The sequence below is a fragment of the Coregonus lavaretus genome (genome assembly GCF_964263955.1).
Source record: "Coregonus lavaretus genome assembly, contig: HAP1_SCAFFOLD_1341, whole genome shotgun sequence".
Taxonomy (NCBI): Eukaryota; Metazoa; Chordata; class Actinopteri; order Salmoniformes; family Salmonidae; genus Coregonus; species Coregonus lavaretus.
In genome coordinates this window covers 17501-133566 of record NW_028156833.1, presented here as the reverse complement: position 1 = coordinate 133566, position 116066 = coordinate 17501, and the positions used below count along the sequence as shown (strand labels likewise).

The following is a 116066-nucleotide window of genomic DNA, read 5'->3' as shown; positions in this document are numbered from 1 at the left end:
TCTGTTTCAGTGTGTAACTCTCTCTCCCTGTCTGTTTCAGTGTGTAACTCTCTCTCCCTGTCTGTTTCAGTGTGTAACTCTCTCTCCCTGTCTGTTTCAGTATGTAACTCTCTCTCCCTGTCTGTTTCAGTGTGTAACTCTCTCTCCCTGTCTGTTTCAGTGTGTAACTCTCTCTCCCTGTCTGTTTCAGTATGTAACTCTCTCTCCCTGTCTGTTTCAGTGTGTAACTCTCTCTCCCTGTCTGTTTCAGTGTGTAACTCTCTCTCCCTGTCTGTTTCAGTGTGTAACTCTCTCTCCCTGTCTGTTTCAGTGTGTAACTCTCTCTCCCTGTCTGTTTCAGTGTGTAACTCTCTCTCCCTGTCTGTTTCAGTATGTAACTCTCTCTCCCTGTCTGTTTCAGTATGTAACTCTCTCTCCCTGTCTGTTTCAGTATGTAACTCTCTCTCCCTGTCTGTTTCAGTGTGTAACTCTCTCTCCCTGTCTGTTTCAGTGTGTAACTCTCTCTCCCTGTCTGTTTCAGTGTGTAACTCTCTCTCCCTGTCTGTTTCAGTGTGTAACTCTCTCTCCCTGTCTGTTTCAGTATGTAACTCTCTCTCCCTGTCTGTTTCAGTGTGTAACTCTCTCTCCCTGTCTGTTTCAGTATGTAACTCTCTCTCCCTGTCTGTTTCAGTGTGTAACTCTCTCTCCCTGTCTGTTTCAGTGTGTAACTCTCTCTCCCTGTCTGTTTCAGTGTGTAACTCTCTCTCCCTGTCTGTTTCAGTGTGTAACTCTCTCTCCCTGTCTGTTTCAGTGTGTAACTCTCTCTCCCTGTCTGTTTCAGTATGTAACTCTCTCTCCCTGTCTGTTTCAGTATGTAACTCTCTCTCCCTGTCTGTTTCAGTGTGTAACTCTCTCTCCCTGTCTGTTTCAGTATGTAACTCTCTCTCCCTGTCTGTTTCAGTGTGTAACTCTCTCTCCCTGTCTGTTTCAGTGTGTAACTCTCTCTCCCTGTCTGTTTCAGTATGTAACTCTCTCTCCCTGTCTGTTTCAGTATGTAACTCTCTCTCCCTGTCTGTTTCAGTATGTAACTCTCTCTCCCTGTCTGTTTCAGTATGTAACTCTCTCTCCCTGTCTGTTTCAGTATGTAACTCTCTCTCCCTGTCTGTTTCAGTATGTAACTCTCTCTCCCTGTCTGTTTCAGTGTGTAACTCTCTCTCCCTGTCTGTTTCAGTGTGTAACTCTCTCTCCCTGTCTGTTTCAGTATGTAACTCTCTCTCCCTGTCTGTTTCAGTGTGTAACTCTCTCTCCCTGTCTGTTTCAGTATGTAACTCTCTCTCCCCTGTCTGTTTCAGTGTGTAACTCTCTCTCCCTGTCTGTTTCAGTGTGTAACTCTCTCTCCCTGTCTGTTTCAGTGTGTAACTCTCTCTCCCTGTCTGTTTCAGTATGTAACTCTCTCTCCCTGTCTGTTTCAGTGTGTAACTCTCTCTCCCTGTCTGTTTCAGTGTGTAACTCTCTCTCCCTGTCTGTTTCAGTATGTAACTCTCTCTCCCTGTCTGTTTCAGTATGTAACTCTCTCTCCCTGTCTGTTTCAGTGTGTAACTCTCTCTCCCTGTCTGTTTCAGTATGTAACTCTCTCTCCCTGTCTGTTTCAGTGTGTAACACTCTCTCCCTGTCTGTTTCAGTGTGTAACACTCTCTCCCTGTCTGTTTCAGTATGTAACTCTCTCTCCCTGTCTGTTTCAGTATGTAACTCTCTCTCCCTGTCTGTTTCAGTGTGTAACTCTCTCTCCCTGTCTGTTTCAGTGTGTAACTCTCTCTCCCTGTCTGTTTCAGTGTGTAACTCTCTCTCCCTGTCTGTTTCAGTGTGTAACTCTCTCTCCCTGTCTGTTTCAGTGTGTAACTCTCTCTCCCTGTCTGTTTCAGTATGCAACTCTCTCTCCCTGTCTGTTTCAGTATGTAACTCTCTCTCCCTGTCTGTTTCAGTATGTAACTCTCTCTCCCTGTCTGTTTCAGTATGTAACTCTCTCTCCCTGTCTGTTTCAGTATGTAACTCTCTCTCCCTGTCTGTTTCAGTATCTAACACTCTCTCTCCCTGTCTGTTTCAGTGTGTAACTCTCTCTCCCTGTCTGTTTCAGTGTGTAACTCTCTCTCCCTGTCTGTTTCAGTATGTAACTCTCTCTCCCTGTCTGTTTCAGTGTGTAACTCTCTCTCCCTGTCTGTTTCAGTATGTAACTCTCTCTCCCTGTCTGTTTCAGTGTGTAACTCTCTCTCCCTGTCTGTTTCAGTGTGTAACTCTCTCTCCCTGTCTGTTTCAGTGTGTAACTCTCTCTCCCTGTCTGTTTCAGTATGTAACTCTCTCTCCCTGTCTGTTTCAGTGTGTAACTCTCTCTCCCTGTCTGTTTCAGTGTGTAACTCTCTCTCCCTGTCTGTTTCAGTATGTAACTCTCTCTCCCTGTCTGTTTCAGTATGTAACTCTCTCTCCCTGTCTGTTTCAGTGTGTAACTCTCTCTCCCTGTCTGTTTCAGTGTGTAACTCTCTCTCCCTGTCTGTTTCAGTGTGTAACTCTCTCTCCCTGTCTGTTTCAGTGTGTAACTCTCTCTCCCTGTCTGTTTCAGTATGTAACTCTCTCTCCCTGTCTGTTTCAGTATGTAACTCTCTCTCCCTGTCTGTTTCAGTATGTAACTCTCTCTCCCTGTCTGTTTCAGTATCTAACACTCTCTCTCCCTGTCTGTTTCAGTGTGTAACTCTCTCTCCCTGTCTGTTTCAGTGTGTAACTCTCTCTCCCTGTCTGTTTCAGTATGTAACTCTCTCTCCCTGTCTGTTTCAGTGTGTAACTCTCTCTCCCTGTCTGTTTCAGTGTGTAACTCTCTCTCCCTGTCTGTTTCAGTATGTAACTCTCTCTCCCTGTCTGTTTCAGTATGTAACTCTCTCTCCCTGTCTGTTTCAGTATCTAACACTCTCTCTCCCTGTCTGTTTCAGTATGTAACTCTCTCTCCCTGTCTGTTTCAGTGTGTAACTCTCTCTCCCTGTCTGTTTCAGTGTGTAACTCTCTCTCCCTGTCTGTTTCAGTGTGTAACTCTCTCTCCCTGTCTGTTTCAGTGTGTAACTCTCTCTCCCTGTCTGTTTCAGTGTGTAACTCTCTCTCCCTGTCTGTTTCAGTGTGTAACTCTCTCTCCCTGTCTGTTTCAGTGTGTAACTCTCTCCCTGTCTGTTTCAGTATGTAACTCTCTCTCCCTGTCTGTTTCAGTGTGTAACTCTCTCTCCCTGTCTGTTTCAGTGTGTAACTCTCTCTCCCTGTCTGTTTCAGTGTGTAACACTCTCTCCCTGTCTGTTTCAGTATGTAACTCTCTCTCCCTGTCTGTTTCAGTATGTAACTCTCTCTCCCTGTCTGTTTCAGTGTGTAACTCTCTCTCCCTGTCTGTTTCAGTGTGTAACTCTCTCTCCCTGTCTGTTTCAGTGTGTAACTCTCTCTCCCTGTCTGTTTCAGTATCTAACACTCTCTCTCCCTGTCTGTTTCAGTGTGTAACTCTCTCTCCCTGTCTGTTTCAGTATATAACTCTCTCTCCCTGTCTGTTTCAGTGTGTAACACTCTCTCCCTGTCTGTTTCAGTGTGTAACACTCTCTCCCTGTCTGTTTCAGTATGTAACTCTCTCTCCCTGTCTGTTTCAGTATGTAACTCTCTCTCCCTGTCTGTTTCAGTGTGTAACTCTCTCTCCCTGTCTGTTTCAGTGTGTAACTCTCTCTCCCTGTCTGTTTCAGTGTGTAACACTCTCTCCCTGTCTGTTTCAGTATGTAACTCTCTCTCCCTGTCTGTTGCAGTGTGTAACACTCTCTCCCTGTCTGTTTCAGTGTGTAACACTCTCTCCCTGTCTGTTTCAGTATGTAACTCTCTCTCCCTGTCTGTTTCAGTATGTAACTCTCTCTCCCTGTCTGTTTCAGTGTGTAACTCTCTCTCCCTGTCTGTTTCAGTGTGTAACTCTCTCTCCCTGTCTGTTTCAGTATGTAACTCTCTCTCCCTGTCTGTTTCAGTATCTAACACTCTCTCTCCCTGTCTGTTTCAGTATGTAACTCTCTCTCCCTGTCTGTTTCAGTGTGTAACTCTCTCTCCCTGTCTGTTTCAGTGTGTAACTCTCTCTCCCTGTCTGTTTCAGTGTGTAACTCTCTCTCCCTGTCTGTTTCAGTGTGTAACTCTCTCTCCCTGTCTGTTTCAGTATGTAACTCTCTCTCCCTGTCTGTTTCAGTGTGTAACTCTCTCTCCCTGTCTGTTTCAGTGTGTAACTCTCTCTCCCTGTCTGTTTCAGTATGCAACTCTCTCTCCCTGTCTGTTTCAGTGTGTAACTCTCTCTCCCTGTCTGTTTCAGTATGTAACTCTCTCTCCCTGTCTGTTTCAGTGTGTAACTCTCTCTCCCTGTCTGTTTCAGTGTGTAACTCTCTCTCCCTGTCTGTTTCAGTATGCAACTCTCTCTCCCTGTCTGTTTCAGTATGTAACTCTCTCTCCCTGTCTGTTTCAGTATGTAACTCTCTCTCCCTGTCTGTTTCAGTATGTAACTCTCTCTCCCTGTCTGTTTCAGTATGTAACTCTCTCTCCCTGTCTGTTTCAGTATCTAACACTCTCTCTCCCTGTCTGTTTCAGTGTGTAACTCTCTCTCCCTGTCTGTTTCAGTGTGTAACTCTCTCTCCCTGTCTGTTTCAGTGTGTAACTCTCTCTCCCTGTCTGTTTCAGTGTGTAACTCTCTCTCCCTGTCTGTTTCAGTGTGTAACTCTCTCTCCCTGTCTGTTTCAGTATGTAACTCTCTCTCCCTGTCTGTTTCAGTATGTAACTCTCTCTCCCTGTCTGTTTCAGTATGTAACTCTCTCTCCCTGTCTGTTTCAGTGTGTAACTCTCTCTCCCTGTCTGTTTCAGTGTGTAACTCTCTCTCCCTGTCTGTTTCAGTGTGTAACTCTCTCTCCCTGTCTGTTTCAGTGTGTAACTCTCTCTCCCTGTCTGTTTCAGTGTGTAATTCTCTCTCCCTGTCTGTTTCAGTGTGTAACTCTCTCTCCCTGTCTGTTTCAGTGTGTAACTCTCTCCCTGTCTGTTTCAGTATGTAACTCTCTCTCCCTGTCTGTTTCAGTGTGTAACTCTCTCTCCCTGTCTGTTTCAGTGTGTAACTCTCTCTCCCTGTCTGTTTCAGTGTGTAACACTCTCTCCCTGTCTGTTTCAGTATGTAACTCTCTCTCCCTGTCTGTTTCAGTATGTAACTCTCTCTCCCTGTCTGTTTCAGTGTGTAACTCTCTCTCCCTGTCTGTTTCAGTGTGTAACTCTCTCTCCCTGTCTGTTTCAGTGTGTAACTCTCTCTCCCTGTCTGTTTCAGTATCTAACACTCTCTCTCCCTGTCTGTTTCAGTGTGTAACTCTCTCTCCCTGTCTGTTTCAGTATATAACTCTCTCTCCCTGTCTGTTTCAGTGTGTAACACTCTCTCCCTGTCTGTTTCAGTGTGTAACACTCTCTCCCTGTCTGTTTCAGTATGTAACTCTCTCTCCCTGTCTGTTTCAGTATGTAACTCTCTCTCCCTGTCTGTTTCAGTGTGTAACTCTCTCTCCCTGTCTGTTTCAGTATGTAACTCTCTCTCCCTGTCTGTTTCAGTATGTAACTCTCTCTCCCTGTCTGTTTCAGTATGTAACTCTCTCTCCCTGTCTGTTTCAGTATGTAACTCTCTCTCCCTGTCTGTTTCAGTATCTAACACTCTCTCTCCCTGTCTGTTTCAGTGTGTAACTCTCTCTCCCTGTCTGTTTCAGTGTGTAACTCTCTCTCCCTGTCTGTTTCAGTATGTAACTCTCTCTCCCTGTCTGTTTCAGTGTGTAACTCTCTCTCCCTGTCTGTTTCAGTATGTAACTCTCTCTCCCCTGTCTGTTTCAGTGTGTAACTCTCTCTCCCTGTCTGTTTCAGTGTGTAACTCTCTCTCCCTGTCTGTTTCAGTGTGTAACTCTCTCTCCCTGTCTGTTTCAGTATGTAACTCTCTCTCCCTGTCTGTTTCAGTGTGTAACTCTCTCTCCCTGTCTGTTTCAGTGTGTAACTCTCTCTCCCTGTCTGTTTCAGTATGTAACTCTCTCTCCCTGTCTGTTTCAGTATATAACTCTCTCTCCCTGTCTGTTTCAGTGTGTAACACTCTCTCCCTGTCTGTTTCAGTGTGTAACACTCTCTCCCTGTCTGTTTCAGTATGTAACTCTCTCTCCCTGTCTGTTTCAGTATGTAACTCTCTCTCCCTGTCTGTTTCAGTGTGTAACTCTCTCTCCCTGTCTGTTTCAGTGTGTAACTCTCTCTCCCTGTCTGTTTCAGTGTGTAACACTCTCTCCCTGTCTGTTTCAGTATGTAACTCTCTCTCCCTGTCTGTTGCAGTGTGTAACACTCTCTCCCTGTCTGTTTCAGTGTGTAACACTCTCTCCCTGTCTGTTTCAGTATGTAACTCTCTCTCCCTGTCTGTTTCAGTATGTAACTCTCTCTCCCTGTCTGTTTCAGTGTGTAACTCTCTCTCCCTGTCTGTTTCAGTATGTAACTCTCTCTCCCTGTCTGTTTCAGTGTGTAACTCTCTCTCCCTGTCTGTTTCAGTGTGTAACTCTCTCTCCCTGTCTGTTTCAGTGTGTAACTCTCTCTCCCTGTCTGTTTCAGTGTGTAACTCTCTCTCCCTGTCTGTTTCAGTATGTAACTCTCTCTCCCTGTCTGTTTCAGTGTGTAACTCTCTCTCCCTGTCTGTTTCAGTGTGTAACTCTCTCTCCCTGTCTGTTTCAGTATGCAACTCTCTCTCCCTGTCTGTTTCAGTGTGTAACTCTCTCTCCCTGTCTGTTTCAGTATGTAACTCTCTCTCCCTGTCTGTTTCAGTGTGTAACTCTCTCTCCCTGTCTGTTTCAGTGTGTAACTCTCTCTCCCTGTCTGTTTCAGTATGCAACTCTCTCTCCCTGTCTGTTTCAGTATGTAACTCTCTCTCCCTGTCTGTTTCAGTATGTAACTCTCTCTCCCTGTCTGTTTCAGTATGTAACTCTCTCTCCCTGTCTGTTTCAGTATGTAACTCTCTCTCCCTGTCTGTTTCAGTATCTAACACTCTCTCTCCCTGTCTGTTTCAGTGTGTAACTCTCTCTCCCTGTCTGTTTCAGTGTGTAACTCTCTCTCCCTGTCTGTTTCAGTATGTAACTCTCTCTCCCTGTCTGTTTCAGTGTGTAACTCTCTCTCCCTGTCTGTTTCAGTATGTAACTCTCTCTCCCTGTCTGTTTCAGTGTGTAACTCTCTCTCCCTGTCTGTTTCAGTGTGTAACTCTCTCTCCCTGTCTGTTTCAGTGTGTAACTCTCTCTCCCTGTCTGTTTCAGTATGTAACTCTCTCTCCCTGTCTGTTTCAGTGTGTAACTCTCTCTCCCTGTCTGTTTCAGTGTGTAACTCTCTCTCCCTGTCTGTTTCAGTATGTAACTCTCTCTCCCTGTCTGTTTCAGTATGTAACTCTCTCTCCCTGTCTGTTTCAGTGTGTAACTCTCTCTCCCTGTCTGTTTCAGTGTGTAACTCTCTCTCCCTGTCTGTTTCAGTGTGTAACTCTCTCTCCCTGTCTGTTTCAGTGTGTAACTCTCTCTCCCTGTCTGTTTCAGTATGTAACTCTCTCTCCCTGTCTGTTTCAGTATGTAACTCTCTCTCCCTGTCTGTTTCAGTATGTAACTCTCTCTCCCTGTCTGTTTCAGTATCTAACACTCTCTCTCCCTGTCTGTTTCAGTGTGTAACTCTCTCTCCCTGTCTGTTTCAGTGTGTAACTCTCTCTCCCTGTCTGTTTCAGTGTGTAACTCTCTCTCCCTGTCTGTTTCAGTGTGTAACTCTCTCTCCCTGTCTGTTTCAGTGTGTAACTCTCTCTCCCTGTCTGTTTCAGTATGTAACTCTCTCTCCCTGTCTGTTTCAGTATGTAACTCTCTCTCCCTGTCTGTTTCAGTATCTAACACTCTCTCTCCCTGTCTGTTTCAGTATGTAACTCTCTCTCCCTGTCTGTTTCAGTGTGTAACTCTCTCTCCCTGTCTGTTTCAGTGTGTAACTCTCTCTCCCTGTCTGTTTCAGTGTGTAACTCTCTCTCCCTGTCTGTTTCAGTGTGTAACTCTCTCTCCCTGTCTGTTTCAGTGTGTAACTCTCTCTCCCTGTCTGTTTCAGTGTGTAACTCTCTCTCCCTGTCTGTTTCAGTGTGTAACTCTCTCTCCCTGTCTGTTTCAGTATGTAACTCTCTCTCCCTGTCTGTTTCAGTGTGTAACTCTCTCTCCCTGTCTGTTTCAGTGTGTAACTCTCTCTCCCTGTCTGTTTCAGTGTGTAACACTCTCTCCCTGTCTGTTTCAGTATGTAACTCTCTCTCCCTGTCTGTTTCAGTATGTAACTCTCTCTCCCTGTCTGTTTCAGTGTGTAACTCTCTCTCCCTGTCTGTTTCAGTGTGTAACTCTCTCTCCCTGTCTGTTTCAGTGTGTAACTCTCTCTCCCTGTCTGTTTCAGTATCTAACACTCTCTCTCCCTGTCTGTTTCAGTGTGTAACTCTCTCTCCCTGTCTGTTTCAGTATGTAACACTCTCTCCCTGTCTGTTTCAGTGTGTAACACTCTCTCCCTGTCTGTTTCAGTATGTAACTCTCTCTCCCTGTCTGTTTCAGTATGTAACTCTCTCTCCCTGTCTGTTTCAGTGTGTAACTCTCTCTCCCTGTCTGTTTCAGTGTGTAACTCTCTCTCCCTGTCTGTTTCAGTGTGTAACACTCTCTCCCTGTCTGTTTCAGTATGTAACTCTCTCTCCCTGTCTGTTGCAGTGTGTAACACTCTCTCCCTGTCTGTTTCAGTGTGTAACACTCTCTCCCTGTCTGTTTCAGTATGTAACTCTCTCTCCCTGTCTGTTTCAGTATGTAACTCTCTCTCCCTGTCTGTTTCAGTGTGTAACTCTCTCTCCCTGTCTGTTTCAGTGTGTAACTCTCTCTCCCTGTCTGTTTCAGTATGTAACTCTCTCTCCCTGTCTGTTTCAGTATGTAACTCTCTCTCCCTGTCTGTTTCAGTGTGTAACTCTCTCTCCCTGTCTGTTTCAGTGTGTAACTCTCTCTCCCTGTCTGTTTCAGTGTGTAACTCTCTCTCCCTGTCTGTTTCAGTGTGTAACTCTCTCTCCCTGTCTGTTTCAGTATGTAACTCTCTCTCCCTGTCTGTTTCAGTGTGTAACTCTCTCTCCCTGTCTGTTTCAGTGTGTAACTCTCTCTCCCTGTCTGTTTCAGTATGCAACTCTCTCTCCCTGTCTGTTTCAGTGTGTAACTCTCTCTCCCTGTCTGTTTCAGTATGTAACTCTCTCTCCCTGTCTGTTTCAGTGTGTAACTCTCTCTCCATGTCTGTTTCAGTGTGTAACTCTCTCTCCCTGTCTGTTTCAGTATGCAACTCTCTCTCCCTGTCTGTTTCAGTATGTAACTCTCTCTCCCTGTCTGTTTCAGTATGTAACTCTCTCTCCCTGTCTGTTTCAGTATGTAACTCTCTCTCCCTGTCTGTTTCAGTATGTAACTCTCTCTCCCTGTCTGTTTCAGTATCTAACACTCTCTCTCCCTGTCTGTTTCAGTGTGTAACTCTCTCTCCCTGTCTGTTTCAGTGTGTAACTCTCTCTCCCTGTCTGTTTCAGTATGTAACTCTCTCTCCCTGTCTGTTTCAGTGTGTAACTCTCTCTCCCTGTCTGTTTCAGTATGTAACTCTCTCTCCCCTGTCTGTTTCAGTGTGTAACTCTCTCTCCCTGTCTGTTTCAGTGTGTAACTCTCTCTCCCTGTCTGTTTCAGTGTGTAACTCTCTCTCCCTGTCTGTTTCAGTATGTAACTCTCTCTCCCTGTCTGTTTCAGTGTGTAACTCTCTCTCCCTGTCTGTTTCAGTGTGTAACTCTCTCTCCCTGTCTGTTTCAGTATGTAACTCTCTCTCCCTGTCTGTTTCAGTATATAACTCTCTCTCCCTGTCTGTTTCAGTGTGTAACACTCTCTCCCTGTCTGTTTCAGTGTGTAACACTCTCTCCCTGTCTGTTTCAGTATGTAACTCTCTCTCCCTGTCTGTTTCAGTATGTAACTCTCTCTCCCTGTCTGTTTCAGTGTGTAACTCTCTCTCCCTGTCTGTTTCAGTGTGTAACTCTCTCTCCCTGTCTGTTTCAGTGTGTAACACTCTCTCCCTGTCTGTTTCAGTATGTAACTCTCTCTCCCTGTCTGTTGCAGTGTGTAACACTCTCTCCCTGTCTGTTTCAGTGTGTAACACTCTCTCCCTGTCTGTTTCAGTATGTAACTCTCTCTCCCTGTCTGTTTCAGTATGTAACTCTCTCTCCCTGTCTGTTTCAGTGTGTAACTCTCTCTCCCTGTCTGTTTCAGTATGTAACTCTCTCTCCCTGTCTGTTTCAGTGTGTAACTCTCTCTCCCTGTCTGTTTCAGTGTGTAACTCTCTCTCCCTGTCTGTTTCAGTGTGTAACTCTCTCTCCCTGTCTGTTTCAGTGTGTAACTCTCTCTCCCTGTCTGTTTCAGTATGTAACTCTCTCTCCCTGTCTGTTTCAGTGTGTAACTCTCTCTCCCTGTCTGTTTCAGTGTGTAACTCTCTCTCCCTGTCTGTTTCAGTATGCAACTCTCTCTCCCTGTCTGTTTCAGTGTGTAACTCTCTCTCCCTGTCTGTTTCAGTATGTAACTCTCTCTCCCTGTCTGTTTCAGTGTGTAACTCTCTCTCCCTGTCTGTTTCAGTGTGTAACTCTCTCTCCCTGTCTGTTTCAGTATGCAACTCTCTCTCCCTGTCTGTTTCAGTATGTAACTCTCTCTCCCTGTCTGTTTCAGTATGTAACTCTCTCTCCCTGTCTGTTTCAGTATGTAACTCTCTCTCCCTGTCTGTTTCAGTATGTAACTCTCTCTCCCTGTCTGTTTCAGTATCTAACACTCTCTCTCCCTGTCTGTTTCAGTGTGTAACTCTCTCTCCCTGTCTGTTTCAGTGTGTAACTCTCTCTCCCTGTCTGTTTCAGTATGTAACTCTCTCTCCCTGTCTGTTTCAGTGTGTAACTCTCTCTCCCTGTCTGTTTCAGTATGTAACTCTCTCTCCCTGTCTGTTTCAGTGTGTAACTCTCTCTCCCTGTCTGTTTCAGTGTGTAACTCTCTCTCCCTGTCTGTTTCAGTGTGTAACTCTCTCTCCCTGTCTGTTTCAGTATGTAACTCTCTCTCCCTGTCTGTTTCAGTGTGTAACTCTCTCTCCCTGTCTGTTTCAGTGTGTAACTCTCTCTCCCTGTCTGTTTCAGTATGTAACTCTCTCTCCCTGTCTGTTTCAGTATGTAACTCTCTCTCCCTGTCTGTTTCAGTGTGTAACTCTCTCTCCCTGTCTGTTTCAGTGTGTAACTCTCTCTCCCTGTCTGTTTCAGTGTGTAACTCTCTCTCCCTGTCTGTTTCAGTGTGTAACTCTCTCTCCCTGTCTGTTTCAGTATGTAACTCTCTCTCCCTGTCTGTTTCAGTATGTAACTCTCTCTCCCTGTCTGTTTCAGTATGTAACTCTCTCTCCCTGTCTGTTTCAGTATCTAACACTCTCTCTCCCTGTCTGTTTCAGTGTGTAACTCTCTCTCCCTGTCTGTTTCAGTGTGTAACTCTCTCTCCCTGTCTGTTTCAGTGTGTAACTCTCTCTCCCTGTCTGTTTCAGTGTGTAACTCTCTCTCCCTGTCTGTTTCAGTGTGTAACTCTCTCTCCCTGTCTGTTTCAGTATGTAACTCTCTCTCCCTGTCTGTTTCAGTATGTAACTCTCTCTCCCTGTCTGTTTCAGTATCTAACACTCTCTCTCCCTGTCTGTTTCAGTATGTAACTCTCTCTCCCTGTCTGTTTCAGTGTGTAACTCTCTCTCCCTGTCTGTTTCAGTGTGTAACTCTCTCTCCCTGTCTGTTTCAGTGTGTAACTCTCTCTCCCTGTCTGTTTCAGTGTGTAACTCTCTCTCCCTGTCTGTTTCAGTGTGTAACTCTCTCTCCCTGTCTGTTTCAGTGTGTAACTCTCTCTCCCTGTCTGTTTCAGTGTGTAACTCTCTCTCCCTGTCTGTTTCAGTATGTAACTCTCTCTCCCTGTCTGTTTCAGTGTGTAACTCTCTCTCCCTGTCTGTTTCAGTGTGTAACTCTCTCTCCCTGTCTGTTTCAGTGTGTAACACTCTCTCCCTGTCTGTTTCAGTATGTAACTCTCTCTCCCTGTCTGTTTCAGTATGTAACTCTCTCTCCCTGTCTGTTTCAGTGTGTAACTCTCTCTCCCTGTCTGTTTCAGTGTGTAACTCTCTCTCCCTGTCTGTTTCAGTGTGTAACTCTCTCTCCCTGTCTGTTTCAGTATCTAACACTCTCTCTCCCTGTCTGTTTCAGTGTGTAACTCTCTCTCCCTGTCTGTTTCAGTATGTAACTCTCTCTCCCTGTCTGTTTCAGTGTGTAACACTCTCTCCCTGTCTGTTTCAGTGTGTAACACTCTCTCCCTGTCTGTTTCAGTATGTAACTCTCTCTCCCTGTCTGTTTCAGTATGTAACTCTCTCTCCCTGTCTGTTTCAGTGTGTAACTCTCTCTCCCTGTCTGTTTCAGTGTGTAACTCTCTCTCCCTGTCTGTTTCAGTGTGTAACTCTCTCTCCCTGTCTGTTTCAGTGTGTAACTCTCTCTCCCTGTCTGTTTCAGTGTGTAACTCTCTCTCCCTGTCTGTTTCAGTATGCAACTCTCTATCCCTGTCTGTTTCAGTATGTAACTCTCTCTCCCTGTCTGTTTCAGTATGTAACTCTCTCTCCCTGTCTGTTTCAGTATGTAACTCTCTCTCCCTGTCTGTTTCAGTATGTAACTCTCTCTCCCTGTCTGTTTCAGTATCTAACACTCTCTCTCCCTGTCTGTTTCAGTGTGTAACTCTCTCTCCCTGTCTGTTTCAGTGTGTAACTCTCTCTCCCTGTCTGTTTCAGTATGTAACTCTCTCTCCCTGTCTGTTTCAGTGTGTAACTCTCTCTCCCTGTCTGTTTCAGTATGTAACTCTCTCTCCCCTGTCTGTTTCAGTGTGTAACTCTCTCTCCCTGTCTGTTTCAGTGTGTAACTCTCTCTCCCTGTCTGTTTCAGTGTGTAACTCTCTCTCCCTGTCTGTTTCAGTATGTAACTCTCTCTCCCTGTCTGTTTCAGTGTGTAACTCTCTCTCCCTGTCTGTTTCAGTGTGTAACTCTCTCTCCCTGTCTGTTTCAGTATGTAACTCTCTCTCCCTGTCTGTTTCAGTATGTAACTCTCTCTCCCTGTCTGTTTCAGTGTGTAACTCTCTCTCCCTGTCTGTTTCAGTGTGTAACTCTCTCTCCCTGTCTGTTTCAGTGTGTAACTCTCTCTCCCTGTCTGTTTCAGTGTGTAACTCTCTCTCCCTGTCTGTTTCAGTATGTAACTCTCTCTCCCTGTCTGTTTCAGTGTGTAACTCTCTCTCCCTGTCTGTTTCAGTATGTAACTCTCTCTCCCTGTCTGTTTCAGTATGTAACTCTCTCTCCCTGTCTGTTTCAGTGTGTAACTCTCTCTCCCTGTCTGTTTCAGTGTGTAACTCTCTCTCCCTGTCTGTTTCAGTGTGTAACTCTCTCTCCCTGTCTGTTTCAGTGTGTAACTCTCTCTCCCTGTCTGTTTCAGTGTGTAACTCTCTCTCCCTGTCTGTTTCAGTGTGTAACTCTCTCTCCCTGTCTGTTTCAGTATGTAACTCTCTCTCCCTGTCTGTTTCAGTGTGTAACTCTCTCTCCCTGTCTGTTTCAGTGTGTAACTCTCTCTCCCTGTCTGTTTCAGTGTGTAACACTCTCTCCCTGTCTGTTTCAGTATGTAACTCTCTCTCCCTGTCTGTTTCAGTATGTAACTCTCTCTCCCTGTCTGTTTCAGTATGTAACTCTCTCTCCCTGTCTGTTTCAGTATGTAACTCTCTCTCCCTGTCTGTTTCAGTATGTAACTCTCTCTCCCTGTCTGTTTCAGTATCTAACACTCTCTCTCCCTGTCTGTTTCAGTGTGTAACTCTCTCTCCCTGTCTGTTTCAGTGTGTAACTCTCTCTCCCTGTCTGTTTCAGTGTGTAACTCTCTCTCCCTGTCTGTTTCAGTGTGTAACTCTCTCTCCCTGTCTGTTTCAGTGTGTAACTCTCTCTCCCTGTCTGTTTCAGTGTGTAACTCTCTCTCCCTGTCTGTTTCAGTATGTAACTCTCTCTCCCTGTCTGTTTCAGTATGTAACTCTCTCTCCCTGTCTGTTTCAGTGTGTAACTCTCTCTCCCTGTCTGTTTAAGTGTGTAACTCTCTCTCCCTGTCTGTTTCAGTGTGTAACTCTCTCTCCCTGTCTGTTTCAGTGTGTAACTCTCTCTCCCTGTCTGTTTCAGTGTGTAACTCTCTCTCCCTGTCTGTTTCAGTGTGTAACTCTCTCTCCCTGTCTGTTTCAGTGTGTAACTCTCTCCCTGTCTGTTTCAGTATGTAACTCTCTCTCCCTGTCTGTTTCAGTGTGTAACTCTCTCTCCCTGTCTGTTTCAGTGTGTAACTCTCTCTCCCTGTCTGTTTCAGTGTGTAACTCTCTCTCCCTGTCTGTTTCAGTATGTAACTCTCTCTCCCTGTCTGTTTCAGTATGTAACTCTCTCTCCCTGTCTGTTTCAGTGTGTAACTCTCTCTCCCTGTCTGTTTCAGTGTGTAACTCTCTCTCCCTGTCTGTTTCAGTGTGTAACTCTCTCTCCCTGTCTGTTTCAGTATCTAACACTCTCTCTCCCTGTCTGTTTCAGTGTGTAACTCTCTCTCCCTGTCTGTTTCAGTATATAACTCTCTCTCCCTGTCTGTTTCAGTGTGTAACACTCTCTCCCTGTCTGTTTCAGTGTGTAACACTCTCTCCCTGTCTGTTTCAGTATGTAACTCTCTCTCCCTGTCTGTTTCAGTATGTAACTCTCTCTCCCTGTCTGTTTCAGTGTGTAACTCTCTCTCCCTGTCTGTTTCAGTGTGTAACTCTCTCTCCCTGTCTGTTTCAGTGTGTAACACTCTCTCCCTGTCTGTTTCAGTATGTAACTCTCTCTCCCTGTCTGTTGCAGTGTGTAACACTCTCTCCCTGTCTGTTTCAGTGTGTAACACTCTCTCCCTGTCTGTTTCAGTATGTAACTCTCTCTCCCTGTCTGTTTCAGTATGTAACTCTCTCTCCCTGTCTGTTTCAGTGTGTAACTCTCTCTCCCTGTCTGTTTCAGTGTGTAACTCTCTCTCCCTGTCTGTTTCAGTATGTAACTCTCTCTCCCTGTCTGTTTCAGTATGTAACTCTCTCTCCCTGTCTGTTTCAGTGTGTAACTCTCTCTCCCTGTCTGTTTCAGTGTGTAACTCTCTCTCCCTGTCTGTTTCAGTGTGTAACTCTCTCTCCCTGTCTGTTTCAGTGTGTAACTCTCTCTCCCTGTCTGTTTCAGTATGTAACTCTCTCTCCCTGTCTGTTTCAGTGTGTAACTCTCTCTCCCTGTCTGTTTCAGTGTGTAACTCTCTCTCCCTGTCTGTTTCAGTATGCAACTCTCTCTCCCTGTCTGTTTCAGTGTGTAACTCTCTCTCCCTGTCTGTTTCAGTATGTAACTCTCTCTCCCTGTCTGTTTCAGTGTGTAACTCTCTCTCCATGTCTGTTTCAGTGTGTAACTCTCTCTCCCTGTCTGTTTCAGTATGCAACTCTCTCTCCCTGTCTGTTTCAGTATGTAACTCTCTCTCCCTGTCTGTTTCAGTATGTAACTCTCTCTCCCTGTCTGTTTCAGTATGTAACTCTCTCTCCCTGTCTGTTTCAGTATGTAACTCTCTCTCCCTGTCTGTTTCAGTATCTAACACTCTCTCTCCCTGTCTGTTTCAGTGTGTAACTCTCTCTCCCTGTCTGTTTCAGTGTGTAACTCTCTCTCCCTGTCTGTTTCAGTATGTAACTCTCTCTCCCTGTCTGTTTCAGTGTGTAACTCTCTCTCCCTGTCTGTTTCAGTATGTAACTCTCTCTCCCCTGTCTGTTTCAGTGTGTAACTCTCTCTCCCTGTCTGTTTCAGTGTGTAACTCTCTCTCCCTGTCTGTTTCAGTGTGTAACTCTCTCTCCCTGTCTGTTTCAGTATGTAACTCTCTCTCCCTGTCTGTTTCAGTGTGTAACTCTCTCTCCCTGTCTGTTTCAGTGTGTAACTCTCTCTCCCTGTCTGTTTCAGTATGTAACTCTCTCTCCCTGTCTGTTTCAGTATATAACTCTCTCTCCCTGTCTGTTTCAGTGTGTAACACTCTCTCCCTGTCTGTTTCAGTGTGTAACACTCTCTCCCTGTCTGTTTCAGTATGTAACTCTCTCTCCCTGTCTGTTTCAGTATGTAACTCTCTCTCCCTGTCTGTTTCAGTGTGTAACTCTCTCTCCCTGTCTGTTTCAGTGTGTAACTCTCTCTCCCTGTCTGTTTCAGTGTGTAACACTCTCTCCCTGTCTGTTTCAGTATGTAACTCTCTCTCCCTGTCTGTTGCAGTGTGTAACACTCTCTCCCTGTCTGTTTCAGTGTGTAACACTCTCTCCCTGTCTGTTTCAGTATGTAACTCTCTCTCCCTGTCTGTTTCAGTATGTAACTCTCTCTCCCTGTCTGTTTCAGTGTGTAACTCTCTCTCCCTGTCTGTTTCAGTGTGTAACTCTCTCTCCCTGTCTGTTTCAGTATGTAACTCTCTCTCCCTGTCTGTTTCAGTATGTAACTCTCTCTCCCTGTCTGTTTCAGTGTGTAACTCTCTCTCCCTGTCTGTTTCAGTGTGTAACTCTCTCTCCCTGTCTGTTTCAGTGTGTAACTCTCTCTCCCTGTCTGTTTCAGTGTGTAACTCTCTCTCCCTGTCTGTTTCAGTATGTAACTCTCTCTCCCTGTCTGTTTCAGTGTGTAACTCTCTCTCCCTGTCTGTTTCAGTGTGTAACTCTCTCTCCCTGTCTGTTTCAGTATGCAACTCTCTCTCCCTGTCTGTTTCAGTGTGTAACTCTCTCTCCCTGTCTGTTTCAGTATGTAACTCTCTCTCCCTGTCTGTTTCAGTGTGTAACTCTCTCTCCCTGTCTGTTTCAGTGTGTAACTCTCTCTCCCTGTCTGTTTCAGTATGCAACTCTCTCTCCCTGTCTGTTTCAGTATGTAACTCTCTCTCCCTGTCTGTTTCAGTATGTAACTCTCTCTCCCTGTCTGTTTCAGTATGTAACTCTCTCTCCCTGTCTGTTTCAGTATGTAACTCTCTCTCCCTGTCTGTTTCAGTATCTAACACTCTCTCTCCCTGTCTGTTTCAGTGTGTAACTCTCTCTCCCTGTCTGTTTCAGTGTGTAACTCTCTCTCCCTGTCTGTTTCAGTATGTAACTCTCTCTCCCTGTCTGTTTCAGTGTGTAACTCTCTCTCCCTGTCTGTTTCAGTATGTAACTCTCTCTCCCCTGTCTGTTTCAGTGTGTAACTCTCTCTCCCTGTCTGTTTCAGTGTGTAACTCTCTCTCCCTGTCTGTTTCAGTGTGTAACTCTCTCTCCCTGTCTGTTTCAGTATGTAACTCTCTCTCCCTGTCTGTTTCAGTGTGTAACTCTCTCTCCCTGTCTGTTTCAGTGTGTAACTCTCTCTCCCTGTCTGTTTCAGTATGTAACTCTCTCTCCCTGTCTGTTTCAGTATGTAACTCTCTCTCCCTGTCTGTTTCAGTGTGTAACTCTCTCTCCCTGTCTGTTTCAGTGTGTAACTCTCTCTCCCTGTCTGTTTCAGTGTGTAACTCTCTCTCCCTGTCTGTTTCAGTGTGTAACTCTCTCTCCCTGTCTGTTTCAGTATGTAACTCTCTCTCCCTGTCTGTTTCAGTATGTAACTCTCTCTCCCTGTCTGTTTCAGTATGTAACTCTCTCTCCCTGTCTGTTTCAGTATCTAACACTCTCTCTCCCTGTCTGTTTCAGTGTGTAACTCTCTCTCCCTGTCTGTTTCAGTGTGTAACTCTCTCTCCCTGTCTGTTTCAGTGTGTAACTCTCTCTCCCTGTCTGTTTCAGTGTGTAACTCTCTCTCCCTGTCTGTTTCAGTGTGTAACTCTCTCTCCCTGTCTGTTTCAGTATGTAACTCTCTCTCCCTGTCTGTTTCAGTATGTAACTCTCTCTCCCTGTCTGTTTCAGTATCTAACACTCTCTCTCCCTGTCTGTTTCAGTATGTAACTCTCTCTCCCTGTCTGTTTCAGTGTGTAACTCTCTCTCCCTGTCTGTTTCAGTGTGTAACTCTCTCTCCCTGTCTGTTTCAGTGTGTAACTCTCTCTCCCTGTCTGTTTCAGTGTGTAACTCTCTCTCCCTGTCTGTTTCAGTGTGTAACTCTCTCTCCCTGTCTGTTTCAGTGTGTAACTCTCTCTCCCTGTCTGTTTCAGTGTGTAACTCTCTCTCCCTGTCTGTTTCAGTATGTAACTCTCTCTCCCTGTCTGTTTCAGTGTGTAACTCTCTCTCCCTGTCTGTTTCAGTGTGTAACTCTCTCTCCCTGTCTGTTTCAGTGTGTAACACTCTCTCCCTGTCTGTTTCAGTATGTAACTCTCTCTCCCTGTCTGTTTCAGTATGTAACTCTCTCTCCCTGTCTGTTTCAGTGTGTAACTCTCTCTCCCTGTCTGTTTCAGTGTGTAACTCTCTCTCCCTGTCTGTTTCAGTGTGTAACTCTCTCTCCCTGTCTGTTTCAGTATCTAACACTCTCTCTCCCTGTCTGTTTCAGTGTGTAACTCTCTCTCCCTGTCTGTTTCAGTATGTAACTCTCTCTCCCTGTCTGTTTCAGTGTGTAACACTCTCTCCCTGTCTGTTTCAGTGTGTAACACTCTCTCCCTGTCTGTTTCAGTATGTAACTCTCTCTCCCTGTCTGTTTCAGTATGTAACTCTCTCTCCCTGTCTGTTTCAGTGTGTAACTCTCTCTCCCTGTCTGTTTCAGTGTGTAACTCTCTCTCCCTGTCTGTTTCAGTGTGTAACTCTCTCTCCCTGTCTGTTTCAGTGTGTAACTCTCTCTCCCTGTCTGTTTCAGTGTGTAACTCTCTCTCCCTGTCTGTTTCAGTATGCAACTCTCTCTCCCTGTCTGTTTCAGTATGTAACTCTCTCTCCCTGTCTGTTTCAGTATGTAACTCTCTCTCCCTGTCTGTTTCAGTATGTAACTCTCTCTCCCTGTCTGTTTCAGTATGTAACTCTCTCTCCCTTTCTGTTTCAGTATCTAACACTCTCTCTCCCTGTCTGTTTCAGTGTGTAACTCTCTCTCCCTGTCTGTTTCAGTGTGTAACTCTCTCTCCCTGTCTGTTTCAGTATGTAACTCTCTCTCCCTGTCTGTTTCAGTGTGTAACTCTCTCTCCCTGTCTGTTTCAGTATGTAACTCTCTCTCCCCTGTCTGTTTCAGTGTGTAACTCTCTCTCCCTGTCTGTTTCAGTGTGTAACTCTCTCTCCCTGTCTGTTTCAGTGTGTAACTCTCTCTCCCTGTCTGTTTCAGTATGTAACTCTCTCTCCCTGTCTGTTTCAGTGTGTAACTCTCTCTCCCTGTCTGTTTCAGTGTGTAACTCTCTCTCCCTGTCTGTTTCAGTATGTAACTCTCTCTCCCTGTCTGTTTCAGTATGTAACTCTCTCTCCCTGTCTGTTTCAGTGTGTAACTCTCTCTCCCTGTCTGTTTCAGTGTGTAACTCTCTCTCCCTGTCTGTTTCAGTGTGTAACTCTCTCTCCCTGTCTGTTTCAGTGTGTAACTCTCTCTCCCTGTCTGTTTCAGTATGTAACTCTCTCTCCCTGTCTGTTTCAGTATGTAACTCTCTCTCCCTGTCTGTTTCAGTATGTAACTCTCTCTCCCTGTCTGTTTCAGTATCTAACACTCTCTCTCCCTGTCTGTTTCAGTGTGTAACTCTCTCTCCCTGTCTGTTTCAGTGTGTAACTCTCTCTCCCTGTCTGTTTCAGTGTGTAACTCTCTCTCCCTGTCTGTTTCAGTGTGTAACTCTCTCTCCCTGTCTGTTTCAGTGTGTAACTCTCTCTCCCTGTCTGTTTCAGTATGTAACTCTCTCTCCCTGTCTGTTTCAGTATGTAACTCTCTCTCCCTGTCTGTTTCAGTATCTAACACTCTCTCTCCCTGTCTGTTTCAGTATGTAACTCTCTCTCCCTGTCTGTTTCAGTGTGTAACTCTCTCTCCCTGTCTGTTTCAGTGTGTAACTCTCTCTCCCTGTCTGTTTCAGTGTGTAACTCTCTCTCCCTGTCTGTTTCAGTGTGTAACTCTCTCTCCCTGTCTGTTTCAGTGTGTAACTCTCTCTCCCTGTCTGTTTCAGTGTGTAACTCTCTCTCCCTGTCTGTTTCAGTGTGTAACTCTCTCTCCCTGTCTGTTTCAGTATGTAACTCTCTCTCCCTGTCTGTTTCATTGTGTAACTCTCTCTCCCTGTCTGTTTCAGTGTGTAACTCTCTCTCCCTGTCTGTTTCAGTGTGTAACACTCTCTCCCTGTCTGTTTCAGTATGTAACTCTCTCTCCCTGTCTGTTTCAGTATGTAACTCTCTCTCCCTGTCTGTTTCAGTGTGTAACTCTCTCTCCCTGTCTGTTTCAGTGTGTAACTCTCTCTCCCTGTCTGTTTCAGTGTGTAACTCTCTCTCCCTGTCTGTTTCAGTATCTAACACTCTCTCTCCCTGTCTGTTTCAGTGTGTAACTCTCTCTCCCTGTCTGTTTCAGTATATAACTCTCTCTCCCTGTCTGTTTCAGTGTGTAACACTCTCTCCCTGTCTGTTTCAGTATGTAACTCTCTCTCCCCTGTCTGTTTCAGTGTGTAACTCTCTCTCCCTGTCTGTTTCAGTGTGTAACTCTCTCTCCCTGTCTGTTTCAGTGTGTAACTCTCTCTCCCTGTCTGTTTCAGTATGTAACTCTCTCTCCCTGTCTGTTTCAGTGTGTAACTCTCTCTCCCTGTCTGTTTCAGTGTGTAACTCTCTCTCCCTGTCTGTTTCAGTATGTAACTCTCTCTCCCTGTCTGTTTCAGTATGTAACTCTCTCTCCCTGTCTGTTTCAGTGTGTAACTCTCTCTCCCTGTCTGTTTCAGTGTGTAACTCTCTCTCCCTGTCTGTTTCAGTGTGTAACTCTCTCTCCCTGTCTGTTTCAGTGTGTAACTCTCTCTCCCTGTCTGTTTCAGTATGTAACTCTCTCTCCCTGTCTGTTTCAGTATGTAACTCTCTCTCCCTGTCTGTTTCAGTATGTAACTCTCTCTCCCTGTCTGTTTCAGTATCTAACACTCTCTCTCCCTGTCTGTTTCAGTGTGTAACTCTCTCTCCCTGTCTGTTTCAGTGTGTAACTCTCTCTCCCTGTCTGTTTCAGTGTGTAACTCTCTCTCCCTGTCTGTTTCAGTGTGTAACTCTCTCTCCCTGTCTGTTTCAGTGTGTAACTCTCTCTCCCTGTCTGTTTCAGTATGTAACTCTCTCTCCCTGTCTGTTTCAGTATGTAACTCTCTCTCCCTGTCTGTTTCAGTATCTAACACTCTCTCTCCCTGTCTGTTTCAGTATGTAACTCTCTCTCCCTGTCTGTTTCAGTGTGTAACTCTCTCTCCCTGTCTGTTTCAGTGTGTAACTCTCTCTCCCTGTCTGTTTCAGTGTGTAACTCTCTCTCCCTGTCTGTTTCAGTGTGTAACTCTCTCTCCCTGTCTGTTTCAGTGTGTAACTCTCTCTCCCTGTCTGTTTCAGTGTGTAACTCTCTCTCCCTGTCTGTTTCAGTGTGTAACTCTCTCTCCCTGTCTGTTTCAGTATGTAACTCTCTCTCCCTGTCTGTTTCATTGTGTAACTCTCTCTCCCTGTCTGTTTCAGTGTGTAACTCTCTCTCCCTGTCTGTTTCAGTGTGTAACACTCTCTCCCTGTCTGTTTCAGTATGTAACTCTCTCTCCCTGTCTGTTTCAGTATGTAACTCTCTCTCCCTGTCTGTTTCAGTGTGTAACTCTCTCTCCCTGTCTGTTTCAGTGTGTAACTCTCTCTCCCTGTCTGTTTCAGTGTGTAACTCTCTCTCCCTGTCTGTTTCAGTATCTAACACTCTCTCTCCCTGTCTGTTTCAGTGTGTAACTCTCTCTCCCTGTCTGTTTCAGTATATAACTCTCTCTCCCTGTCTGTTTCAGTGTGTAACACTCTCTCCCTGTCTGTTTCAGTGTGTAACACTCTCTCCCTGTCTGTTTCAGTATGTAACTCTCTCTCCCTGTCTGTTTCAGTATGTAACTCTCTCTCCCTGTCTGTTTCAGTGTGTAACTCTCTCTCCCTGTCTGTTTCAGTGTGTAACTCTCTCTCCCTGTCTGTTTCAGTGTGTAACACTCTCTCCCTGTCTGTTTCAGTATGTAACTCTCTCTCCCTGTCTGTTGCAGTGTGTAACACTCTCTCCCTGTCTGTTTCAGTGTGTAACACTCTCTCCCTGTCTGTTTCAGTATGTAACTCTCTCTCCCTGTCTGTTTCAGTATGTAACTCTCTCTCCCTGTCTGTTTCAGTGTGTAACTCTCTCTCCCTGTCTGTTTCAGTGTGTAACTCTCTCTCCCTGTCTGTTTCAGTATGTAACTCTCTCTCCCTGTCTGTTTCAGTGTGTAACTCTCTCTCCCTGTCTGTTTCAGTATGTAACTCTCTCTCCCCTGTCTGTTTCAGTGTGTAACTCTCTCTCCCTGTCTGTTTCAGTGTGTAACTCTCTCTCCCTGTCTGTTTCAGTGTGTAACTCTCTCTCCCTGTCTGTTTCAGTATGTAACTCTCTCTCCCTGTCTGTTTCAGTGTGTAACTCTCTCTCCCTGTCTGTTTCAGTGTGTAACTCTCTCTCCCTGTCTGTTTCAGTATGTAACTCTCTCTCCCTGTCTGTTTCAGTATGTAACTCTCTCTCCCTGTCTGTTTCAGTGTGTAACTCTCTCTCCCTGTCTGTTTCAGTGTGTAACTCTCTCTCCCTGTCTGTTTCAGTGTGTAACTCTCTCTCCCTGTCTGTTTCAGTGTGTAACTCTCTCTCCCTGTCTGTTTCAGTATGTAACTCTCTCTCCCTGTCTGTTTCAGTATGTAACTCTCTCTCCCTGTCTGTTTCAGTATGTAACTCTCTCTCCCTGTCTGTTTCAGTATCTAACACTCTCTCTCCCTGTCTGTTTCAGTGTGTAACTCTCTCTCCCTGTCTGTTTCAGTGTGTAACTCTCTCTCCCTGTCTGTTTCAGTGTGTAACTCTCTCTCCCTGTCTGTTTCAGTGTGTAACTCTCTCTCCCTGTCTGTTTCAGTGTGTAACTCTCTCTCCCTGTCTGTTTCAGTATGTAACTCTCTCTCCCTGTCTGTTTCAGTATGTAACTCTCTCTCCCTGTCTGTTTCAGTATCTAACACTCTCTCTCCCTGTCTGTTTCAGTATGTAACTCTCTCTCCCTGTCTGTTTCAGTGTGTAACTCTCTCTCCCTGTCTGTTTCAGTGTGTAACTCTCTCTCCCTGTCTGTTTCAGTGTGTAACTCTCTCTCCCTGTCTGTTTCAGTGTGTAACTCTCTCTCCCTGTCTGTTTCAGTGTGTAACTCTCTCTCCCTGTCTGTTTCAGTGTGTAACTCTCTCTCCCTGTCTGTTTCAGTGTGTAACTCTCTCTCCCTGTCTGTTTCAGTATGTAACTCTCTCTCCCTGTCTGTTTCAGTGTGTAACTCTCTCTCCCTGTCTGTTTCAGTGTGTAACTCTCTCTCCCTGTCTGTTTCAGTGTGTAACACTCTCTCCCTGTCTGTTTCAGTATGTAACTCTCTCTCCCTGTCTGTTTCAGTATGTAACTCTCTCTCCCTGTCTGTTTCAGTGTGTAACTCTCTCTCCCTGTCTGTTTCAGTGTGTAACTCTCTCTCCCTGTCTGTTTCAGTGTGTAACTCTCTCTCCCTGTCTGTTTCAGTATCTAACACTCTCTCTCCCTGTCTGTTTCAGTGTGTAACTCTCTCTCCCTGTCTGTTTCAGTATATAACTCTCTCTCCCTGTCTGTTTCAGTGTGTAACACTCTCTCCCTGTCTGTTTCAGTGTGTAACACTCTCTCCCTGTCTGTTTCAGTATGTAACTCTCTCTCCCTGTCTGTTTCAGTATGTAACTCTCTCTCCCTGTCTGTTTCAGTGTGTAACTCTCTCTCCCTGTCTGTTTCAGTGTGTAACTCTCTCTCCCTGTCTGTTTCAGTGTGTAACACTCTCTCCCTGTCTGTTTCAGTATGTAACTCTCTCTCCCTGTCTGTTGCAGTGTGTAACACTCTCTCCCTGTCTGTTTCAGTGTGTAACACTCTCTCCCTGTCTGTTTCAGTATGTAACTCTCTCTCCCTGTCTGTTTCAGTATGTAACTCTCTCTCCCTGTCTGTTTCAGTGTGTAACTCTCTCTCCCTGTCTGTTTCAGTGTGTAACTCTCTCTCCCTGTCTGTTTCAGTATGTAACTCTCTCTCCCTGTCTGTTTCAGTGTGTAACTCTCTCTCCCTGTCTGTTTCAGTGTGTAACTCTCTCTCCCTGTCTGTTTCAGTGTGTAACTCTCTCTCCCTGTCTGTTTCAGTATGTAACTCTCTCTCCCTGTCTGTTTCAGTATGTAACTCTCTCTCCCTGTCTTTTTCAGTGTGTAACTCTCTCTCCCTGTCTGTTTCAGTGTGTAACTCTCTCTCCCTGTCTGTTTCAGTGTGTAACTCTCTCTCCCTGTCTGTTTCAGTATCTAACACTCTCTCTCCCTGTCTGTTTCAGTGTGTAACTCTCTCTCCCTGTCTGTTTCAGTATGTAACTCTCTCTCCCTGTCTGTTTCAGTGTGTAACACTCTCTCCCTGTCTGTTTCAGTGTGTAACACTCTCTCCCTGTCTGTTTCAGTATGTAACTCTCTCTCCCTGTCTGTTTCAGTATGTAACTCTCTCTCCCTGTCTGTTTCAGTATGTAACTCTCTCTCCCTGTCTGTTTCAGTGTGTAACTCTCTCTCCCTGTCTGTTTCAGTGTGTAACTCTCTCTCCCTGTCTGTTTCAGTGTGTAACACTCTCTCCCTGTCTGTTTCAGTATGTAACTCTCTCTCCCTGTCTGTTGCAGTGTGTAACACTCTCTCCCTGTCTGTTTCAGTGTGTAACACTCTCTCCCTGTCTGTTTCAGTATGTAACTCTCTCTCCCTGTCTGTTTCAGTATGTAACTCTCTCTCCCTGTCTGTTTCAGTGTGTAACTCTCTCTCCCTGTCTGTTTCAGTGTGTAACTCTCTCTCCCTGTCTGTTTCAGTGTGTAACTCTCTCTCCCTGTCTGTTTCAGTGTGTAACTCTCTCTCCCTGTCTGTTTCAGTATGTAACTCTCTCTCCCTGTCTGTTTCAGTGTGTAACTCTCTCTCCCTGTCTGTTTCAGTGTGTAACTCTCTCTCCCTGTCTGTTTCAGTATGCAACACTCTCTCCCTGTCTGTTTCAGTGTGTAACTCTCTCTCCCTGTCTGTTTCAGTATGTAACTCTCTCTCCCTGTCTGTTTCAGTGTGTAACTCTCTCTCCCTGTCTGTTTCAGTGTGTAACTCTCTCTCCCTGTCTGTTTCAGTATGCAACTCTCTCTCCCTGTCTGTTTCAGTATGTAACTCTCTCTCCCTGTCTGTTTCAGTATGTAACTCTCTCTCCCTGTCTGTTTCAGTATGTAACTCTCTCTCCCTGTCTGTTTCAGTATCTAACACTCTCTCTCCCTGTCTGTTTCAGTGTGTAACTCTCTCTCCCTGTCTGTTTCAGTGTGTAACTCTCTCTCCCTGTCTGTTTCAGTATGTAACTCTCTCTCCCTGTCTGTTTCAGTGTGTAACTCTCTCTCCCTGTCTGTTTCAGTATGTAACTCTCTCTCCCTGTCTGTTTCAGTGTGTAACTCTCTCTCCCTGTCTGTTTCAGTGTGTAACTCTCTCTCCCTGTCTGTTTCAGTGTGTAACTCTCTCTCCCTGTCTGTTTCAGTGTGTAACTCTCTCTCCCTGTCTGTTTCAGTATGTAACTCTCTCTCCCTGTCTGTTTCAGTATGTAACTCTCTCTCCCTGTCTGTTTAAGTATCTAACACTCTCTCTCCCTGTCTGTTTCAGTATGTAACTCTCTCTCCCTGTCTGTTTCAGTGTGTAACTCTCTCTCCCTGTCTGTTTCAGTGTGTAACTCTCTCTCCCTGTCTGTTTCAGTGTGTAACTCTCTCTCCCTGTCTGTTTCAGTGTGCAACTCTCTCTCCCTGTCTGTTTCAGTGTGTAACTCTCTCTCCCTGTCTGTTTCAGTGTGTAACTCTCTCTCCCTGTCTGTTTCAGTGTGTAACTCTCTCTCCCTGTCTGTTTCAGTATGTAACTCTCTCTCCCTGTCTGTTTCAGTGTGTAACTCTCTCTCCCTGTCTGTTTCAGTGTGTAACTCTCTCTCCCTGTCTGTTTCAGTGTGTAACACTCTCTCCCTGTCTGTTTCAGTATGTAACTCTCTCTCCCTGTCTGTTTCAGTATGTAACTCTCTCTCCCTGTCTGTTTCAGTGTGTAACTCTCTCTCCCTGTCTGTTTCAGTGTGTAACTCTCTCTCCCTGTCTGTTTCAGTGTGTAACTCTCTCTCCCTGTCTGTTTCAGTATCTAACACTCTCTCTCCCTGTCTGTTTCAGTGTGTAACTCTCTCTCCCTGTCTGTTTCAGTATGTAACTCTCTCTCCCTGTCTGTTTCAGTGTGTAACACTCTCTCCCTGTCTGTTTCAGTGTGTAACACTCTCTCCCTGTCTGTTTCAGTATGTAACTCTCTCTCCCTGTCTGTTTCAGTATGTAACTCTCTCTCCCTGTCTGTTTCAGTGTGTAACTCTCTCTCCCTGTCTGTTTCAGTGTGTAACTCTCTCTCCCTGTCTGTTTCAGTGTGTAACTCTCTCTCCCTGTCTGTTTCAGTGTGTAACTCTCTCTCCCTGTCTGTTTCAGTATGTAACTCTCTCTCCCTGTCTGTTTCAGTGTGTAACTCTCTCTCCCTGTCTGTTTCAGTGTGTAACTCTCTCTCCCTGTCTGTTTCAGTATGCAACTCTCTCTCCCTGTCTGTTTCAGTGTGTAACTCTCTCTCCCTGTCTGTTTCAGTATGTAACTCTCTCTCCCTGTCTGTTTCAGTGTGTAACTCTCTCTCTCCCTGTCTGTTTCAGTGTGTAACTCTCTCTCCCTGTCTGTTTCAGTATGCAACTCTCTCTCCCTGTCTGTTTCAGTATGTAACTCTCTCTCCCTGTCTGTTTCAGTATGTAACTCTCTCTCCCTGTCTGTTTCAGTATGTAACTCTCTCTCCCTGTCTGTTTCAGTATCTTACACTCTCTCTCCCTGTCTGTTTCAGTGTGTAACTCTCTCTCCCTGTCTGTTTCAGTGTGTAACTCTCTCTCCCTGTCTGTTTCAGTATGTAACTCTCTCTCCCTGTCTGTTTCAGTGTGTAACTCTCTCTCCCTGTCTGTTTCAGTATGTAACTCTCTCTCCCTGTCTGTTTCAGTGTGTAACTCTCTCTCCCTGTCTGTTTCAGTGTGTAACTCTCTCTCCCTGTCTGTTTCAGTGTGTAACTCTCTCTCCCTGTCTGTTCAGTATGTAACTCTCTCTCCCTGTCTGTTTCAGTGTGTAACTCTCTCTCCCTGTCTGTTTCAGTGTGTAACTCTCTCTCCCTGTCTGTTTCAGTATGTAACTCTCTCTCCCTGTCTGTTTCAGTATGTAACTCTCTCTCCCTGTCTGTTTCAGTGTGTAACTCTCTCTCCCTGTCTGTTTCAGTGTGTAACTCTCTCTCCCTGTCTGTTTCAGTGTGTAACTCTCTCTCCCTGTCTGTTTCAGTGTGTAACTCTCTCTCCCTGTCTGTTTCAGTGTGTAACTCTCTCTCCCTGTCTGTTTCAGTGTGTAACTCTCTCTCCCTGTCTGTTTCAGTGTGTAACTCTCTCTCCCTGTCTGTTTCAGTGTGTAACTCTCTCTCCCTGTCTGTTTCAGTATGCAACTCTCTCTCCCTGTCTGTTTCAGTGTGTAACTCTCTCTCCCTGTCTGTTTCAGTATGTAACTCTCTCTCCCTGTCTGTTTCAGTATCTAACACTCTCTCTCCCTGTCTGTTTCAGTGTGTAACTCTCTCTCCCTGTCTGTTTCAGTATGCAACTCTCTCTCCCTGTCTGTTTCAGTGTGTAACTCTCTCTCCCTGTCTGTTTCAGTATGCAACTCTCTCTCCCTGTCTGTTTCAGTGTGTAACTCTCTCTCCCTGTCTGTTTCAGTATGTAACTCTCTCTCCCTGTCTGTTTCAGTATCTAACACTCTCTCTCCCTGTCTGTTTCAGTATCTAACACTCTCTCTCCCTGTCTGTTTCAGTGTGTAACTCTCTCTCCCTGTCTGTTTCAGTATGTAACTCTCTCTCCCTGTCTGTTTCAGTGTGTAACTCTCTCTCCCTATCTGTTTCAGTATGTAACTCTCTCTCCCTGTCTGTTTCAGTGTGTAACACTCTCTCCCTGTCTGTTTCAGTATGTAACTCTCTCTCCCTGTCTGTTTCAGTATGTAACTCTCTCTCCCTGTCTGTTTCAGTGTGTAACTCTCTCTCCCTGTCTGTTTCAGTATCTAACACAACAAGCTCTCACAGTCTCTCTGCAGAATTAGACGTTCTCCCTGTCCGTTCTCTAAACGTAGAATGTTTTTGTTGCTCTGTATCGTTCCATTTATCCAAACGTCACATTTAGAAGTTATGCGTTAAGTTTTGGCACTCATTCTGAATGGTTAAGGTAATGGTTAAGGTTTGGGATTGGGTTAAAACATTAAGTTTTGGTACTCATTCTGAATGGTTAAGGTAATGGTTAAGGTTTGGGATTGGGTTAAAACATTAAGTTTTGGTACTCATTCTGAATGGTTAAGGTAAGGGTTAAGGTTTGGGATTGGGTTAAAACATTACGTTTTGGTACTCATTCTGAATGGTTAAGGTAAGGGTTAAGGTTTGGGATTGGGTTAAAACATTACGTTTTGGCACTCATTCTGAATGGTTAAGGTAAGTGTTAAGGTCTGGGATAGGGTTAAAAACTAAAATATAAACCAGTGTCTACAACTGGGATGGAACACGCAGCCTTCTGAGCCAGAGTCAGGGGATAACGCCTATACACCACCCCCGTCCAGAACAGCAAAATCCAAGCCTACCTGATGGTAATACCGCTCACTGTTGCCCCTAGTGGCCGGTTTTGAAAGCAATTCCCGATGTGCTCAGGACATGGATAGACATCCAATTTCGATGTAAATGGAGCATGTGGGGACAGCAGACTGGGATAGGGAGAAATTGAATATGCCCGTAAACAAAACACACCAGCCAGCTGGTCTGCGCATGCTCTGAGGACGCGGCTAGGGACCGGCAGCCTTGCGAGGGTTAACACGTTTAAATGTTTTACTTACGTCGGCCACGGAGAAGGAGAGCCCACAGTCCTTGGTAGCGGGCCGCGTCAGTGGCACTGTGTTATCCGCAAAGTGGGTGAAAAAGGTGTTTAGCTTGTCTGGAAGCAAGATGCCGGTCACGGCGACGTGGCTGGTATTCCTTTTGTAGTCCGTGATTTTCTGTAGACCTTGCCACATACGTCTCGTGTCTGACCCATTGAATTGCGAATCCACTTTGTCTCTATACTGACGTTTTGCTTGTTTGATTGCCTTGCGGAGTGAATAACTACATTGTTTGTATTCAGCCATATTCCCAGTCAACTTGCCATGGTTAAATGCGGTTGTTCGTTCTTTCAGATTCGCGCGAACGCTGCCATCTATCCCTGGTTTCTGGTTAGGGTAGGTTTTAATAGTCACAGTGGGTACAACATCACCTATACACTTCCTGATAAACTCAGTTATCGTGTCAGTGTATTCGTCTAAATTATTATAGTCACTAGTTACAGTTTGAAGCTTTCTCTTGATTGGGCATCCTGATGAAAGCCAGTAAATGTATGCGTGTTAGAATCAGAAAGAAGGAGAATAATCATTATCGGCGCACGTGCCTTCTTCCTTTCTCACCCACTTTTCATGTGTCTCTCCTCAGGCCGGTGGTTCCTGGTCCTCTGGCTGATGCCGTCCCCCGGGGTACGCCTCCTCCGCTCCTGGACATTGACGGGAGTCCGACGTATGCGGTGAGGGACCTGCTGGACTGCAGGTTCCATGGGGGACGGCTCCATTACCTGGTGGACTGGGAGGGGTATGGTCCTGAGGAGAGGAGCTGGGTTCGGCTGGGGATGTTCTGGACCCCAACCTATTTCGGGACTTCCACCGTCGCCGCCCTGACCGGCCCGTTCCTCGTCCTCGGGGTTGTCCTCTTGGCCGGCGACGTCCAGCGGCTGGGGCCGTGCATCGGGGGGGGGGGGGGTACTGTCACATCTCCTCCTGTTGCTCCCTTCCGGCGCTCTAATTCGCCGGTCTACTGAGCCACCGGTCTGAGAGCAACACCCTTCTTCCCCCGCGTCCAGACTTTCAAATCGCTTTGAGCCTCTGTATCAGCTGTGTTCTGCCGGGGGCTTGGGTGTTCCATCCATGGCTGTGGATGCCCCTCCAGCTACCTCTCCATGTGATAGTCAATCAACTGCCTGGGCACAGCCTGGACCACCGTGGCTCCCCTCCGCTGGGCCGTGCTCTCTGGATCAGAGCTCTGTCCCTTTGGCTGTTGTGGCCTGCACGCAGCCGGCGTCTCAGCAGCCCTCTTCTCAGGTTAGTTCTGTGTCTCAATCTGCTTCGAGACATGGCAGAGGCCGGATCATTCCAGCGATTGTGATAAGGAGTTCGATGGTGAGGTATATATATGTACCTGGGGCAAAGACTTTGTGTTTTCCTGGAGCAAAAGTTCAGGATATAACCAGGTTGCTTCCCGAGGCTGTGAGTCCGTCACCGGGGGGTGATACTGTCATGGTTCATGTGGGGTCAAATGACATTATGAAGGGCAGCTCAGAACAGCTGAAGATGGATTTTAAAGAACTGATTTGGGCTCTACTTAACACCAACAAACGCCCCATAATATCTGGCCCTCTGCCCTCCCTAAATCGTGGCATTGAACGGTTCAGCAGACTTTTAGCCCTCCATAACTGGCTACGAGACTATTGCAGCTCTGTGGGTGTAACATTTATTGACAATTTTGATACCTTCTGGAAACAAAGCTTGGATTATAAGGAGGATGGGATCCACCCAAATAATTAGGGTTCCTGGATCCTTTCACAGCATGCGTTGAAACAATAACTTATCATTGACCCAAGTCCAGCTCTGTCACATCTCTTCCCGTTGCTCCCCTCCGGTGCTCTGATTCGCCGGTCTACTGAGCCACTGGTCCCACCACCATCAAGGGCCTACAGAGCTTCCTGGGCTTCGCTAATTTCTACAGGCGTTTCATCAGGTCCTTCAGCTCCATAGCCGCCCCGCTCACCTCTCTCCTTCAGGGTGGGCCTCCGAAGCTGGCCTGGAACCCTGAGGCTGACTCTGCCTTCAAGAGGCTGAAGGAGAGGTTCACCACAGCGCCCATCCTAAAACACCCAGATCCATATCGTCCTTTCATCCTGTAGGCGTGGGTGCGGTCCTCTCCAAGCGGCACGGTAAGCCAGAGAAAATGTATACCTGTGCCTTTTTCTCTAAAAAGCTTACCCCCGCAGAAAGGAACTATGGAGTTGGAGACAGGGAGCTGTTGGCGGTGGTCCTCGCTCTGGAGGAATGGAGACACTGGCTGGAAGGCGTAGTCCATCCATTCTGAATTCTTACTGACCACCGGAATTTGGAGCACATACGGGCAGTGAAATGCTAGGTGGGCCCAATTTCTCATTCGCTTCCAATTCATTCTGTCCTACCGCCCAGGATCCCAGAATATGAAAGCCGACGCACTCTCCAGGATGCACCATACCGGAGAAGGAAGGATCTGGGGGATCCTGCCCCCGTCTCTCATCGTGGCACCTGTCGTTTGGGATGTGGACGAAGACATCCGCCTGGCAGCTCAGGAGGACCCAGCGCCTGCCAATGCCCCTCCGGGGCGCGTGTATGTACCCACCAGTGTCCGTGACCTGGGCGCACACCACCCTTACGGCAGGGCACTCTGGTATTACGCGCACCCTGCATTCTCTAGCCCAAAAATACTGGTGGCCCACCTTGGCTTCTGATGTCTCCTGCTATATCAACTCCTGTTCCGTATGTGCCCAAACGAAGACACCTCGGAACACCCCGGCAGGCAAACTAGTTCCTCTCCCAGTGCTTCAGCGACCTTGGTCACACCTGTCACCGACCTCCCACGTTCTGACGGCTTCACCACAGTCATGGTGGTCATAGATCGGTTCTCCAAATCATGCAATTTGTTGCCACTAACTGGTCTTCCTTCTGCTCTCCAGGTCGCTGAGGTCCTGTTCCAACAGGTCTTCCGGCATTATGGACTTCAGGAGGACATTGTCTCGGACCGTGGCCCCAATTCACCTCCCGAGTGTGGAAGGCTTTCCTGGAGAAGATCGGGGCCATAGCCAGCCTCACTTCCGGGTATAGGCCTCAGTCGAATGGGCAGGTGGAGCACATGAACCAGGAGCTGGGGAGGTTTCTTCGTTGCCACTGTCAGGACCGGCAGGGTGAGTGGGCGAGGTTTCTTCCCTGGGCAGAATATGCCCAGAACTCCCTCGTTCACTCCTCCACAGGGCTCACTCCCTTCCAGTGCATCCTGGGGTACCAGCTGGCCCTGGCCCCTTGGACACCCAACCAGACCGATGCGCCTGCTTCCACAGGGCCGGACAGGTCTGGGACGCCGCCCATGTCCATCTCCAGAGGGCCATACGTTAGCAGAATGACCAAGCCGACCGCCACCGCAGTGAGGCCCCTGTATTCCAGCCTGGAGATCGTGTCTGTCTGTCCACAAAAAACCTCCCTCTCCGCCTACTCTGCAAGAAACTGAGCCCCCAGTTTGTGGGGCCGTTTAAGGTCCTTCGGCGGATAAATGAGGTATCATACCGGCTACTCCTTCCCCCTCACTACCGTGTCTCACCCACTTTTCATGTGTCTCTCCTCAGGCCGGTGGTTCCTTGTCCTCTGGCTGATGCCGTCCCCCGGGGTACGCCTCCTCCGCTCCTGGACGTATGCGGTGAGGGACCTGCTGGACTGCAGGTTCCATGGGGGACGGCTCCATTACCTGGTGGACTGGGAGGGGTCCTGAGGAGAGGAGCTCGGTTCGGCTGGGGATGTTCTGGACCCCAACCTATTGCGGCACCATGAAGACCAAGGAGCTCTCCAAACAGGTCAGGGCCAAAGTTGTGGAGAAATACAGATCAGGGTTGGGTTATAAAAAATATCCGAAACTTTGAACATCCCACGGAGCACCATTAAATCCATGATAAAAAAATGGAAAGAATATGGCACCACAACAAACCTGCCAAGAAAGGGCCGCCCACCAAAACTCACAGACCAGGCAAGGAGGGCATTAATCGGAGAGGCAACAAAGAGACCAAAGATAACCCTGAAGGAGCTGCAAAGCTCCACAGCAGAGATTGGAGTATCTGTCCATAGGACCACTTTAAACCGTATACTCCACAGAGCTGGGCTTTACGGAAGAGTGTCCAGAAAAAAGCAATTGCTTAAAGAAACGAATGAGCAAACACGTTTGGTGTTCGCCAAAAGGCATGTGGGAGACTCCCCAAACATATGGAAGAAGGTACTCTGGTCAGATGAGACTAAAATTGAGCTTTTTGGCCATCAAGGAAAACGCTATGTTTGGCACAAACCCAACACCTCTCATCACCCCGAGAACACCATCCCTACAGTGAAGCATGGTGGTGGCAGCATCATGCTGTGGGGATGTTTTTCATCGGCAGGTACTGGGAAACTGGTCAGAATTGAAGGAATGATGGATGGCACTAAATACAGGGAAATTCTTGAGGGAAACCTGTTTCAGTCTTCCAGAGATTTGAGACTGGGATGGAGGTTTACCTTCCAGCAGAACAATGACCCTAAGCATACTGCTAAAGCAACACTTGTGTGTTTAAGGGGAAACATTTAAATGTCTTGGAATGGCCTAGTCAAAGTCCAGACCTCAATCCAATTGAGAATCTGTGGTATGACTTAAAGATTGCTGTACACCAGCGGAACCCATCCAACTTGAAGGAGCTGGAGCAGTTTGCCTTGAAGAATGGGCAAAAATCCCAGTGGCTAGATGTGCCAAGCTTATAGAGACATACCCCAAGAGACTTGCAGCTGTAATTGCTGCAAAAGTTGGCTCTACAAAGTCTTGACTTTGGGGGGGTGAATAGTTATGCACGCTGAAGTTTTCTGTTTTTTTGTCTTATTTCTTGTTTGTTTCACAAGAAAAAATATTTTGCATCTTGAAAGTGGTAGGCATGTTGTGTAAATCAAATGATACAACCCCCCCCAAAATCCATATTAATTCCAGGTTGTAAGGCAACAAAATAAGAAATATGTCAAGGGGGGTTAATACTTTCACAAGCCACTGTATAGACTACACTGATGATTCTCTGTAGCGGATAGACCATATCAGGATAGACTATACTGGACAGCTGGGTGGAGATAGACCTCCTCCTGGTTCTGGACAGCTGGGTGGAGATATACCTCCTCCTGGATCTGGACAGCTGGGTGGAGATAGACCTCCTCCTGGTTCTGGACAGCTGGGTGGAGATAGACCTCCTCCTGGTTCTGGACAGCTGGGTGGAGATAGACCTCCTCCTGGTTCTGGACAGCTGGGTGGAGATAGACCTCCTCCTGGTTCTGGACAGCTGGGTGGAGTAGACCTCCTCCTGGTTCTGGACAGCTGGGTGGAGTAGACCTCCTCCTGGTTCTGGACAGCTGTAGATGGAGATAGACCTCCTCCTGGTTCTGGACAGCTGGGTGGAGATAGACCTCCTCCTGGTTCTGGACAGCTGGGTGGAGTAGACCTCCTCCTGGTTCTGGACAGCTGTAGATGGAGATAGACCTCCTCCTGGTTCTGGACAGCTGGGTGGAGATATACCTCCTCCTGGTTCTGGACAGCTGGGTGGATTAGACCTCCTCCTGGTTCTGGACAGCTGTAGATGGAGATAGACCTCCTCCTGGTTCTGGACAGCTGGGTGGAGATAGACCTCCTCCTGGTTCTGGACAGCTGGGTGGAGATAGACCTCCTCCTGGTTCTGGACAGCTGGGTGGAGATAGACCTCCTCCTGGTTCTGGACAGCTGTACATGGAGACAGACTTCCTCCTGGATCTTGACAGCTGAACATAGAGACAGACTTCCTCCTGGATCTTGACAGCTGTACATGGAGACAGACTTCCTCCTGGATCTTGACAGCTGTACATGGATACAGACTTCCTCCTGGACTGCAGCGCATGTTGCAGTGTAAAGACGAGTGGCACTGCGGAACACTCAGGGCTGATCTGACAGAGACCTTCATTAGCCTACATAGAATGACATACCTCTATGTTCTACTAGTCCAATTAGAGTTCTAGAATTCCATACTGTATATCACTATGTTCTACTAGTCCATTTAGAGTTCTAGAATTCCATACTGTATATCACTATGTTCTAATAGTCCATTTAGAGTTCTAGAATTCCATACTGTATATCACTATGTTCTACTAGTCCATTTAGAGTTCTAGAATTCCATACTGTATATCACTATGTTCTACTAGTCCATTTAGAGTTCTAGAATTCCATACTGTATATCACTATGTTCTACTAGTCCATTTAGAGTTCTAGAATTCCATACTGTATATCACTATGTTCTACTAGTCCATTTAGAGTTCTAGAATTCCATACTGTATATCACTATGTTCTACTAGTCCATTTAGAGTTCTAGAATTCCATACTGTATATCACTATGTTCTAATAGTCCATTTAGAGTTCTAGAATTCCATACTGTATATCACTATGTTCTACTAGTCCATTTAGAGTTCTAGAATTCCATACTGTATATCACTATGTTCTACTAGTCCATTTAGAGTTCTAGAATTCCATACTGTATATCACTATGTTCTACTAGTCCATTTAGAGTTCTAGAATTCCATACTGTATATCACTATGTTCTACTAGTCCATTTAGAGTTCTAGAATTCCATACTGTATATCACTATGTTCTACTAGTCCATTTAGAGTTCTAGAATTCCATACTGTATATCACTATGTTCTACTAGTCCATTTAGAGTTCTAGAATTCCATACTGTATATCACTATGTTCTACTAGTCCATTTAGAGTTCTAGAATTCCATACTGTATATCACTATGTTCTACTAGTCCATTTAGAGTTCTAGAATTCCATACTGTATATCACTATGTTCTACTAGTCCATTTAGAGTTCTAGAATTCCATACTGTATATCACTATGTTCTACTAGTCCATTTAGAGTTCTAGAATTCCATACTGTATATCACTATGTTCTACTAGTCCATTTAGAGTTCTAGAATTCCATACTGTATATCACTATGTTCTACTAGTCCATTTAGAGTTCTAGAATTCCATACTGTATATCACTATGTTCTACTAGTCCATTTAGAGTTCTAGAATTCCATACTGTATATCACTATGTTCTACTAGTCCATTTAGAGTTCTAGAATTCCATACTGTATATCACTATGTTCTACTAGTCCATTTAGAGTTCTAGAATTCCATACTGTATATCACTATGTTCTACTAGTCCATTTAGAGTTCTAGAATTCCATACTGTATATCACTATGTTCTACTAGTCCATTTAGAGTTCTAGAATTCCATACTGTATATCACTATGTTCTACTAGTCCATTTAGAGTTCTAGAATTCCATACTGTATATCACTATGTTCTACTAGTCCATTTAGAGTTCTAGAATTCCATACTGTATATCACTATGTTCTACTAGTCCATTTAGAGTTCTAGAATTCCATACTGTATATCACTATGTTCTACTAGTCCATTTAGAGTTCTAGAATTCCATACTGTATATCACTATGTTCTACTAGTCCATTTAGAGTTCTAGAATTCCATACTGTATATCACTATGTTCTACTAGTCCATTTAGAGTTCTAGAATTCCATACTGTATATCACTATGTTCTACTAGTCCATTTAGAGTTCTAGAATTCCATACTGTATATCACTATGTTCTACTAGTCCATTTAGAGTTCTAGAATTCCATACTGTATATCACTATGTTCTACTAGTCCATTTAGAGTTCTAGAATTCCATACTGTATATCACTATGTTCTACTAGTCCATTTAGAGTTCTAGAATTCCATACTGTATATCACTATGTTCTACTAGTCCATTTAGAGTTCTAGAATTCCATACTGTATATCACTATGTTCTACTAGTCCATTTAGAGTTCTAGAATTCCATACTGTATATCACTATGTTCTACTAGTCCATTTAGAGTTCTAGAATTCCATACTGTATATCACTATGTTCTACTAGTCCATTTAGAGTTCTAGAATTCCATACTGTATATCACTATGTTCTACTAGTCCATTTAGAGTTCTAGAATTCCATACTGTATATCACTATGTTCTACTAGTCCATTTAGAGTTCTAGAATTCCATACTGTATATCACTATGTTCTACTAGTCCATTTAGAGTTCTAGAATTCCATACTGTATATCACTATGTTCTACTAGTCCATTTAGAGTTCTAGAATTCCATACTGTATATCACTATGTTCTACTAGTCCATTTAGAGTTCTAGAATTCCATACTGTATATCACTATGTTCTACTAGTCCATTTAGAGTTCTAGAATTCCATACTGTATATCACTATGTTCTACTAGTCCATTTAGAGTTCTAGAATTCCATACTGTATATCACTATGTTCTACTAGTCCATTTAGAGTTCTAGAATTCCATACTGTATATCACTATGTTCTACTAGTCCATTTAGAGTTCTAGAATTCCATACTGTATATCACTATGTTCTACTAGTCCATTTAGAGTTCTAGAATTCCATACTGTATATCACTATGTTCTGCTAGTCCAATTAGAGTTCTAGAATTCCATACTGTATATCACTATGTTCTACTAGTCCATTTAGAGTTCTAGAATTCCATACTGTATATCACTATGTTCTACTAGTCCATTTAGAGTTCTAGAATTCCATACTGTATATCACTATGTTCTACTAGTCCATTTAGAGTTCTAGAATTCCATACTGTATATCACTATGTTCTACTAGTCCATTTAGAGTTCTAGAATTCCATACTGTATATCACTATGTTCTACTAGTCCATTTAGAGTTCTAGAATTCCATACTGTATATCACTATGTTCTCCCGAGTGGGGCAGTGGTCTAAGGCACTGCATCGCAGTGCTAGCTGTGCCACTAGAGATCCTGGTTCGAATCCAGGCTCTGTCGTAGCCGGCCGCGACCGGGAGACCCATGGGGTGGCGCATAATTGGCCCTGCGTCGTCCAGGGTAGGGGAGGGAATGGCCGGCAGGGATGTAGCTCAGTTGGTAGTTTGCCAGGGTTGTGGGTTCAATTCCCACGGGGGGCCAGTATGATTTTTTTTATTTTTTATAAAACATAATAATGTATGCACTCACTAACTGTAAGTCGCTCTGGATAAGAGCGTCTGCTAAATGACTAAAATGTAAATGTTCTACTAGTCCATTTAGAGTTCTAGAATTCCATACTGTATATCACTATGTTCTACTAGTCCATTTAGAGTTCTAGAATTCCATACTGTATATCACTATGTTCTACTAGTCCATTTAGAGTTCTAGAATTCCATACTGTATATCACTATGTTCTGCTAGTCCATTTAGAGTTCTAGAATTCCATACTGTATATCACTATGTTCTGCTAGTCCATTTAGAGTTCTAGAATTCCATACTGTATATCACTATGTTCTGCTAGTCCATTTAGAGTTCTAGAATTCCATACTGTATATCACTATGTTCTACTAGTCCATTTAGAGTTCTAGAATTCCATACTGTATATCACTATGTTCTACTAGTCCAATTAGAGTTCTAGAATTCCATACTGTATATCACTATGTTCTGCTAGTCCATTTAGAGTTCTAGAATTCCATACTGTATATCACTATGTTCTGCTAGTCCATTTAGAGTTCTAGAATTCCATACTGTATATCACTATGTTCTACTAGTCCATTTAGAGTTCTACAATTCCATACTGTATATCAATATGTTCTGCTAGTCCATTTAGAGTTCTAGAATTCCATACTGTATATCACTATGTTCTACTAGTCCATTTAGAGTTCTAGAATTCCATACTGTATATCACTATGTTCTACTAGTCCATTTAGAGTTCTAGAATTCCATACTGTATATCACTATGTTCTACTAGTCCATTTAGAGTTCTAGAATTCCATACTGTATATCACTATGTTCTACTAGTCCATTTAGAGTTCTAGAATTCCATACTGTATATCACTATGTTCTACTAGTCCATTTAGAGTTCTAGAATTCCATACTGTATATCACTATGTTCTGCTAGTCCAATTAGAGTTCTAGAATTCCATACTGTATATCACTATGTTCTACTAGTCCATTTAGAGTTCTAGAATTCCATACTGTATATCACTATGTTCTACTAGTCCATTTAGAGTTCTAGAATTCCATACTGTATATCACTATGTTCTACTAGTCCATTTAGAGTTCTAGAATTCCATACTGTATATCACTATGTTCTACTAGTCCATTTAGAGTTCTAGAATTCCATACTGTATATCACTATGTTCTACTAGTCCATTTAGAGTTCTAGAATTCCATACTGTATATCACTATGTTCTACTAGTCCATTTAGAGTTCTAGAATTCCATACTGTATATCACTATGTTCTCCCGAGTGGGGCAGTGGTCTAAGGCACTGCATCGCAGTGCTAGCTGTGCCACTAGAGATCCTGGTTCGAATCCAGGCTCTGTCGTAGCCGGCCGCGACCGGGAGACCCATGGGGTGGCGCATAATTGGCCCTGCGTCGTCCAGGGTAGGGGAGGGAATGGCCGGCAGGGATGTAGCTCAGTTGGTAGTTTGCCAGGGTTGTGGGTTCAATTCCCACGGGGGGCCAGTATGATTTTTTTTATTTTTTATAAAACATAATAATGTATGCACTCACTAACTGTAAGTCGCTCTGGATAAGAGCGTCTGCTAAATGACTAAAATGTAAATGTTCTACTAGTCCATTTAGAGTTCTAGAATTCCATACTGTATATCACTATGTTCTACTAGTCCATTTAGAGTTCTAGAATTCCATACTGTATATCACTATGTTCTACTAGTCCATTTAGAGTTCTAGAATTCCATACTGTATATCACTATGTTCTGCTAGTCCATTTAGAGTTCTAGAATTCCATACTGTATATCACTATGTTCTGCTAGTCCATTTAGAGTTCTAGAATTCCATACTGTATATCACTATGTTCTGCTAGTCAATTTAGAGTTCTAGAATTCCATACTGTATATCACTATGTTCTACTAGTCCATTTAGAGTTCTAGAATTCCATACTGTATATCACTATGTTCTACTAGTCCAATTAGAGTTCTAGAATTCCATACTGTATATCACTATGTTCTGCTAGTCCATTTAGAGTTCTAGAATTCCATACTGTATATCACTATGTTCTGCTAGTCCATTTAGAGTTCTAGAATTCCATACTGTATATCACTATGTTCTACTAGTCCATTTAGAGTTCTACAATTCCATACTGTATATCAATATGTTCTGCTAGTCCATTTAGAGTTCTAGAATTCCATACTGTATATCACTATGTTCTACTAGTCCATTTAGAGTTCTAGAATTCCATACTGTATATCACTATGTTCTACTAGTCCATTTAGAGTTCTAGAATTCCATACTGTATATCACTATGTTCTACTAGTCCATTTAGAGTTCTAGAATTCCATACTGTATATCACTATGTTCTAATAGTCCATTTAGAGTTCTAGAATTCCATACTGTATATCACTATGTTCTACTAGTCCATTTAGAGTTCTAGAATTCCATACTGTATATCACTATGTTCTACTAGTCCATTTAGAGTTCTAGAATTCCATACTGTATATCACTATGTTCTACTAGTCCATTTAGAGTTCTAGAATTCCATACTGTATATCACTATGTTCTAATAGTCCATTTAGAGTTCTAGAATTCCATACTGTATATCACTATGTTCTACTAGTCCATTTAGAGTTCTAGAATTCCATACTGTATATCACTATGTTCTACTAGTCCATTTAGAGTTCTAGAATTCCATACTGTATATCACTATGTTCTGCTAGTCCATTTAGAGTTCTAGAATTCCATACTGTATATCACTATGTTCTACTAGTCCATTTAGAGTTCTAGAATTCCATACTGTATATCACTATGTTCTGCTAGTCCATTTAGAGTTCTAGAATTCCATACTGTATATCACTATGTTCTACTAGTCCATTTAGAGTTCTAGAATTCCATACTGTATATCACTATGTTCTACTAGTCCATTTAGAGTTCTAGAATTCCATACTGTATATCACTATGTTCTACTAGTCCATTTAGAGTTCTAGAATTCCATACTGTATATCACTATGTTCTGCTAGTCCATTTAGAGTTCTAGAATTCCATACTGTATATCACTATGTTCTACTAGTCCATTTAGAGTTCTAGAATTCCATACTGTATATCACTATGTTCTACTAGTCCATTTAGAGTTCTAGAATTCCATACTGTATATCACTATGTTCTACTAGTCCATTTAGAGTTCTAGAATTCCATACTGTATATCACTATGTTCTGCTAGTCCATTTAGAGTTCTAGAATTCCATACTGTATATCACTATGTTCTACTAGTCCATTTAGAGTTCTAGAATTCCATACTGTATATCACTATGTTCTACTAGTCCATTTAGAGTTCTAGAATTCCATACTGTATATCACTATGTTCTACTAGTCCATTTAGAGTTCTAGAATTCCATATTGTATATCACTATGTTCTACTAGTCCATTTAGAGTTCTAGAATTCCATACTGTATATCACTATGTTCTACTAGTCCATTTAGAGTTCTAGAATTCCATACTGTATATCACTATGTTCTACTAGTCCATTTAGAGTTCTAGAATTCCATACTGTATATCACTATGTTCTGCTAGTCCATTTAGAGTTCTAGAATTCCATACTGTATATCACTATGTTCTACTAGTCCATTTAGAGTTCTAGAATTCCATACTGTATATCACTATGTTCTACTAGTCCATTTAGAGTTCTAGAATTCCATACTGTATATCACTATGTTCTACTAGTCCATTTAGAGTTCTAGAATTCCATACTGTATATCACTATGTTCTGCTAGTCCATTTAGAGTTCTAGAATTCCATACTGTATATCACTATGTTCTACTAGTCCATTTAGAGTTCTAGAATTCCATACTGTATATCACTATGTTCTACTAGTCCATTTAGAGTTCTAGAATTCCATACTGTATATCACTATGTTCTACTAGTCCATTTAGAGTTCTAGAATTCCATACTGTATATCACTATGTTCTGCTAGTCCATTTAGAGTTCTAGAATTCCATACTGTATATCACTATGTTCTACTAGTCCATTTAGAGTTCTAGAATTCCATACTGTATATCACTATGTTCTACTAGTCCATTTAGAGTTCTAGAATTCCATACTGTATATCACTATGTTCTACTAGTCCATTTAGAGTTCTAGAATTCCATATTGTATATCACTATGTTCTACTAGTCCATTTAGAGTTCTAGAATTCCATACTGTATATCACTATGTTCTACTAGTCCATTTAGAGTTCTAGAATTCCATACTGTATATCACTATGTTCTACTAGTCCATTTAGAGTTCTAGAATTCCATACTGTATATCACTATGTTCTACTAGTCCATTTAGAGTTCTAGAATTCCATACTGTATATCACTATGTTCTACTAGTCCATTTAGAGTTCTAGAATTCCATACTGTATATCACTATGTTCTACTAGTCCATTTAGAGTTCTAGAATTCCATACTGTATATCACTATGTTCTAATAGTCCATTTAGAGTTCTAGAATTCCATACTGTATATCACTATGTTCTACTAGTCCATTTAGAGTTCTAGAATTCCATACTGTATATCACTATGTTCTACTAGTCCATTTAGAGTTCTAGAATTCCATACTGTATATCACTATGTTCTGCTAGTCCATTTAGAGTTCTAGAATTCCATACTGTATATCACTATGTTCTACTAGTCCATTTAGAGTTCTAGAATTCCATACTGTATATCACTATGTTCTGCTAGTCCATTTAGAGTTCTAGAATTCCATACTGTATATCACTATGTTCTACTAGTCCATTTAGAGTTCTAGAATTCCATACTGTATATCACTATGTTCTACTAGTCCATTTAGAGTTCTAGAATTCCATACTGTATATCACTATGTTCTACTAGTCCATTTAGAGTTCTAGAATTCCATACTGTATATCACTATGTTCTGCTAGTCCATTTAGAGTTCTAGAATTCCATACTGTATATCACTATGTTCTACTAGTCCATTTAGAGTTCTAGAATTCCATACTGTATATCACTATGTTCTACTAGTCCATTTAGAGTTCTAGAATTCCATACTGTATATCACTATGTTCTACTAGTCCATTTAGAGTTCTAGAATTCCATACTGTATATCACTATGTTCTGCTAGTCCATTTAGAGTTCTAGAATTCCATACTGTATATCACTATGTTCTACTAGTCCATTTAGAGTTCTAGAATTCCATACTGTATATCACTATGTTCTACTAGTCCATTTAGAGTTCTAGAATTCCATACTGTATATCAAATCAAATCAAATCAAATTTTATTGGTCACATGCGCCGAATACAACAGGTGCAGACATTACAGTGAAATGCTTACTTACAGCCCTTAACCAACAGTGCATTTATTTTAAACAAAAAAAGTAAGAATAAAACAACAACAAAAAAAGTGTTGAGAAAAAAAGAGCAGAAGTAAAATAAAGTGACAGTAGGGAGGCTATATATACAGGGGGGGTACCGTTGCAGAGTCAATGTGCGGGGGCACCGGCTAGTTGAGGTAGTTGAGGTAATATGTACATGTGGGTAGAGTTAAAGTCACTATGTTCTACTAGTCCATTTAGAGTTCTAGAATTCCATACTGTATATCACTATGTTCTACTAGTCCATTTAGAGTTCTAGAATTCCATACTGTATATCACTATGTTCTACTAGTCCATTTAGAGTTCTAGAATTCCATACTGTATATCACTATGTTCTACTAGTCCATTTAGAGTTCTAGAATTCCATACTGTATATCACTATGTTCTACTAGTCCATTTAGAGTTCTAGAATTCCATACTGTATATCACTATGTTCTGCTAGTCCATTTAGAGTTCTAGAATTCCATACTGTATATCACTATGTTCTACTAGTCCATTTAGAGTTCTAGAATTCCATACTGTATATCACTATGTTCTAATAGTCCATTTAGAGTTCTAGAATTCCATACTGTATATCACTATGTTCTACTAGTCCATTTAGAGTTCTAGAATTCCATACTGTATATCACTATGTTCTACTAGTCCATTTAGAGTTCTAGAATTCCATACTGTATATCACTATGTTCTGCTAGTCCATTTAGAGTTCTAGAATTCCATACTGTATATCACTATGTTCTACTAGTCCATTTAGAGTTCTAGAATTCCATACTGTATATCACTATGTTCTACTAGTCCATTTAGAGTTCTAGAATTCCATACTGTATATCACTATGTTCTGCTAGTCCATTTAGAGTTCTAGAATTCCATACTGTATATCACTATGTTCTACTAGTCCATTTAGAGTTCTAGAATTCCATACTGTATATCACTATGTTCTACTAGTCCATTTAGAGTTCTAGAATTCCATACTGTATATCACTATGTTCTACTAGTCCATTTAGAGTTCTAGAATTCCATACTGTATATCACTATGTTCTGCTAGTCCATTTAGAGTTCTAGAATTCCATACTGTATATCACTATGTTCTACTAGTCCATTTAGAGTTCTAGAATTCCATACTGTATATCACTATGTTCTACTAGTCCATTTAGAGTTCTAGAATTCCATACTGTATATCAAATCAAATCAAATCAAATTTTATTGGTCACATGCGCCGAATACAACAGGTGCAGACATTACAGTGAAATGCTTACTTACAGCCCTTAACCAACAGTGCATTTATTTTAAACAAAAAAAGTAAGAATAAAACAACAACAAAAAAAGTGTTGAGAAAAAAAGAGCAGAAGTAAAATAAAGTGACAGTAGGGAGGCTATATATACAGGGGGGGTACCGTTGCAGAGTCAATGTGCGGGGGCACCGGCTAGTTGAGGTAGTTGAGGTAATATGTACATGTGGGTAGAGTTAAAGTCACTATGTTCTACTAGTCCATTTAGAGTTCTAGAATTCCATACTGTATATCACTATGTTCTACTAGTCCATTTAGAGTTCTAGAATTCCATACTGTATATCACTATGTTCTACTAGTCCATTTAGAGTTCTAGAATTCCATACTGTATATCACTATGTTCTACTAGTCCATTTAGAGTTCTAGAATTCCATACTGTATATCACTATGTTCTACTAGTCCATTTAGAGTTCTAGAATTCCATACTGTATATCACTATGTTCTACTAGTCCATTTAGAGTTCTAGAATTCCATACTGTATATCACTATGTTCTACTAGTCCATTTAGAGTTCTAGAATTCCATACTGTATATCACTATGTTCTGCTAGTCCATTTAGAGTTCTAGAATTCCATACTGTATATCACTATGTTCTGCTAGTCCATTTAGAGTTCTAGAATTCCATACTGTATATCACTATGTTCTACTAGTCCATTTAGAGTTCTAGAATTCCATACTGTATATCACTATGTTCTGCTAGTCCATTTAGAGTTCTAGAATTCCATACTGTATATCACTATGTTCTACTAGTCCATTTAGAGTTCTAGAATTCCATACTGTATATCACTATGTTCTACTAGTCCATTTAGAGTTCTAGAATTCCATACTGTATATCACTATGTTCTACTAGTCCATTTAGAGTTCTAGAATTCCATACTGTATATCACTATGTTCTACTAGTCCATTTAGAGTTCTAGAATTCCATACTGTATATCACTATGTTCTGCTAGTCTATTCAGATCTGTACAGAGCTGCTGCTGTGCTCCTTTTGAATAAGTATCTCTAGATCATTTAGTAAACTAAACTCCAGAGCCACATACCTGTACCCTTCCCTCCATTCCTCTCTCACTCCCCTCATCCTTCTGTTCCTTTATTCTTCTATTCACCTGCATTCTTCTCTGAATTTAACCAGCTGTCAAACATTATATTGTACATAATGCAAAATTATATTAAGTGATTTGTTATTGTAAAAAGCTTTACATTATGACAGAGTTTTCTATCATTAAAGTAACCTAGGCAACATTATGATAGGTGAGCATGTTAATATTGTTTTTGACAAGTTTGTATTGTTTCCAATGAATATTACCTTTTTAACTGCATGTTCTATACTCCCGAGTGGCGCAGTGCTCTAAGGCACTGCATCGTGGTGCTAGCTGTGCCACTAGAGATCCTGGTTCGAATCCAGGCTCTGTGGCACACAATTGGCCCAGGGTAAGGGAGGTAATGGCCAGCAGGGATGTAGCTCAGTTGGTAGAGCATGGCGTTTGCAACGCCAGGGTTGTGGGTTCGATTCCCACTGGGGGCTAGTATGATGAATGTATGTACTCCCTAACTGTAAGTCTGGATAAGAGCGTCTGCTAATTGACGGTGTGTCAGGAGTTATTTGAGATAGTTCGTTTTTTCTCCTGTCATATAAAAAAATATGGTATAAAGATAATTGCAAAAACGAGTAAGCGCAGCGTGACTTTCTGCACGTAGCCTTCAGAGAACTCTTGTGTCCCGCCTGGCCGTGTTCGTCTCCTAACCGCATCCAGGGCGATGCGCAGACACAACTTTCTTCATGGGACCTAAAGTTAGATTTTATATTAACCCTTTCTGTTCATTTCCACACCCTAGTCTAAAATCAACAGGTTCCATAACGTGGGGAGAATCTGTCACAAAGTAATGAATTAATTAATTTTAAAAAGAATGGAAAATGTAAGGAATATAATATTTGAATACACCATTAAGCCAAATAAAAACTGGATTAAAAAATATATATCCTAGTAGGCTACTGTATCATTGTGAATAGAATATGCATGGCGCACTTCAAACGTCCATCAATTGACTCACTCAACAAGTAGCGGATTCTGTCTGTCTGGCCAGAGAGGGACTCCAAGCAGGCGGGGTAAAAGTGCACACGTGGATTCTCGCTCAGTGCAGACTGACAAGGTGTTCAACCAATCAATGTCAGTAAGAGTGACGTAGTTTTACAATGCTCAGCCAATGGTATACAGTTGGGGATGTTTCCCAAAAAAGCAAAAAAATATTTTACGATCTGAAAAAGTGGTTGTGAAAGTACCCAGTTGGAAGATGGGACGGCTGGTATAATAATAACCTACCTACCTTTTTGGATGATACTGTATGTAGGATATTTTTCTTTTTGGAAGATGTTTAAACTGTATTCATTGGATTTGAATAAAATGTGAATGTTTCGACATACGGAACACTTAGGAACTTTGGCGCACGGATTTTTTTTGTGTGGAAACAATCTAACTACGGTAAGACAAGATCAGTGACGTCACTTTCTTAAATGACATTTCAGAAACAGATGTCTACAGGCTATATTATAGTAGTACATCGACAGTTATACTTTTAGTTTATTCTCAATACATCTTTGGTGTATACAATGATGTGCTAAACCACCATGTACCCTCTAGCAATGACCACGTTTACATGCGCACAGTATTCTGGATAGTAGCTCATATCCTGCTTAAGGTCTTATTCGGGATAAACTGTTTACATTGACCTTTGGTATCCTGCTCAAGAGTATCCCTGTAGCCATGAATAAACAGAATATTCCTAATTTAAGTTCACATCTGTTAAATGGAACAGTAACTTGAAATATGGACACTGACAGTAGGACTATAACCTCTCAAATGTAGCGTAATATAATATTAACTCCCTGCAGAATTCTGCATTTCTTGCAGTAAAATTATAGAACAAATGTTATTTTGTCTCGGGAACAGGAGTAGAGACATATTTAATTCTTTCAGCATCTCTTGAGAAAATGCGAATGAGCTGTAATGTGTTGTTTTTGACGCTGTTATGCAAGCCGACAGTATTTCAACCAAATCAAATATGCACCGAAGACCAACTGGCCTATCAGAAAGGTGTTTCATCGTTTTTTCAGCTTTTCAATTCCTTAAAACCAGTCAAACTGACATTTTGAACAGGACCTATCTTTCCACTGTTTTGGAGTTATTGCGTTTTCTACCGGGTCCCTAAACGAAACAGACAATTTTACCGGTCTTAACTAGATTACTGATGCATTAATTCTATCGATGTAAGACATTATTCTGGTGAGCACTATACTTTATTTAGTCTCATAGGGCAACAATTTATGACAGAAGAGAAGCTGCATGTATCTAACTATATAGTTGACAAACAAATGGCCTACCAAATGTCCGAAATTATAAACAGAAACTTGTCTAAATTAGAGGTGAAAGGATCCAGTAGACTATACGGTCCAGCATGGAGTATCATCAAAATACATTATTATGGAATTATTATGGTGGATCGAACTGTGCAGGTAGCCTACTATTTGAAGTGATTTGTTTGACAATCAGATGAAAACTTCATCACACAACATGATATCCGAAACTGAGCCTGCGCAGACAGTAAAGGGGATAAGATGTTGACATGCCACAGTATCCTGTCTAAAATCAGCATATCTCAGGTATCTTTTCAGGGTTTCTCATAACCGGGATAGAAGCTTTTAACAGATATTATGTTTATATGTGTAAACTGAAAAACAGCATACTACAGAATACACCAATATCCCAATACTATTGTAAATGGGATATTGGTGCGCATGTAAACGTGGTCAATGATGACGTTTACCCTGACTAGTAAAATGATATGCTTTATGAAAGCAGAGGTTTACCCTGAAAATGTGGAAAAAGTCAAGGGGTCTGAATACTTTCCGAATGCACTGTAGGTTACTACCACACAATATGAATGGTATTTAGGTTACTACCACACAATATGACACTAGAACTCATTATTGGACCTCCTGCTGTCAGTAACATCAGTGTATAGTGGATCATCCTTGATGCCCAGCAGCCTGGCAGACAGACTCTGGTACAGGCTCTATTGGTGGGGATCTCTCTCTCTAACCTACTGGTAGGTCAATCAATCAACCAACCAATCATCACATAAATCATAGGTGATGTTATATCAGTCTAGTTCAGGATTCTGGTATGGTCCTGAGGTTATTTCATCTAACCCAGTTTACGAGTTCATTATCCTAATGATATACTGTAGGTATATCCCTTGTCAGAATGAGCATCCTGTTGTTGTTGTGTGGGTGTGACACAAACACCATATACAGTGAGGGGAAAAAAGTATTTGATCCCCTACTGATTTTGTACGTTTGCCCACTGACAAAGAAATGATCAGTCTATAATTTGAATGGTAGGTTTATTTGAACAGTGAGAGACAGACAAAAAAATCCAGAAAAACGCATGTCAAAAATGTTATAAATGTATTTGCATTTTAATGAGGGAAATAAGTATTTGACCCCCTCTCAATCAGAAAGATTTCTGGCTCCCAGGTGTCTTTTATACAGGTAACGAGCTGAGATTAGGAGCACACTCTTAAAGGGAGTGCTCCTAATCTCAGCTTGTTACCTGTATAAAAGACACCTGTCCACAGAAGCAATCAATCAATCAGATTCCAAACTCTCCACCATGGCCAAGACCAAATAGCTCTCCAAGGATGTCAGGGACAAGATTGTAGACCTACACAAGGCTGGAATAGGCTACAAGACCATCGCCAAGCAGCTTGTTGAGAAGGTGACAACAGTTGGTGCGATTATTCGCAAATTGAAGAAACACAAAAGAACTGTCAATCTCCCTCGGCCTGGGGCTCCATGCAAGATCTCACCTTGTGGAGTTGCAATGATCATGAGAACGGTGAGGAATCAGCCCAGAACTACACAGGAGGATCTTGTCAATGATCTCAAGGCAGCTGGGACCATAGTCATCAAGAAAACAATTGGTAACACACTACGCTGTGAAGGACTGAAATCCTGCAGCGCCCGCAAGGTCCCCCTGCTCAAGAAAGCACATATACAGGGCCGTCTGAAGTTTGCCAATGAACATCTGAATGATTCAGAGGAGAACTGGGTGAAAGTGTTGTGGTCAGATGAGACCAAAATCGAGCTCTTTGGCATCAACTCAACTCGCCGTGTTTGGAGGAGGAGGAATGCTGCCTATGACCCCAAGAACACCATCCCCACCGTCAAACATGGAGGTGGAAACATTATGCTTTGGGGGTGTTTTTCTGCTAAGGGGACAGGACAACTTCACCGCATCAAAGGGACGATGGACGGGGCCATGTACCGTCAAATCTTGGGTGAGAACCTCCTTCCCTCAGCCAGGGCATTGAAAATGGGTCGTGGATGGGTATTCCAGCATGACAATGACCCAAAACACACGGCCAAGGCAACAAAGGAGTGGCTCAAGAAGAAGCACAGTAAGGACCTGGAATGGCCTAGCCAGCCTTCAGACCTTAATCCCATAGAAAATCTGTGGAGGGAGCTGAAGGTTCGAGTTGCCAAACGTCAGCCTCGAAACCTTAATGACTTGGAGAAGATCTGCAAAGAGGAGTGGAACAAAATCCCTCCTGAGATGTGTGCAAACCTGGTGGCCAACTACAAGAAACGTCTGACCTCTGTGATTGCCAACAAGGGTTTTGCCACCAAGTACTAAGTCATGTTTTGCAGAGGGGTCAAATACTTATTTCCCTCATTAAAATGCAAATCAATTTATAACATTTTTGACATGCGTTTTTCTGGATTTTTTTGTTGTTATTCTGTCTCTCACTGTTCAAATAAACCTACCTTTAAAATTATAGCCTGATCATTTCTTTGTCAGTGGGCAAACGTACAAAATCAGCAGGGGATCAAATACTTTTTTTCCTCACTGTACCTTGCCAACAAATCACAGGCACTACACTAAAGTGGTGTGGAGGAGTGATTGGGCTCATCGTCACCATGGAGATGGTGTGTTAGAGGATGATTAGGAGAGGATCAGTGAGAACACAGCTGTGCCTCACAGACGCTCAGTTCATATTCTGACGTGTTTGGAGCGAAGCCTGTCTGAATGTATTGAAAACATATTCAAAACAAACCAAACAAAGCTGCTGCGCGAGCCAAAGGGCGAGTCAGGTAATAATTCAACAGGTTCATAAATCCTTATCCCTCACCATGTCATGTCATCCTGACAGTCGATCTATAAAACCATGCTCATGTTTATGATATTGTTACAATAGGACTATATTTAGCAGAGAGCAATGATGGATGTTTGAAGGCTGGAAAACGTCGCGACAGCAGAGCTGAATGACGATGGTACCAAGCACCAGACAGACTACAGGGAATCATCTGAACAGGGGAGGAACAACACGGATAATGGTGGACAGACATTGTGCTGTAGTCTATTGAGATGTAAATGTGACAGTCTGCCAGCAACAAGTGAAGAGTTTCATTTCAAAACTTCATATATATAAATTTTAAGAAATGATGGTAAGTTTACATAAATTAAAAAAACATATTGTGAAAGAGATAGAGCTAGTATTATTTCATCTTAGCATGACATGGGCTAGTGAAAAGAGACATGATTAATCTTACCATGACATGGGCTAGTGAATAGACTGACAGGATTAATCTTACCATGACATGGGCTAGTGAAAAGAGACATGATTAATCTTACCATGACATGGGCTAGTGAAAAGACTGACATGATTAATCTTACCATGACATGGGCCAGTGAAAAGACTGACAGGATTAATCTTACCATGACATGGGCTAGTGAATAGACTGACAGGATTAATCTTACCATGACATGGGCTAGTGAAAAGAGACATGATTAATCTTACCATGACATGGGCTAGTGAAAAGACTGACAGGATTAATCTTACCATGACATGGGCTAGTGAATAGACTGACAGGATTAATCTTACCATGACATGGGCTAGTGAAAAGACTGACAGGATTAATCTTACCATGACATGGGCTAGTGAATAGACTGACAGGATTAATCTTACCATGACATGGGCCAGTGAATAGACTGACAGGATTAATCTTACCATGACATGGGCCAGTGAAAAGACTGACAGGATTAATCTTACCATGACATGGGCCAGTGAAAAGACTGACAGGATTAATCTTACCATGACATGGGCTAGTGAAAAGACTGACAGGATTAATCTTACCATGACATGGGCTAGTGAATAGACTGACAGGATTAATCTTACCATGACATGGGCCAGTGAATAGACTGACAGGATTAATTTTACCATGACATGGGCTAGTGAAAAGACTGACAGGATTAATCTTACCATGACATGGGCTAGTGAAAAGACTGACAGGATTAATCTTACCATGACATGGGCCAGTGAATAGACTGACAGGATTAATCTTACCATGACATGGGCCAGTGAAAAGACTGACAGGATTAATCTTACCATGACATGGGCTAGTGAATAGACTGACAGGATTAATCTTACCATGACATGGGCTAGTGAAAAGACTGACAGGATTAATCTTACCATGACATGGGCTAGTGAAAAAACATGATTTTGTTTGAAATATATTGCAATCTAACTTTATTTTAGAGAGACAAATAATCATGTTTTGTGGCAAAACACTATATACCTACCTCAAAGAACAGAACTCAATAGAAACAGTATCCCAGTTGGGTTTTAAACCAACAGAACTCAATAGAAACAGCATCCCGGTTGGGTTTTAAACCGACAGAACTCAATAGAAACAGTATCCCGGTTGGGTTTTAAACCAACAGAACTCAATAGAAACAGTATCCCGGTTGGGTTTTAAACCAACAGAACTCAATAGAAACAGCTTCCCGGTTGGGTTTTAAACCAACAGAACTCAATAGAAACAGCATCCCGGTTGGGTTTTAAACCAACAGAACTCAATAGAAACAGTATCCCGGTTGGGTTTTAAACCAACATAACTCAATAGAAACAGTTCCCTGGTTGGGTTTTAAACCAACAGAACTCAAAAGAAACAGTATCCCGGTTGGGTTTTAAACCGACAGAACTCAATAGAAACAGTTCCCGGTTGGGTTTTAAACCGACAGAACTCAATAGAAACAGTATCCGGTTGGGTTTTAATGGTGCAATGCAAATTGTCCGGGTAGCCATGATTAGCTGTTCAGGAGTCTTATGGCTTGGGGGTAGAAGCTGTTAAGAAGCCTTTTGGACCTAGACTTGGCGCTCCGGTACCGCTTGCTGTGAGCTGCAGAGGGAACATTCTATGACTAGGGTGGCTGGAGTCTTTGACAATTTTTAGGGCCTTCCTCTGACACCGCCTGGTATAGAGGTCCTGGATTTCAGGAAGCTTGGCCCCAGTGATGTACTGGGCCGTACGCACTACCCTCTGTAGCGCCTTGCGGTCGGAGGCCGAGCAGTTGCCATACCAGGCGGTGATGCAACCAGTCAGGATGCTCTCGATGGTGCAGCTGTAGATCCTTTTGAGGATCTGAGGACCCATGCCAAATCTTTTCAGTCTCCTGAGGGGGAATAAGCTTTGTCGTGCCCTCTTCACAACTGTCTTGGTGTGTTAGGACCATGACAGTTTGTTGGTGATGTGGACACCAAGGAAGTTGAAGCTCTCAACCTGCTCCACTACAGCCCCGGCGATGAGAATGGGGGCGTGCTCAGTCCTCTTTTTTCCCTTGTAGTCCACAATCATCTCCTTTGCCTTGAGCATGTTGAGGGAGAGGTTGGCAGATGTGTTGTTACCTACCCTTACCACCTGGGGGCGGCCCGTCAGGAAGTCCAGGATCCAGTTGCAGAGGGAGGTGCAGGGTCCTTAGCTTAGTGATGAGCTTTGAGGGCACTATGGTGTTGAACGCTGAGCTGGAGTCAATGAATAGCATTCTCACATAGGTGTTCCTCTTGTCCAGGTGGGAAAGGGCAGTGTGGAGTGCAATAGAGATTGCATCATCTGTGGATCTGTTGGGGCGCTATGCAAATTGGAGTGGGTCTAGGGTTTCTGGGATAATGTTGTTGATGTGAGCCATGACCAGCCTTTCAAAGCACTTCATGGCTACAGACGTGAGTGCTACGGGTTGGTAGTCATTTAGGCAGGTTATCTTAGTGTTCTTGGGAACAAGGACTATGGTGGTCTGCTTGAAACATGTTGGTATTACAGACACAGTCAGGGACATGTTGAAAATGTCAGTGAAGACACTTGCCAGTTGGTCAGCGCATGCTCGGAGTACACGTCCTGGTAATCCGTCTGGCCCTGCGGCCTTGTGAATGTTGACCTGTTTAAAGGTCTTACTCACAACGGCTACAAAGAGCGTGATCACATAGTCATCCGGAACAGCTGAGGCTCTCATGCATGCTTCAGTGTTGCTTGCCTCGAAGCGAGGACAGAAGTGATTTAGCTCGTCTGGTAGGCTTGTGTCACAGGGTCCAATGGTGGCAAGCTTTACCCCACTCCAGTCAACGCTTGGCATTGCGCATGGTGATCTTTGGCTTGTGTGCGGTGTAACTTTTGGAACAATTGTATGTTGTTTTTACACTTTTCTTTTCTTAGGATAAATCAAAGGCAGCTTTTTAAGTTTGATGATATACACTTTATTGTTACAGGAGTGGGTCGCAGTTCCGGAGCGACGCACTAGGTGTCATCCTCCGACAACCATTGGCACCTCCTCACTCACAGTCGGGACTAATTATCTGCCTATTGGTGTCACCTGTGGCTATCTGATTCACCTGTGTATTTATGCCCTCACTTCCCTGTGTTCCCTTGCTCAGTTTTCTCTGCTAGTTCCTTGATGTCAAGCAGTACGTATCAGTGTCGGATCACGTGACGGAGTTACAGGTACTCGAGAAGTGTTCTCCCTGTGTCATTGTGTTTTTCCAGTCAGAGTTAGTATTTCGTATTGTTTGCTGTCAGCCTGTTTTTTGGAGACCTATGTGCTCCTCATTTGTTTTCGTGTATAGTCTGTTGTTTTGTATCCTGGTCTTTGGACCACCAGTAAAGATCCTTGTTTCACCATCCTTGCCTACTGTCTATCCTGCACCGCACCTGGGTCACACCTCACCCCAACCCTTACACTTTATGGAAGGATTTAAGGACTAATAAGGACATTGAAAGTCTGTTGGAATGAATTTGCCGGTCAAGGATGGATTGATTCTTATAGTTGGAGTGACACAGCCCGCTGTCTGCAGCCTCTGTATATGTATGCAGTCATATTATTGTTTCCATTCCCCTGAGTGGCACTGGATCTTGGCTCTCTCCTTTTCACTAGCTTGTTTATAAAGTTACCTTTTTGGACCAACAGGAACAGATATCACAGGCTCCAATAGGAACAGATATCACAGGCTCCAACAGGAACAGATATCACAGGCTCCAACAGGAACAGATATCACAGGCTCCAACAGGAACAGATATCACAGGCTCCAACAGGAACAGATATCACTAGCTCCAACAGGAACAGATATCACAGGCTCCAACAGGAACAGATATCACAGGCTCCAACAGGAACAGATATCACAGGCTCCAACAGGAACAGATATCACTAGCTCCAACAGGAACAGATATCACAGGCTCCAACAGGAACAGATATCACAGGCTCCAACAGGAACAGATATCACAGGCTCCAACAGGAACAGATATCACAGGCTCCAACAGGAACAGATATCACAGACTAACAGGAACAGATATCACAGGCTCCAACAGGAACAGATATCACAGGCTCCAACAGGAACAGATATCACTGGCTCCAACAGGAACAGATATCACAGGGTCCAACGGGAACAGATATCACAGGCTCCAACAGGAACAGATATCACAGGCTCCAACAGGAACAGATATCACAGGCTCCAACAGGAACAGATATCACAGGGTCCAACAGGAACAGATATCACAGGGTCCAACAGGAACAGATATCACAGGCTCCAACAGGACCAGATATCACAGGCTCCAACAGGAACAAATATCACAGGCTCCAATAGGAACAGATATCACAGGCTCCAACAGGACCAGATATCACAGGGTCCAACAGGAACATATATCACAGGCTCCAACAGGAACATATATCACAGGCTCCAACAGGAACAGATATCACAGGCTCCAACAGGACCAGATATCACAGGGTCCAACGGGAACAGATATCACAGGCTCCAACAGGAACAGATATCACAGGCTCCAACAGGACCAGATATCACAGGGTCCAACGGGAACAGATATCACAGGCTCCAACAGGAACAGATATCACTGGCTCCAACAGGAACAGATATCACAGGCTCCAACAGGAACAGATATCACAGGCTCCAACAGGAACAGATATCACAGGGTCCAACAGGAACAGATATCACAGGGTCCAACAGGAACAGATATCACAGGCTCCAATAGGAACAGATATCACAGGGTCCAACAGGAACAGATATCACAGGCTCCAACAGGAACAGATATCACAGGCTCCAACAGGAACAGATATCACTGGCTCCAACAGGAACAGATATCACTGGCTCCAACAGGAACAGATATCACTGGCTCCAACAGGAACAGATATCACAGGCTCCAATAGGAACAGATATCACAGGGTCCAACAGGAACAGATATCACAGGCTCCAACAGGAACAGATATCACAGGCTCCAACAGGAACAGATATCACAGGGTCCAACAGGAACAGATATCACAGGGTCCAACAGGAACAGATATCACAGGCTCCAACAGGAACAGATATCACAGGGTCCAACAGGAACAGATATCACAGGCTCCAACAGGAACAGATATCACAGGCTCCAACAGGAACAGATATCACAGGGTCCAACGGGAACAGATATCACAGGCTCCAACAGGAACAGATATCACAGGGTCCAACAGGAACAGATATCACAGGCTCCAACAGGAACAGATATCACAGGCTCCAACAGGAACAGATATCACAGGGTCCAACAGGAACAGATATCACAGGGTCCAACAGGAACAGATATCACAGGCTCCAACAGGAACAGATATCACAGGGTCCAACAGGAACAGATATCACAGGCTCCAACAGGAACAGATATCACAGGCTCCAACAGGAACAGATATCACAGGGTCCAACAGGAACAGATATCACAGGGTCCAACAGGAACAGCTGAGAGTAACAGCTGTTTATCACCACATCTGGCTGACTAAGTCTGGGGTTAGCCTAAATGAATAAGGGGTTCCTGACTTGTCTCTATGCTGCTGTAGTGTTTGTTGATACTTGGCTACCTGCCAAACCTTTCATTTTTTACTTTTAATAACCATTTAATCAAAACTCTGCATTTAACACATTTACCAACGTCTTCGTTTAGTCCTCGCTCGACTTTTTTCATTCAACTTTTTCACCCCGGACCCTTTATCTGGACATGGTTCTACAGGAGGCTTTATCTGGACATGGTTCTACAGGACCCTTTATCTGGACATGGTTCTACAGGACCCTTTATCTGGACATGGTTCTACAGGACTCTTTATCTGGACATGGTTCTACAGGACTCTTTATCTGGACATGGTTCTACAGGACCCTTTAACTGGACATGGTTCTACAGGACCCTTTATCTGGACATGGTTCTACAGGACTCTTTATTTCAAGGCTTCTGTAAAGAAATGCTGTCGGCATGCTCAACCGGTGTCGCTCATTCCTCCGACAACCATTGGCACCTCCTCACTCACAGTCGGGACTAATTATCTGCCTATTGGTGTCACCTGTGGCTATCTGATTCACCTGTGTATTTATGCCCTCACTTCCCTGTGTTCCCTTGCTCAGTTTTCTCTGCTAGTTCCTTGATGTCAAGCAGTACGTATCAGTGTCGGATCACGTGACGGAGTTACAGGTACTCGAGAAGTGTTCTCCCTGTGTCATTGTGTTTTTCCAGTCAGAGTTAGTATTTCGTATTGTTTGCTGTCAGCCTGTTTTTTGGAGACCTATGTGCTCCTCATTTGTTTTCGTGTATAGTCTGTTGTTTTGTATCCTGGTCTTTGGACCACCAGTAAAGATCCTTGTTTCACCATCCTTGCCTACTGTCTATCCTGCACCGCACCTGGGTCACACCTCACCCCAACCCTTACACTTTATGGAAGGATTTAAGGACTAATAAGGACATTGAAAGTCTGTTGGAATGAATTTGCCGGTCAAGGATGGATTGATTCTTATAGTTGGAGTGACACAGCCCGCTGTCTGCAGCCTCTGTATATGTATGCAGTCATATTATTGTTTCCATTCCCCTGAGTGGCACTGGATCTTGGCTCTCTCCTTTTCACTAGCTTGTTTATAAAGTTACCTTTTTGGACCAACAGGAACAGATATCACAGGCTCCAATAGGAACAGATATCACAGGCTCCAACAGGAACAGATATCACAGGCTCCAACAGGAACAGATATCACAGGCTCCAACAGGAACAGATATCACAGGCTCCAACAGGAACAGATATCACTAGCTCCAACAGGAACAGATATCACAGGCTCCAACAGGAACAGATATCACAGGCTCCAACAGGAACAGATATCACAGGCTCCAACAGGAACAGATATCACTAGCTCCAACAGGAACAGATATCACAGGCTCCAACAGGAACAGATATCACAGGCTCCAACAGGAACAGATATCACAGGCTCCAACAGGAACAGATATCACAGGCTCCAACAGGAACAGATATCACAGACTAACAGGAACAGATATCACAGGCTCCAACAGGAACAGATATCACAGGCTCCAACAGGAACAGATATCACTGGCTCCAACAGGAACAGATATCACAGGGTCCAACGGGAACAGATATCACAGGCTCCAACAGGAACAGATATCACAGGCTCCAACAGGAACAGATATCACAGGCTCCAACAGGAACAGATATCACAGGGTCCAACAGGAACAGATATCACAGGGTCCAACAGGAACAGATATCACAGGCTCCAACAGGACCAGATATCACAGGCTCCAACAGGAACAAATATCACAGGCTCCAATAGGAACAGATATCACAGGCTCCAACAGGACCAGATATCACAGGGTCCAACAGGAACATATATCACAGGCTCCAACAGGAACATATATCACAGGCTCCAACAGGAACAGATATCACAGGCTCCAACAGGACCAGATATCACAGGGTCCAACGGGAACAGATATCACAGGCTCCAACAGGAACAGATATCACAGGCTCCAACAGGACCAGATATCACAGGGTCCAACGGGAACAGATATCACAGGCTCCAACAGGAACAGATATCACTGGCTCCAACAGGAACAGATATCACAGGCTCCAACAGGAACAGATATCACAGGCTCCAACAGGAACAGATATCACAGGGTCCAACAGGAACAGATATCACAGGGTCCAACAGGAACAGATATCACAGGCTCCAATAGGAACAGATATCACAGGGTCCAACAGGAACAGATATCACAGGCTCCAACAGGAACAGATATCACAGGCTCCAACAGGAACAGATATCACTGGCTCCAACAGGAACAGATATCACTGGCTCCAACAGGAACAGATATCACTGGCTCCAACAGGAACAGATATCACAGGCTCCAATAGGAACAGATATCACAGGGTCCAACAGGAACAGATATCACAGGCTCCAACAGGAACAGATATCACAGGCTCCAACAGGAACAGATATCACAGGGTCCAACAGGAACAGATATCACAGGGTCCAACAGGAACAGATATCACAGGCTCCAACAGGAACAGATATCACAGGGTCCAACAGGAACAGATATCACAGGCTCCAACAGGAACAGATATCACAGGCTCCAACAGGAACAGATATCACAGGGTCCAACGGGAACAGATATCACAGGCTCCAACAGGAACAGATATCACAGGGTCCAACAGGAACAGATATCACAGGCTCCAACAGGAACAGATATCACAGGCTCCAACAGGAACAGATATCACAGGGTCCAACGGGAACAGATATCACAGGCTCCAACAGGAACAGATATCACAGGGTCCAACAGGAACAGATATCACAGGCTCCAACAGGAACAGATATCACAGGCTCCAACAGGAACAGATATCACAGGGTCCAACAGGAACAGATATCACAGGCTCCAACAGGAACAGATATCACAGGGTCCAACAGGAACAGATATCACAGGCTCCAACAGGAACAGATATCACAGGCTCCAACAGGAACAGATATCACAGGGTCCAACGGGAACAGATATCACAGGCTCCAACAGGAACAGATATCACAGGGTCCAACAGGAACAGATATCACAGGCTCCAACAGGAACAGATATCACAGGCTCCAACAGGAACAGATATCACAGGGTCCAACAGGAACAGATATCACAGGGTCCAACAGGAACAGATATCACAGGCTCCAACAGGAACAGATATCACAGGGTCCAACAGGAACAGATATCACAGGCTCCAACAGGAACAGATATCACAGGCTCCAACAGGAACAGATATCACAGGGTCCAACAGGAACAGATATCACAGGGTCCAACAGGAACAGCTGAGAGTAACAGCTGTTTATCACCACATCTGGCTGACTAAGTCTGGGGTTAGCCTAAATGAATAAGGGGTTCCTGACTTGTCTCTATGCTGCTGTAGTGTTTGTTGATACTTGGCTACCTGCCAAACCTTTCATTTTTTACTTTTAATAACCATTTAATCAAAACTCTGCATTTAACACATTTACCAACGTCTTCGTTTAGTCCTCGCTCGACTTTTTTCATTCAACTTTTTCACCCCGGACCCTTTATCTGGACATGGTTCTACAGGAGGCTTTATCTGGACATGGTTCTACAGGACCCTTTATCTGGACATGGTTCTACAGGACCCTTTATCTGGACATGGTTCTACAGGACTCTTTATCTGGACATGGTTCTACAGGACTCTTTATCTGGACATGGTTCTACAGGACCCTTTAACTGGACATGGTTCTACAGGACCCTTTATCTGGACATGGTTCTACAGGACTCTTTATTTCAAGGCTTCTGTAAAGAAATGCTGTCGGCATGCTCAACCGGTGTCGCTCATTCAGTCGACAAACTTTCAGCCGGTTCTCCCCATTAAGCAACGAGTCGGAGTCAGAGGCCGAGCATTCTCAGGTCTCTCCTCCACCCATTACGGGGTCTGAGCCGCCGAAGCCGCCCACCATTAGCTCGGACAAATTGAAAACCCCAGTCATTGGCGACTCCATTACCCGCAATATTAGACTTAAAAAGAATCATCCAGCGATCATACACTGTTTACCAGGGGGCAGGGCTACCGACGTAAAGGCTAATCTGAAGATGGTGCTGGCTGAGACTAGAACTGGTGTTATCCACGTCGCCAACAACGATGTTAGGATGAAACAGTCAGAGGTCACCAAGCGCAACATAGCTTCAGAGTGTAAATTAGCTAGAAAGATGTGTCGGCATCTATTAATTGTCTCTGGCCCCCTCCCAGTTAGGGGGAGTGATGAGCTCTACAGCAGAGTCTCACAACTCAATCGCTGGTTGAAATCTGTTTTCTGCCCCTCCCAAAATATATAATTTGTAGATAACTGTTACTCTTTCTGGGACTCACCCACAAACAGGACCAAGCCTGGCCTGCTGAGGAGTGACGGACTCCATCCTAGCTGGAGGGGTGCTACAGGACCAAGCCTGGCCTGCTGAGGAGTGACGGACTCCATCCTAGCTGGAGGGGTGCTACAGGACCAAGCCTGGCCTGCTGAGGAGTGACGGACTCCATCCTAGCTGGAGGGGTGCTACAGGACCAAGCCTGGCCTGCTGAGGAGTGATGGACTCCATCCTAGCTGGAGGGGTGCTACAGGACCAAGCCTGGCCTGCTGAGGAGTGACGGACCCTGGAGGGGTGCTACAGGACCAAGCCTGGCTTGCTGAGGAGTGATGGACTCCATCCTAGCTGGAGGGGTGCTACAGGACCAAGCCTGGCCTGCTGAGGAGTGATGGACTCCATCCTAGCTGGAGGGGTGCTACAGGACCAAGCCTGGCCTGCTGAGGAGTGACGGACTCCATCCTAGCTGGAGGGGTGCTACAGGACCAAGCCTGGCCTGCTGAGGAGTGATGGACTCCATCCTAGCTGGAGGGGTGCTACAGGACCAAGCCTGGCCTGCTGAGGAGTGACGGACCCTGGAGGGGTGCTACAGGACCAAGCCTGGCTTGCTGAGGAGTGATGGACTCCATCCTAGCTGGAGGGGTGTTACAGGACCAAGCCTGGCCTGCTGAGGAGTGATGGACTCCATCCTAGCTGGAGGGGTGCTACAGGACCAAGCCTGGCCTGCTGAGGAGTGATGGACTCCATCCTAGCTGGAGGGGTGCTACAGGACCAAGCCTGGCCTGCTGAGGAGTGATGGACTCCATCCTAGCTGGAGGGGTGCTACAGGACCAAGCCTGGCCTGCTGAGGAGTGATGGACTCCATCCTAGCTGGAGGGGTGTTACAGGACCAAGCCTGGCCTGCTGAGGAGTGATGGACTCCATCCTAGCTGGAGGGGTGCTCTCATCTTATCTACCACCATAGACAGGAATCTAACTCCTCTAGCTCCACAATGAGACAGGGTGCAGGCCAGGCAGCAGGCTGTTAGCCAGCCTTCCAGCTTAGTAGAGTCTGCCACTAGCACAGTCAGTGTAGTCAGCTCAGCTTTCCCCATTGAGACAGTGTTTGTGCCTCGATCTAGGTTGAGCAAAACTAAACATGGCGGTGTTCGCTTTAGCAATCTCACTGGAATAAAGACCTCCGTTCCTGTCATTATTGAAAGAGATTGTGATAATATCTCACATCTGAAAATAGGACTACTAATGTTAGATCCTTCACTTCCAAGGCAGTCATTGTCAATTAACTAATCATGATCATAACCTTGATGTGATTGGCCTGACTGAAACATGGCTCAAGCCTGAATAATTGACTGTGTTAAATGAGGCCTCTCCTCCTGGTTACACTAGTGACCATATCCTCCATGCATCCAGCAAAGGCGGAGGTGTTGCTAACATTTACGACAGAAAATTTATATTTATCCCCCCCAAAAATGTCGTTTTTTGAGCTTCTTGTCATGAAATCTATGCAGCCTACTCAATAACTTTCTATAGCTACTGTTAACAGGCCTCCTGGGCCGTATACAGCGTTCCTCACTGAGTTCCCTGAATTCCTATCGGACCTTGTAGTCATGGCAGATAGTATTTATAATGTTTGGTGACTTCAATAGTCACATGGAAAAGTCCACAGACCCACTCCAAAAGGCTTTCGGAGCCATCATCGACTCAGTGGGTTTTGTCCAATATGTCTCCGGACCTACACGTTGCCACAGTCATACCCTGTTTTGTCCCGTGGAATAAATATTGTGGATCTAAATGTTTTTACCCATAATCCTGGACTATCGGACCACCATCTTATAACGTTTGCAATAGCAACAAATAATCTGCTCAGACCCAACCAAGGATTATCAAAAGCAGTGCTATATATTCTCGGACAACCCAAAGATTTCTAGATGCCCTTCCAGACTCCCTACACCTACCCAAGGACGTCGGAGTACAAACATTTGTTAACCACCTAATTGAGGATCTAAATTTAACCTTGCGTAATACCCTAGATGCAGTCACACCCCTTAAAACGAAATCATTTGTCACAAGAAATTAGCTCCCTGATATACAGAAAATACCAGAGCCCTGAAGCAAGCTTCCAGAAACTTGGAACGGAAATGGCATCCACCAAAAGTCTTCCGACTAGCTTGGAAAGACAGTACCGTGCAAAATCGAAGAGCTCTCACTGCTGCTCGATCAGCCTACTTTTCCAACCTAATTGAGGAGAATAAGAACAATCCAAAATGTTGAACTCATGAACTTCTTTGACGAAAAGATCATGATCATTAGAAAGCAAATTAAGACTCCTCTTTGAATCTGCGTATTTCTCCAAAGCTCAGCTGTCCTGAGTCTGCACAGAACTGCCAGGACCTAGGATCAATGGAGACACTCAAGTTTTTTTAATCCTGTATTTCTCGACACATTCACGAAAATAGTCATGGCCTCTAAACCTTCCAGCTGCCTACTGGACCCTATTCCAACTAAACTACTGAAAGAGCTACTTCCTGTGCTTGGCCCTCCAATGTTGAACATCATAAACGTCTCCCTATCCACTGGATGTGAACCAAACTCACTAAAAGTGGCAGTAATAAAGCCTCTCCTGAAAAAGCCAAACCTTGACCTGGAAAATGTTTTTTAAAATGACAGGCCTATATCGAATCTCGCAGTCCTCTAATAAAAAACAAACAAACTGTTGCGCAGCAACTCACTGCCTTTTTGAAGACAAATAATGTATACGAAACACTTCAGTCTGGTTTTAGACCCAATCATAGTACTGAGACTGCACTCGTGAAGGTGGTAAATGACCTTTTAATGGCGTCAGACCAAGGCTCTGCATCTGTCCTCGTGCTCCTAGACCTTAGTGCTGCTTTTGACACCATCGATCGCAACATTCTTTTGGAGAGATTGGAAACCCTAATTGGTCTACAAGGACAAGTTCTTGCCTGGTTTAGATCTTATATTCTACCTCTTGGTGATGTCATTCGAAAACACAATGTCAACTTTCACTACTATGCGGACGACACACAGCTGTACATTTCGATGAAACATGGTGAAGCCCCAAAATGTCCTACCCTGGAAGCCTGTGTTTCAGACATAAGGAAGTGGATGGCGGCAAATGTTTTACTTTTAAACTCGGACAAAACAGAGATTCTAGTTCTAGTTCCCAAGAAACAAAGAGATCTGCTGTTGGATCTGACAATTAATCTTGATGGTTGAACAGTCGTCTCAAATAAAACTGTGGAGGACCTCGGCGTTACTCTGGACCCTATCAACATATCAACATATCAATAATATTTCAAGGGAAGCTTTTTTTTCATCTTCGTAACATTGTAAAAATCAGAAATGTTTTGTCCAAAAATGATGCAGAAAAGCTAATCCATGCTTTTGCCGCTTCTAGATTAGACTACTGCAATGCTCTACTCTCTGGCTATCTAGTAGTTTTACTGTGTAGAGAGTCTAGTCCATGAGTAGTTATACTGTGTGGAGAGTCTAGTAACTAGTCTATCAGTAGTTATACTGTGTGGAGAGTCTAGTAACTAGTCTATCAGTAGTTATACTGTGTGGAGAGTCTAGTAACTAGTCTATCAGTAGTTATACTGTGTAGAGAGTCTAGTCCATGAGTTTATTTTCCTCTGGTTTACCAGCTTCAGCTAAGTCTGTCTCTGTCAATTAATTTCATTTATTCAAGGGAACAAACGATGAGACTCAGCTGTTGAGATGTAAATAGACCAATTAATAGATATGCTGTGGTTGAACGACTCTCCATCTAGATACATACAGTGCATTCGGAAAGTATTCAGACCCCTTTAGTTTTTCCACATTTTGTTATATTACAGCCTTATTCTAAAATGGATTAAATCGTTTTTTCCCCTCATTAATCTACACACAATACCCTATAATGACAAAGGTAAAACAGATTTTTAGACATTTTAGCAAAATATATGTATTTTTTTAACGGAAATTCACATATACATAAGTATTCAGACCCTTTACTCAGTACTTCAGTCCCACGGGGGGCCAGTATATAAAAAAAAAAAAAATGTATTCACTAACTGTAAGTCGCTCTGGATAAGAGCGTCTGCTAAATGACTAAAATGTAAATGTAAATGTAAATACTTTGTTGAAGCACCTTTGGCAGCGATTACAGCCTTGAGTCTTCTTGGGTATGACGCTACAAGCTTGGCACACCTGTATTTGGGGAGTTTCTCCCATTCTTCTTTGCAGCTCTGTCAGGTTGGATGGGGAGCGTCGCTGCACAGCTATTTTCAGGTCTCTCCAGAGACGTTAGATCGGGTTCAAGTCCGGGCTCTGGCTGGGCCACTCAAGGACATTCAGAGACTTGTCCGGAAGCCACTCCTGCATTGTCTTGGTCCTGAGCGCTCTGGAGCTGGTTTCCATCAATAATCTCTCTGTACTTTGCTCCGTTCATCTTTCCCTCGATCCTGACTAGTCTCCCTGTCCCTGCCGCTGAAAAAGGTTCTCCCATCTCCACAGAGGAACTCTGGAGCTCTTTCAGAGTGACCATCGTGTTTTTGGTCACCTCCCTGACCAAGGCCCTTCTCCCCCGATTGCTCAGTTTGGCCTGGCGTATTGAAAACACAGCGGTACAAATCACCTCAAGATAAAAACATAATATTCAATATCAGTAAGACGAGTTGTAACGCTGTCATCGACTACAGTTGTAACGCTGTCATCGACTACAGTTGGAACGCTGTCATCGACTACAGTTGTAACGCTGTCATCGACTACAGTTGTAACGCTGTCATCGACTACAGTTGGAACGCTGTCATCGACTACAGTTATAACGCTGTCATCGACTACAGTTATAACGCTGTCATCGACTACAGTTGTAACGCTGTCATCGACTACAGTTGGAACGCTGTCATCGACTACAGTTGGAACGCTGTCATCGACTACAGTTGGAACGCTGTCATCGACTACAGTTGGAACGCTGTCATCGACTACAGTTATAACGCTGTCATCGACTACAGTTGGAACGCTGTCATCGACTACAGTTGGAACGCTGTCATCGACTACAGTTGGAACGCTGTCATCGACTACAGTTGTAACGCTGTCATCGACTACAGTTGGAACGCTGTCATCGACTACAGTTGTAACGCTGTCATCGACTACAGTTGTAACGCTGTCATCGACTACAGTTGGAACGCTGTCATCGACTACAGTTGGAACGCTGTCATCGACTACAGTTATAACGCTGTCATCGACTACAGTTATAACGCTGTCATCGACTACAGTTATAACGCTGTCATCGACTACAGTTGTAACGCTGTCATCGACTACAGTTGGAACGCTGTCATCGACTACAGTTATAACGCTGTCATCGACTACAGTTGGAACGCTGTCATCGACTACAGTTGGAACGCTGTCATCGACTACAGTTGGAACGCTGTCATCGACTACAGTTGTAACGCTGTCATCGACTACAGTTGGAACGCTGTCATCGACTACAGTTGGAACGCTGTCATCGACTACAGTTGGAACGCTGTCATCGACTACAGTTGGAACGCTGTCATCGACTCGAGTTGGAATGCTTTCATCGACAGAATTAAGTTTTTCCTCCATGTTTTCTTCTGTGTTCTGAAATGTTGTGAACTAGCATACGGAGGAACTCTGCAAAATGTGTCCTACCTGGTCGGAAAACAGTGACGAACATAACAAACACAAGTGCCCTTCTACGGGCATATGGAGGGAAGGTTTTTGAAATGTAACATCCAATGACAATGTAGACACTATAATCCAGCGGCCAATATTCTAGCCGTTTCGGGTTATACAAAAATTCTCCAGACACCCAAAAGAGGCGTGACAGCAATGTGATTTTGGAGGTATATCATTTTATTATTTCATTTTTTCACTAAGCAGATACTCTTATCCAGAACGACTTACAGTAGTGATTGCATATATTTTCATACTACACTATAATCCAGTGTTCTAGCCGTACTGGTCCCCAATGTCGACACTATAATCCAGTGTTCTAGCCGTACTGGTGCCCAATGTAGACACTATAATCCAGTGTTCTAGCCGTACTGGTCCCCAATGTAGACACTATAATCCAGTGTTCTAGCCGTACTGGTCCCCAATGTAGACACTATAATCCAGTGTTCTAGCCGTACTGGTCCCCCAATGTAGACACTATAATCCAGTGTTCTAGCCGTACTGGTCCCCAATGTAGACACTATAATCCAGTGTTCTAGCTGTACTGGTCCCCAATGTAGACACTATAATCCAGTGTTCTAGCCGTACTGGTCCCCCGTGGGAATCAAACCCACAGCACCATGCTCTACCAACTGAGCCACACAGGACCTAGCTACCTATGTGACACTACCCTCTACCCAATGTCCCAGCTCAAACTGAGCCTCCACCCAGTAGCCTCTACCCACTACCCTCTACCCAATGTCCCAGCTCAAACTGAGCCTCCACCCACTACCCTCTACCCAATGTCCCAGCTCAAACTGAGCCTCCACCCAGTAGTCTCTACCCAGTAGCCTCTACCCAGTAGCCTCTACCCAGTAGCCTCCACCCAGTAGCCTCTACCCAGTAGCCTCCACCCAGTAGCCTCTACCCAGTAGCCTCTACCCAGTAGCCTCTACCCAGTAGCCTCCACCCAGTAGCCTCTACCCAGTAGCCTCTACCCAGTAGCCTCTACCCAGTAGCCTCCACCCAGTAGCCTCTACCCAGTAGCCTCCACCCAGTAGCCTCTACCCAGTAGCCTCTACCCAGTAGCCTCCACCCAGTAGCCTCTACCCAGTAGCCTCTACCCAGTAGCCTCTACCCAGTAGCCTCCACCCAGTAGCCTCTACCCAGTAGCCTCCACCCAGTAGCCTCTACCCAGTAGCCTCCACCCAGTAGCCTCTATCCAGTAGCCTCTACCCAGTAGCCTCTACCCAGTAGCCTCCACCCAGTAGCCTCTACCCAGTAGCCTCCACCCAGTAGCCTCCACCCAGTAGCCTCCACCCAGTAGCCTCTACCCAGTAGCCTCCACCCAGTAGTCTCTACCCAGTAGCCTTCACCCAGAAGCCTCTACCCAGTAGCCTCCACCTAGTAGACTCCACCCAACCCCAAGCTTAGCAACCAAGTAGCCTCTACCATGTGGGCTCCACTCAGTAGCCTCTACCCAGTAGCCTCTATCCAGTAGTCTCTATCCAGTAGCCTCCACCCAGTAGCCTCTACCCAGTAGCCTCTACCCAGTAGCCTCCACCCAGTAGCCTCTACCCAGTAGCCTCTACCCAGTAGCCTCCACCCAGTAGCCTCTACCCAGTAGCCTCTACCCAGTAGCCTCTACCCAGTAGCCTCTATCCAGTAGTCTCTATCCAGTAGCCTCCACCCAGTAGCCTCTACCCAGTAGCCTCTACCCAGTAGCCTCCACCCAGTAGCCTCTACCCAGTAGCCTCTACCCAGTAGCCTCCACCCAGTAGCCTCTACCCAGTAGTCTTCACCCAGTAGCCTCTATCCAGTAGCCTCCACCCAGTAGCCTCTACCCAGTAGCCTCTACCCAGTAGCCTCCACCCAGTAGCCTCCACCCTTCCTACCCAGATTGAGCCTCCACCCAACCAGAAGTGAGCCAGCTTCGAAGCTCCTCTGTTTTCTCACCTGCCCAGGTGCAGATGAGAGATTTGGGGGCTTAACAGAGAGCTGTTTGGTTCTGGTCTCCTTTAACAGAGAGCTGTTTGGTTCTGGTCTCCTGACTGTTCGGTATTTCCCATTATGGACATGCTCGGATGCTCAGGAGAAGGAGAAGCATGCTTGGATGTATTTCTTCTACCACACAAACGATTCTCAACAGTAACTGAATGAGTGGTCGTACTGGTAATACCAATGTCTGTCACCACATTTCTTGTTGCTCAATTTAAGAATAAGATATTTTTCTCTTCACCAGATATCAGACTCTTCTGACAGTATCTGAGTTGTGACATCATCCGTCCCCTCTCTCTGTGTTCCAGGTATTCCAGTGAAGGATTATGGGTAGTTTTAAGGGCCATGCGTTGCCAGGTAGTTTCTTCCTGATCGCGGGCCTGTGGTGGGCGGGAAAGTACTCTCTATGGTACGCCACCCGCAGGAACAAGAGTCTGGGCTCCACCTCCACCCGCCTGGCCAGCCGATCCACACAGCGCCGCCTGGAAGTCATCGAGGGATCCGTCACCCTTTTCTTCTCTGTGGTTGGTGAGCATCAACACCCTGAGCATCCACATGATAGATGTTTTTTTTATCGCTTTGGTTCAATTTTCACAACTCTTAGTACAAAACTCAAAACAGATCATCAAAAAGGCAGTTGTTTCAAAACTCAAAGCACATTTAAAGGCAATGCTACCAAATACTAATTGAGTGTATGTAAACTTCTGACCCACTGGGAATGTGATGAAATAATTAAAAGCTGAAATAAATCACTCTCTCTACTATTATTCTGACATTTCACATTCTTAAAATAAAGTGGTGATCCTATCTGACCTAAGACAGGGAAGTTTTACTAGGATTAAATGTCAGGAATTATGAAAAACTGAGTTTAAATGTATTTGGCTAAGGTGTATGTAAACTTCCGACTTCAACTGTATACTCCAATGTACTACTATAATGATAGCTATTCTGATTTTACTTCAGAATAAGTTACAAAAATAAATCTCTATGTAACAAATCAAATCACTTTACTAAAATTGCATTGGGCAATACAGTACTGTAAAACTGTAATATATGCCATTTACATAGCAGAAACATTATCCAAAATGACAACAGTCCACACATTTTGGTATGTGACCCCAAGGGGAGGGGGGGGGGGGGGGGGGGGGGGGGGGTTCTCCCGGCGCTGCTGACGGCTATTTTGCTCATACAGGAGTAGTAAAGGCCCAGTGCACTACTTTTGTGAAGAAAGAAATGCATTTAAAAAAAATACATATTTTTTTATATATACAGCGCATTCGGAAAGTATTCAGACCCCTTGACTTTTCCCACATTTTGTTACGTTTAAGCCTTATTCTAAAATTTATTAAATTGTTGTTTTTCTCTCATCAATCGACACACAATACCCCATAGTGACAAAGCAAAAACAGGTTTTTAGACATTTGTGCAAATTTATTAAAAATGAAAAACGTAAATATCACATTTACATAAGTATTCAGACCTTTTACTCAGTACTTTGTTGAAGAACCTTTTGGCAACGATTACAGCCTCGAGTCTTCTTGGGTATGATGCTACAAGCTTGGCACACCTGTATTTGGGGAGTTTCTCCCATTCTTCTCTGCAGATCCTCTCAAGCTCTGTCAGGTTGGATGGGGAGCGTTGCTGCACAGCTATTTTCAGGTCTCTCCAGAGATGTTCGATTGGGTTCAAGTCCGGAATCTGGCTGGGCCACTCAAGGACATTCAGAGACTTGTCTCGAAGCCACTCCTGCATTGTCTTGGCTGTGTGCTTAGGGTTGTTGTCCTGTTGGAAGGTGAACCTTCGCCCCAGTCTGAGGTCCTGAGCGCTCTGGAGCAGGTTTTCATCAAGGATCTCTCTGTACTTTGCTCCGTTCATCTTTGCCTCGATCCTGAATAGTCTCCCTGCCGCTGAAAAACATCCCCACAGCATGATGCTGCCACCACCATGCTTCACCGTAGGGATGGTGCCAGGTTTCCTCCAGATGTGACGCTTTGCATTCAGGTCAAAGAGTTCAATCTTGGTTTCATCAGACCAGAGAATCTTGTTTCTCATGGTCTGAGAGTCCTTTAGGTGCCTTTAGGCAAACTCCAAGTGGGCTGTTATGTGCCTTTTACTGAGGAGTGGCTTCCGTCTGACCATTCTACCATAAAGGGCTGATTGGTGGAGTGCTGCAGAGATGGTTGTCCTTCTGGAAAGTTCTCCCATTTCCACAGAGGAACTCTGGAGCTCTGTCAGAGTGACCATCGGGTTATTGGTCACCTCCCTGACCAAGGCCCTTCTCCCCTGATTGCTCAGTTTGGCCGGGGCGGGCAGCTCTAGGAAGAGTATTGGTGGTTCCAAACTTCTTCCATTTAAGAATGATGGAGGCCACTGTGTTCTTGGGGACCTTCAATGGTGCAGACATTTTTTGGTACCCTTCCCCAGATCTGTGCCTCGACACTGCTGTCTCGGAGCTCTACGGACAATTCCTTCGACCTCATGGCTTGGTTTTTGCTCTGACATGCACTGTCAACTGTGGGACCTTATATAGACATGTGTGTGCCTTTCCAAATCATGTCCAATCAATTTAATTTACCACAGGTGGACTCCAATCAAGTTGTAGAAACATCTCAAGGATGATCAATGGAAACAGGATGCACCTGTGCTCAATTTCGAGTCTCATAGTAAAGGGTCTGAATACTTATGTAAATAAGGTGTTTCCGTTTTTTTATTTGTAATACATTTGCTAAAATGTCTACAAACCTGTTTTTGCTTTGTCATTATGGGGTATTGTGTGTAGATTGCTGAGGACATTTTTTTATTTAATCGATTTTAGAATAATTCTGTAACGTAACAATGTGGAAAAAGTCAAGGGGTCTGAATACTTTCCGAAGGCACTGAAAAAAAATATAAACTTAACATGTAAAGTGTTAGTCCCATGTTTCATGAGCGGAAATAAAAGATCCCAGAAATGTTCTATACGCACAAAACACTTGTTTCTCTCAAAGTTTGTGCACAATTCTTTTTCTCCTTTGCCAAGATAATTACATTTACGTCATTTAGCAGACGCTCTTATCCAGAGCGACTTACAAATTGGTGCATTCACCTTATAGCCAGTGGGATAACCACTTTACAATATGTTTTTTTTTTCTTTCTTTGGGGTGGGGTAAGGGGGGGTAGAAGGATTACTTTATCCTATCCCAGGTATTCCTTAAAGAGGTGGGGTTTCAAGTGTCTCCGGAAGGTGGTGAGTGACTCCGCTGTCCTGGCGTCGTGAGGGAGCTTGTTCCACCATTGGGGTGCCAGAGCAGCGAACAGTTTTGACTGGGCTGAGCGGGAACTATGCTTCCGCAGAGGTATGGGGGCCAGCAGGCCAGAGGTGGATGAACGCAATGCCCTCGTTTGGGTGTAGGGACTGATCAGAGCCTGAAGGTACGGAGGTGCCGTTCCCCTCACAGCTCCGTAGGCAAGCACCATGGTCTTGTAGCAGATGCGAGCTTCAACTGGAAGCCAGTGGAGTGTGCGGCGGAACGGGGTGACGTGAGAGAACTTGGGAAGGTTGAACACCAGACGGAATGCAGCATTCTGGATGAGTTGTAGGGGTTTAATGGCACAGGCATCCACCTGACAGGTGTGGCAAATCAAGAAACTGATTAAATAGCATGATCATTACACAGGTGTTCCTTGTGCTGGGGACAATAAAAGGCCACTCAAAAATGTGCAGTTTTGTCACACAACACAATGCCACAGATGTCTCAGGTTTTGAGGGAGCGCGCAATTGGCATGCTGACTGCAGGAATGTCCACCAGAGCTGTTGCCAGAGAATTGAATGTTCACTCACAACTGCAGACCACGTTAACCACGCCAGCCCAGGACCTCCAGCTTCTTCACCTGCAGACCACGTGTATGGCGTCAAATAAAATGGTATTGGTCGCATACACATATTTATCAGATGTTATTGCGGATGTCAACGTTGTGAACAGAGTGCCCCATGTTGGCGGTGGGGTTATGGTATGGGAAGGCATAAGCTTCGGACAACGAACACAATTGCATTTGATCAATGGCAATTTGAATGCACAGAGATAGCGTGACGAGATCCTGAGGCCCATTGTGAGGCCCATTTTGTTTAAGGTATCTGTGACCAACAGATGTATATCTGTATTCCCAGTCATGTGAAGTTCATAGATTAGGGCCTAATGAATTTATTTCAATTGACTGATTTCCTTATATGAACTGTAACTCAGTAAAATCTCTGAAATTGTTGCATGTTGCGTTTATATTTTTGTTCAGTAAATATTGATTTCTATTATTGGGATAGAAATTATGGAAATGTGATGTTCAGTCAATTTTAATAGATAGTGCAAGTGTGAAATGTGAAAACAGTGTAATGTGCTGTAATTGACAGTACTGTAGCATACTACGTTCAAAGGGCTATTTTTAAGCATGTATCTGTCACGTATTCACCGGGAGTCAGGAAGCAGAAGGAGAGTTTAATAATGAAGAATGCAGATTTTTTTAAAACTTGCGAAGACTACAGAACGTGAATGAAAACAAACCAATACTGCTTTATGACTGAAGCTACTGAGGGCTAAATAAAGGGAAGGTCATCAAGGTAATGATGAAGTCCAGGTGTGCATAATGATGGTTGCCAGGACCGGCGACGTCGAGCGCTGGAGAGGGGGAGGGGGAGTGGGAGTAGGCATGACATTACCTGGTCAGGAGGACGGCCGCGAGGGCGAGGAGCGGGCCTGTCAGCGGAGATGGAAATCCCGGACGATGTTGCGGTCCAGGATGTCGGCCACCGGGACTCAACAGCGCTCCTCTGGACCTTACCCCTCCCAGTTCACCAGGTACTGAAGCCGACCCCCACGACGTCGGGAGTCCAGCAGGGACCTGACGGCATAGGCAGCGATCCCATTGATATCCAGGGGAGGAGTAGGGGTGTCGCAGGGGACGGCATCAGCCAGAGGACCAGGAACCATGAGGAGGGAAACATGTAGTTGGTGGGGAGTTGTAAACGGTACGTTACCTCGTTGACCCTCCGGAGGACCTTGAAGGGCCCCACAAACTGGGGGCTCAGCTTCCGGCAAGGCAGACGGAGCAGGAGGTTCCTGTTGAAGAGCCAGACGCGATCACCAGGATGGAACACAGGAGCCTCACTGCGGTAGCGATCCACCTGCTCCTTCGAAACCACTCGTCCACCGCAGGGGCTTCGGTCTGGCTCGGGGTCCATGGGCCCAGGGCCGGCTGATACCCCAGGACGCACTGGAAGGGAGTCAGCCCGGTGGAGGAGTGATGAAGTGAGTTCTGGGCGTACTCTGCCCAGGGAAGGAACCGGGCCCAGGAGTGACTCCTCAGGAACCTCCCCAGCTCCTGGTTGGTCCTCTCCACTGGCCCGTTGGACTGAGGCCGGGACCCGGATGTGAGGCTGACCGTGGCCCCCAGCTTCTCCATGAAGGCTTTCCATTCCCACAAAGTGAATTGAGGGCCACGGTCGGAGACGATGTCCTCCGGAAGGCCATAGTGCCGGAAGACCTGGAACAGTGCCTCAGCAACCTGGAGAGCGGTAGGGAGACCAGAGAGAGGGATAAAACGGCAGGATTTAGAGAATCTGTCTCCAACAACCATAATGGTGGTGAAACCATCAGACGGAGAGAGATCAGTAACGAAATTTATGGACATATGGGACCAAGGCCGCTGAGGCACGGGAAGGTGAAGGAGTTTCTCTGCCGGAGCATGCCGGGGAGATTTTGTTTGTGACATAGCGGGCGACGTCCTCTGCCAAGGTGGGCCACCAGTACTTTGTGGAGATGGATTGAATGGTGCGGGTGAAACCTGGGTGTTCAGCGGCGAGGGATGTGTGCGCCCAGGTCAGCAGCCAATCCTTCACCCCCGTGGGGACGTAGAGGCGCTCAGGAGGACAGGTAGCAGGAGCGGGTTCCCTCTACAGAGCCTGGCGGATGTCCACATCTACGTCCTAAAACACGGGGCCAATGATACGGTAGGACAGAATGATGAGCTGGAGGGCACTCACAGGACTCTCAACTGACGTGGAACCACAAGGTAAGGGAAAGCAGGTCTTCCTTCATCCTGGTGCCCAGGCTGTGATTTCCATCCTCGACCAGGATATTGGTGGGGTTATGACGTTGGAGCCACGGGAGGCCGAGGATGACTTTGTGAACCCGTGCAGTGGTGATGAGGAAGGGAAGGCTTTCCTTTCTTGGTGGTGGGGTCCCACGGTGAGGGTCAGTGGTACTGTGATGTGCGTGATAGTGCCGGATCCCAATGGTTGATTATCCAGGGCTTGGACCGGAAAAGGAGAGCGGGTATGAGGTGATGTTCAAGGAGGAGACAAGGGTCTGGTCGATGAAATTCCCTGCGGCACCGGAGTCCACTAGAGCAGTAGAGACAACACCTGAGGGACAGCCAGCCAGTGAAATGGAAACCAGGAAGGGTTTGGCGGAAAACGATGAAGAAGGAATACTCACGCCTACCCTGGGAGACGGATGATCACGGGGCCGTCCCCCTGCCCCAGTGGACCTCTGGTTGGGTCACACCGGACACTGGAGCCGGTGCCCCATCTGGCATCAATAGGAACACAGCCCCAGCTGCTCCGGCGACGCCGCTCTACTGCGGAGAGGTGTGTGACCCCTATCTCCATGGGTTCAGGCTCTGCCTCAGGACGGCCAAAGAAGGAGAGCGAGGGGCGAAGGAGGTGCCGGCGCTCCTGAAGGAGGTTGCCCAGACGGATGGCCATTGCGATGAGTGTGTCCAAGGAAAGGTTGTCGTCCCGGCACGCCAAATCCGTCTGGACCTCCTCGCGCAGTTCTCTACGGAATAGGGTGCAGAGCACCGGTTCGTTCCATCCATTTAGAACATTCACCATATACTAGCGCTGTCTGTAGTTAAACAACAGACTGGTGATGATCAGACAAACTGGGAGTGTTAGGATGTCAATTATGACTTAAGAAATTATCATTTTAGGATGAGACATTGTTGCTGTTTCTGGACTGTTGATGGTAATTTATGGCAGAGGGAGACTAGAAGTTTCTAAGAGACCAAGGATCTTTTCTCCGTTTAAGAGAATGGTGATGTTCTGTGTTCCAGGGATGCTGGCGGAGCAGTTTGTAGCAGACGGGCCGCGGCTTCACCTGTATGACTACAGTGAGCATCACTGGGACAGACTCCATAACTGGCAGCACTCCACCATGTATCTCTTCTTTGGCCTGGCTGGAGCCATGTCTCTCATTGTACACACCACCACGGACGCCGCTCCACTGGCCCTCGACAGACTAATGCTGGCCATCGCCTTCTTCATAGAAGGTAAGACGACTGGTGAGACAGAGGAGATGGAGATGTTGTCCTGAGGTAGAGTGCTTTGGTCATTAGCTAGCCACATGCAGTGTTACAGCCATAGAAATAGAATCACCACTAGAATGGACATCCCTATTCAAGTCAATGGGGCTGTAATGCGTGGACTGGCGCGCCATCACGTTACTGATGTTTGTTCTGTGTTTCCCAGGGTTCTTGTTCCTTTACCACCTCCACGGCAGAGCTATGCTAGATGTCCATGTTCACCAGCTGCTGCTGTTCTGTGTGTTTGGAGAGGCCATGGTGTCCTTTCTGGAGGTGTTCCACAGAGGAAACGTTCTGCTGGAGCTGCTGAGAGCATCACTCACCATCCTGCAGGGGAGCTGGTTCTGGCAGGTCAGTCATTCCCTTTACAGACCAGGGGGGTAGGGTGTATAGGGAATAGAGGTGCCATATATAGTATATAATAATATGATGCTATATAAGGAATAGGGTGCCAGTGGGGATGCACAGACTATTTCTCTCTTGTGTGTGTTCATGTACAGTGGGGAGAACAAGTATTTGTTACACTGCCGATTTTGCAGGTTTTCCTACTTACAAAGCATGTAGAGGTCTGTAATTTGTATCATACGTACAATTAAACTGTGAGAGATGGAATCTAAAACAAAAATCAAGAAAATCACATTGTATGATTTTTAAGTAATTAATTTGCATTTTATTGCATAATCACCTACCAACCAGTAAGAATTCCGGCTCTCACAGACCAGTTAGTTTTTCTTTAAGAAGCCCTCCTGTTCTCCACTCATTACCTGTATTAACTGCACCTGTTTGAACTCGTTACCTGTATAAAAGACACCTGTCCACACACTCAATCAAACAGACTCCAACCTCTCCACAATGGCCAAGACCAGAGAGCTGTGTAAGGACATCAGGGATACAATTGTAGACCTGCACAAGCCTGGGATGGGCTACAGGACAATAGGCAAGCAGCTTGGTGAGAAGGCAACAACTGTTGGCGCAATTATAAAGAAATGGAAGAAGTTCAAGATGACGGTCAATCACCCTCGGTCTGGGGCTCCATGCAAGATCTCACCTCGTGGGGCATCAATGATCATGAGGAAGGTGAGGGATCAGCCCAGAACTACACGGCAGGACCTGGTCAATGACCTGAAGAAAGCTGGGACCACAGTCTCAAAGAAAACCATTAGTAACACACTACGCCGTCATAGATTAAAATCCTGCAGCGCACACAAGGTCCCCCTGCTCAAGCCAGCGCATGTCCAGGCCCGTCTGAAGTTTGTCAACTCCAGAGGAGGAATGGGAGAAGGTCATGTGGTCTAATGAGACAAAAATATAGCTTTTTGGTCTAAACTCCACTCGGCGTGTTTGGAGGAAGAAGAAGGATGCGTACAACCCCAAGAACACCATCCCAACCGTGAAGCATAGAGGTGGAAACATCATTCTTTGGGGATGCTTTTCTGCAAAGGGGACAGGACGACTGCACCGTATTGAGGGGAGGATGGATGGGGCCATGTATCGCGAGATCTTGGCCAACAACCTCCTTCCCTCAGTAAGAGCATTAAAGATGGGTCGTGTCTGGGTCTTCCAGCATGACAACAACCCGAAACACACAGCCAGGGCAACTAAGGAGTGGCTCCGTAAGAAGCATCTCAAGGTCCTGGAGTGGCCTAGCCAGTCTCCAGACCTGAACCCAATAGAAAATCTTTGGAGGGAGCTGAAAGTCCGTATTGCCCAGCGACAGCCCCGAAACCTGAAGGATCTGGAGAAGGTCTGTATGGAGGAGTGGGCCAAAATCCCTGCTGCAGTGTGTGCAAACCTGGTCAAGACCTACAGGAAACGTATGATCTCTGTAATTGCAAACAAAGGTTTCTGTACCAAATATTAAGTTCTGCTTTTCTGATGTATCAAATACTTATGTCATGCAATAAAATGCAAATGAATTACTTAAAAATCATACAATGTGATTTTCTGGATTTTTGTTTTAGATTCCGTCTCTCACAGTTGAAGTGTACCTATGATAAATGACAGACCTCTACATGCTTTGTAAGTAGGAAAACCTGCAAAATCGGCAGTGTATCAAATACTTGTTCTCCCCACAGTATGTGTTTGATGTAGAGTTGAAGTAGAGGACTAAGGGACCATAAGCTCTAATCAAACACTCTATAACAGCATTCTAATGTTAAAGTCCCAAAGTCATTGTGTTTGTCACAGCTTTAAGTAACAGTTTCAGTCAGTGGTCAAGAAGGCTACTGTGGTCAAGTAGGCTACTGTGGTCAAGTAGGCTACTGTGGTCAAGTAGGCTTCAGTGCTGGCGCCGGAGGGGATGGCTGCTGTTTTATGGACTCTTAACCAACGTGCTATTTTGTGTGTTTTTTTCCCGCATTGTTTGTAACTTATTTTGTACATAATGTTGCTGCTACCGTCTCTTATGACCGAAAAGAGCTTCTGGACATCAGAACAGCGATTACTCACCTTGAACTGGACAAAACATTTTTCTTTAATGAGTCGGACAAGAGGGATTTGCTCCAGACACCCGACAGGGCCCGTCATTCGCAGTAGAAAGAAAAGGAGATATCGCGGAAGGAGATCGGGGTGCTTGGTAAGGAGCCGGCGACAAGTGGCTAATCTGCCTTTGCCATTGATACTATTGGCCAATTTACAATCGCTTGATAATAAAGTGGACGAACTACAGCCACGAATATCCTACCAACGGGACATTAAAAACTGTAATATCTTATGTTTCACAGAGTCGTGGCTGAACAAAGACATGAATAACATACAGCTGGAGGGTTATACACTGTATTGGCAGAATAGAACAGCAGCCTCTGGTAAGACAAGGGGTGGCGGTCTATGTATATTTGTAAACACCAGCTGGTGCACGATATCTAAGGAAGTCTCGATGTTTTGCTCGCCTGAGGTAGAGTATCTCATGATAAGCTGTAGACCACACTATTTACCAAGAGAGTTTTCATCTATATTCTTCGTAGCTGTCTATTAAGCACCACAAACCGATGTTGGCACTAAGACTGCACTCAATGAACTGTATACGGTCATAAGCAAACAGGAAAACGCTCATCCAGAGGCGGCGCTCCTAGTGGCCGGAGACTTTAATGCAGGGAAACTTAAATCCGTTCTACCTAATTTCTACCAGCATGTTAAATGTGCAATCAGAGGGAAAAAAACTCTAGACCACCTTTACTCCACACACAGAGACGCATACAAAGCTCTCCCTCGCCCTCCATTTGGCAAATCTGACCATATTTCTAATCTACTGATTCCTGCTTACAATCAAATTAAAGCAGGAAGCACCAGTGACACGGTCAATAAAAAAGTGATCAGATGAAGCAGATGCTAAGCTACAGGACTGTTTTGCTAGCACAGACTGGAATAAGTTCTGGGATTCTTCCGATGGCATTGAGGAGTACACCACATAAGTCACTGGCTTCGTCAATAAGTGCATCAATGACGTCGTCCCCACAGTGACTGTACGTACATACCCCAACCAGAAGCCATGGATTACAGGCAACATCCGCACTAAGCTAAAGGGTAGAGCTGCCGCTTTCAAGGAGCGGGACACTAATCCAGACGTTTATAAGAAATCCCGCTATAACCTCAGACGAACCATCAAACAGGCAAAGCGTAAATACAGGACTAAGATTGAAAACTATTACAGACTACAAAGGGAAGCATAGCCGTGAGCTGCCCAGTGACAGAGAGAGAGAAGGAGAGGGGTACTGCCCAGTGAGACGAGCCTACCAGATGAGCTAAATTACTTCTATGCTCGCTTCAAGGCAAGTAACACTGAAACATGCATGAGATTATCAGCTGTTCTGGACGACTGTGTGATCACGCTCTCCGTAGTCGATGTGAGTAAGACCTTTAAACAGGTCAACATTCACAGACAGATTACCAGGACGTGTACTCCGAGCATGCGCTGACCAACTGGCAAGTGTTTTCACTGACATTTTCAACCTCTCCCTGTCTGAGTCTGTAATACCAACATGTTTCAAGCAGACCACCATAGTCCCTGTGCCCAAGAACACTAAGGTAACCTGCCTAAATGACTACCGACCTGTAGCACTCACATCTGTAGCCATGAAGTGCTTTGAAAGGCTGGTCATGGCTCACATCAACACCATTATCCCAGAAATCCTAGACCCACTCCAATTTGCATACCGCCCCAACAGATCCACAGATGATGCAATCTCTATTGCACTCCACACTGCCCTTTCAGACCTGGACAAAAGGAACACCTATGTAAGAATGATATTCATTGACTACAGCTCAGCGTTCAACACCATAGTGCCCTCAAAGCTCATCACTAAGCTAAGGACCATGGGACTAAACACCTCCCTCTGCAACTGGATCCTGGACTTCCTGACGGGCCGCCCCCAGGTGGTAAGGGTAGGTAACAACACATCCGCCACGCTGATCCTCAACACTTGGGCACCTCAGGGGTGCGTGCTCAGTCCCCTCCTGTACTTCCTGTTCACTCATGACTGCATGGCCAGGCACGACTCCAACAAAATCATTAAGTTTGCCGATGACACAACAGTGGTAGGCCTGATCACCAACAATGACGAGACAGCCTATAGGGAGGAGGTCAGAGACCTGGCCGTGTGGTGCCAGGACAACAACCTCTCCCTTAACATGATCAAGACAAACGAGATGATTGTGGACTACAGGAAAAAGAAGAGGACCGAGCACGCCCCCATTCTCATCGACGGGGCTATGTGAGAATGCTATTCATTGACTCCAGCTCAGCGTTCAACACCATAGTGCCCTCAAAGCTCATCACTAAGCTATGGACCCTGGGACTAAACACCTCCCTCTGCAACTGGATCATGGACTTCCTGACGGGCCGCCCCCAGGTGGTAAGGGTAGGTAACAACACATCTGCCAACCTCTCCCTCAACGTGCTCAAGGCAAAGGAGATGATTGTGGACTACAGGGAAAAAAAGAGGACTGAGCACGCCCCCATTCTCATCGCCGGGGCTGTAGTGGAGACGGTTGAGAGCTTCAAGTTCCTTGGTGTCCACATCACCAACAAACTAACATTGTCCAAGCACACCAAGACAGCCGTGAAGAGGACACGACAAAACCTATTCCCCCTAAGGATACTGAAAAGATTTGGCATGGGTCTTCAGATCCTCAACAGGTTCTACAGCTGCACCATCGAGAGCATGCTGACTGGTTGCATCACTGCCTGGTATGGCAACTGCTCGACCTCCGACCGCAAGGCACTACAGAGGGTACATCACTGGGGCCAAACTTCCTGCCATCCAGGACCTCTATACCAGGCGGTGTCAGAGGAAGGCCCTATAAATTGTCAAAGACTCCAGCCAGCCTAGTCATAGACTGTTCTCTCTGCTACCGCACGGCAAGCGGTACCGGAGCGCCAAGTCTAGGTCCAAGAGGCTTTTAAACAGCTTCTACCCCCAAGCCATAAGACTCCTGAACATCTAATCAAATTGCTACCCAGACTATTTGCATTGTCCCCCCCCCCCCCCCCCCTCCTTTTACGCTGCTGCTACTCTCTGTTTATTATCTATGCATAGTCACTGTAATAACTCTACCTACATGTACATATTACCTCAATTACCTCGACTAACCGGTGCCCCCGCACATTGACTCGGTACTGGTACCCCCTGTATGTAGCCTCGCTATTGTTATTTTTACTTCTGCTCTTTAATTATTTGTTACTTTTATTTCGTATTATTTTATATTGCAATTTTTTTATTTTATGGGGGTATTCTTTCTTAAAATGCATTGTTGGTTAAGGACTTGTAAGTAAGCATTTCACTGTTGTATTCGGCGCATGTGAGAACATTTTATTTTTATTTTATTTGTGGCTATTTGATTATAATTTAGGCCTACCAGGGTGGCTTACCATCAAAAATAATGGAGAAAATGCATCCCATAACATTTTTACATGGAAATAGCTGTTCTATCATTCAGCCTACAGTAGCAGCCAATGTGTGGTGTTCAATGTAGACCTACATTCCATGAGACTTTTGAAAAAAACATGCAGGGCTTGACATTAACCTGTTTATCCACTTGTCCTTCAGACAAGGAGGTGACTGAAAAGGTTGTGTTGTTTGATGCAAGAAACCACTTTACAAAATAAAATACATTATTATTCCCATACCAATATTAGAGAATCAGACAAATTATGCTAACCTCTGCCTATTGGCTACTTAGTTTATTCAAGCCTGTCTCAAAATACAACACTGCCCCTTTAAGACAAAAAAAAGGTTTTTACCCAACTAGCTTTTCAAAGATGGCTAGAAATGTACACGTTTTGTGCTCTTGAAGGAAGTAATCACTCCCCCATTGCTGACTTCAAAGTATCTATAACTGGGCTAATAACTCACTAACTAGCAAAGGATATGAACAAATGTTCACACGTGGCTACATGCAGCTCTCGCTTTGATCTCAAAACAAGCTCATCTACTCACGACCGCTCATGCTGTAAACACGGTCCAGTTCACAGTGAATGGCACAGAGTCATATATGGTAATAGTCGATTTGCATATAGGCCTATTACAGCTCTGGTCGGTTGTGCCGCACCCGTCTGTGTAGAGTACGGGCCTGAGTCATGCGTGTCAATGCAATAGAATCCTACTCCGATGCGTTCTGCCTGCAACAAAATCTCTTGCATAGTTCGTTTTGTTTCGGTATGTCATTGAAAGTGGCTAATATTGCGTTGATTCGGTCACAATTCCCACAGTAAAGGGAAATGTTGATAGTGTTAACTAAGGGGGAAAACGCAAGAAAGTTGAGTGAAGTTCAATCTTGTGTTTCTCTGCACAGGCTGATATTTCTTCTGAGAGCTTAGAAGGAACATTGGTTAGAACCCCATCAGTAAAATTTTCAGGTCTTCAGGTCTTCAGGTCTTCAGGTCTCAGGCTCATCACATGCGTGGATCCTTCTGCTTCTGATTGCCACAGAAATTGTTGTTGTTATGCAGTAAGCCTGATTTAGAACCCAGTCAGTTAAATTGGTGCCCTGATCTCTGAGTACATTTACATTTACATCATTTAGCAGACGCTCTTATCCAGAGCGACTTACAAATTGGTGCATTCAACTTATGATAGCAAGTTGGAGAATCACTTTTCTTCTTTTTTTATGGGGGGTGGGGGGGTAGACGGATTACTTTATCCTATGCCAGGTATTCCTTAAAGAGGTGGGGTTTCAAGTGTCTCCGGAAAGTGGTGAGTGACTCCGCTGTCCTGGCGTCGTGAGGGAGCTTGTTCCACCATTGGGGTGCCAGAGCAGCGAACAGTTTTGACTGGGCTGGGCGGAACTGTGCTTCCGCACAGGTAGGGGGGCCAGCAGGCCAGAGGTGGATGAACGCAATGCCCTCGTTTGGGTGTAGGGACTGATCAGAGCCTGAAGGTACGGAGGTGCCGTTCCCCTCACAGCTCCGTAGGCAAGCACCATGGTCTTGTAGCAGATGCGAGCTTCAACTGGAAGCCAGTGGAGTGTGCGGAGGAGCGGGGTGACGTGAGAGAACTTGGGAAGGTTAAACACCAGACGGGCTGCAGCGTTCTGGATAAGTTGTAGGGGTTTAATGGCACAGGCAGGGAGCCCAGCCAACAGCGAGTTGCAGTAATCCAGACGGGAGATGACAAGTGCCTGGATTAATACCTGTGCCGCTTTCTGTGTAAGGTAGGGTCGTACTCTGCGAATGTTGTAGAGCATGGAGAAAGGAGAAAATGAATTGTGTGTCGTCTGCGTAGCAATGATAGGAGAGCCCATGTGAGGATATGACAGAGCCAAGTGACTTGGTGTATAGAGAGAATAGGAGAGGGCCTAGAACTGAGCCCTGGGTGACACCAGTGGTGAGAGCACGTGGTGCGGAGACAGATTCTCGCCACGCCACCTGGTAGGAGCGACCTGTCAGGTAGGACGCAATCCAAGAGTGAGCAGCGCCGGAGATGCCCAACTCGGAGAGGGTGGAGAGGAGGATCTGATGGTTCACAGCATCAAAGGCAGCGGAAAGGTCTAGAAGGATAAGAGAAGAGGAGAGAGAGTTAGCTTTAGCAGTGCGGAGAGCCTCCGTGACACAGAGAAGAGCAGTCTCAGTTGAATGACCAGTCTTGAAACCTGACTGGTTTGGATCAAGAAGGTAATTCTGAGAGAGATAGCAGGAGAGTTGGCTAGAGACGGCACGCTCAAGAGTTTTGGAGAGAAAAGAAAGAAGGGATACTGGTCTGTAGTTGTTGACATCGGAGGGATCGAGTGTAGGTTTTTTGAGGAGGGGTGCAACTCTTGCTCTCTTGAAGACGGAAGGGACATGGCCAGCGGTCAAGGATGAGTTGATGAGCGAGGTGAGGTAAGGGAGAAGGTCTCCGGAAATGGTCTGGAGAAGAGAGGAGGGGATAAGGTCAAGCGGCAGGTTGTTGGGCGGCCGGCCGTCACAAGTCCCAAGATTTCATCTGGAGAGAGAGGGGAGAAAGAAGTCAAAGCATAGGGTAGGGCAGTGTGAGCAGGACCAGCGGTGTCATTTGACTTAATAAATGAGGATCGGATGTCGTCAACCTTCTTTTCAAAATGGTTGACGAAGTCATCCACAGAGAGGGAGGAGGGAGGAGGAGGATTCAGCAGGGAGGAGAAGGTGGCAAAGAGCTTCCTAGGGTTAGAGGCAGAGGCTTGAAATTCAGAGTGGTAGAAAGTGGCTTTGGCAGCGGAAACAGAGGAAGAGAATGTAGAGAGGAGGGAGTGAAAAGATGACAGGTCCGCAGGGAGTCTAGTTTTCCTCCATTTCTGCTCGGCTGCCCGGAGCCCTCTTCTGTGAGCTCGCAATGAGTCGTCAAGCCACGGAGCAGGAGGGGAGGACCGAGCCGGCCGGGAGGATAGGGGACATAGAGAGTCAAAAGATGCAGAAAGGGAGGAGATTTACCTGGAGGGCGATAAATGACAAGGATGTTAATAATCTGCTCAGACCCCAACCAAGGAGCATCAAAAGTCGTGCTATAAATTCTCAGACAACACAAAAATTCCTTGATGCCCTTCCAGACTCCTTCTGCCTACCCAAGGACGTCAGAGGACAAAAATCAGTTAACCACTTAACTGAGGAACTCAATTTAACCTTGCGCAATACCCTAGATGCAGTTGCACCCCTAAAAACGAAAAACATTTGTCATAAGAAACTAGCTCCCTGGTATACAGAAAATACCCGAGCTTTGAAGCAAGCTTCCAGGAAATTGGAACGGAAATGGCGCCACACCAAACTGGAAGTCTTCCGACTAGCTTGGAAAGACAGTACCGTGCAGTACCGAAGAGCCCTCACTGCTGCTCGATCATCCTACTTTTCCAACTTAATCGAGGAAAATAAGAACAATCCAAAAAAAATTTTGATACTGTTGCAAAGCTAACTAAAAAGCAGCATTCCCCAAGAGAGGATGGCTTTCACTTCAGCAGTAATAAATTCATGAACTTCTTTGAGGAAAAGATCATGACCATTAGAAAGCAAATTACGGACTCCTCTTTGAATCTGCGTATTCCTCCAGGGCTTAGCTGTCCTGGATCTGCACAGCTCTGCGAGGGCCTGGGATCGGGAGAGACACTTAAGTGTTTTAGTACTATATCTCTTGACACAATGATGAAAATAATCATGGCCTCTAAACCTTCAAGCTGCATACTGGATCCTATTCCTACTAAACTGCTGAAGGAGCTGCTTCCTGTGCTTGGCCCTCCTATGTTGAACATAATAAACAGCTCTCTATCCACCGGATGTGTACCAAACTCACTAAAAGTGGCAGTGATAAAGCCTCTCTTGAAAAAGCCAAACCTTGACCCGGAAAATATAAAAAACTATCGGCCTATATCGAATCTTCCATTCCTCTCAAAAATTTTAGAAAAAGCTGTTGCGCAGCAACTCACTGCCTTTCTGAAGACAAACAATGTATACGAAATGCTTCAGTCTGGTTTTAGACCCCATCATAGCACTGAGACTGCACTTGTGAAGGTGGTAAATGACCTTTTAATGGCGTCAGACCGAGGCTCTGCATCTGTCCTCGTGCTACTAGACCTTAGTGCTGCCTTTGACACCATCGATCACCACATTCTTTTGGAGAGACTGGAAACCCAAATTGGTCTACACGGACAAGTTCTGGCCTGGTTTAGATCTTACCTGTCGGAAAGATATCAGTTTGTCTCTGTGAATGGTCTGTCCTCCGACAAATCAACTGTACATTTCGGTGTTCCTCAAGGTTCCGTTTTAGGACCACTATTGTTTTCACTATATATTTTACCTCTTGGGGATGTTATTCGAAAACATAATGTTAACTTTCACTGCTATGCGGATGACACACAGCTGTACATTTCAATGAAACATGGTGAAGCCCCAAAATTGCCCTCGCTAGAAGCCTGTGTTTCAGACATAAGGAAGTGGATGGCTGAAAACTTTCTACTTTTAAACTCGGACAAAACAGAGATGCTTGTTCTAGGTCCCAAGAAACAAAGAGATCTTCTGTTAAATCTGACAATTCATCTTGATGGTTGTAAAGTCGTCTCAAATAAAACTGTGAAGGACCTCGGCGTTACTCTTGACCCTGATCTCTCTTTTGACGAACATATCAAGACTGTTTCAAGGACAGCTTTTTTCCATCTACGTAACATTGCAAAAATCAGAAATTTTCTGTCCAAAAATGATGCAGAAAAATTAATCCATGCATTTGTTACTTCTAGGTTAGACTACTGCAATGCTCTACTTTCCGGCTACCCGGATAAAGCACTAAATAAACTTCAGTTAGTGCTAAATACGGCTGCTAGAATCCTGACTAGAACCAAGAAATTTGATCATATTACTCCAGTGCTAGCTTCCCTACACTGGCTTCCTGTTAAGGCAAGGGCTGATTTCAAGGTTTTACTGTTAACCTATAAAGCGTTACATGGGCTTGCTCCTACCTATCTTTCCGAGTTGGTCCTGCCGTACATACCAATACGTACGCTACGGTCACAAGACGCAGGCCTCCTAATTGTCCCTAGAATTTCTAAGCAAACAGCGGGAGGCAGGGCTTTCTCCTATAGATCTCCATTTTTATGGAACAGTCTGCCTACCCATGTGAGAGACGCAGACTCGGTCTCAACCTTTAAGTCTTTACTGAAGACTTATCTCTTCAGTAGGTCATATGATTGAGTGTAGTCTGGCCCAGGAGTGTGAAGGTGAATGGAAAGGCTCTGGAGCAACGAACAGCCCTTGCTGTCTCTGCCAGGCCGGTTCCCCTCTCTCCACTGGGGTTCTCTGCCTCTAACCCTGTTACAGGGGCTGAGTCACTGGCTTGCTGGTGCTCTTTCATGCCGTCCCTAGGAGGGGTGCGTCACTTGAGTGGGTTGAGTTACTGACGTGATCTTCCTGTCTGGGTTGGCGCCCCCCCTTGGTTTGTGCTGTGGTGGAGACCTCTGTGGGCTATACTCGGCCTTGTCTCAGGATTGTAAGTTGGTGGTTGAGGATATCCCTCTAGTGGTGCGGGGGCTGTGCTTTGGCAGAGTGGGTGGGGTTATATCCTTCCTGTTTGGCCCTGTCCGGGGGTTTCTTCGGATGGGGCCACAGTGTCTCCGGACCGCTCCTGTCTCAGCCTCCAGTATTTATGCTGCAGTAGTTTATGTGTCGGGGGGCTGGGGTTAGTTGGTTATACCTGGAGTACTTCTCCTGTCTTATCCAGTGTCCTGTGTGAATTTAAGTATGCTCTCTCTAATTCTCTCGTTCTCTCTTTCTCTCTGAGAACCTGAGCCCTAGGACCATACGTCAGGACTACCGGGCATGCTGACACCTTGCTGTCCCCAGTCCGCCTGGCCTTGCTGCTATTCCAGTTTCAACTGTTCTGCCTGCGGTTACGAAACCCCTACCTGTCCCAGACCTGCTGTTTTCAACTCTTAATGATCGGCTATGAAAAGCCAACTGAGAGACCTGAGCCCTAGGATCATACGTCGGGACTACCGGCCGTGGTGACTCCTTGCTGTCCCCAGTCCGCCTGGCCTTGCTGCTATTCCAGTTTCAACTGTTCTGCCTGCGGTTATGGAACCCCTACCTGTCCCAGACCTGCTGTTTTCAACTCTTAATGATCGGCTATGAAAAGCCAACTGAGATTTATTCCTGATTATTATTTGACCATGCTTGTCACTTATGAACATTTTTGAACATCTTGGCATGGTTCTGTTATAACCTCCACCCGGCACAGCCAGAAGAGGACTGGCCACCCCTCATAGCCTGGTTCCTCTCTAGGTTTCTTCCTAGGTTTTGGCCTTTCTAGGGAGTTTTTCCTAGCCACCGTGCTTCTACACCTGCATTACTAGCTGTTTGGGGTTTTAGGCTGGGTTTCTGTACAGCACTTCGAGATATTAGCTGATGTACGAAGGGCTATATAAAATAAAATTGATTGATTGATTGATTGATTAAGCTTGAATGGGCTAGTGACTGTGACAGCATGGAATTCAAATGAGGAGATAGACAGATGGGTCAGGCGAAAAAGAGAGAATGTCCACTTGGGAGAGATGAGGATTCCTGTGCCACCGCCGCGCTGACCAGATGCTCTCGGGGTATGCGAGAACACATGATCAGACGAGGAAAGAGCAATAGGAGTAGCAGTGTTTTCTGTGGTAATCCATGTTTCCGTCAGCGCCAAGAAGTCGAGGGACTGGAGGGTAGCATAGGCTGAGATGATCTCTGCCTTGTTGGCTGCAGAACGGCAGTTCCAGAGGCTGCCGGAGACCTGGAACTCCACGTCGGTTGTGCGCGCAGGGACCACCAGGTTAGAGAGGCAGCAGCCACGTGGTGTGAAGCGTTTGTATGGCCTGTGCAGAAAGGAGAGAACAGGGATAGACAGAGGCATAGTTGACAGGCTACAGAAAATGGCTACAATAATGCAAAGGAGATCGGAATGAAATGAACTAAACATCTGGGAAAGCGAGAGAGCAGGACCTCCCTCACTTACGTTTCACTGAAACACCCAAATATAACTCTCCCAACTTCCACCTCAGAAACTATAATTGTTGTAAACTACAGCGGTTCAATGTTTTCTAGGAATATACTAACTTAGTTTATTCAGCTAGCTAACTTGGTACAGTATTCTTCCGTGAAAACCGTCCAGGGCACCTAGTCATATGACGCCACAGCCAGCTAGCATGCCGGCCTCCAACAACACGGTTTAGCGCCAATACTCGGCCACAACAAACCACCAGTGTGTCAACACGCCAAGCAGATCATTCGTGTCCGTAACTAACGTTGTGGGTTAGTCCCGACAGCTTGAGCGAGTCCGTCGTCAACTTATTCAGCCAGTTAGTTAGCTAGAATAGTTAGCATACTAGCTAGCCATTGCTTTCTGCCAACGAAGAAACCCGTCCTCCCACGGCACGAACACACAGAGAGAGCCAAGCTAACGTTAACTAGTCACCCATGTCCCGAATTCCCTTGAACGACTCTGGCTACCAGTATGTAGAAACAAAACCCAAATGTAGGTTATAACTTACCCCTAGCAGCTACTAGTTTAGTAGCTATCCAGGTAGCAACAAGCTTTTCAACTAGCTGGCTAGCTATATGATGCCATTTACATCTAATTTAGCCAGCTGTTCAACTAGCTGGCTAGCTATATGATGCAATTTACATCTAATTTAGCCAGCTGTTCAACTAGCTGGCTAGCTAGATGATGCCATTTACATCTAATTTAGCCAGCTGTTCAACTAGCTGGCTAGCTATATGATGCCATTTACATCTAATTTAGCCAGCTGTTCAACTAGCTGGCTAGCTATATGATGCCATTTACATCTAATTTAGCCAGCTGGTAATTATGACGTTAAATGTTTGCTAAATCTAGCTAGTTATCTTGCATTGCCATTGTTTGGCTGGAAGCAGGTTGAGTGTGTACAGGGCATTTCAAATCAAATTCAAATAAAAATGTATTGGTCGCAACACATATTTAGCAGATGTTATTGCGGGTGTAGCGAAATGCTTATGTTCCTAGTAGTATCTAACAATTCCCAACAATACACACAGATCTAAAAGTAAAATAATGGAATTAAGAAATATATAAATATTAGGACGAGCAATGTCGGAGTCCGGAGTATAAATATATATATCTGTGTGTAATGGGATGTATAGACATTATGGACGGTATGTGTATAGAATATATCGTATATCTGTAAAATACATAGGATAGAATAGTGTATATATACAGCAATACTTGAATAGGATGGCATTGACTAGAATATAGTATATACAGTGCCTTCGGAAAGTATTGAGACCCCTAGACTTTTTCCACATTTTGTTACGTTACAGCCTTATTCTAAAATGGATTAAATAAATAAAAATCTACACACAATACCCTATAATGTCAAAGTGAAAACAGGTATTTATAAATTTTTGCAAATGTATACATTTTGCTATGAGAGTCGAAATTGAGCTCAGGTTCATCTTGTTTCCATTGATCATCCTTGAGATGTTTCTACAACTTGATTGGAGTCCACCTGTGGTAAATTGAATTGATTGGACATGATTTGGAAAGGCACACACATGTCTATATAAGGTCCCACAGTTGACAGTGCATGTCAGAGCAAAAACCAAGCCATGAGGTCGAAGGAATTGTCCGTAGAGCGCCGAGACAGGATTGTGTCGAGACACAGATCTGGGAAAGGGTACCAAAAAATGTCTGCAGCATTGAAGGTCCCCAAGAACACACTGGCATCCATCATTCTTAAATGGAAGACGTTTGGAACCACCAAGACTCTTCCTAGAGCTGGCCGCCCGGCCAAACTGAGCAATCGGGGGAGAAGGGCCTTGGTCAGGGAAGTGACCAAGAACCCGATGGTCACTCTGACAGACATCCAGAGTTCCTCTGTGGAGATGGGAGTACCTTCTAGGACAACCATCTCTGCAGCACTCCACAAATCAGGCCTTTATGGTAGAGTGGTCAGACGGAAGCCACTCCTCAGTAAAAGGCACATGACAGCCTGCTTGGTGTTTGCCAAAAGGCACCTAAAGACTCTGAGGCCATGAGAAAGAAGATTCTCTGGTCTGATGAAACCAAGATTGAACTCTCTGGCCTGAACGCCAAGCATCACATCTAGAGGAAACCTGGCACCATCCCTACGCTGAAGCATGGTGGTGTCAGAATCAGGCTGTGGGGATGTTTTTCAGCGGCAGGGACTGGGAGACTAGTCAGGATCGAGGCAAAGATGAATGGAGCAAAGTACAGAGAGATCCTTGATGAAAACCGGCTCCAGAGCGCTCAGGACCTCTGACTGGGGGTGAAGGTTCACCTTCCAACAGGACAACAACCGTAAGCACACAGCCAAGACAATGCAGGAGTGGCTTCGGGACAAGTCTCTGAATGTCCTTGAGTGGCTCAGCCAGAGACCGGACTAAGGGGCGGCAGGTAGCTTAGTGGGTAAGAGCGTTGTGCCAGTAACCGAAAGGTCGCTGGTTCTAATCCCCGAGCCGACTAGGTGAAAAATCTGTCGATGTGCCCTTGAGCAAGGCACTTAACCCTAATTGCTCCTGTAAGTCGCTCTGGATAAGAGCGTCTGCTAAATGACTAAAATGTAAAATGTAAATGTTAAACCTGATCGAACATCTCTGGAGAGACCTGGAAATAGCTGTGGAGCAACGCTCCCCATCCAACCTGACAGAGCTTGAGAGGATCTGCAGAGAAGAATGGGAGAAACTCCCCAAATACAGGTGTGCCAAGCTTGTAGCGTCATACCCAAGAAGACATGAGGCTGTAAATGCTGCCAAAGGTGCTTCAACAAAGTACTCAGTAAAGGGTCTGAATACTTATGTAAATGTAATATTTATGTTGTTTATTTGTAATAAATTAGCAAAAATTTATAAAGACCTGTTTTTGCTTTGTCATTATGGGGTATTGTGTGTAGATTGATGAGGGGGAAAAAACAATGTAATCCATTTTAGAATAAGGCTGTAGCGTAACAAAATGTGGAAAAAGTCAAGCGGTCTGAATACTTTCCGAAGGCACTGTACATATGAAATGAGTAAAGCAGTATGTAAACGTGTATGTGACCAGTGTTCCATTATTAAAGTGACCAGTGATTCCATGTCTATGTACATAGGGCAGCAGCCTCTAAGGTGCAGGGTTGAGTAACCGGGTGGTTGCCGGCTAGTGATGGCTATTTAACAGTCTGATGGCCTTGAGATAGATGCTGTTTTTCAGTCTCTCGGTCCCAGCTTTGATGCACCTGTACTGACCACGCCTTCTGGATGATAGCGGGGTGAACAGTTCGTGGCTCGGGTGGCTGATGTCCTTGATGATCTTTTTGGCCTTCCTGTGACATCGGGTGCTGTAGGTGTCCTGGAGGGCAGGCCGTGTGCCCCCGATAATGCGTTCGGCAGACCGCACTACCCTCTGGAGAGCCCTGCGGTTGCGGGCGGTGCAGTTGCCGTACCAGGTGGTGATACAGCCCGACAGGATGCTCTCAATTGTGCATCTGTAAAAGTTTGTGAGGGTTTTAGGTGCCAAGCCAAATTTCTTCTGCCTCCTGAGGTTGAAGAGGCTCTGTTGCGCCTTCTTCACCACACTGTCTGTGTGGGTGGACCATTTCAGATTGTCAGTGATGTGTACGCCAAAGAACTTCAAGCTTTTCACCTTCTCCACTGCGGTCCCATCGATATGGAAAGGGGCGTGCTCCCTCCGCTGTTTCCTGAAGTCCACGATCATCTCCTTCGTTTTGTTGACGTTGAGTGAGAGGTTATTTTCCTGGCACCACACTGCCAGGGCCCTCACCTCCTCCCTGTAGGCGGTCTCGTCATTGTTGGTAATCAAGCCTACTGTCGTCTACAGACTTGATGATTGAGTTGGAGGCGTGCTTGGCCACGCAGTCATGGGTGAACAGGGAGTATAGCTGTAGCAGTCAACAGGCAATAACAAGCTATAGGACATTAATTAATTCATGTTTTAACCAGTTTTTCTGGAATTTGTCTTTCAGCATAAACCTGCTCTCCACCGCCAGTACAAGGAGATTAATGAGAGTGAACAAGTAACACTTCAGGTGTTTTGTCTTTGTACTTTGAGCTTATTGCTTGGACTTGGGGGGTCAATGAATGTTATTGCTGGTATGCAGGTTATAATGTCTTGTCTATTTTAGTCTGCTTTCCTCCTTTACAGCTTGAATGGTCTGGAGCCTGGTGTTGTTGTGGCCAAGGAGCTTTCACTCAGATGGAACCAGGTTTCAGCTGCTGTGCAATACTGACCTCCTTCCTCCTAGAGATGTGCAAGACACAACCTGGCAAACATATATTTTTGAGAAGATCAGGACTTTTGTAATAAAAAGGCCATGGACATTACATGTCCTTCTCCAAAGGGCAGGACAGAAATATGCTCTCAGGCTATATTCCTTTGTTCATATCATAACATGACCTGAACCAAAGTCACTCAAAGGATCTTATGACACAGGCCTAGGTCTAGATAGTGTTTTTACCTAAGCCTTTATGTGTTTGAAGTTTTTCCTAAATGTAGGCTACTACCTTTAGCACTTGAAATTAATAAAGTAGTTTAATCTTGAAATATTGTATTTGTTTTTTAAGCACTACCTCACTGCTTTAGCACATGGCCACAGTCACGTGTTCACAGGTGAATTCTTTAAGAGATGGATGGGTCTAGGGCTTTAGAGGGTGTGAACCATGCTAAATGGGTGGGGCTAGGGCTTTAGAGGGTGTGAACCATGCTAAATGGGTGGGGCTTTAGAGGGTGTGAACCATGCTAAATGGGTGGGGCTTTAGAGGGTGTGAACCATGCTAAATGGGTGGGGCTAGGGCTTTAGAGGGTGTGAACCATGCTAAATGGGTGGGGCTTTAGAGGGTGTGAACCATGCTAAATGGGTGGGGCTTTAGAGGGTGTGAACCATGCTAAATGGGTGGGGCTTTACAGGGTGTGACCAATGCTAAATGGGTGTGGCTAAGGCTTTAGAGGGTGTGAACCATGCTAAATGGGTGGGGTTAAGGCTTTAGAGGGTGTGAACCATGCTAAATGGGTGGGGTTAAGGCTTTAGAGGGTGTGAACCATGCTAAATGGGTGGGGCTAGGGCTTTAGAGGGTGTGAACCATGCTAAATGGGTGGGGCTAGGGCTTTAGAGGGTGTAAACCATGCTAAATGGGTGGGGCTAGGGCTTTAGAGGGTGTAAACCATGCTAAATGGGTGGGGCTAAGGCTTTAGAGGGTGTGAACCATGCTAAATGGGTGGGGCTAAGGCTTTAGAGGGTGTGAACCATGCTAAATGGGTGGGGCTTTAGAGGGTGTGAACCATGCTAAATGGGTGGGGCTTTAGAGGGTGTGAACCATGCTGAATGGGTGGGGCTTTAGAGGGTGTGAACCATGCTAAATGGGTGGGGCTTTAGAGGGTGTGAACCATGCTGAATGGGTGGGGCTTTAGAGGGTGTGAACCATGCTAAATGGGTGGGGCTTTAGAGGGTGTGAACCATGCTAAATGGGTGGGGCTAGGGCTTTAGAGGGTGTGAACCATGCTAAATGGGTGGGGCTAGGGCTTTAGAGGGTGTGAACCATGCTAAATGGGTGGGGTTAAGGCTTTAGAGGGTGTGAACCATGCTAAATGGGTGGGGCTTTAGAGGGTGTGAACCATGCTAAATGGGTGGGGCTTTAGAGGGTGTGAACCATGCTAAATGAGTGGGGCTTTAGAGGGTGTGAACCATGCTGAATGGGTGGGTCTAGGGCTTTACATGGTGTGAACCATGCTAAATGGGTGGGGCTTTACAGGGTGTGAACCATGCTAAATGGGTGGGGCTTTAGAGGGTGTGAACCATGCTAAATGAGTGGGGCTTTAGAGGGTGTGAACCATGCTAAATGGGTGGGGCTTTAGAGGGTGTGAACCATGCTAAATGAGTGGGGCTAGGGCTTTACAGGGTGTGAACCATGCTAAATGGGTGGGGCTTTAGAGGGTGTGAACCATGCTAAATGGGTGGGGCTTTAGAGGGTGTGAACCATGCTAAATGGGTGGGGCTTTAGAGGGTGTGAACCATGCTAAATGGGTGGGGCTAAGGCTTTAGAGGGTGTGAACCATGCTAAATGGGTGGGGCTAAGGCTTTAGAGGGTGTGAACCATGCTAAATGGGTGGGGTTAAGGCTTTAGAGGGTGTGAACCATGCTAAATGGGTGGGGCTAAGGCTTTAGAGGGTGTGAACCATGCTAAATGGGTGGGGCTAAGGCTGTAGCTGGTCAATGTGAAAGTTTCTCTTTCATATAAAACAATAGGCATTGTTTGCCTAATGGGGGAACCTGGTGAGATAATGTTCAGAGAATCCATTTTGGCAATTTGGTTAAAGTATTCCTTTTCTAAATATCTTTCCCAATGTTTCATGCAGAGCAAGTTTGAAAATCACAGCAGATGTTTCATTGTCTTTTTCTCCTTAATGGGATTCTGTGTCACCTTTTAAAGCAGCATTACATTTACATTTTAGTCATTTAGCAGACGCTCTTATCCAGAGCGACTTACAGTTAGTGCATACATTATTTTTTATACCCCCCGTGGGAATCGAACCCACAACCCTGGTGTTGCAAACGCCATGCTCTACCAACTGAGCTACATCCCTGCCGGCTATTCCCTCCCCTACCCTGGACAACGCTGGGCCAATTGTGCGCCACCCCATGGGTCTCCCGGTCGCGGCCGGCTACGACAGAGCCTGGATTCGAACCAGGATCTCTAGTGACACAGCTAGCACTGCGATGCAGTGCCTTAGACCACTGCGCTTTCCCATGTTTCCTCCAACGGTCATTTTGAAGCTCTGAGTGTGTACGGGGCTGGCAGGTTGCCTAGCGTTCAAGAGCTTTGGGCCAGTAGCCGAAAAGTTGCTGGTTCCAATCAGTTGATGTTCCTTTGAGCAAGGCACTTAACCCTAATTGCTGCTGTAAGTCACTCTGGATAAGACTACATGACTAAAATGTAAATGTACTTTTATCCAATATAAAAAAAAAAACTATAGCAGTGAAGGCCAAATTCAACGGGTTTCTGTGGGCTATAGAATTAAAGGCCAAATTCAACGGGTGTCTGTGGGCTATAGCATTTAAGGCCAAATTCAATGGGTTTCTGTGGGCTATAGCATTAAAGGCCAAATTCAATGGGTTTCTGTGGACTATAGCATTAAAGGCCAAATTCAACTGGTTTCTGTGGGCTATTGCATTAAAGGCCAAATTCAATGTTTCATCAAATCAAAAAATTTAAAATCAACTGGCTAAATGATACATTTTATGACCATCTTAAAACAATTCCATATGTTAGCTTAGTAGATATTGCAATCTAAGGGCATATACAGTGGGGGAAAAAAGTATTTAGTCAGCCACCAATTGTGCAAGTTCTCCCACTTAAAAAGATGAGAGAGGCCTGTAATTTTCATCACAGGTACACGTCAACTATGACAGACAAATTGAGAAGAAAAAAATCCAGAAAATCACATTGTAGGATTTTTAATTTATTTATTTGCAAATTATGGTGGAAAATAAGTATTTGGTCACCTACAAACAAGCAAGATTTCTGGCTCTCACAGACCTGTAACTTCTTCTTTAAGAGGCTCCTCTGTCCTCCACTCGCTACCTGTATTAATGGCACCTGTTTGAACTTGTTATCAGTATAAAAGACACCTGTCCACAACCTCAAACAGTCACACTCCAAACTCCACTATGGCCAAGACCAAAGAGCTGTCAAAGGACACCAGAAACAAAATTGTAGACCTGCACCAGGCTGGGAAGACTGAATCTGCAATAGGTAAGCAGCTTGGTTTAAAGAAATCAAGTGTGGGAGCAATTATTAGGAAATGGAAGACATACAAGACCACTGATAATCTCCCTCGATCTGGGGCTCCACGCAAGATCTCACCCCGTGGGGTCAAAATGATCACAAGAACGGTGAGCAAAAATCCCAGAACCACACGGGGGGACCTAGTGAATGACCTGCAGAGAGCTGGGACCAAAGTAACAAAGCCTACCATCAGTAACACACTACGCCGCCAGGGACTCAAATCCTGCAGTGCCAGATGTGTCCCCCTGCTTAAGCCAGTACATGTCCAGGCCCATCTGAAGTTTGCTAGAGTGCATTTGGATGATCCAGAAGAGGATTGGGAGAATGTCATATGGTCAGATGAAACCAAAATAGAACTTTTTGGTAAAAACTCAACTCGTCGTGTTTGGAGGACAAAGAATGCTGAGTTGCATCCAAAGAACACCATACCTACTGTGAAGCATGGGGGTGGAAACATCATGCTTTGGGGCTGTTTTTCTGCAAAGGGACCAGGACGACTGGTCCGTGTAAAGGAAAGAATGAATGGGGCCATGTATCGTGAGATTTTGAGTGAAAACCTCCTTCCATCAGCAAGGGCATTGAAGATGAAATGTGGCTGGGTCTTTCAGCATGACAATGATCCCAAACACACCACCCGGCAACGAAGGAGTGGCTTCGTAAGAAGCATTTCAAGGTCCTGGAGTGGCCTAGCCAGTCTCCAGATCTCAACCCCATAGAAAATCTTTGGAGGGAGTTGAAAGTCCGTGTTGCCCAGCGACAGCCCCAAAACATCACTGCTCTAGAGGAGATCTGCATGGAGGAATGGGCCAAAATACCAGCAACAGTGTGTGAAAACCTTGTGAAGACGTTTGACCTGTGTCATTGCCAACAAAGGGTATATAACAAAGTATTGAGAAACTTTAGTTATTGACCAAATACTTATTTTCCACCATAATTTGCAAATAAATTCATTAAAAATCCTACAATGTGATTTTCTGGATTTTTTTTCCTCATTTTGTCTGTCATAGTTGACGTGTACCTATGATGAAAATTACAGGCCTCTCTCATCTTTTTAAGTGGGAGAACTTGCACACTTGGTGGCTGACTAAATATTGTTTTGCCCCACTGTACCTCCAGGAAAATAATACTTGTTCGTGCAGAAACCGGAAGAGCGCGAACCGCGGTGAATGTAGAGAGGGAGATTAACATTTTTTATTTGCACCAACAAAGAAAAAGGGAAATAATATTGTAAATATAATGACTTGCTTATTTGAAAAAGTAACTCAGTAACTGATTACATAAATTGAAAAACAACCACAATTACCACAAAAAAGTAGTACTGAGTACTCTCAACGCATTACCTCCAACATATACATACTTTCGAGGCTGATTTTTCAGTCATCGTCTATAGCAGGGGCTTGTATCCAACTAGTTGAGACTATTACAGTACAATAAATCCTGGGGAACAGTCTCCATCCTCTAACCCTCTCTTATCTCTGCCTCCCTCCAGATTGGTTTTGTCCTGTACTCCCCCAGCGGTGCAGAGTGGGACCAGAAGGACCATAACAACATGATGTTTATCACGATGTGTTACTGCTGGCATCTGGTCTTCAGCCTGCTGATGGTGGCGGCGCTGTACTGCACCATCAGTTGGTGAGACACCCTTCCACTTCTGTCCTGTGTTCTTATTGGTTAATGTAACATGTCCTGTGTTCTTATTGGTTAATGTAACATGTCCTGTGTTCTTATTGGTTAATTTAGCATGTTCATGCCGGCACCTAGCTCACTATTGGTGCTGTGCTGCACCATCAGCCAGTGAGACATTTTCCCTGCAGTTTAATGGATTAACACCTCCTACATATTTACAGTCACAATGATATAATTACATCAGCATTCCATTCCTTCATCATCACCAGAGTCTAGTTGATTTGGGGGCGGTTTCCCAGACACAGGTTAAAGGTCATGAACAGTCAAAACCATGTTTTTCATTACATTTGATGATATTTGGATTAAACCAGATCAGAGTATGAAAATGACTGTTGCTTCTACATTGATCAAGTTTGATCCCATGTCCAACACTTGGATTCAGGAGGCAGGATTATTAAGGGGATAGGGTGACATCACCCTAACTCATTTTAATACACCAATGGTAACATGATATTCTCTTACCTAATTTAAAGAAGTACCGCCTTGTAACCAACATCGGAGAAGGCGTGTTTGCAGAGAGGTGTGGTTTATATAGCTAGATATCTACTCTACTGGTGCCAAAATCTGACTGTAGGGTGTCAGCAAATATAATTAAAAGTTGACCCTTTAATCCAGAAAATCACATTGTCTCCCGAGTGGCGCAGTGGTCTAAGGCACTGCATCGCAGTGCAAGCTGTGCCACTAGAGATCCTGGTTCGAATCCAGGCTCTGTCGTAGCTGGCCGTTACCGGGAGACCCATGGGGTGGCGCACAATTGGCCCAGCGTTGGGTAGGGAATGGCCAGCAGGGATGTAGCTCAGTTGGTAGAGCATGGCGTTTGCAATGCAAGGGTTGTGGGTTCGATTCCCACGGGGGGCCAGTATGAAAAAAAATGTATGCACTCACTAACTGTAAGTCGCTCTGGATAAGAGCGTCTACTAAAATGTATGATTTTTAAGTATTTTATTGCATGACATTAGTATTTGATACATCAGAAAAGCAGAACTTAATATTTGGTACAGAAACCTTTGTTTGCAATTACAGAGATCATACGTTTCCTGTAGGTCTTGACCAGGTTTGCACACACTGCAGCAGGGATTTTGGCCCACTCCTCCATACAGACCTTCTCCAGATCCTTCAGGTTTCGGGGCTGTTGCTGGGCAATACGGACTTTCAGCTCCCTCCAAAGATTTTCTATTGGGTTCAGGTCTGGAGACTGGCTAGGCCACTCCAAGACCTTGAGATGCTTCTTACGGAGCCACTCCTTAGTTGCTCTGGCTTCGGGTTGTCATGCTGGAAGACCCAGCCACAACCCATCTTCAATGCTCTTACTGAGGGAAGGAGGTTGTTGGCCAAGATCTTGCGATACATGGCCCCATCCATCCTCCCCTCAATACGGTGCAGTCGTCATGTCCCCTTTGCAGAAAAGCATCCCCAAAGAATGATGTTTCCACCTGGAGTTTAGACCAAAAATATCTATTTTTGTCTCATCAGACCACATGACCTTCTCCCATTCCTCCTCTGGATCATCCAGATGGTCATTGGCAAACTTCAGACGAGCCTGGACATGCGCTGGCTTGAGCAGGGGGACCTTGCGTGCGCTGCAGGATTTTAATCCATGACGGCGTAGTGTGTCACTAATGGTTTTCTTTGAGACTGTGGTCCCAGCTCTCTTCAGGTCATTGACCAGGTACTGCCGTGTAGTTCTGGGCTGATCCCTCAACTTCCTCATGATCATTGATGCCCCACGAGGTGAGATCTTGCATGGAGCCCCAGACCCAGGGTGATTGACCGTCATCTTGAACTTCTTCCATTTTCTAATAATTGCGCCAACAGTTGTTGCCTTCTCACCAAGCTGCTTGCCTATTGTCCTGTAGCCCATCCCAGCCTTGTGCAGATCTACAATTTTATCCCTGATGTCCTTACACAGCTCTCTGGTCTTGGCCATTGTGGAGAGGTTGGAGTCTGTTTGATTGAGTGTGTGGACAGGTGTCTTTTATACAGGTAATGAGTTCAAACAGGTGTAGTTAATACAGGTAATGAGTGGAGAACAGGAGGGCTTCTTAAAGAAAAACTAACAGGTCTGTGAGAGCCGGAATTCTTGCTGGTTGGTAGGTGATCAAATACTTATGTCACGCAATAAAATGCAAATTAATTACTTAAAAATCATACAATGTGATTTTCTGGATTTTTGTTTTAGATTCCGTCTCTCACAGTTGAAGTGTACCTATGATAACAATTACAGACCTCTACATGCTTTGTAAGTAGGAAAACCTGCAAAATTGGCAGTGTATCAAATACTTGTTCTCCCCACTGTATATGTTTCCCCTTTCATCTATGTAATAATAATCCATTTAGCAGACGCTTTTATCCAAAGCGACTTACAGTCATGCGTGCATATTTTTTTTTGTTTTTTTGTGTATGGGTGGTCCCAGGGATCGAACCCACTACCTTGGCGTTACAAGTGCCGTGCTCTACCAGCTGAGCTACAGAGATGTCTGGTGTTAGCTAGTTAGTGGGTAGCTAGGTCTTCATCTGTCTGGTGTTAGCTAGTTACTGGCTAGCTAGGTCTTCATCTGGGTCTGGTGTTAGCTAGTTGCTGGCTAGCTAGGTCTTCATCTGTGTCTGGTGTTAGCTAGTTACTGGCTAGCTAGGTCTTCATCTATGTCTGGTGTTAGCTAGTTACTGGCTAGCTAGGTCTTCATCTGTCTGGTGTTAGCTAGTTACTGGCTAGCTAGGTCTTCATCTATGTCTGGTGTTAGCTAGTTACTGGCTAGCTAGGTCTTCATCTGTCTGGTGTTAGCTAGTTACTGGCTAGCTAGGTCTTCATCTATGTCTGGTGTTAGCTAGTTACTGGCTAGCTAGGTCTTCATCTATGTCTGGTGTTAGCTAGTTACTGGCTAGCTAGGTCTTCAGCCAGCATGGACAAAAGGGAGGAAAACTCTTACGCAGTTGTCATGTCAACACATCTGTCCGTGCTGCTGTGAACCGCATCACAAGAGACATGGGGGATGTATAGAAATAATATACAGTACCAGTCAAAGGTTTGGACACACCTCCTCATTCAAGGGTTTTTCTTTATTTTTACTATTTTCTACATTGTAGAATAATAGTGAAGACATCAAAACTATGAAATAACACATATGGAATCATGTAGTAACCAAAACAGTGTTAAACAAGTCAAAATATATGTTACATTTTAGATTATTCAAAGTATCCACCCTTTGCTTTGATGACAGCTTTGCACACTCTTGGCATTCTCTCAACCAGCTTCACCTGGAATGCTTTTACAACAGTCTTGAAGGAGTTCCCACATATGCTGAGAACTTGTTGGCTGCTTTTCCTTCACTCTGCGGTCCAACTCATCCCAAACCATCTCAATTGGGTTGAGGTCAGAGGATTGTGGAGGCCAGGTCATATGATGCAGCACTCCATCACTCTCCTTCTTGGTCAAATAGCCCTTACACAGACTGGAGGTTTGTTGGGTCATTGTCCTGTTGAAAAACAAATGATAGTCCCAATAAGCGCAAACCAGATGGGATGGCGTATCGCTGCAGAATGCTGTGGTAGCCATGCTGGTTAAGTGTGCCTTAAATTCTAAATAAATAACTGACAGTGTCAATAGCAAAGCACCCCCACACCATCACACCTCCTCCTCCATGCTTCACAGTGGGAACCACACATGCGGAGATCATCCGTTCACCTACTTTGCGTCTCACAAAGACACGGCGGTTGGAACCAAAAATCTCAAATATGGACTCATCAGACCAAAGGACAGATTTCCACCGGTCTAATGTCCATTGCTCGTGTTTCTTGGCCCAAGCAAGTCTCTTCTTCTTATTGGTGTCCTTAAGTAGTGGTTTCTTTGCAGCAATTTGACCATGAAGGCCTGATTCACTCAGTCTCCTCTGAACAGTTGATGTTGAGATGTCTGTTACTTGAACTCTGTGAAGCATTTATTTGGGCTGCAATTTCCGAGGCTGGTAACTCTAATGAACTTAAGGCACACCTGCTAATTGAAATGCATTCCAGGTGACTACCTCATGAAGCTGGTTGAGAGAATGCCAAGAGTGTGCAAAGCTGTCATCAAGGCAAAGGGTGGCTACTTTGAAGAATCTCAAATATAAATTATATTTTGATTTGTTTAAAACTTTTTTGGTTACTACATGATTCCATATGTGTTATTCTTCACTATTATTCTACAATGTAGAAAATAGTACAAGTAAAGAAAAAGCCTTGAATGAGTAGGTGTGTATATATACACTGCTCAAAAAAATAAAGGGAACACTTAAACAACACAATGTAACTCCAAGTCAATCACACTTCTGTGAAATCAAACTGTCCACTTAGGAAGCAACACTGATTGACAATAAATTTCACATGCTGTTGTGCAAATGGAATAGACAACAGGTGGAAATTATAGGCAATTAGCAAGACACCCCCAATAAAGGACTGGTTTTGCAGGTGGTGACCACAGACCACTTCTCAGTTCCTCTGCTTCCTGGCTGATGTTTTGGTCACTTTTGAATGCTGGCGGTGCTTTCACTCTAGTGGTAGCATGAACGGAGTCTACTACCCACACAAGTGGCTCAGGTAGTGCAGCTCATCCAGGATGGCACATCAATGTGAGCTGTGGCAAGAAGGTTTGCTGTGTCTGTCAGCGTAGTGTCCAGAGCATGGAGGCGCTACCAGGAGACAGGCCAGTACATCAGGAGACGTGGAGGAGGCCGTAGGAGGGCAACAACCCAGCAGCAGGACTGCTACCTCCGCCTTTGTGCAAGGAGGAGCAGGAGGAGCACTGCCAGAGCCCTGCAAAATGACCTCCATAGGCCACAAATGTGCATGTGTCTGCTCAAACAGTCAGAAACAGACTCCATGAGGGTGGTATGAGGGCCCGACGTCCACAGGTGGGGGTTGTGCTTACAGCCCAACACCGTGCAGCACGTTTGGCATTTGCCAGAGAACACCAAGATTGGCAAATTCGCCACTGGCGCCTTGTGCCCTTCACAGATGAAAGCAGGTTCACACTGAGCACGTGACAGACGTGACAGAGTCTGGAGACGCCGTGGAGAACGTTCTGCTGCCTGCAACATCCTCCAGCATAACCGATTTGGCGGTGGGTCAGTCATGGTGTGGGGTGGCATTTCTTTGGGGGGCCGCACAGCCCTCCATGTGCTCGCCAGAGGTAGCCTGACTGCCATTAGGTACCAAGATGAGATCCTCAGACCCCTTGTGAGACCATATGCTGGTGCGTTTGGCCCTGGGTTCCTCCTAATGCAAGACAATGCTAGACCTCATGTGGCTGGAGTGTGTCAGCAGTTCCTGCAAGAGGAAGGCATTGATGCTATGGACTGGCCCGCCCGTTCCCCAGACCTGAATCCAATTGAGCACATCTGGGACATCATGTCTCGCTCCATCCACCAACGCCATGTTGCACCACAGACTGTCCAGGAGTTGGCGGATGCTTTAGTCCAGGTCTGGGAGGAGATCTCTCAGGAGACCATCCACCACCTCATCAGGAGCATGCCCAGGCGTTGTAGGGAGGTCATACAGGCACGTGGAGGCCACACACACTACTGAGCCTCATTTTGAATTGTTTTAAGGACATTACATCAAAGTTTGATCAGCCTGTAGTGTGGTTTTCCACTTTAATTTTGAGGGTGACTCCAAATCCAGACCTCCATGGGTTGATACATTTGATTTCCATTGATCATTTTTGTGTGATTGTGTTGTCAGCACATTCAACTATGTAAAGAAAAAAGTATTTAATAAGATTATTTCATTCATTCAGATCTAGGATGTGTTATTTTAGTGTTCCCTTTATGTTTTTGAGCAGTGTATATATAAAAGCAGTTGCTTTGTGTATCACCACATTTTCTTGCGATGATTTGACGGAAACACTGCTCATTGCATCCAAGTTTCAAAGAGCTGTCAGTCAATGCGAGCTAATGAATATACAGTAAGCTCCCTGCCCACTCAGCCTGTCTTTTCAAACTTCCTAGTAGTGAGAGAGAAAGTTCTTTTGAGCATTTTTAACCCACAAATATATTATGGATAATATTTTAGTCACTCAAAAGGCTATTTTACATGGGAATCAGAATGACTGTTCAGGACCTTTTTTAAGCCTAGTTATGGACTAAAAATAACTTTCAATAAAGAGATTCTCAATTGAGTTTGTAATCTGGTAAATCCTTCAGTATGTTCATCTTGCCTCACCCCCCTATCCCCTCTGCAGTGTGGTACGATCCAGATTGAAGAGAACCCCTCCAATGGAGATGGGACTGCTGAAACCCAGAGAGAGAGAGCAGGAGTCAGAGGACGAGATCCTATAACGACAACAACAACTTCCCGTTTGTTTAGCAGTCCACCCAACCCTTACTTCACCCATTAACGTCCCATGCTGACCCTAGACCAGGGTTTGACTTCAGGAAGCCTATCAACCCAGTTCTGCAAGGGCCCAGTCTCTCTCCCTCTCCACCCACTCCAGAGGAAGAGATGCTGACATTGTTTTAATATGTTAGATGTCACACAGCAGGTAGCTATAGGACAGTGTCTCTCCCTACTTTATGAGACGTCATCTCTCTACCTCTGCCCAATATTAGCATGAAATCATTATTAGCATATTTTTCCATGCCAGCCTTTTATCACGTAGCTAGCTTTGTTTATGTCCCTATTTATTATACCTTGCTAATGGATCAACTCTGGGCATCTTAACATTCAGATATTGTATTTGTTTAATGGAACACACTAATATAAGAAGATGAGTGTTTGAGTGTAATATGGCCTGTTATCTGAAGAGTTAAATGATATGCCCAACCCATGTGGCCAGGCCCAGCCATACAAGGAGCTTTTGCTAAACAATCTGTGATTCTCTGTGTAGCGGCGCCGTCCTGTGGCCAGGTTGTGCAACAACATGCATTGTACTGAATAATCATGAATACATTATAGATTAGTTTATGAAACATACTTGAAACAAAAGTTCAGGTTAAGGAATGTTTTGACAATATTTTTGCCTTGATTCAGGTGTAATAGAAACTTCATGGTGATGATCGTAGCATCAGGCTGTCAGGAGCTGTTGATAGGAATGCATCTCAGACAGCACAAGCCAACATCCCATCAGATGATCCCACATAATGTTTCCTCTGATCATTCTGTACCTTCACCTTCGTTCTAGGCTCTAGTGTGAACACAATAAACCAAATTGTCACTGAGAAAATAGGAAAGGGAAATCTGTAGCAAATGTGGAATAAGTGATTTCTGAATTTATCATTGTCTGTCATCTGTTGAAGACTGCTCTGTGTGATTTAATTAGGATATTTAGCAGTATCAAATTCAATGTATTTATGAAATATACTGTATATTACTTCGAGAGTTTTTGTTTGCAGTTGAATCAAGTAATGTTTTGTGAAACACAGAATGTTGCATATGCATGTCTTTAAATTCATATTTACATTAAAGAAGCATTTTTAAAACACCTGTCTTATTGTCTGTGTTCTTGTCTGTCTTGTTTCCAATGGTCACACACTTGAGTCCAGTAGGTGTCACTATGGTGAGCGTCGTGTCTATACCTGTCCACAGCCAGGTGACAGGTGTACCGCATGGCATATCAGCCTAATTGCGCTCAGTTGGGGTAGGCGGTGATTTCTCTTTAGGTGTCATTCTATTGGTCATACATATAATCTCCACTTAAATCAAGTGATCAAGCGCGTCTATAGGAATCCTGCTGACGTTGTCCTCACAGATTGACGGAAATTGCCAAATTTGTTTGGTAGTATTTAGTAGTATTTATTAGGATCCCCAATTAGCTGCTGCCGAGGCTACTCTTCCTGGGGTCCAAACAAGAAACAACGCAACGAATAAAATACATAATACACATAAATACATAATACACATAAATACATAATACACATAAATACATAATACACATAAATACACAGCACTACATTTATATTAAAATGTAGTCATTCAGCATACGCTCCCATCCAGAGCTTGTGAATTCATCTTAAGATAGCCAGGCGAGACAACCACGTAGTCCCGTGTAGCTCAGTTGGTAGAGCATGGCGTTTGCAACGCCCGGGTTGTGGGTTCGATTCCCACTGGGAGCCAGTATGAAAATGTATGCACTCACTAACTGTAAGTCGCTCTGGATAAGAGCGTCTGCTAAATGACTAAAATGTAAATATCAGTCGTATCCCAGTCAGCAGGCACTAGTTACAGTTTGAAGCTTTCTCTTGAGTGGGCAGCTTGATGAAAGCCAGTCAATATTTATATCACCCAGAAAGTATACCTCTCTATTGATATCACATACATTATCAAGCATTTCACACATTTTCCAGATACTGACTGTTAGCACTTGGTGGTCTATAGCAGCTTCCCACCAGAATGGGCTTTAGGTGAGGCAGGTGAACCTGTAGCCATATTACCTCAACAGTATTTAACTTGAGATCCTCTCTAAGCTTTACAGGAATGTGGTTCTGAATATAAACAGCCACACCTCCACCATTGGCATTTCTGTATTTTCTGTAGATCTTATAACCATGTATTACTACCACTGTATCATCAAATGTATTATCTAAGTGAGTTTCAGAGATAGTCAGAATATGAATGCCATCTGTTACTAGAAAATTATTGATTTCATGAACCTTGTTTCTTAAGCTACATATGTTAACGTGGGCTATTTTTAGCACTTTTCTGCGATGCTTCGTTTTTACATTTACATTTTTTTACATTTTTAGTCATTTAGCAGACGCTCTTATCCAGAGCGACTTACAGTTAGTGAGTGCATACATTTTCATTCATGTTTTTATTACTTTACTGGGAAGCTTAGCAGAGGTAGACATACTCAGGTTATTTATGTTAGTGCAGGGTGAGCTGCACCCGGTGGACTTCCTACTAGGGCACACCACCTAAGTGTTAACAGTATATCTCTGGTTCATAGGCACATGATTGCTGCATACAATAGCTGTCGGATCAGCAGAGGCATTCAGGGCAGTGAGGGACATAAATTAGGTTACTTACATTGTGTCTTCCAACGCCCCTGGGATAATGTACATTTGCTGAAGCATTATGACAACTCAGCAACACAATGGTAGAGATTAAATGAGCTGGGCTTGGGTCATTGATAAGTCATTGTGTCAATGCAGTCTTATAATGCTGTGAAAGGATCCAGGAACCCAAATTATTTGGGTGGGTCACATCCTCCTTATAATATGAGCTTTGTTTCCAGGAGGTATCAAAATTGTCAATAAATGTTACATCCACAGAGCTGCAATAGTCTCGTAGCCAGTTATGGAGGGCTAAAAGTCTGCTGAACCGTTCAATGCCACGATTTAGGGAGGGCAGAGGGCCAGATATTATGGGGCGTTTGTTGGTGTCAAGTAGTGACCCAATCAGTTCTTTAAAATCCATCTTCAGCTGTTCTGAGCTGCCCTTCATAATGTCATTGAATCCCACATGAACTATGATAGACTCAATTTCCTGATGCTGGTTTAAAATGTTTGGGAGCAGCTTATTGATGTCCTGTACTCGTGCTCCTGGATAGCACAACGTTTTTGCTCCAGGGACTGAGACATTTCTCACCATTGAACTGTCCAATATAACGGCCGGAGAAGGGATTTGAGAAATCTGCCCATTCCCACCCCTCATACAATTCGTTGAGCCTTTCACGGGCACATGGGAAGCAGGATAGCGCTCCCGGAGAGCATACTTTGTTAGTAGTATATGTTTCTTATACTGTATATACAAAACATTAGGAACACCTGCTCTTTCCATGGCAGACTGACCAGGTGAATCCAGGAGCCCTTATTGATGTCACCTGTTAAATCCACTTCAATCAGTGTAGATGAAGGGGAGGAGACAGGTTAAAAATCTACTTTTAAGCCAATTAGCAGATGCTCCTATCCAGAGCGACTTACAGTATCGAGTGCATATATTTTAATACTTTCTTCATACTGGTCCCTCGTGGGAATCGAACCCACAACCCTGACACCATAAGCGCCATGCGCTACCATCTGCGCTACAAAGGACATGTACAATGGAGACATGGATTGTGTGTGTGCCATTCAGAGGGTGAATGGGCAGGACAAAATATGTAAGTGCCTTTGAACGGGGTATGGTAGTAGGGGCCACCCTTACAAAAATGAATTTGTTGCTGCAAATTTCCTGCAGGTTTGTGGCAAATTTGCTGCAAACTAAATAGTGTGCTACAAAATGTTGCCAGAAGTTTGCAAACATTTGGCACTAGTGGTGAATCTGTGGCAAACCTTTGGCAACAGTTTACCAGAAGCCGTTTCTGGTGAACACCTGAGTTCGAATGCCGCGTATAAAACAACTGGGAACTCAGAAGAATACGAGGACAAATCATGACGTCAGTGATTTTCATGTCTGACAGTCGGAGCTCTAGAAAGAGGCCAGAGTTCCCTAGTTGGAATTCCGAGTTGGATCACCGTTCATCCAACCAGTCTGAGCTCTTTTTCTTCCGAGTTCCCAGTTGTTTTGAACACACTGAAGTCAGAAGTCGGAAATTTCCGAGTTCCGAGCTCCCAGATGTTTGTAACATGGCACAAGACCAGTAACGATTGATGACCAATCAAAGGGATTAGAAACAACTGTTGGAGAATGGAAACCAAGCTAACTACAGTACCTACCACAGTTATCCGGTGTCTAACTTATTAATTAAACTTCCTAATAAACTTTTACATTTTATTAGCTAAATGTCATGTTTTATGGGATAGAGTGAAACACATTTAGTTGATACCAGTTTCAATCTGTCAGTGCCACTCACTGACTGGCTAGCGCTTAGCTAGCTAACGTTAGCTATCATATTTTTGCACAATTCATGTGATAGGTTGCTAGCTAACTAATAATTTGCCTAAACACTTTGTCAAAGCTAAAATACCACCTCAGCAGGATTAACAATTCAGCTCGCCCCTGCCTACCCAATAGCTGGTCAGTTATCAGTCCTCATTAATCCCTACAGATCTGATAGATGCTGCTCTGCCTTACCACTGAGCTAGTCTACAGCTAGGGACTGTTCCTCAAGCTCAACAGTAAGGGCCTTACAGTAAAGTGGGCTATCCCCGAAGTCAAGTGCCTACGCTCCCTCATCCTGAACCTTATAAACCCAGCATCTTCTCTGGATCGTCCGGGCCAGAGTTTCAACCTCGGCACATCATGAGTGGGACGCCCTTCTCTGGGTTGGCTTTAGCCCAGAGACACCCCTCCCTACGACTCCTACCAATGTATTCAGTAACTAGAGACACCCCTCCCTACGACTCCTACCAATGTACTCAGTAACCAGAGACACCCCTCCCTACGACTCCTACCAATGTACTCAGTAACTAGTGACACCCCTCCCTACGACTCCTACCAATGTACTCAGTAACCAGAGACACCCCTCCCTACGACTCCTACCAATGTACTCAGTAACTAGAGACACCCCTCCCTACGACTCCTACCAATGTATTCAGTAACCAGAGACACCCCTCCCTACGACTCCTACTAATGTACTCAGTAACCAGAGACACCCCTCCCTACGACTCCTACCAATGTACTCAGTAACCAGAGACACCCCTCCCTACGACTCCTACCAATGTATTCAGTAACCAGAGACACCCCTCCCTACGACTCCTACCAATGTACTCAGTAACCAGAGACACCCCTCCCTACGACTCCTACCAATGTACTCAGTAACTAGAGACACCCCTCCCTACGACTCCTACCAATGTACTCAGTAACTAGAGACACCCCTCCCTACGACTCCTACCAATGTATTCAGTAACCAGAGACACCCCTCCCTACGACTCCTACCAATGTACTCAGTAACCAGAGACACCCCTCCCTACGACTCCTACCAATGTACTCAGTAACTATAGTTGGGTCTCAGGTTAGGTTCCCTCCCAACTACTCGGGTTCCCGAAGGGAATGAATCATTTTTTATTCTAATATTATTTATTTCTACCCCCTTTTTCACCCCAATTTCGTGATTACGATCTTGTCTAATCACTGCAACTCCCCAATAGGCTCGGGAGAGGCGATGGTCGAGTCATGTGTCCTCCAAAACATGACCTGCCGAACCGCTCTTCTTAACACCCGCCCGCTTAACCCAGAAGCCAGCTGCACCAATGTGTCAGAGGAAACATCGTTCAACTGACGACCGAAGTCAGCCTGCAGGCACCCGGCCCACCACAAGGAGTCGCTAGAGCGCGATGTACTTGGGAGGCCTTAACCTTCACTTTTAAACATTAATTCTTAAACATTAATCTTCCTTACCCCACTCAATTACAATCTTACTCCAACTTAATGTATCACTCCCATTACATCCACCAACTTAAACATTTCATCATTACAACATTTCAACATTATAACCTTCCATTATCAACCTTCCCCTAAGCTTAACAAACATATTCTATATGCATCATACCTTAAAGCAAACAACATTATAACATTTCATTCATTTTACATATTTTTCTTCTTTTCTTTAATCAGTGTCAGTTCTCGCTCCATGTTCATTCTTCTTTGTGCTCCGTGTGTGTGTGAAAGTGGAACTTCTTCATGAGTGTGTGTGTGGGTGTCTGCAAATGTTCTCTAAAATGTCACAGAGAACTGGGCCTTGGCCTACTACTCATGACACCCCCCTCATGGCAATATATAGTATTGCCACATAAGGACACATTTTACTCAGTCTCTTTAACCAGTTGTTATGGCTTACGTGGCTGTGGTCTTGGAAATATAAGGTGTGCTGGTGCGTGAGCGCTGAGAGCCTGAACGTAGGTCAGAGCACCTTTAGCTTCTCCAGACTCCCTCTTGATCCCCAGTCTACCCATATACTCACAAGTCCTTTCCCACTTCACTCTGTCTTCACTCTAACCGTCAGTCCAGAGGCCTGATCAGAGGCTGCACCGGTCTCTAACCGTCAGTCCAGAGGCCTGATCAGAGGCTGCACCGGTCTCTAACCGTCAGTCCAGAGGCCTGATCAGCGTCTGCACCGGTCTCTAACCGTCAGTCCAGAGGCCTGATCAGTGGCTGCACCGGTCTCTAACCGTCAGTCCAGAGGCCTGATCAGTGGCTGCACCGGTCTCTAACCGTCAGTCCAGAGGCCTGATCAGCGGCTGCACCGGTCTCTAACCGTCAGTCCAGAGGCTGCACCGGTCTCTAACCGTCAGTCCAGAGGCCTGATCAGTGGCTGCACCGGTCTCTAACCGTCAATCCAGAGGCCTGATCAGCGGCTGCACCGGTCTCTAACCGTCAGTCCAGAGGCCTGATCAGCGGCTGCACCGGTCTCTAACCGTCAGTCCAGAGGCCTGATCAGTGGCTGCACCGGTCTCTAACCGTCAGTCCAGAGGCCTGATCAGTGGCTGCACCGGTCTCTAACCGTCAGTCCAGAGGCCTGATCAGAGGCTGCACCGGTCTCTAACCGTCAGTCCAGAGGCTGCACCGGTCTCTAACCGTCAGTCCAGAGGCCTGATCAGTGGCTGCACCGGTCTCTAACCGTCAGTCCAGAGGCCTGATCAGCGGCTGCACCGGTCTCTAACCGTCAGTCCAGAGGCTGCACCGGTCTCAAACCGTCAGTCCAGAGGCCTGATCAGCGGCTGCACCGGTCTCTAACCGTCAGTCCAGAGGCCTGATCAGTGGCTGCACCGGTCTCTAACCGTCAGTCCAGAGGCCTGATCAGTGGCTGCACCGGTCTCTAACCGTCAGTCCAGAGGCCTGATCAGAGGCTGCACCGGTCTCTAACCGTCAGTCCAGAGGCCTGATCAGCGTCTGCACCGGTCTCTAACCGTCAGTCCAGAGGCCTGATCAGAGGCTGCACCGGTCTCTAACCGTCAGTCCAGAGGCCTGATCAGCGGCTGCACCGGTCTCTAACCGTCAGTCCAGAGGCCTGATCAGCGTCTGCACCGGTCTCTAACCGTCAGTCCAGAGGCCTGATCAGAGGCTGCACCGGTCTCTAACCGTCAGTCCAGAGGCTGCACCGGTCTCTAACCGTCAGTCCAGAGGCCTGATCAGCGGCTGCACCGGGTCTCTAACCGTCAGTCCAGAGGCCTGATCAGAGTCTGCACCGGTCTCTAACCGTCAGTCCAGAGGCCTGATCAGAGGCTGCACCGGTCTCTAACCGTCAGTCCAGAGGCCTGATCAGTGGCTGCACCGGTCTCTAACCGTCAGTCCAGAGGCTGCACCGGTCTCTAACCGTCAGTCCAGAGGCCTGATCAGAGGCTGCACCGGTCTCTAACCGTCAGTCCAGAGGCCTGATCAGAGGCTGCACCGGTCTCTAACCGTCAGTCCAGAGGCCTGATCAGCGGCTGCACCGGTCTCTAACCGTCAGTCCAGAGGCCTGATCAGCGGCTGCACCGGTCTCTAACCGTCAGTCCAGAGGCCTGATCAGCGGCTGCACCGGTCTCTAACCGTCAGTCCAGAGGCTGGACCGGTCTCTAACCGTCAGTCCAGAGGCTGCACCGGTCTCTAACCGTCAGTCCAGAGGCCTGATCAGAGGCTGCACCGGTCTCTAACCGTCAGTCCAGAGGCCTGATCAGAGGCTGCACCGGTCTCTAACCGTCAGTCCAGAGGCCTGATCAGCGGCTGCACCGGTCTCTAACCGTCAGTCCAGAGGCCTGATCAGAGGCTGCACCGGTCTCTAACCGTCAGTCCAGAGGCTGCACCGGTCTCTAACCGTCAGTCCAGAGGCCTGATCAGAGGCTGCACCGGTCTCTAACCGTCAGTCCAGAGGCTGCACCGGTCTCTAACCGTCAGTCCAGAGGCCTGATCAGAGGCTGCACCGGTCTCTAACCGTCAGTCCAGAGGCTGCACCGGTCTCTAACCGTCAGTCCAGAGGCCTGATCAGAGGCTGCACCGGTCTCTAACCGTCAGTCCAGAGGCTGCACCGGTCTCTAACCGTCAGTCCAGAGGCTGCACCGGTCTCTAACCGTCAGTCCAGAGGCCTGATCAGTGGCTGCACCGGTCTCTAACCGTCAGTCCAGAGGCTGGACCGGTCTCTAACCGTCAGTCCAGAGGCCTGATCAGTGGCTGCACCGGTCATGCTCCTAGGCTTCTGCCCTACTGGTGGATCCATAAATGGTCGTTTGTCCCTCTACTTTTGGGCCTTAACCTTTTTTTTCTTCTTTTTTTTTGTTTATTTAACCTTTATTTAACCAGGCAAGTCAGTTAAGAACATTTACATTTTAGTCATTTAGCAGACGCTCTTATCCAGAGCGACTTACAGTTAGTGGGTGCATACATTTTCATACTGGCCCCCCGTGGGAAACAAACCCACAACCCTGGCGTTGCAAGCGCCATGTTCTACCAACTGAGCTACAGGGGACTAGGGGACTAGAACAAATTCTTATTTACAATGACGGCCTACCAAAAGGCAAAGGCCTCCTGCGGGGACGGGAGCTGGGATTTAAAAAATATATATAAATATAGGACCAAACATACATCACAACTAGAGAGACACCACAACACTACATAAAGAGAGACACCACAACACTACATAAAGAGAGACACCACAACACTACATAAAGAGAGACACCACAACACTACGTAAAGAGAGACCTAAGACAACACTACATAAAGAGAGACACCACAACACTACATAGAGACACCACAACACTACATAAAGAGAGACACCACAACACTACATAAAGAGAGACACCACAACCCTACATAAAGAGAGACACCACAACACTACATAAAGAGAGACACCACAACACTACATAAAGAGAGACACCACAACACTACATAAAGAGAGACACCACAACACAACATAAAGAGAGACGCCACAATACTACATAAAGAGAGACACCACAACACTACATAAAGAGAGACGCCACAACACTACATAAAGAGAGACACCACAACACTACATAAAGAGAGACACCACAACACTACATAAAGAGAGACACCACAACACTACATAAAGAGAGACACCACAACACTACATAAAGAGAGACACCACAACACTACATAAAGAGAGACACCACAACACTACGTAAAGAGAGACCTAAGACAACACTACATAAAGAGAGACACCACAACACTACATAGAGACACCACAACACTACATAAAGAGAGACACCACAACACTACATAAAGAGAGACACCACAACCCTACATAAAGAGAGACGCCACAACACTACATAAAGAGAGACACCACAACACTACATAAAGAGAGACACCACAACACTACATAAAGAGAGACACCACAACACTACATAAAGAGAGACACCACAACACTACATAAAGAGAGACACCACAACACTACATAAAGAGAGACACCACAACACTACATAAAGAGAGACACCACAACACTACATAAAGAGAGACACCACAACACTACATAAAGAGAGACACCACAACACTACATAGAGACACCACAACACTACATAAAGAGAGACACCACAACACTACATAAAGAGAGACCAAAGACAACACCATAGCATGGCAGCAACACACGACAACACAGCATGGTAGCAACCCAACATGAAAATAACATGGTAGCAACACAACATGGTAGCAGCACAAAACATGGTACAAACATTAATGGGCACAGACAACAGCACAACGGGCAAGAAGGTAGAGACAACAATACATCACGCGAAGCAGCCACAACTTGACAAGGCATCTCTCCCTTCTACCTCACTATCCCTCAGTCCTTGCCAATAGTTATCTCTTGCCCATGCGGCAGCCAACTTGGCAGCCTCCCTTGCATTGGCCTGGTGCATCTTTGCTCTTTCATAGTCACCAATATGTACTTCTTGACACGGACCTGGGGAGCAGAGGTCCCAGGGGAGGTCCATAGGCTCTTCTTTTCCCTCTACCACTGGACATATAGCCATCTCCAGACAGTGAACCCCCTCCAGGACATCTGCCCGACGCTCTAGGTTAATGGGGAGAGTGGCTTTGGCTACTGCAATCAGGTTCGCCAGTCGACGTCTCTCTTGACCTTTGGCCCTGGAACGGTCCAAAAGCTCAAAGGTGTCCAGCTCTGCCATGGGGTCCCCCTGCAGGTCACTCTCTCGGATCTCTGTGTGATCTCTTCCCCCCTATTTCCTCTAGCACCATTGCATGGCTGGCTGGATCCTTTGCAATCAGGTACCGACTGCGCAGTTGCTTTCCACTACGCTCTAGAAGAGTTGAGTACAGGCCCTCTCGAACCCGTCTGTTCCTCACCATCACCCGCCCCACCTCGGTTTTGAAGACTTTACCACCCTTCTCCACACGGATCCACTGGATTGGCAGCTCCAACCTAGTGGTTCTGGTTTGGTCTAGGGTACACAGTGGTATTTTACCTCTCTGGTCTGGAAGCCTCT

General features: G+C 45.1%; 1 protein-coding gene across 1 annotated transcript; it reads left to right on the top strand.

Annotated features, from left to right (window-relative positions):
• Positions 1–47102: 47102 nt before the first annotated feature.
• Positions 47103–106231, top strand: LOC311119646 (transmembrane protein 45A-like). Its single transcript, XM_084194316.1, has 6 exons — positions 47103–47328; positions 69338–69557; positions 76116–76331; positions 76531–76715; positions 98588–98730; positions 104999–106231. The coding sequence occupies exons 2-6, from the start codon at positions 69356–69358 to the stop codon at positions 105093–105095; spliced, it is 843 nt and encodes a 280-aa protein (XP_084050442.1). The 5' UTR covers positions 47103–47328; positions 69338–69355; the 3' UTR covers positions 105096–106231.
• The last annotated feature ends 9835 nt before the right edge of the window (positions 106232–116066 follow it).

What these genes read in the sequence shown, in the direction of transcription:
- LOC311119646 (XM_084194316.1), top strand. Translation starts at nt 69,356, where the DNA reads ATGGGTAGTTTTAAGGGCCATGCGTTGCCAGGTAGTTTCTTCCTGATC. An exon ending in CCTTTTCTTCTCTGTGGTTG is followed by an intron (nt 69,558 to 76,115) that starts GTGAGCATCAAC and finishes TCTGTGTTCCAG; the next exon opens with GGATGCTGGCGGAGCAGTTT. An exon ending in CATCGCCTTCTTCATAGAAG is followed by an intron (nt 76,332 to 76,530) that starts GTAAGACGACTG and finishes TGTGTTTCCCAG; the next exon opens with GGTTCTTGTTCCTTTACCAC.